The sequence below is a fragment of the Pelmatolapia mariae genome, linkage group LG20 (genome assembly GCF_036321145.2).
Source record: "Pelmatolapia mariae isolate MD_Pm_ZW linkage group LG20, Pm_UMD_F_2, whole genome shotgun sequence".
In the NCBI taxonomy this organism is placed as follows: domain Eukaryota; kingdom Metazoa; phylum Chordata; class Actinopteri; order Cichliformes; family Cichlidae; genus Pelmatolapia; species Pelmatolapia mariae.
The window spans coordinates 31,761,125-31,889,918 of record NC_086244.1 but is presented as its reverse complement, the minus strand read 5'-3'; the positions used below and the strand labels follow the sequence as shown (position 1 = coordinate 31,889,918).

At 38.8% G+C, this 128,794-nt stretch overlaps 1 protein-coding gene across 2 annotated transcripts; it reads right to left on the bottom strand.

Annotated features, from left to right (window-relative positions):
- Nucleotides 1-18,779: 18,779 nt before the first annotated feature.
- sema3bl (sema domain, immunoglobulin domain (Ig), short basic domain, secreted, (semaphorin) 3bl) lies at nucleotides 18,780-78,700 on the bottom strand. 2 transcript variants are annotated; one of them, XM_063463400.1, is made up of 16 exons: nucleotides 78,346-78,700; nucleotides 61,013-61,173; nucleotides 55,430-55,492; nucleotides 48,629-48,748; nucleotides 39,541-39,631; nucleotides 37,434-37,550; nucleotides 37,093-37,235; nucleotides 34,287-34,401; nucleotides 34,078-34,147; nucleotides 33,812-33,956; nucleotides 29,401-29,632; nucleotides 29,173-29,264; nucleotides 28,851-28,892; nucleotides 28,513-28,738; nucleotides 26,191-26,321; nucleotides 18,780-24,781 (listed from the first exon to the last, which is right to left on the bottom strand). In XM_063463400.1, exons 1-16 carry the CDS (start codon nucleotides 78,452-78,454, stop codon nucleotides 24,269-24,271), a joined length of 2,370 nt encoding a protein of 789 aa, XP_063319470.1. In that variant the 5' UTR covers nucleotides 78,455-78,700; the 3' UTR covers nucleotides 18,780-24,268. The 2 variants fall into 2 exon arrangements, with proteins under 2 accessions (XP_063319470.1, XP_063319472.1); XM_063463402.1 differs by having other exon boundaries at nucleotides 26,191-26,318.
- Between the last annotated feature and the right edge of the window lie 50,094 nt (nucleotides 78,701-128,794).

Here is a 128,794-nt window from a genome sequence, read left to right as displayed (position 1 = left end):
TTATTGCTGATGAAAATTGTTTTTGTTCAGATAATCAGTGGCATTCGTGCAAACAAACACAAATACACATTTAGCACAGGCATGCCGAATAGAGATAGCAGCAGACAGCTGCTTTGGATGGTTGACCTCTCTTTTTGTAGCTCTCCCTATTTAACTGTTTAACAGCAGCTACATCTTTGACATGAAGACCCACATTCTTCATCCTAAAATCGTCACGGCAGGCCGCATAGCAATGGGAACATGAACACACATGCACACTGGGACTTACAACACAGCGCACACAAAGAAACGAGCAAGACCACGACCATACCTTTACGCATGAAAAACATTCACATATGTTCAAGTTTTCAGATGCCTACACACACAAATGGAGTATGCGGTCACCAGTCATAAACACATAGGAAGCCAAATTGGGTCCATATTACTCAAACTGGCAACCCATTAGTTCCCCAGTGCTCTCAATGAGCTGCATTATTCTGCAAGTGTTAAAATGGGTCTGCTGTGCTCTGTGGAGTTATAATTGAGGTATACTGATTTTACTGGTTACTATTTACCACTGTGTTCCTATTTATGTGTTCCCTGACTCGTATGTTGAGTCAGGGTTGAGATTAAAGAGCAAGGATATTTTAAAAGAAAAGAAGTCAATTGTTGGTTCACTAATGAAGTAACAGGGGTTTAATGATAAGAACGTGGATTAAACATACACACAGTTACCTGTCTTCTTAAACAGAGGAACCATTGTAGGGTGCAGTGGTCAGTACTTACGTGCATGTGTATGTACACTGTATGTTTCTAACTGTGTATCTTTATCAAGATACCGATCTGTATGTGTCTGTATCAATCATTGGCTCTGGGTCGTTCTCTAGTTAACAAAAGGTATGAGCCAGTGATCTGTTAACACATAGTTGACAACTTTTTGCTAAAATTTGTTACCAGCAGGCTATTAAAAAGGTCATCATTTGTTCTCATTTAGTTAAATCCACGAACAATGTCAAAGATAGAACAGTTTAAGTGACATAAAACAGTATTTTTACAGCAACAACGTGATTCCCAAAGTGCTATTAAGTGAAAGCTTAGCATATCATAGCATGCTGTGGAGTGTGTCTTTAAACATTTTGAGGAAATTGGTCTTCTGATGAGGCTTCAGTGAACAGTAGTTGAAGCAACTAAAGGGCTGGATGGATCTCGCAGGTCTTTTGTCAGGTCTTTGCTAGATTATTTCTTAAGTACAAGTACTTCGTCACTCTACTTAAGTAATATGTTCAGGTATCTGTACTTTACTTGAGTATTTGTTTTTTGGACAGCTTTTTACTTTTACTCCTTACATACAGCTGTGCACAAAATACCACAGATCGCATTCGTGTAGCTTGTTTTTCTTCTTCTTGTATTATATATTAATTTATTATGATATTAAAATAGCAGAAGAAAATGGTTAGTAGAATTGTATGGAAGCCCGTTTCCGCCACTATTTTCTTGAAGTTTCGACTTATTAACTCGAAATTTGGAGAAACATAACTCGAAATTTTGAGTTAGCTCTGCCAATCAGTAATCTATGTGAATGAGGTCACTTTCTTGTTACCTGGAAGCATATGGCGCAGAGTAACGCGCACTCAAAACCGGATCGCAACAAATTGGCGCTTTCGCGAGTACGTTTGCTGATAGTAACGCCATGTGATTCAGCTAATAACACAAGGATTTCATCATTTTTGAAGCCACGCTGAAAATACTCAGCAATACTGTGCATTCATGACTGGATGTAATACCGGTAGATTAGCTGTAGCATTTATACCTGAGGGCTTCAGCTTCCAGGTAACAAGGAAATGACATCATTCACGTAGATTACTGATTGGCACCGCTAACTCGAAATTTCGAGTTACTTTTCTCATAATTTTGAGTTAATAAGTCGAAATTTTGAGTTAACAAGTTGAAATTTGTGAGAAAATAACTCGAAATTTCGAGTTACGGATCCTTTTTTTTTTTTTAGTGGCGGAAACGGGCTTCCATAGAATTGTCCTTTAATTTCTTACTTTGAGTACATTTCAGAGCCTTTACTTTTTCACTTGTACTTGAGTAAAGAAGTTTAATCAGTACTTCAGCTTTTACTGGAGTATTTTTAAATGCAAGTATCTGTACTACTTAAATACAGAATTTCTGTACTTTTGCCACCTCTGCTTAAGTACTCCAGATTATAGAAGTACTGGACTGAAAATCAGTGGCAACAGGTTTTATGAAGTGATTAATCCACATTTGAAATTTTTGGTTCAAATCATCATCAGTATGTACTGAGGAGGTCAGGAGAGGGTACAATGGTGACTGTCTACAGCCGTCCGTAAAACGCGGTGGAGGCACTGTGGCTCTGCGGTTCGGGGTTGCATATCAGCCAGTGGTGTTGGAGATCTTGTCAAAATTGAAGAAAAGTGCCGTCAGATTTTGATCCACCATACAACACGGTGCTTACCATCTGGAAACTGTTTGATTGGAAACAGCTTCATATTTTATCATGGCAATGATCCCAAATGCACTGCCAATGCAGTAAAAGCATACCTAGATGCAAAAAACACATAACTGAACACAATCAGTCATGGATTGGACCTCAGCATTATTGAAGCAGTGTGGGATCACCTCAACAGAGAACAGAACAAAAGGAGGAAAGATCCAAAGAAGAGCTTTGAATGTCCTTTGAGACGCCTGAAAAACTATTCCTGAAGACTACTTAAAGAAATTACAAGAAAGCTATATAGCAAATATTAACTTTCAAGCTTGTTAGAGCTATCCAAGCTCTGTTTTTTACTCATATACTATTATTCCATTTATATTTTCATGTTTCAATAAATCGCTGCACCTGTTTCCCATTTTCCCAGAAAAATCTAAAAGAAGGAGTGACACAGTACTTTTACACAGAAATGTATTTTCATATATAGCTATACAAAGAGCATCAGGATGGAATGAATGGAAGCTGGCACACAGTGACCTCTGCAGGAAACATGATATCACTGAGACTCCTACACACATGCAAACTAATGCCCCCTATATTCACTATGTTTACATTCAATTTGTCCCACCAATAAACAGATAAAAGGCGTTCCCATGTCATTCAATACTAAAAAGAGTTGAATCCTGTACATTAGTGATCTCATAACATATTTTAAATAATAATAAAAAAACAATATTTTGATCTAAAAGTAAGGCAGTGGATATAAGACACAACTCTGTAGTATTGATGGAGAAATATTTAAATATTTTGGAAAATTTTTGGACTTGCAACAGTGTAGCAAATGGATATATCCGTGGCAGCTTGTATTGAGAGAGCAGAGCGTACACAAAGACACTGCACTCCAGTACTGGGAAACAGCCAGAGACATAATCAATAGCTTGCATCAACAAAATTTCAGAAACTTCCCACCATGCAAAAAAATTTTCTTTGCTTCCTTAGATCCTCCACTCTGTTATCCATTTCAGAGTGAGTCGTTGGGGGGGGGGGGGGGGGGGGGGGGCTGGAGCTGTCTTAGGGCGAGAGGCAGGGTAAACTCTGGTAGGGTCACCAGTCTGTCTCAGCATTCATACTCTCACTCAAGGACAATTTAAAATCAGCAATTAACCTAACTGCATATCTTTAGACTATGGGTGGAAGCTAGAGTACCTGGAGGAAGACCCCAGCCTGGTAGCAGACTTGAACTAAGAACCTTCTTGCTGCGAGGAATCAGTGCTTATCACTGCACCACTGTGCTGCAAAACTTTACACTCTTCAGAAGTATAATGTTAGGATAATCTTTATTAATTGGTTGGATAAACTCATCAGGAAGGCCAGCTCTGTTCTGGGATGCACCCTGGACCCAGCGCAGGTGGTGGGAGACAGAAGGACTCTGGCCAAAATAACATCTCTGATGGACAGAGCCTCCCACCCCATGCATGTAAATGTTGCTGAACTGCAGAGCTCCTTCCGTGAGAGACTGCTGCATCCTAGATGCATGAAAGAGTGTTTCCGCAGGTCCTTCCTCCCTGCAGCTGTCAGACTGTACAATCAGAACTGCTCCCAACAAACATAGATGTTTACATCTGCTCTGTAACTGCAATAATTTAATCAACCGATTCGCACTACAACCTGGTTTGCCTCTTATCTGTAGTTATTTTTATTTAATTTAATAACTGTACAGTACTCTGTTTATAGTAACCATTGTCCTTAATGTAAATATGTAAGACAATTTGAGTATGTTTCTGTTCTGTGTCCTGTGTACTGTTTGTTGTATATGTGTCTTTCTGGCTGCTGTTACAACCAAATTTTCCCCTTGTGGGACAATTAAAGGATTATTCTATTCTATTCTATTCTATTCTATTCTATTCTATTCTATTCTATTCTATTCTATTAATACATTAACATTATTACGATCATGTGATCACTGTGTCCGGTTCTGTTGAAGGCTTTAATGTAGTATTTGAATAAAATATGAGTATCACTACTTGGTGATCACCTTCCTCTTTATTCCAACAGTACTGTGAATTAATTACAGTTAGTCTGAGCAGTTTAGAGACAAGGTTAGAGAGGCAATGCTCATAGGTTTTTAACATGTGCAGGGGAGGGATAGTGGACATTATTGGTTGAGGGATATTGAAGATGGAGTTGTCAGGTAGGAAAAAAGAGGAAGACAATAGAGAAGACTGATGGATATGGCGAAGGAGGACATTCAGAGGGTTAGGGTTAGTGGTGTGACAGAGGAGGATAGAGATAATACTTTTGGTCTGCCCTTTTGTTAGAGGCAACTGCAGTCAGAGATAAAGTATTTAAAAAGAGTCATTTTGCAAGTGCATATTGAGGAGTTGACTGGAGCAACGGTTTATGACGAGAGGAAACAAAATATTGTAGAGAGGAAGACAGAAACCTCCTGCTTCCTGAATAAGAAATAGGCGTAATAAATTTGTGAGCCTCTTTTTTCTTTAAATTTTACTTTACTGCTTGATGTTTAATATAGTTTAAATTAAATGCAGCAGTAAAATCATGTTGTATCACTAAATTTTTTATATTAAAAAACATCAAACTTAGTTTAGAATATTGAGTACATAATTAATTGTAAACCTGGATAACCTTTTACTTTAAGCCTTTCATACTTTCACAAACAAGAGAGAGACACAGAGTTGTGTGCTACTTAATAAGATCTCTTTTTGTCTTTACAGGATGATAACTATGCAAAACTGAAAAAAACCCACAAACTTAATTTTCAACTTTGAAATCTTAAATATTATGACAATACATTTTGATGAATCTGATGACAACTTATATTCTTCAAATATAATACTTAAGGATGTGTGCTGCCGAGATTCGTCCTTTAAAACTTTTATTTTTAAATGTAAAAAAATGAATTACTTTTAGAAAAAATATCTAATAAATTGAGTTAATATAAACATAACTCTTTGGAAATCTGAGGATAAACAGAACTTCAACTTCAAGGATTACAGGTAAGGTAAAAAAAAAACAAAAAACAAACAGTATGCTCACCGGCCACTTTGTTAGGTACACCAGTTCAGCTGGTTGTTATCAGTCAGTCACATGGCAGCAACTCAACGCATCTGGTTATGTAAACATGTCCAAGATAACCTGCTGAAGTTCAGAGCTGAATCTGGCAAGTAGTGCCAGACGGTCAGATCTGAGTATATCAGTTTTTAATGAAAATGGTCAGAGAAAGACTTGGTACAGCCAAGATATGCAGCAGAGCATCTCTGAACACACAACACATGGAAACTTGAAGCAGATGAGCTGCAGCAGCAGAAGACCACACCAGGTGCCACGCCTGTCAGTTAAGAACAGGAAACTGAGGCTACAGTTCACACAAGCTCACTAAAATTATACAACATAAGTCTGATGATCCTGAGTTCGGCTGTGACATTCAGACTGTAGGGTCAAAATTTGGAGTAATTAACATGAAAGCATGGATCCATCCTGTCTTCTATCAGTGACTCAGCCTAGTGGTAGTGAAGATGAGAGCTTTAGGTGGATTCGTTGGAGGATGTGACACAAAGTAAGGCTGCCTCTAATGCTTGATTTGCTTGTTCAGGTAGTTCATTATTCTTTGGGTGAAACCCTGAAGTCAAGCTATCCTTGTCATGAAGGCGGAACACATGCTGCACTGGCAGACTGGTAGTCTCCACAGCTGCAGGCATTTAGGAAGGGGTAAATAAATAGCAGGGCTTCCACTTGGTCTGGTTCCTCTGCTTGGCTCAATCAAGGCCTCCCACAAGACAGTGCTGGGAAATGATGGTTTCTGAGGAGGCTGGAACATCCCTAAAAGAAAGCTGCTGAAAGACGGTGTCAGACTTAACAGAAGAAGCCAGAGCAGTAAGTGACAAAACTCAGCTAGCCTGACAGGAGTGTGACCTTTTAGTGGTTTGGATGCAAGCTCCTATAACGAGTTCACACCACCAAAGGTTGTTTGGCCTCTTCCAACCAGTGCCTCTACTCTTTTAATGCTAACGTAATGGGTTGTTGTGTCTATGGCAGAGATTATCCCTTAACACGGGAAAATCTCTCTCTTAGTAACTCAACAAGACATAACCACAATTCCTGCGCAGAGAAGAGACAAAGGTAAGGCAACAACAAAAACCAGAGCATACAGCAGTGCTGACAATGAAGCCAACAGCACTGTTGCCAGTTCAACCATCAGGCATCAACTGAGGGGTTTTCCTACATCTTGAATAGCAGGCAGTCAGTCATAGGATTGCCACAGGTGAGTTCATTATCTCAAGCAAAGGTGAGAAAGGAAGGAAAGAAAGAAATAAACACACACTCACAGAGGGAAAGAAGAGATACCATGACGAGAAGAGTTACGTAGAAATGAATCAGTTGCACAGAAGACTGAAGGACCATGTTACCTAGCTACCTAGAAATATTACAGCATAGGGCAGCCCTGGTGGTGTCCAGCGTCACACAGGGAAACAGTCTGACATTTTACCAGCAATGCAAACCAAACTTTTGTTCCCGTTGTACAGTGATTGACTGGCCTGTAACAGTGGGCCTGATATTCCATGCTTCCTAAGCATTCCTCAAAAAACACCCACAGGGACAATTTCATTTGCATTTCCATGTCCACAACCAAGACCTCCTCCCACACACAGACACACACACGCACAAACACACACACAGTAAAACTCACTGACAAGTATAATGATTAATGAGCCTAATTAAAAGTAATTACCTTGGTGATTAGCCTTAACAAGTTAAAAAGCCTGTTGGCACAACCGAGACATGGTTCCCACTAAATAACCATAGTCACTCATTCAAACGCACACACACCGACTTCGAGCCAGTGCCAGATTTGTGGTGATGGAAACCTACCACCCTGACAACACAAACAAACAGCAAATTGTTTCTACAGAAAACAAGTGGCTCAGACACGAGACAGAACGACATGATACAAAAGCAAAGACAAGAAAAGACGCCCTTCTGAAAAGGATTGATTCTATTACAAGATTAAGATTGAGATCTATTAAGATTGATTTTATTAAGATTAAGATTACAGAAAATGCTTCCAAATGCTTGTTTGACCTGAAATGCTGACAGTTGGCCAAAAGTACGGGCTACTCTGCTTGGACATAATTATACATCATGTTTTGACCAAGAACCAGTCAGAGCATGTCTTTTCATTTTGAAGAATACTGTACTCCAAAAACACAAATGTAATCTAATACTGGGAGTGTGTTACTTAGTGTTTGCAGCATGTATTGTGTGTAAGTTGAGAGCAGACTATAAAAATCAGGCTATTTCTAAGCTCTGTTAAAAAAGTATATGGACTCATGCATATATCCTGCCAAAATCAAATATGCCATGAGCAAAATCAGTTTATTTAATCATCTATGCCAGTGAAGGGTTAGCTGTGTCCCTGAAACACACCTCATTTGACCAACTATTTACTTTATAAAGGGAAAATGGGGGTTAAGTGAAAGTTCATACCGCGTGCCTTACTGGTGAAATAGGTGGTTTGCCGGTACTTTCCAAAATGACACACAACTATATATTTTCCAAAGAAAAAACCTCTATAATTAAGAAGACTACTTGGTTATAGATGTTAAAGAGGTCCATATCTAGATAGAGGGAAACCAAATTAAAAATGATATCTCCATAGTCAGCCTCTCTTGGATGCGGGATTCTTTCATCCCAATGTTACTCTAAGATAGGAAAACCCTCATTTCCATTCCAAACTAGGTGTCAAATCTCTTTTCACTGATGCTTGCTATGTTCTGTGCTAGCGTCCTGCTGATGCTCCACTGCATATGGACAAAACAAAACTTATTCTGACTACATTGATTCTGACTGAAATGATGTTTGTGTAAATCTATTACATTCCAGGTGTTTGATCGGAGCCCGTTCTCACTCCCGAGGCGTAACATCCCGACGTTTTGTCACGTCCTGCGGCGTTCCTGAGGAACGCGAAAGGTGACCTTCCACGTTGTTATGGTACGCGGCGGTTTCCAGCCCTGTACTGCAGCCCTAAACTTAACCTTATCACTAAGCCTAACCATAACCTTATGCCTAACCTTAACCATAACCTTATGCCTAACCATAACCTTATTCCTAACCTTAACCATAACCGTATCCCTACGCCTAAACCTAACCTTATCCCTAAACCTAACCATAACCTTATGCCTAAACCTAACCATAACCGTATACCTAAGCCTAAACCTAACCTTATCGCTAAACCTAACCATAACCTTATTCCTAACCTTAACCAGCACTTTAATGAGGTGAAATAGTGTTTTCTAAAGCGATTTTAAGGGAAAAAGCGAAGATGTGTAGATTGAGTCCAAACGGTTCTCATGTGTCCGCAGTTTTCCGATGTCGTGACGTAGGAACGCCTTGGGTGCCCGAAAACGTAATATGTTGACGATTTGTCACATAGCGTAAAATGTTACGATTTGGGAGTGAGAACGGGTTGTTGATCGTAGACCAAAGTGTTGGATCAATTACAGTTTTGAACTGAAGGTGGTGCTAGAGGAAGTTCTGCTCATGATAATGAAAGAACTTGAAAACGTGTACCAGATTTTATAGCTGTTCACTCATCAGGCCTCACAATAAGAGAAGATGTTAAGGAATCAGTAAAACACACACACACACACACACACACACACACGCACAAGAAAAGAAAAGCAACTTTCAGTCATTTACAGGTTGTAGCTGAAATAAGCTACCAAGGTCACTAAAAGGTAGTACAAGAGTAAAAAGGAGGGAAAAAAAGAAGACAATCAAAATATTCTTTGAAACAAAGCTTGACAATAACACATCACAGAACAGAAACAGTAAGCGGACAGTGTATTAGTGTATGTATCAAAATATGGAATGATATGTTCCAGAAAACCATATAACATAAAAATAGCAATAAGTCAACAACTAGCATGCACTGACACATAACACAAAGCTGGACACGAATCTCTGGATGACAAATATCTCTACAAGTACTTATAGGAAGCAACATTTCCTGTTGATCAAGGTGTGACTGTCCATACAGGAAGGAAGCAGCTGAATGACCACTGCGTTCTATACAAGACACTTCCCTTGACAGACGCACATATATAAACATGGATAATGGATTACACTTACATACACAACGCACGTGGCAGTTGAACACACAGCTGAACTTGACTGAAATTTAAAAGAAAACACATCTTAAAATTGCAGCTGCATGGACTGTAAGGCTTTTGAAAGAGGAAAAACAAGGGACAAGAGGAAAACACGGGGATAAGCTTATTAAATCACTATATGAATCCTTATTTAGATAATTATCCAATATGTTTTGATGAAAACATTACAGCAGTGAATTGCGTACTGAATTATATGCGAGAGGGTGGGAAAATAATGGGTTTTTTTTTCTTCTTCTCTTCATCACCGTGTCTGCTCTGTTACCAGGTACAGCTGTTGTAGCAATCAAACACACACAACTGCCCAGTGCTCTGAGACTGTTCATTACCTTTGGCATAATAAGGACAATCTGGAAAGGACAAAATCCAAATGCAGCACTGATCCCAAACAGGAAAAGGACCAGGAAGTAGACTGAAAGTGTGTGTGACGGTAAACAACCAGTGGTATGTCTGTTATTCACTGGAGTTTCCAGATTTTTTCAAACATTTGGCATGAACATGTGTGTTGTTGTACTGTTTACTTCCACTTTAAATAACCAGGTGTTTTTTCTTCTCTGAGATGTGTTTTGTGTAACTACACTATTACTTTGTCTCCCATCCAATCAGTTTCCAATGCCTAACAGATGACTCTCCTTGCCAACCCACATGAAAACACATGTTCTTTTTATCCGTGCAGCAAACATCTGTTCAAGGGTCAAAAACAAAAAAAAAATCTTGCTAATATCAGGAAATTAAAAAGCCCAAACATCATCATGTATATCTCTTGATGACAGGCTGCGTTATACAGTGATGATACAAAAACCCTGTCATCTGCTTGGTAAACAGTGCAAATGAAGTGCTAACCTCAGTGATGACTCATAAACTCTGATGCGCTATAAATCATGTTCAGGATCAGGTATGCAAGGGGTGGGTGAATATTCTGGATTCTGGACTATTAATAATCTGTTTTGCTTTAAGTCTGCACGTCCAGACATGAAAGCAGCGCGGAGCAGGAACGGGCCACAGTGTCACTACACCCCAGATGCAGCCAAGTTAGCGCCTCACCACCACAGAGGTGAAGCAAATTGCTCTGTCTCTCATAATTTCTTTAAATACAAGCAGATAAACTGAAATGGTGCAGTAGTAAATCTGTGCTTCCTTACTCATCTTACCCAGGTCCATTACTTCAAGTCTATCACCACAATCAGGACAACGTTTACACCCACCAGACTCAGAAAAATGGAAAATAACGTTTACAGCCATCCTCCCTCTCCTCGCCTTTGACACTGACCCAGACAGCATATCTACAGCAGCAACTGTTAATATAAAGTCTTATGCTTTACTATTGAAGTATTAGACTTTCACCTGTTACCGAACCACTAATCCATTAATCTATTCCTCCTGCCTAGTGACCAGATTTGAATGGATGTTTTATTTTGTTTATTAATAAGTTGAAGTTGTTAGTTAAATTCACTTGCCTTATTTGTGCTCTTCAGAAGTCATTAAGCCTTTATAATCCATCTGTGCTTCCAGGAACTAAGATATTCTCACAATTTACAGACATGTAGACTGTTCATAAAGTGTGACTAAGAAAGTGGGTGGAAACAGCATCTAATATGATGTTTTTCATATTTCATTGATCTCTTTCAAAAGAGATGTTGGTCTCAGTGAGATTTACAGAAGAAGTCAAATTCAACATCAAATAAATGTGTCACAGCAAATTATGATCAACTTGATTCCAGCAGCAGAATGAATCCAGGCGTCTCCATATCGGGGATAGTCTTAAAGTCAAGAGGTTTGTCGTGGGTTTCCTGTCACTCATCGAAGACACCAACAAAATGATTCAAAAAAATCCTTGCTTCCCTGCGCTTCTCTCCAAGTTCACTAACATAAGACAAAAGAAACTGCTGGGATTGAATTTAACAGTACTAGTTTATCTTCAAGACAGTAAAATCTGATTTATTTATTTTTTACACCAAACACAACCTTTTTTTAAATTAGGAAAGATTTGAGTAATTAAACTGGAGCACATGCTCATGGGAAAGGTTTTCAGTTAGGGAGGTGCATTTAATGGAAGTTTAATTCCCATGAAATCCAATAAACACTGATTTTACTTACTTACTTGCAAGTGGAAGTTTAATATTTTTAAGCAAGTGATGACAGACTAATCCACATAATGGAAGTTAAACTTGATATTAGTTCTAAATATGGGGGGAAACATTAAAAAAAATGTTGCTTGGGATTGAGTTAACAACTTGAACTACATTAATCATTAAACAGAAAAAACTCTGTGTTTTTCAGCCAGATGTTCCTTTCCTCCTTGTTTTATTGGATACATTTTTGGTGACCCTGCAACAAACCTATTATTTGTCTTATTAACTTTGAAGCTGCAATCAAATCTTGTCATCTTAAATCTTAAAAAGGAAAGACAACTTGCAATATCTTTCTTCTCAGCGAACGGATTATGTGTCTGGAGAATTTTTTTCAGAGCTCTGTTCTTTTTCAAATGAAACTTAAGTCCGCGCGGATTAAAGAAAAAGATTTCTACACTATTTTAATTAAGCATCCTTTCAAGTTGCATCAGTGACTTCTTTTGTGGTTTTATGAAGTATGCAAGCCTAAGGACGTTCTTTGGTTATGTGAAACATCAAGGAGGGTCAGTGAGAGATAAATGAACCTGGACTGTGTACTGAAAGATAAGTAATATATAGTCCAGCTGAAAGTGGGCCACAGTGTTTAAGTGCGTCCAGGGACTGCGTTTCCTGTAACACCGTGGGATAATGACATTAATGAGTAATGGTTCTGTTGTATACAGAGTCCCATTCCCATTCTGCTAAAGGCTCTGACACAAAATAATGTTTTATTTTGAATGTCTTTTATTTCCTTCCTTCGGGATGACTGAGACCAAACATAAAAGACTGATGCTCAAGCTCTGCTTCATTTCTCATGAGTCTTCCTTCTTCCCTTGGCCAATTATTTCATTTCCCTTGTTTGCCCTTGATCATCACTTTCCTTTCAAAAATTTACTATCAAGTGTACCCCAACCCCATCCACACATACCCCCACACACATACTATTATGTTTTCCTCCTCCGTTTCCTTTGTGTACTATTTCTTTCCTGCTAGTCCAAAGTTGTTGCTTTGATATAATTAGGATGATATGTGCATATCCACAGTCCACTGGTTTTTGCAGTTAAGAAAAAATAGCAGTCATGTATGCATGCTGGGAGAGATCCTGACATTCCAAAAATTCATTTGGCTTTGTTCTGTTTTCATAGCTGCTTAAGTTGATCTGTAAAAACGTAGTCTGTTAAGAGCTTCCCTTACAAAAAGAAAAAAGAAAATGAAAAGTCGCGGTTCTAAAAATGGGATTTTATCAAAATGTTCAAAAAACGAGTCAGAAAAAATATTAGAAACATCCTTTTAAATTGACACATATGACTGAAAGCTCCCCATTTCACAATAACTGCCATGGTAGTAACAGGAAAAAATGATTTAGAATGAAGACAGATGTCATCCACTTCAGCGTACTACAAATACATGTGGATGTTTAGACTTGTTTTTTTAAAGTGTTGCTGATGTCAAGTCCCCAGGGCAGCCTGGTTTTGCTGCTGATGGGTGATATTTTACTTTAGAGGAAAGTTCTACAGAAACCAGAATGTTCCAAAATGAAATATCACCTCACCATCTATCCAGCACAGCCGGCCCCGTCTCTGTGGATTAATCTTCATCAGTCAAAATGGAGCCTCTACATCTATAGCCAGCTCCCTGTAGATTGCTTGAGCATGCCAGTACTTCATACACACACACACACACACACACACACACACACACACACACACACACACACACACACACACACACACACACACACACACACACACACACACACACACCTGTGTCTCTTTATGATTTCCTCTCAGAATGTAATCACTACCAGCCTAATCTAAAGCTCACAAAAGCTTCTCATCTGCTTTTAGCAAAGTGCAATCAGCATACATTTTCTAGTGAGAGCCAATACATCTAATGCAGATAGCTCTGTTTGAAGATATTGTATTATATCCTTACTGCAAAGGTATGTTTTGCACAAAATGCAGAACATAATAATGAAATAAGTAAGTCAGTAAAATATGGCTCTCCAAAGACAAATACTGGAAAGCTCAACGGTAGTGAATCTGCCCACATGTGAAACATGCTGCTGTTATGAAAGAAGGATAGGACAGCAGGGATGCAGATAATCTGAAATAATACAGGCACCATAGTAAATGTGTACTGATCTTTTCAAAATCATTTTTTTGTAAACAGCTTGCTAAACTTGGAAGCAAAGCGTGGATTCGAGGCAGAACAAAATCACAATAAAGCCAAAAATTAAAATGAAATTAAATTGTTTAATATATCATTAAATATGATGTTATAGAAATGATGGCAGTATTGGGCAGGTCATGCTCTGCAGTCAGTCCGGGTGACACTTTCCAGCACACAGAATTAAAAAGACAGCCTAAAACGTTATAATCAGTGAGTTTAGACTGCTCCTGAAACAGGGCAAAATAAGCTCAACAAGTGGACACTTGTTTGTAGTCCTCCAGACAAAAATGTGGACCTACAGAGGCCAACATGGTGATGTGGGAAAACTGAGCTATAAAGTTGTTGTTGAGGTGCTGTGGTAAAGTTAAATCAGAGGCTATAAAGCTGCTTAGCCCAACCTATTTGAATGCAAATGACACCTCAATATCGGACTGTGGCTAAATCCATCCTGGGAAAGTAGCAGAGACAGTATCGCAACATATTTTGGGTCTTAGCAAAAGGAAACAGCAGTGGCAGAAACATGAAGGTTCATCTATTACCGAGATAATATATACCTTTTCTAGACATGCAGCCAAAGCATAAAACAGCAGTCGTGTGCTGTATTTCCTTTCCAACGTTTACCACTTTTAAAACATGTTTATTGTCCCGGGAACCGCCAGCCTTCAGCAGCAACATTTTCACTGGAATAAATGATTGCTCTTGATTATATGAATTTAACCACAGTGGTGTCAAATATTGTTCTATTATATTTGTCTCTCTTTTCCTTTTTATGCTTTTTACTGGTAAAAAGTGATGCATTGCATTAACTGCTCAGCAGTGGGCATGTTATTATTAAGATAATTAAAGTCCTTCCAGTGTGATCCATTATAGCTATTAAATATATCCCTGATCAGCTAATTTAGTATCATTAAACCTATAAAATGAGAGATATTGTGATAAAGATAAGTATATAAACATACCCAAAATTTAACTTTAACAGGCCAAGTGTTTTTCCATATGGTCACAGTTTAGTCAGGCATAAGAGGGCTGTGCACTACAGTTTCAAATGAAACATTATACGTATGCATATGTGAATCAAATCTGTAATGGTGGCCAAGCTGATCCGTGTAGATTCGTGCTTCCAGAAAATTCAACTGCGAGCCAGAAAAAATGCTTTAATCCATCTAAGTGAAACAATGCAGTCTGAGATGATGAAGGCATGGAAACTCAGACAATCCTTGTGGCTTCAATCAGACAGCTTTAAATCATCTGATGGATTTTTATGGAGTGTAATTTATAACAAAGTGTTATCATTCAGATTCACATTATAAATTTTATGGTTACAGGAACTGTGAATAGAGGAAACGAATACAACATGATCAAAAACACCATTTTCAATAGTTAATTGTCTGTGAATATGGGAAACTGTCTGAGCCCTGGTCGTTAAAGTTCACTTCATTCCTCATAAACATGTTAATATGTTTGTCAAGACTGTTGATACCAGTGCATGTAATGGTTATTTTCTCTGAGAGAGAAAAAGCTTTAGTATTAGTATGCAGTGTATACACAAAGAAAATTTTAAAAAGTTCAAATAACTTATTGTAAGATCTGAAAGACCTGAAAGAATATAAGTACTGAGGGCTAGGAGAAGAGCTCAAGAAGATGTGGAGGGTAAAGGTAACAGTGGTCCCAGTAGTGATTGGAGCACTTGGTGCAGTGACTCCCAAGCTAGGCGAGTGGCTCCAGTAGATCCCGAGAACAACATCCGAGATCTCTGTCCAGAAGAGCACAGTCCTAGGAACAGCAGAGATACTGCGCAGGACCCTCAAGCTCCCAGGTCTGTGGTAGAGGACCTGAGCTTGAAGGATAAAGACCACCCGCAGGAGTGACAGGGGAATTAATTATGTATATAGTTGTTGATGCATCTATTTTCAAATTAAAATAAAGTTTTCTTTTACAAAATATTGTAGAAATGCAAAGTTGCATTGAAGCTAAAAAGACCCATATCTAGTTCTACACTGTCCATCCGTTTCTGCAAAATTGCTATGTACTAAAAATCTCAGAATATTTCAAATCTCAGTGGCCTCAACCTCAAGGTCAGGGGTCAGACTTCAAGATTTCAGAAAATCTTGTGAATGCTAAGATTTTGAAACTGATATGCACACATATGTATTCGTACATATGTACACATCTTTTAGGAGGCTGAAAGGTACCACTGGCTGCTGCAAGTAGTTTCTTTCTTTTACTTTTTTTTTTTTTACTGGACAATAGGACATGAGTGTGGTGTGATAGTAAAATGCAAATAATGCAAATGGTATCCGGGACATAAACAATCACGTTATGCTTCAGCTCTTTGCAAGGACAGACAGCATGCTACCAATAAGCTAGCAAAGAACCAAGAACGATGATAAAGCTAAGCGAAACTGAACCCAAGCAGGGAGCCAGAGCCTGATCAGCAGGTAACAAGAGCAGTGGTGAGCAGCCTCCAGTTCTCCCTGTTCATAGTGCTAAAGTAAAATCACTGTGGCGATTAGTTTGACGGCTCTTTGGGTTGGTTTTTAATGTTTGCTTTGTGTTGTCAGCTTTGTGTTCATGCATAAAAACTAAAAGAAAGATCTGCGTGTCTCCTCATTAGGATAATGATTTGTGGGACTGTAGTATAAGGTTTCTTTTGTTACATGGTAATCATCAAAAATTGTGCTTCAGATCATTTTACAGACAAGCTAATGTGACAAATTACTTTTTTCATTGGGTATTTCAATAAGATACTGGATTACTTTATGAATAGTAATGACTAATGTGTAAAACATAACTTATTTTGAATAACGACACCAACACCGCTGGTTTCAGGGATTGTAAAAAGCCTAGCACCTTGAGAGAGTTGTTCTCTGATATAAGGGGAAGTAAAATAAGGATGTAATAATAAAAGTCTGAAGTAAAAGTTTATCTTTTCTAGGTTAATTCTGCAGGATTTTCACTTTTTTTTGCCCAGTATAGCCATTATATTTAAACATCTGTTGGGAGGCACATTGAAATCTGCAGCATTATATAACAGGACAGATTTTGTTATGATTTAAATGTCTAGGATACACCTGAACATGTCACAGACAAAAGAATATAAATATTATTTTACCATTTTAGCACTTGAATTTAATTGTTATTACAGGAGACAGCAGCAGCTCCCTCTGAGCTATAGTCATAACAGGAAGCAAATGTAGGTCATAACTCAACGTAGAGAGATAGGGCTGGCGGTGGCAGTGCAGCAGCATCAATAATGCTGTTATGGATCATGGTTATTTTAGTTAACAAAAATTAAACTAAAGTGTAAAACAACAATTTAGTTAACTGATATAAAAAAGACAGACTAAAGCAGTAAAATAAAGTAAAATATAATAAACATATATTGGAAATATCCTTAGCTTTAGCCTTTGCTTAGACTTGTTTTATATGTTTAAGACTGGGAAGTCTATTGTGTTCATTACACTTGCACAATAATCAATATATAGTCAATAATAGAGGTTAAACAGCCAAGGTGAATTTGATCATTAGAAAATTTATATCTCCTTTTTCAGTAATAGCTGACCATGTTTATGTCTATCAGTGATATAAAGTATATATAAGTATATGATGGATGTGGCCAGTGTCATGGCATCCATTGGTTTTGTGGGCTCTCATTTTGAACCCTTGAGCTTGTTATTTCAGTTCAACTTTATTATTTTCAAAACAGGACATCACCATATTTGGATAAAATCGTTTTAATCTGCCAGTTAATATTCCCCCATGCTAGTTTTCCATAAGTCGCTGTGACATTAAACGTAATGCCAGACTCAAAACAAAATGTACCTTCCTGACAAAGTTAACTTAACTTTTCAACCTCAGAGATTTCTGCTTGATGTGCCCATAGCCTGGAGGTAAATCTCTGCACAACCAAATGAAATCTCTCATTAAATCACTGGAAACCAAAGCATAAAGCTAGGCTGTAAGACTTTTACATGTTAATGAGATGTGTCCAGAATTTGAACATTTTGGATTCCACAGACACGAACCTCCTGAGGCTCCTGTTGGTTTTCCTTTGTTGATTTCTGCACATCAGTAAATTTACTTCAACTACCGAGGCCGCTTTACTCTCTTTTACACGTTGACTGACGTCAGAACTGGTATTTTGAAGTTTTATAGCGAGCTGTGTGCACGCTAGAATTTCTCATCTGCACGTTCACTCAGGCTTGTTTGCTCTGTGGTTGTAGTAATTAACAGGGTGTGAAGTCGTTTAGTGGGTTCAGTTGCAGGTTTGATTTTTATGAGATGGTCTGTTTGCTGAAGCGACAAGCAGCCATTGTTACCCCACATTTCCAGAGATGTTACAGCCCAATTACCCTCCAATCACACGCATGGCCAGAACCAGTAACCGGGCAGTAAAATAGGCAGACACTTGGTCTCTAAGTCTCCAATGACCTACATATGTTTTCCTGCTATTATGAAGAGAGAGTGCACACACACACACAAACGCACACTCATAAGCATGTGAAGAGCAGATACTATTGCACTGACATATTTGTTATAGTATGAAAACCTCTTTTAGCTTTAGGTCTTTAAGTCTTAACAATTTTAAAATAGAGTCAGTGTCCTGTACTGTGACATTTAGTGCTTCATCGCCAGTGTGCCGCACGGTGCTTGTTGCTGAGTATGAAATAGAGTATGTCTTGGTTTCAGTACAGTAAATGTTGCAGTCTAGATGAGTGATTCGATTTAGGCCATTGCTATTTGTCTACATTTATGTCACTGGTGCCATTAGTCTAGTCCTCCCACAACACTACAAAGTCAACCAAAGTCAAAGTATGTTCACTGCAGTCTGTGAATAAAGTTAAAGTAAAGCAGCCAGTCATGGATCACCTGATGTTAAAAACGTTTAATTGTGTTAAATAGCATACAAGTTCATAGCATGCAGGATAGAAAGACATTTAAATAGTATTTAAATATACATTTAAATAAGACTCTTTCTGCCAGAGTCTAAAACCAGCACACTTTTTTAAACCACATAATAATGGGAAACTTCACAAAGCAAAGTATTTTTAGCTGAAGAATCCTCACGGTTAAAAGCAAGAACCTTTCAGGTTTAAAATGATTATGTGCTAGCTGGACTGCAACTACTGAACTACAGGCTTTTCTATTGTATAACTGATAAACCACATTTTGCATTTTGTTTCTTAATGCACCTTAACTGTGGAGTTTAGAGCATGTGCAGACTTCTGTCAAATTCAGGAGGAGCAGCTACAGCTCCCGGCAAAACTATGGTATCACGGCACAATAATAAATCACAGATATGACACAGAACTATTTTATTCATTAGCTGAACATTCTGGCTTCATGAATCATACCTCAAACAAATTAATTTCAACTATTTTAATACATGACATTTCTGTTCAAGATCACGTGGAGGGAAAAAAATGGAATCACTGTTGAGGAAATCATCTCAATTTAGTACCTCGTCAGGCTTTTATGACGCCCCAAAAGGTTTGAGGCATGGAGCTCACTAATGAAAAGCAATACTCTCCATCTGGTTAATTCCAACTTTTTCAAATAACAGCTGAGCTCAGTTTTTTACCATAAATTTTCAGTCAGATTGATATCTTAACCCTTTTTTTGTGTCCATAGCACTGAGGTAATGGGCCTTTTCTGATTCAAGGTTTTAAGGCTCTATAACTTCTTAAGGCTCTTGCAAGAGGTACTGTCAACCTGATAAATGACTTTATTATCATCACCAAACCTGCTTTCCGATGAGAAGGGTCCTAAAATCTGAGTCTACACTTCTGCATTTACTGCTGAAGTAATGATTGCCAACTTCCCCGGGCCTTTTATCTGGTAAAGTTTGCTTGTTTTCATCAAGCAGTCATCTTCATATATGTGTCATTGGAACAGCATCAGGGTACCTTTTTCTTGCCCAGTAGGCTGACTTTGTGATTTATCACTGGGGTCACTTTCATCCAATCATCCATAGTCCCAAGATTGCTTCTTTTCTTTCTCTTTTTAGCTCACTGTAACTTTGTTTCTGCTTAGATGTTAGTGCTGGTTTTCTTTTTGGTTTTCTGTATGTAGATCACATTTCATTTTTATAATTCTGTCACAAACATGGAATCCTGTTACGGCCCATTTGTTAACAGCTTTGAACATTTTCCACTTTCAGGGCATACTGCTTTGATTTTCTATCCCGACACTTTGACATCTCCTGTCTACCCGCATGTTTCCTCCTAGAACTTTCCCATTTTGGTTGTACTTACTCCAGGTTATAGACACGGTTGACTGGGAACAAACATCTTTAGCCACACTTAGTGTTGGATTCTTCTGGCAATGAGTTTGATTTAACTGACAGCTCTCTTGTTGGGGGCTTGCCTCCTTTCAATCAGCCGGGTGCAACAGCTTCTCTTCCTCTACTTGATTTTGAAAAAACCAAATATATTACTTACAATTATTTAATGTGCTTGAGGTATCTTTCATGTTCCACTATTAAAAACAGTTTTGTGACACAGTTTGTTTATTTGCTACAAGGTAAAGGAGTTGAATGAAGATCCTCCACATGCAATGATGCCATAATTTTTTGCCAGAGGGTGTAAACACTGAAACAAGCCTCCTGCCTCAGAAAGGTTCATTTTGACAGATTGTTTCTGCTGGTGTGATTAATAGCATTAGTTATAGCCCATTTCAATTTATATAAGTCATGGTGTTATACATCAAATAGAATGGGATGAAAAGTTTTGCACTTACATCTATTTGCATGTCAGAATGAAGACTGTCAAAAAGGTGTCTTAAAACACAAGTATCATGATATTAACGGGTGATTGAATCCCCATCAAATGACCAATCCATCAGTTGTTTTATATAATCATTAAAAAACAACTTTACATGAAAATGAAATGATCTCGAGAGCATGGGATAGCTATAGAAAGTGAACATCATAAGAACATCATCCTAAGAAGATAAAAATAGAAATATCACATGCAATAACAAAACACACTTTGTGCAAATCTGAAAAGCACTGAATGGATTTACATTGTTTATGAACCATGCACAAATAACTGCATTTAGTCAGTCACGGCACATTTGTCTGTAAATATGGAGTCCATACTTGTTAAATTTCAATATATAAGTTAAGTAACAGCAAGTTTTAGCATTTATTTTTGGCAATTTCCTCTCCTCTGACAGTTAGATGGAAATTTGCATGTTTATACAATTTTACTATGTTTACAATCACGATTACAAATCAACTACACCTTAAAGATTTTTAAAATGTCGCAGTGGTAGTAATTCATGCCTTACTTAGATAAGCAGAAGCTCAAACAAAAGACCACAAGAAAAGGAAAAACGTTCACACTAAAATAGGAAGCTTTGAGAAAAAAACCCTCTTCCATCCTGTTATCGTCATTTTCTTTAAGATTAACAGTGCAGTAGAAGAAGAGTTTATAGAGAAAACACAAGTAATAGGTGTCATTTAATCGGCTTTCTCATACTCTCAAACTAAGAAAATAAACTTCGATGGATTAAAAATGATCATTTGCTGCAAAACTGGGGTTGGAGTTCGGGGGGATCACATTTTAGAAATATTATAGAATGATATATTTAAAAAAATAATATTATGGGTTAGGATCTTTAGGAATTCCAAATACAGCCTTCATAAGATGCTTATAGTACCTCTTTACTTAACAACACCCTGACTCTTTTTTCTGCTTTTGTCACTGTCATTTCTTTTCTGTTTTGAAAAGCCATCGACACAGACCACAGAGCTTCCCATTTAACTGTAAATACTGGAAGGACTATAAGAATAAGTGCATTGTTGTCGTTATACGTATAGCACACACTCCCTGTGTTTATGAAGAATTGCCTTTTGCTAAGCATACTTAATTACCTGGTCTTCTTATACAGTTTTTTACCAGATCTCTGTGTCTTCAGATGCTCCTAAGATCTTATTTCTATCCACGTGCAGCTTCATAGCTATTCTGTTATTTAGTTTTTGTCTTTCCTGAACTTCACTTCTTTTAAAGCATTTTATCAGGAAAATGGAAATGAAAACCATCTCTTATTTTTAAGCAAATCTCCAAAAACAGTGTTTATGTGGAAGAGATCACTGGCCACTGGTGTCTCTGGATAATAGTCTGAATAAATATGAGGCTGGTGTTAACAGAGAAGTCATCCCAACACTCATGTCTCACCCAAGTTCAACAAACAGATTTTGTCTTGTTATGATGGATTTTTACATTTTGTTCATGAATATTTTATCAGAATCAGAATCGCAATACTTTGATAATCCTAACAGAAACTATGTGTTTTACCCAAATATAGAATGCTTATATTTCACCTTATTGAGTATTTGTAGTTTTTCAGACAACACTTAACAGTTAGAAACCAAAAGCAAAGTGAAGCCTTAGGAGGACCTGGGGCAGATGGAGGGAGATTGAGATCTCGTCATTACTGCTACACCAACACAGGGAGGATAAACGTGAGTGTGAAATTCACTTCTTTCCAGACTAGTATGTTTGTTCAGTGTCAATCCCTTCTGTCTTGAGATATGTGCTCTGTTCCATGATGTCAACCTTACATTCTCTTTTCCACCCTCCAATTTAGAAATTCTTTTCGAGTCTCAGCAATCATAAATCATATTTTAACAACAAAGCTTCTCTTAAAACTAGTGTTTACACTGCAGAAAACAAGAGGAGCCAGCCAATACACTTGACCCCTTTCTATCGTTCCCTCCATTATCATCGGAGAGCTTCAGCACACAGAGAAACTGTGGGAAAATTAGTTTAGTGGGTGGCTTAAGAGTGAGGCAGGATCCCCCACAGAGAGGTCAAGTTATGTAATTTTGACTTGAATAGCTCCTTTTAACCAGCACTTGAAAAGAAAAAAAGAAGCTATTTGAAGATGTTTATGAGATTGTCACACAGACAAATTGAAAGCATAATGCTGAGTCATTTTGTACAGACACAATAAATGCATAAATTAAGAGGTTATTAAAATAATTGTTATTTGTATGGCAAAATAAATCAGGGTCCTCATTCAGACACGATGCTGACATGTGCCAGTGACTTTAGCTTGATGGAAAGGACTAAAAAGGAGCTTTAGTGAGAGCACTTATTGCACTGAGACGCATAAAGTTCACAGAGGTAAATATCAGAGACAAGTATCATGCGGGTTCTTTCTAAGAGGTGTTATGGCATGTAACCAAAATCATGAAAAATAAACCACCATGTTGTTTAATGGAAAGTTCAACCCAGTGGAATAAAAATAAAGCCATGTGCCTTTTAATCTGCTGAACCATCAACAGTCGTCTTATGGTAGCTTCTGGTTTGAGCTTATGCATTTAGCCGTTTGAGTGAGACTTCCATTAATGTAAGACTCGGCACAAATGGAGCCAGACAGACTTAGATCAGATACAGCAATTGCCTAAACATGTTTACAAGTTGCACTTTCCTTCTGCAAATATACTGCAAAGTCATTTATGAGCTGAAGTCAAACATGAATATGTAATAACAAGCAAGGTAAGAGACACAGGTCATTAAATGTAAAACAAGAAGGAAATGAATCCAGTGAACTGCATCGTATGAAATTTTTGCAAAAAAAAAAAAAAAGTGTATGTGGTGTGTGTGTGTGTGTGCTCTTTGCAAAAGAAAATTAACGATTACATACAAGAAATCCCAAGCAGGAAACCAGCTGTAACTAAAATCAACCCGCAGGTACGTGTATGTCACTTAAATCTGAGAATGAGAAGTTTTGCAGGTTTTCTCAGTGAACACAGAAGTTAATTAAATCAAAACACTTCCTGCCATTTAAGTGACACTAGAAATACGAAAGAACAAAGGTGGGGAAGGCAGACAACTCCTCAGTGACTGGGATTTTAAAAAGCATCCTCAGAGTGTAGTTGAAAAATTGTCTCTGATCTCTTTTTTTTAAACTACTGTCAACATCAGGATTAGCTACAACCTGTTCAGTTCAGTTGGAGTCTCTTTTTGTGCCATCCTTCCAGACAGGTGAACACTTCGGTCTTTGTTCGGGTGACAGCCAGAAACACACGGGTTATGCACTAACCTCATAATACCCCAAACTTCCCATACACTTTCACATGCAGTTTTTCAGCTCAAGTTGTGCTTCCATCCAACATGACTGTCAAATATTCTGAGCATTTTTTTCAGATTCTTTATACACTAATTTTCTTTACACACTAAAATTCATTTTGTTAAAATGAGCAAAAGAGACACGCTGCTTTGATCTACCATGGTTTTACAAAAAACTATTAGGCTGGTCTTTATGCCTGTCTATTTATCTTGTCCTGAGCTAACATTTGTCTTTTTTCCCACTTTCATTTTTGCTCTCATATTCCACTCCTCGCCTTCTTTTTGTCACTCCTCCCACGCCCTTAGATCCCGCGGCGTCCTGTTGCGTTCACCGGAGCTCTTGCTACGAGTCTTCCTGGCGCTCTCCTGTGCTTGGCGGTACTTCTCTATCATGCTTTTGTGTTTCCTCCTTAGCTTGTCATTGCACCACATCCTCTCGCAGTACTCCTCCACGTGCGGCAGATTCGACGGCCCGATGAGCTGCATGATATCCTTGAACCATATGCGCGATTGGCCGATTTGGCTTGATGAACCTCCCCTGCTGTACGCGCTGCAAGGCATCCAGGCTCTGAAAGTCCCTGTAGACCGGTCTTTGATTGAGTCAGAGTTTCCTGTATGTCCACGCGACATGAGCTCATCCACGGTCTCCCCTTGGAGGACTTCGAGAGTGATGCGGGCCAACGTCTGCGTGAAGCCGTGCTCTCGAGAGCGGCAGATGTAGATGCCTTCATCTTGGTGGAAAAGGTTACGAAACAGGAGACCCTGATCCGTGGACATCACACGATCGTCTAGCTTCACCTAAGTGTGGCAGATAGAAAATATGTGTCTGATATTTGATACAACAACATATTAATGACCTCACTTCAACCATCACTGCTTTTCACTTGAAGTTTCCTTATGACTCAGCTTCAATTTGTCAAGTCATAATGCAACGTGATGGAAATAACTTTTCACAGATTTGGTTAAATCTCCACTGACTAATGCAAAGAGCTAGATGTGCTAATCAAAAAAGCATGAAAAAGTTAACTGGCACTTTATATATAACTGCAATCAGACCCTTAACCTAACATTTATCTTTTTAATTTATTGCGATAGATAGATAGATAGATAGATGGATAGATGGATAGATGGATAGATGGATAGATATGTTAGTTGGTTAATTCTTGATTTCTGTGTTAAAGTTTTAGGATTTCTGTCCCTAAAGGAGCAGAAATTTCTAGTTCTGACCAGGATTTGACCTTAAATAGCACATGTTTCTCAGGGCAAATACCACAGAGGCATTGTTCTTTAAAGAACTAAACACTGAAGACTGCCCAACAATGTGTAAACACAGTACAAAGAAATTGGGACAAGAAAGCTTTCAGTCTTCACTTCACATTATGAGAAAAGAGAAAGGGAGGATTGTTTGTATTGTTTTCTCAACTTGGTTTGCAACATCAAAAATATATCATGGGATCAGTCACTGTTTTTATTTTTTATTTTTCTTCCGTTTTCTTTCCTCACATTCTCTAATCTTTCCATACTGCCACCCAAAGTCTCTCTGCCAACCCTATTCATTTCTACATTTTCCTCCATCTACCTCCCAACTCCCTCGTCAGATCCTATCTTTCAACCATCCTTTGATGCCAACAAAAACATGGCAGCCTTGTCAGATAGAGTGGCAGCCAGATGTTTATTTGCAGGGAAATGGAGAAGGGTGGTAATGCTTTAATACTTGCATGGCTGACCACGACACTCAGTTTAGCTTGGAGGAGCATGACCTCAAACAGTTGAATGATTACTGTGGGTTTGGGCACACAGAGCAACATAATTTTCTGACTTAAAAAGAAAAAAAAAGACTGTATTTAAGTCTCAGTGACCAGCAGACAGTGAGTGACACTTTCAGTGGCATATGGTCAAGGTTTGCCGAGAATTCACTGTTTATGGAAGAGAGAGGGAGAATGATTGTGCATTTTGCTTTGAAATGCAGCTGCTTAATTTCAACCACATGCCAAATGGTTGTCAACTGTATCAACCACGTGCCAAACTCACACTCAAGTCTAACTTTTAAAGACAATTACTCAGAACATTCTTTGCAAGAAGTTTTATTCCATCCTTTGACTGTTTGCCAAAACTTTCCCACCTTCATCCTATTTTGGATGCAGTGACGTCAACAGGCCTTTTATTTTGTTGATTCTAACCTGAATGTTGTTCACTGGGAATCTTACCTCTTCCTTGTGGTCATCACGTTGGACCAGCCAGGTGACAGTTGCTTGTGGGGAGCGAGGAACACACTCTAGGAAGGTGCTGTTGTTCTCAGTACCAAAGACCACTCTGTCTTCTGTTACATCAAGGTCTTCTTTTTTTAAACAGAGAGTGACAAATAGTTTATTAAAGAATGAAATCCATCCATCTATCTGTTTATCCATCCATCCATCCATCCATCCAACACCTTCAGTCTGTCCTGGGTCTACTCATCTCAGCTGGTTTCTTTTGTGGCAGTGGACAGTGACTCTACATTCATTCCCTCCTGAATGACTGAGCTCTTCACCATTATCTGACAATGTGAGCCCAGACCTTTGAAGAGAAGTACCACTAGCTATATCCAGGTTACATTCTCCTAAAGGACACTTTCTACTGTACAGCATTAACAGAATGAATATAAAGATAAATATGAAGACAAGAATATTAGGTGTGTAGTAACAGACAATATAGTGAATAAAATAAAACTCTGTCTGACTTAGTCAAGAGTTTGTCATGTGACTACACATAAACAATGAAGAGATGGAATCTGAAGACGTCTGCCCCTTGAGTACTTATGTAAACAACCTCACACTTGGGCACAAAGAAACCTTGGTTCACCAGGAGGGTGTTAGGGAGGCATCATTCATCTGTGCACTCCCTTACACTGTGTGCCCTTAGGTAAGAAAACATACACACTCTTTCTATCCTAATTCTCGATGATGTAATTCCTTTTTCTTGTCTGTCTTCACATTTTTCTCACCCTGATCTCCAGTGTCAACTCAGCCATTTTCTGCCAAGAACTCAGTATGTTAGCTGATATTTCTACTTCACAAATCCCAAAGCTTACACTATGCGAACTAGTTTTAAATGATTCCTAGGTTGTTTTCTGCATGCACTAACATATTGTAAAACCTTTGTCTCATATACTTGGCAAATATGTCTCAGTCACATGAGTAAAAATAGGACAGCTTACCCTGAGATAGTATAGTATTTTCATGTAGTCTGAGACTACAAATGCAAATAGTTGAGATGACCACTTTAATTTACAAACTGGTTGTACAGGTTACCTGGTGGGACCTGTCTTGACTGGCTGGGCTCTTAAATAACTGTAGTCCAATTTATAAACACAGACAGATTGCCAGCAAGTTGCAATCAGTGTGGTGCAGACTGACTCACCTGACTCCACTCATCTGTTTTGCAGTAGGCGACTTGATTCAGCTAGTTGTTATCTGGTTATATTCTTATAAAGTTAAAAGCAAAGTTTCCGAGTTTCTATTTGAAAACAGATAAAATGTTTGTTTCAAATCTGTCAGGTCCTGATTGAACTCTGAATGTGACTAGTTAATGTTGATTTCTGTGCAGGGTAACAAGATTTAATCAGAGTACATGTAACTGACAATTTGACCATTTCAACTAATGCAAACAGCTTGATGACTGACTCTGATAGCTTTTCATTTTATTGCTACACCAAAGTTGCTTTGAAGATGGCAACTGACTGGTCACTGACATGGTGAAGCAACCATTTCAAAGGCAATGAGATCAAATTCATTGGACCGAGAATCATTTTGGTTGAGCTGCGGTCTTCAATCACTGTTTTAATGACCTCCTACTGTAATTGCTATGGTTGTCATCCTGTGGAAGAAGTCTCACAAACATAATCTGACCCAGACAGACACAACCACGTTCATTCATTCTTTCAAACTAAAAGAAGCTGGCCTTTGATTTCTAAAGAGATGTGCAGTATACAGGAGACTGACATCTCACTGGTGTCCTTCCTGTCTACTCCTAAATCTCTTAAAATCAGTGAAAAGAGGTCATGCATTTTTCAGCTGATTGGCACTTTGATGTGGAATGATCAGCAACTTCAATGTTTTTCTGGGTTGTCCTACAAAAGTCTGAAATATTGCCATACCTTACACTTCGTTAAGATGCGGTTGTAGCTAACATAGTTTAAAAACCACTCTGTCTCAGGTTTCAGCTCTCCCATGATGGATTGGTTAACCACTAGTCCATGATGTCATGTGGGTTTCTTTTTTAATCATGACAGCTAGCCCTACTAGAATATGAAAATATCAATTTAGTAAGCTTTTGTTTATCCAGTGATTGTAATGCACACTAGATGACAAAAACAAAGACTACTTGATTCAGTGAAGCCCAGTCAATGAAGGGGTATGTGACAGATGATTCAATTGTTTGACTTTCAGAGAAAAGCCTTACAGTGGTTACTTCAAGAAGTCACTGTGGCCAGTCCCACATAATCAACAAAGAAGAAACAAAACAAGGGGCAGAGTTACAGCCAAGCTTACCACTGAGATTCTGATCCACACACTGCAGTGCAGGGTTTCCATGTCTGATGTCCTGTCTGCGGTAGCGTCGTTTGCTGTTGGGAATGAATCGCGTACAGGACGATCCATCCCATGCACAGTAAGGGTCTCTGGCAAGACAGCATTCAGCACAGGCTTTCCCGTAAGTCTCACAGCGATGGAGCTTCACCTGCGCCACACCTAGTGGAGAGCTTGCATACAAGGCTTGCTGTTTGAAATTATGAGGAGAAAAAAGGAAGTAAGGCATCATGTAGACAACACCGCATGTCAACTGACAGAAGCAGGCACTGAAAGTAGCAATTACAGTTGGATTAACTCACCCTTTTCACAGATATATCCAGTGATGTAATTGGCGTTGGCACCTGCAATATTGAAAATAATTAACTTCTGTTGTTGCACTTAGAGGCTTAAAGAAGAGTCAAAACTGATGCAATTGAAATAGAAGAGCAGAATCATAAATTTTACAATTTATGAACCAGCTTTTTGCACAATTCTTGCATGCTATCATCTGCAAATAAATCTTAAAAGATAAAGTAAATGAGATGCTACCTATAATGATAACACGTTTCTGGAATAAGGATGAATCCTACAGTACATTATCACAGAGTGTATATTTAACCTACTCAATGGAATAAGCCTTACTTTAAAGACTTGTAGCTCCTCTAGCGTGACTTCCTCTGTCTCTAGACTGTTTCCATTGTTTAGTGCAATGACCTTCAACACTGTACCAATATCTGAAAGAGAAGCAGAAAAATTAAAGGGCTACAGAACAGGCATAGTGTTGTCTGCTCCAATAATTCAGTGTCTGTGCTTGGATGGCTGATGGCTGGACCTGAATGCCTAAAAGTTATGGAATAAAAATGCACCTACCTGTGCCAATAAACATGACATCATACTGCCCGTCCTCTGCCTCAACACGATCCACCACTATTTGTTTCAGCTTATAAGGAATGTTGGCCTTTACAAGCACAGGGCGACGAAGGGCTGGATACACCGGCCGCCACATCAACGGGTGGCTGCGAGCAAACTGCAGGACTGAATCGGGGAAGTCCTTTGTGCTGCCAAACTCCCTGCCAGGTTGGTTGATGATTTTACTGGGGCACTGGAGAGGTATGAGGGAGATAAGAAAGACATAGAGAAACAAAGGAAAAGAGAGAAAAATGAATGACGATAGCTGAAATTCAGTCCATAGAGAAAATTGTTGTTTGGCTAACTGATGGTCCATTTGAAGTGAAGAAAGTGGAAGGAGACATGGACAGGCAAACAGAATAACGGCAGAAGGAAGAAATCTAAATTCTCGCCTTTTCCACGTTGACTCTAAATTCCCAGCATTTTCTTGTATACAGGGGGTGTGCTTTCGGTAAGAACTGTGGGCTAATTATCGTGTAGAAAACTTCTCAGAAAGACCTCATTAAGAGTTTTATTGTGCCTGAAAACTTTGGATGAAAGTTCAGAACCACTGTTGTAGCTTTATGTGCGTGGTAGCAGTTTGTTTGCCAAAAAACAAAGAAAAAAAATCCAGTCATTTGTGTCAGTGTAACAGAGAGAAAATGAATGTGCTAGGAGATTCTGTAAAAAATTAATAGTGCTGAAAACAGTCCAAATGAAAGCACTTATATGACCTATATGGTCTCTGGGTTTGTTTATTTGATTTAGATCTGCAGTTCTCCATGAAGCAGCTTAAGGTTTTGTGACACACACTGACAGTTTCATTAATCTTCATTGCAACTCTTTTACATTAGATTTATGGGTGAGAAAATGTCACTCATCAAATACTTGACCCCGCTATCTCTGCTGGTGGCCAAAACCACGGAACAGCAACGGCTTTTTCTGCGCTTCCAAAGCTGATTTACCTTCTTCAGTCTGTCAGTTCGTTTAGTTTTCTCTTAAGCTTTGATGGCGTTCCTGTCACAGTTAAAGGATGATGCAACCTGCTGTGGCTCTTATTAAGTTCAAGTACAACTTGACCTCTTTTTTACAGAGGTCTTTACTTTCAAGATAAAGAAAAGAGGTTCACAAGACTGCAGTCTGGATTTAATATACAAATGGTCACCAAAGACAACAAAAGAGTACTTAGTGGCTTGTTTCAATAGTGTTACTTTATTGAAGTGCAAGTGCTGCAACCATTTTTTTCATCAGTTCAGATTGCTCAATTCAGTTGAGTTTTTATTTCTGGTTGAGTTGAGTTTCATTTGTTTCAGGGTAATTGGAGGTATTATGACACAAACGAGTAGAGATACCAGTATCCCCAATGCTTTTTACGTTACAGAATAAAGACTATAGACTATCAGATTCTCTGATTATTTGAAGTTTGGCTTCTCTATGCTGAAGACAAGTTTGAAATTTAAAGAACAAAAAAGGTTGCAGTAGTAACGGTTTTGCCAAAAAATCTTAAATTGAGGTTGAGAAATGGAGAGAAATTAAATAGAGATTAATGAACTTAAACATAACGGATTCATGAGAGTCCAGTTTCGTATTTGATCACATTATAATGGAAGGTATGGTATTGTTATATTGTATTGCGTGTAATTGTCTTTCCAGACTGCACTTCCATATGGAGGGAATATAATTACTACTGCTTATCACAACAGTAACTGATCCACACAATAGCTCTGGAATGGCATAGATCCAGTTTCAGAGGGGGGATTTGAGCTGTGCAGGGAGGTTACCCTCAAATATGCACAAACTATCGATGCATAATTTTTCTGAGTATGCTTTCCAAATCACACTGGTTATAATTTATTCCAGAAGATGTGGAATGTATAAGCTAAATCCTTCAAAGAGAATAATGATAACTCACAAACTTCAAATGTTTATCATACAGTTTTAAATATGAATGCATGACATTGTTGTAAATTGTCCTAGCTTACCTTCCAAGCACAATTTCAGATAAAACATGGAGCAAAATCAACTGGTGACATTTGTATACAGTAAAATTGACCTCACACTTAACCCTGAACATGGTTTCTGAACAGAAATAAGTGTACTTAAAATGCATCTGTTTTTGACCTGCTCAGCTTACACGTTGAACATTAAATGCTTGTGCAGCAGAGGAAACTTCACTAATGTGTCTCCACTCATCTGTTTGCACTTCAAGTAAAACCTAAACTGAAAAAGTTCCCAAGTTAATACTCGACCTATCTAAACTTTGCTGCAGCAGCTGAACTGCCTTATGTCTCCATTTAAAGCTCAACAATAAATAATGAGAAGGAAATGATGTATGTTTGACAGGCACCTATTAATTTATACTATTAGTGGGCAGATATGGGCTGATTTAAAGCATTACAAATATAACTTTAATGCCAAAAAGTATGGTTCATCCCATCTGACTTCACTGTTCTATAAAGATCAAGAATTAAGATAAAGTTCAAGATCAAATCTGAGGCTTTCGTGATGAAAATTTCAGTAAAGATGGCAAAAAAAAAAAAAAACAATTTCGTAAAACATAAGGTTAACAAATCTATCAAATTCCATATCTGTGCCTTGGTAGGATTACCTCTACAGCTTTAGTAAAACTGTAATAAAAAAGATCCCCCCGTCATTTGGTCTGCTGGAAACAATTCTGGTAAAGTTTAAACACAGGAACATCTCAATCCAAGATAAATATCTTGAGCAGATAAATCAACTAAATCTGAAATTAACTTCCATTTTCCATTCTTTTATGTTTTGACAGGTGACTTAAGAGACCATGATGGGTAGGATGAGGCTTAAATCTGTTTCAATGAAAAATCCATGGAAATAAAAAGGACTTTAGTGTTCTGTCGGTGCAAGTGAAAAAGAACAATGTAGGTTATTGTAACTGAGTTTAAGAGGAGAGGGTAAAATCTTTAACTGCAGCCAAATATCAAGCCAGGGAAAAAAGCAACCTCACTCTTCCCACCATCTGTGCCTCCTCCGGTCTGCCCTGAGCCATCACCATTTTCTTTCTCCTTCTCTATTTCCTTTTTCCTTCTCTTACTTGCAGATTAAGGCCAAGACATTCCTGTTAATCAAAGAGCCAGTGCGGAGAAACCACAGAGGTGTCTGCTCTGTTCTCACATAATTCATTTTCCTCCTGCCCCCATACCCTCCCATTCACTATGGTAATGATGCTGCCTACACATGTGTTTGTGTGTATAACAACACTGAGTTACAGTGATGTGGCTGGGAGAACTTGACAGAGCTCTGCTGAGTGTCAGGATGTTAACCAGAAGAAGGGTCTGCACTGCGTACAGTCACCACAGCTGCACCGCCGTATACAGTAGTTTAGTTTACTGACATGGAAACTTTCTACACCCCATCCTTAATGTTGTGATAGCTCCTCTTTCCCCTCGGTTTCAGTACACACAGGAGCTGAGCAACTGTTCTTATATATGTACACCATTGCAGTCTGTTTTTTTTAGTGTCAAACCACATTCTGATATGTTTCAGCTACTGTAGGGGAATTAATTTGCAAATGTTATGAGGAAATAGCATCAGTTAAGTCAGTTAACCAACAGTCAAGTTTTACTATTACTAGTTTTTGTAAGGCCTTTACACTCCAAGCGTGTCCCAAAAAACACGACACTAAATTCTACATTTTTTGGTTCCGGTTGGTTGATGTTTCTAACAAAAGAGAGAAGAAATGGAAATGCTGGATTCATCCAATTCTCACGAGAAGTCAGCAACGGGAAAAATTTTAAGGTTTGATCTCAGAGTTGAAGATGTATCACAACTGAACTTTTTAGTGGGGCAGTTTGAACTCTATTGGCAAAGATGGGACGTCATCTGAGGAGGCAGAGAAATATTTGACCCAACTGACCCGGATGAGGTAAAATACTATGATTTTAATATTTGTATATTCAGTACAGGTGCAGATTTTAAGCTTGTTGCCAAATGCAGTGGTCTGAGTGGTCTAATCTGTTTATTTGGATCTGAAAAATCAGAAAAATCTTGCCACAAATTCGTCCAGTGAAATAATGCAGTCGGTGTGAATAAAAATATTAAGAATAGGTAATTCTGAAAGAAAATAACCTCAAAATGAAGACCTAAGCACACCTGACAATAACGATTAAGTGAGGTGTCTGTATTCAGAAAGTCTTTGCAGTTGGTTCGCCAACGCTAGTTATGCACATTATAGAGACAGATTCTGAATTTTATTAGAAGTTGCATTATGAGTATTTCCTCATAATGTTGGCATCAACAACATGTATTACGTTTTTGGGAAGCACAGCAGGGTCATTGGTATGGTTAATGCTGGGCAGCAACAATGCTCAAGTAACTTTAAAGTTAAAAATGATACATTTGGATTGCAATCACTCACCACGCCTGGTCTTGGATAAGGAACCCTGCCTTCATAAGCACCCCATTGGTAGTCAGGACCTTCTTTATGTGCAAAAGGTCCGTTGAAAACTTCTCTGATATCAGTCATGCGGTAAACACACACAGCAAAGCCCTGGAATACATTACTGTAAAGAAGAGAATGGAAATGTACAGTGTTGGAATATAACATATCCAAAAATCATGTTACTGAGTCGTACGGATGTTGAGTGCACATTATTTTGAAAGTTGAGCTCTATGCGTGTTTACCTGATGGTACTAAAGATTGCATAGACATCTGGGTTCCTTTCATCCTTGGTCCTCATCAGGAAAACATCCTCTGTTTTATCAAAAGACAGTGTCAATGTGTGCGTGGGAGTATAAATATGTGCAGATATGATACACTGTAACCAAGTGCAGGATCATATGAAAATTCTTATGTGTGCGTGTGTGTGTGCGTGTGCTTTAATGTGTCTCACCAAGTTGGTTGAAGTGAGTATCGATTCCATGAGGTCCTGGTACAGAACAGACAAGTCTGGCTTTGATAAAGGTGCTCCACTTATTGACCAGCACTCTCTGACCGCCGACATCATTCTGGCTCAAGATACAGAAAATCAATCTATAAAGCACAGCTGCGTATTTATTTCCAAACACAAATCATTCATTGTTTTGGCTCTTTACACCACCTCACTGGATGTGAAGTGAAAGATGATGAAAGTGCTGAGTTTCAGCTTTAGCGTCGAATTAGAATTTTCTGATCTCCAACAAGCAAGAGATCTACTCATAGCTCCTCAGTTTATGTGTATGTGTGAATGCGTATAATGGTGATCAGCTTTGGTAAAAAGCTTTTTGCCAAAAATACTATAGGAGTGTGGATGACATTTGTCTTGGAAAGAATTGGAGGCCTGAGAAGGAAATACTACTTGTATGAGGAAGAAAAAAATAAAGATGGAAAAAGGTGAACACACGAGAAGGAGAAAGAAAGTTAGATGGTGAAAGTTAAAGTGGGTTTTTGCCTGAGTGGTTTATCCAAACTTTACTGACACAGTCTATCAAAATCAATGGAAACCCCAGCAGCTGTGCGCGTGTTTTTGTGCTTGTGTGTATTTGTGTGTAATATTTTATGCATGCCTGTATTTGCGTGTGCTGTTACAGTGCAGACATGGGTTTATAAGGCAAATCATTGCGTGAAAGAATGTTACGGAGCGTGTAGGGCAGATGGAGATCATTGTTGGGAAATCTGACAGCTGTGTGCATTTTGGAAGGAGAAACATTTCATATACTTCTAAATTTCACGATCAACCTTGGGGAAAGTAAATATTTGATCGCCCCAAAAGAAATTTGTCTTTTCCACAAGGTAGTTTATGACTGACATAATAGGAGGATAAACCCATAAAACCATTACCTTCTCTCCTGGAAAATTAATTCTGCAGACATCTGTATGTGGCCATACACTCAGAAAGTCCCCTGAGTCAAGGTATTTGCCTTTACAGTATCTAGCTCAGTGTTTCTGTAGCTTATCAATGACTCAGAATATGAGACCTTTTGTGACTCCTCTGGTGCGCCTTTGCGATCTCATCTTCAAGTGAAATATCCCTACAGATGTCTCATTCCGGGGACAGGATATTTGATGGGCCTCGAGGAAGTGCATGTCTAGCTCACCTGAACATCTGGCTTCTCTCATCCACACCTATCAACAAACCATCTTTCAGTGTTTCAGCATATGTAAGTATCAGTTTTTGTGGATCTCCCGAGTTAATGAAACTTTGTTTCTCTGTCTTTCTGTGGCATTATGATGCGACATGCATGATGCTATATGTATTTTATCAATGCTTAATCCTCTAATAATCCAGTTTCTTGTGTAGTTGTAGATATCTTAAAATGTCAGCAACAAAGCACTTTATATTTTAAGGTAAAGACCGTACAATAATAACTAGGGGTGCAACGATACTCGTATCGATATTGAACCGTTTGATACAGTGCTTTCGGTTCGGTACGCATGTGTATCGAACAATACAAAATTTTTTATTTATTTTATCAACTTTTCTTCTGACGATGCTGTCTGTGTTGAGAGCTCAGTGGATCTGCGTTCGACTTATCCGTCTAGGCTGCACTGTCGAGCGCAGATCCACTGAGCGCAGCGCAAGCTAGCAAGACAGAAGCTAAGGCCGTTGTAACATGGCAAATTGAACCTCCCCCACCTTCATTCAGATATGGCCTTTGGAACTATTTTGGTCTTCATGTGAAGTATGACACTGAAGGTAAGCGCGTCATGGACAAAAGTAAAACAGTATGTCAGATGTGCCACGCAATGCTCAATTACATGGGTGGGAACTACTGCGTTAGCGCAGTTTGCTCGTTAACGTGTTGACGCCGTCCAGCCCCACACACGGGGCGATCCTCGGTAGCTCGTTAACGGAGATTTGCCGTGTTGTGGCGTTAATGTCATTTCAGATTAACGCTGACAGCACTAGTGGGAACACAATGAATATGACTGCACATTTACTCCGACATCATCCTAGTGCAAAGACAAGTGGAAGCAGACAAAAACAACAAGCACTCATGCTACAAACTTTACCAGAGTCATTTAGACAGCCGTTAGCACATGATTCTCCTTATGGGGACCTGATATGTTTAATATGCTGCTGAGAATATACCCCAGAAGAAGCGTATAGTATAGCTTTTATTTTGGAAAGAGCCATTTCTCTGTAATAAACTCTCTTTTCCAAAGATGAGTGATTTCTCCATCAGATATTTATTTTTTTATTACTTTGTCGTTTCAGCAACATTAAATTTAAAAACTGTACTTTTGAGTTAAAATATATATTTATAATTTTAATAAATGACAAATTAAAAAAGCATCAACATTTTTTTGTATCGAAAAAATATCGAACCGTGACACCAAAGTATTGAACCGAACTGAACCGTGAATTTTGTGTATCGTTGCACCCCTAATAATAACCAATAGAAAACCCCAACATTCAAATGTCCCCTCTATGAGCAAGCACTTGATGACAGTGGGAAGGAAAAACTCCCTTTTAGCAGGAAGAAACCTCCAGCAAAGCCAGGCTGAAGGTGTGGCGGCCATCTGCCACAACCGGTTAAGGGTGAGGGGAGGAAGATAGGGCAAAAACACACCGTGGAAGAGAGACAGAGATTAATAATAAACACACACATAGTGAAAAGCCAGAGTCTGTCTCTATTGAGGTGGCTTTTACAACTTAATTTCTAAACCTTAACAGAAAAATTTACATCATATATAAAAAGTATTATGAAGTATCTTACCGCACACACTCGTCCAACTCGTGTGTGTATGGCCCCCTCTGTTTCTCCAGCCTCTGTGGCCTTCTCAGTGAAGAAGAAATACACCTTATCATTGTCTCTGTCATCATTATCCGGGATTAGGTGGGCTGCAATGAACTTGGGATCTGCAAGGTTGAAGATGGAAAAGAGTTGCATGTGGGAGTATGAGTAAATCACTTTGATCTTTATTTCAGCATCTTTATAGTAAAATTTTGCATATTTCTAACAGACTTGCTGTTGTTGTTTGTACTTCTTGTTGACTTAAAATTGTCTTGTATTGTCATTGTATTGTAGAAACGCTCGGCCAAAGAGTGAAACATTACCATGAAGGAGTTTCTGGTCAGTCTCTGTCCTCATTGTGGAGCGACCACCCATACTTCTGAATATCACAGAGTCTCTTCCCAGGAAATCTGCTGTCAGTCCTGTATACAGCTCCCCACCTACAGAGAGACAGGAAATGTTTAAAAGAAGGGGAGGAAAAGATGATGAGAAGAGCAGAGTTTACAGAAAATGGTTGCAAGAATATAAAAAGAGGGTAATTAGTAAATAAAAAAGGAAAGGCAGCCAAAAATAATGGGTGAGTTTGAGGTTTAGTTGAATGAAGAACATAGATGCAGGATAGAAAAGAAGAAAATGAACAAACCCAACACAGAACACACAGGGAGTGTAATTTGAAACTTAAGCATCCTCCACTGAGACCATCAGCAGTGGACCAACTTTAAGTTTCAGCCACTCCGAAAATTCTTGCAAATGGAGATAAATAACAAAATCCCTCCTCCAGCACATTTTTCACAATATATTTTGGGAAATCCTCAGCTGTTGGGGGTTATCGGTCACAAGACAAGACAGCAACCCAAACGGCTATAAAGCAACCCACTGCAACTATCACATAATGAAGAATTATAAGAGTGAGTTTTTCATAGTGAAGCTGGGTTGTTTGCAAAAACACAACTGTTTTTAATTTTTCCCAGCTGGTGTAGAAACTCAATCTGGTGACAGACTGCTCTCATGTGACCTTGTGGAAAGTGAAAATTAATTCTTCTTATTTTATTTGGCCATGATAATGGTATTAGAAATGCACAGATACTTCTTTACCGTACAGCGAGACACGCATGCAGTCAAACCTATGTGGTATGACATAATCAAACGTGCAAATATAAACGCACGGACATCATAATGATTGCTGACAGGTCGTGGGGAATTGAGGTTTGCGCGTGTTGGGAAAAGATCCTAAAACTGAGGAGGAGATATCATTGAGTTGATAACTGATGAAGAGGATTTTCATCAGGTTTTTATTGTTTCATTCTCAGCGTCTCTGTTTCTCTTTATCTTTCTCATCCAGGGCTGCAGAGTGTCGGTCGAAGCTCTCTGTGTGTATTTGTTGTTTCTTTCTTTCAGTATTTGGTTTTGGCTTTAGGGATACAAAAGAAGAAGCTTTAAGGCGAAGAAGAAAACATGCATAACAAAACCTTGTGGTTTTGACCACTAATGATCACTGAGGCCAGCAGACAGACTGAAAGTCAAATTCAGTCCCGTAACAAGAGTCTGAATTCAGTCTGTCATCAAACACATCCTTGCTGACCCAGAGTGGAGCTGGAGATTTGCTGACTGCATTTTTTAGATTATACCATTCAAATTGATGATGAATCCTAAACCTTTAACAAATTATGAGCCTCTACCAGCATGTACAGTATGCTTTCGTCTCTATCTGTTACTATTTCTGTGACAAATGCTTTTGTGTCTCTTTTTCTGTATGCATGTGACCGCTGCAGTATCACTGCAGATGTCCAAACTACTATTTGGCTCCAATTTGCGGTCTTCCTGCCAATTACAGTGCACTGAGGGATGAATTCTGATGCTGAAAGCGCCCAGCTGTGGAGCCAGAAAGGGATGTATACGTGCACACACACACACTATATATATTTCCACCCTTAGTGGATCCTGGGATTGTGTGTCACTGGCATAAATCAGTGTTATTTCACAAGCCCCAGTAAATACCTCGTGACATTTAGAGAGAAACACCCAGAACTTTTCAACCTTGTCCGGGGGGTGGGGGGTTAAATAGTCAGATGCGGCAAATGAATTAACAGCTGTGCCACAGAGGCTTATGAAATTGATATTTTGTTGTGCAACCCCTTTGATGGAAAATGATGACGGCTAGAACACCCCCTACTGGGTCTTTAACCTACTCTCTCTTTTTTGGCATGTTTACCTTTACTCTGACAGCAGAGAGGCAGACAGTAAACACGAAAGGAAAAGGGGAATTGACACGTGCCAGAGCAGTCTGTGTTTTAAATGTTTGGAATATGTCAGCGTTATTGCTGTACGACAAAACATCTAATGAATCTTAAACGGGTGCCCTCGCCATATGGCTTCATAAACCACTCAGGAAGTTGTTTAGAAATGTAGGCCAAACAATACGGGACATACCACTGAAGGTGCTGGCGAAGGGGAAGCTGGGGTCATGTGGAACTCTTCCTCTTCCATTTTCCACATTTAGAGGGTCCATTGTGAACACGTGCTGGGGAAGGAAGACACTCAGTTAGTGTTTAATTCATTAAGTACAGCTGATATAATGTATCAGTGCATTGATGTTTATTTTCTCTTCAAAAAAAATGAGAACCGTCTTGCTTCAAAACTCAACCTAACACCTGAGATTAATTATGATTCTGAGGAAAAGCTCAGCAAGTGTGTCTCCATAGCAGAGCAAATTGGATCTTGTATAAAGGGTTAATTTTTTAATAACTGAAAGGCCATTGTTCTTCCCCTCTGTTCCATTGTCGACACAAATAAAAGAGACCATGGGCTGGTTTTAGTTTCACCGGGTGTTACATTTATTTGTCCTTTCAGCGAACCCGGCGACTGTCTGAGACTGACGGCGCTGTCTGAGATAAGAGGAAATGCAGGATCAGAGCAGTTGCCAGGGTTCAGAGAAATTTCCCACCCTGTTCCCAGTGTAGATTATTCCTTAGAGCTGCGGGGTAGTCCGTAAAACACTTATTAAATAGACTTAAAATGCAAACTTTGTCAACAATAAAAAAAAAAAGTGCTTCAATCCTGAGATCATAAAACTCAGTCAACACATACTCTGCAGGGAAAAAACAAGCAAAAATATACAGCCAATTTCATGACATGAAAATATAAACAGTTTTTTGAGTCTGTGGCCAGATGATAGACTGAACCGTACACCATGTTCATTCAAACCTTTCCTATTTCATTTATTTTCATAACAGCGGCATATCTTGCTGCACAGCAACTGCTGTCGCAAGGCGACAAGAGTCTGCAGCCACATCAGCTCCTTCACTCACTCCAAAAACAGTCTGTGCTGGAAAAATGTAGGAAGTATGAATGTGACATCACTCTATATTGCATGTTGGGACAATGGCTGAATCTTGTGAGGAAATCAATTTGTTATCTGACCCACTACAGATTTACTGCTTACCTTTGTTTTGTTGGCTAAAAAGTCTGTGAATTCAGTCAAAATCAAAGCCTGTCTCCAAAAAGGCAGAAGCAAGGCATCGTGTGTGCACCGTGACAACATCCCAAGGTATCTGATGGAGCACATTTGATGCAAATGTTCTGGGGTTTGATGGGGTTTTCACAACATGCTGAAAACGAGCCACACTTACATAGCTGTCACTTACCTTTTTGTGCTTTTATCAAAATTAAAGCTAAACACAGGTAAAGTGCTTTTTTCCTCAACCTGGCAGTATAATTTGAGTATGCTGAATAGAAAAGGATGGAGACATGATTTTACAGGTTAGTCCTTCAGTGCGTCCAGGTGAAGAATATATTTTAGGTTTTATAATCCGGTTCTTGCCTGCCAAGTTAACATAAATTCACATTCCCTGCTGACGTCCACTTTACGTGAAACTGCATTCAAATTCTATTTTTCTTACTCTGGCAGAGCGGAGTAAGGAAGCAATTAAAAAAGCCTCACACAGAAGGGTTCTTTGTCATTTACCCTTTTGTATAGTTCACCTGACAAATACTGGCCATACTGTATCTTTGGATTGTGTGATGTGTCAGCTTAAAAAAGGGTCATTGTGGACAAAAGGCCTTGTGTTTTTCTGTCTTTGAATTTCCACTTCAGTGACACTAGTGTACCAGTCTGTGTTTGCCAGAGACGCCTGCGTGTGATCAATTCCAAATGCAGTCAACTTCCAGGGAAAAAAAGGGGAATAGAAGGTGACAAGAGCAGCAGTAGGACCTCTGGTTTAATGCAAGTGCATGTTACTGATTTAAGTGTCCTTACAGTGAACTCTGTCCGTCTCAGTCTTTGTTCCTGTAATAAACAATGGAGCATTGTTACAAGGTGGGCGAGTCTTTGACTGAGCAGAGATCACAGGGGAGATGATGACATTGAAGTAGGCTTGATAAAAATACTGTAAGAAACACAGTGGACAGCAAATACGCCCACACACAGTGTGTCACCCGGGCAGTAATACGTGCCAAATATCACGGACACATCAAATTTCTTCACACTTCAAATTTAATGCACAAACTTTTTCATTTAATCTACATGTAGATTTTTGGTTTGAATGACTTTTAAAGGTGTTGAAGTGCAGGCATACAGTCCAGGCGTATGCACAGAATTCACACTTCATCAATTTTTTAGATTACAAGGATAAGTTAAAAGTAATCTGATTCATGTCTTCCCCTGTATGAGAATAGAACTCTTTATTTCTTCCAGTACTACACAAGTGGGATTTATGAGGGCTTCATTTGTCATTTTGAGCAGATTTTATCCACACGGTGACGATTTTTATTCAAAAACTTTCATATGTCAATAACTTAATAGCAAAAGAGCAGAACCTTTTGTGTAAATGTATTGTTTAATTAGTTCATTATGTCATACAGTAAACCCTTCCCTCCACCACTTTGACTCTTTCTGTGTTGCATTTCTTCTCATTTCCAGCTGCTTTCTGCTCTTCGTCTCCTCTCATGCATGCACAGGTCGTTTACCTCATTCATTAGTCATCCTTATCCTTTCAGCACCTCTTCACTCACATGTGTGCACATATGTTTGTGTGTGTGTGTGTTTGAGTGTGCATGTGTGGTTTGCATTTCTATATGCAGTCTTTCCACTGTGCACTTGTGCAGCGAATACGAGTTGGTGCGGCTTTGGGGGTGTTTGCATGTGAGCGTGTGCGTCTGCGTTATCTCATTGTGATCTGGAGGAATGGCGCAGCTGCCTGTTCAGCTGATTAGACTGTCAGAGTCACTTTGCCCATACTTTGCCAAAACAAATACACGGAAGTGCCGTGATACAGGGAGAGAGAAACATCCAGGCCACTTTACACACAGCTCTGCCAAGCAAAACACATCGGACCCCCACTACAAGACCAGCGAGACAAGTGACTACTGACACAGGCACACAATTCTATTTGTGTAATTTAACATGCGGAAACCTTCATTTATTTAGTTTATTCATTAACCTCCATCCAGCAGATTATTTAACCTTGCGCACTGCCTAAATTAAAACTAATACTGAAAACAATGTTCACCCTTAATCAGCGGACTAAAAGAGAGACTACAGATTCAATGTTAAAGACTGACCCACCTTCTTATAAATGAGGTACTGGGATTCACAAGACGGTGAACACAACTTTGCAGGATATCCAGGTGTTTTCTGTTCCAGCTGTTTTGGTGGTTTGACCACTTAGGGGGCTAATATTTTCTGAGTAGCGTTAGCAGTAATATGGATATAACTAACAAATATCACTAAGGCTGTCTTTTAAAGCAAGTCCTTATTGATGTCTATACCTAAAACTGCACATTTTTTGTCTTCTTTGCATACCTCTTGTAATTTTTATTATTACAGAGACAAGAATCTGTTGCTGGAAAGTCAAATATTTGCGTTTTCAGTGCTGACAGCAACTACAGTAAACCAGAATTCAATGAATAACAAAGTTGCATTCATAGATATAGGGCCCGACTTGTCTGGTAAAAACAACTCTATTGCTCTTATTGTTGGGAATGTGAAACCAACTACTGGTTACAACCAAGGGGCAACGTCTGAAGCTGAAAAATGAAGTGTTGAAATGAGTGCAGTTCCTCTAGTTGCCATTTGAGGCTGGCTCCAAAATCCCCATAAACTCACATGTTAAAATGTCCAACTTTCAGCATTAAAAGGAATCGTTACAGCCTGGCTTAAACAAAAGGTCTGTACTACTGGATTTGGTCATTTCTTCATATAGTTTACTGTATAGATCTCTGTATCTTCCAGTGCATACACAGGTTGTTCAGCTCCTTCTGTTCTGTGGCTTCAGTGGTTATGAGAGTTTCTGCCTTTGTAATGACTCTGAAATGGGTGACATTTTTCTGTGATGCATTCATTGACAAGTGTCTCAATTAGCATCTCACAGGCTTCAACACTACTTAACGTGATTAAACTGGAGCTGTTCACTGTGTCTGTGTGCTGTTGAAACCTTTTGGAGGATTTTAATTTGGATTCAGCTTCTAGGTTGGTGACTGCATCTACACTGTTACTTCATCATTTACCTTTTACAAGACATTTCAGACTGAACGCCTTCAGCCTCCCATATTTTTACAATCCTTTCTTTGTCAGGTTGACGACACAAATGGGTGTGTTTTCTCCACCAGTTAAATAAATGGATAGTGTCTCTTTGGGGTTGTTCATTCTGATCCTAATCCTAGGAATAAAATAATAGGCTGCATGCAAAAATAACAGACAGGAACAAAAATTTGACTTTCAGTTTGAATTAAATCATCTGTCCCATTAAGATAAACAAAGGAAAAAAAATCCCATCTTGTCCTTGATTGTTATAAATGTTTTGAAGAAGTGACGCCACATTAAAACATAAAATCATCTGTTCTGGACATCGAATCATCAAGTTTATTTGACTTGTCCGAGGTTTATTATTTAACATCAGATAAAATTTTGCGACACGGAGCTGTATAAAACACTTAACGTCTAAAAGTGTTTGGTCTCGCTTCAAACATCTTGGACAACTAGCAGACCTCATGTGACACCATGTTGTACTTGGCTATGTCCTCTCTGTCCAGTCAAATAATGACTGGGCTTCCTCTCTCACCATTCAACTCTCACTCTGGGGGAAGCAAGCATGGGAATCACGCTCTCCCATTTCATCTTTTGTTGCCTTTCATTCCTCTTCTGTTTTCGAATTTATTTTTCCTGGTTTTATTTGTTTTTGAAAATTTCTGAATATTTGTCAGCCAAAGAGAAACAGTCTGAGAATGGAGGGAGATTAGAAGACAAGCGGGGAAGATAAAGCAGAAAAAAAATAAAGACACAAGGATAGACGGAACGAGAGCTATTGCCTACAATTATAGCAATTATTACAGGTAAAGTTGATGTAAACTACCACTTAAAATGAGACAAATGGGGCAAAATGAGCAGAAAAAGCACAGGCAGTAAATTTAGCTTTCGCTTAAAGAGCTCTAGTGAAGAGTCTGATCCAAAGGCAACACACATGAGAAGAGTAGAACAGGTGATTTACAAGGAATCAATTTTTCATCATGCTTTCAACCTTTTTAGTTCACTTGCAATACTGTTACGCTGACAGGCATTTACTATTTTTCCCAATGGACATGAAAAAGAACTCTTTTTAGGCCATCATGGCGAGCGGAAATGATTTAGCAAATTCCTTACTAAGCAAGTTTATTTTTTTAAGCTCCACAAAGCACAAATCTTAAGTAAAAGTCAGCTTTAACTGAAAAATGGAGCTTCTGGATCAATGAAGCTTTCGTTAACTCCCTGTATCTGCACATATACATTGAACTTTTTTATGTTTGAATGTTTGCTTGTGTTTCTGTCTCCCTGTCCACATATTTATGTTTTAGCTGGTGTTATTTGTTTTGATGGCTTCTATGTGTGTGTATAAGTGTGTGCCCGTGTGTGTGTGGTCTTGTATTTTTATGTCGTCACTGTAACATGTTGGTTTATTTTCACATCTATGACGCTGCCCAGGCAAGCTGTGTCACTCACCAGGGGGGACTTCAGTTTATGTTAGTCTTTAAGTGTGGGGGAGTAAGGGAGAGAGAGAAGGGGGAGACAAAGACACACAGACCTGAGACAAAAATTAGAGGTTCATTTAATGGAGATTATGATGCTCTTAACTGGTGATAATTCACTAAATCATGGGTCATTTTTCTAAAGCAAGGAACGGGACACACGAGTTCTTCTTGAATGGCCCGATGAAACTTAATCTCATTGCACATGAGCATAAAAAATGCTTTTAGTGGTTTTTAAATTTTGTCTAAGACACGCCTGACCTCCACGACCTCCAAGAAATATGAACATTACTGACACGGCCAATCATGAGGTTACGCTGGTGGGTTCGTTGACCAGAATGTTTCCAAATCCAATTCTTTGTTTTCATCTTTGAATAAAAGTATGAAATACAGTTGGGCTTGGCTAACACCAAAAGGCAATAACAGCATGTCCAATACTAATAGATTTTGTCAAAACACTGTCTGACAGTGCATTTTTTTCCACTGAGAGCCAGCTGTTGTAAAATGAATCAAATATTTTCTCACAACATGTTGAAATTTTTGCGTAAAACATTGTTGACAGTCAGGCAACAAAGTGACACCAAGAAAAAGAGAAGGGGGAGAGAAAGGGGTGCCAATGAAGGGATAGAAAGAGTATGTATATGCCCCCTAACTGAGATGAAACACCTATGAGGTCAAAGGTCATCCCACCCAGAGTCCAGGAACTGAGAGCCCGCAGCCTCAGTTCCTGGGAGAGGTCAAGCACTCAAATGTGTGTGTTTTCTCCACCAGTTTACAATTGGTTATATAAATGGACAGGCTCTCTTTGGTGCTGTCCATTCAGCTGGACTCGCTGACTACCTGAAAGGAAACACTTGCAGTCTGAGTGGTGGTTTTAGACAGACACGCAAGCTGGAGAGCAGCTGGTGTCATGATATATTTTAGGAGAGAAGAAGTGATTTGTTTTTTGACACCCATACAACTGTTGCAGGCTGTTCCGCTCATTAAATACACACCTGGGCAGACACGCATACGTGTGCAAACACAACTATCCTATCACAAAGTGCATCCCGTGGGGCAAATAAAACAGAAGAAGCAATGATTGCAAAGACAGGTGCAGCACCTTCATCATCTTAAACTGGATAGCAACAGATGATTCAATGCACTTTAACAAAAAAAAAAATGACACCTACAGTCCCTGCACACTTGGATAAAATCCTTTCTTAGATCAAAAAGAAAAATTGTTTAAACCTACCTTACGAGTTTCGTAACTGGCTATCTGAATCATTCCTGCAGGAAAAAAAAACCCATAACCGCTTACTAAGAAGTGCTGAGTTCAAGTGTGTTGCTTAGTTGCACTGGGGGCAGAAACTCCTGCACTTCCCAGCAGGCTGCAGTTTAAAACATGTGGCCTACATTTCTGCTCTGCTCCCAAATGCATCGCAACCCTTAACAAGGATTCTGCTGAACTGTCTCTATCTCCAGTGTTTGTTTCCCCAGTTTTGAGCCACGCAGACCACAGTATATTGTCTCTGAGCTAAATTATTTAACATGAACAGAGAAATATGTATTCCATTTTCCATGATGTGCCATAAAACCCAGAGTTCAAAAACCACACTTGGGATGACAGATTAGGGGGGAGGAAGAAAATGACACCGCTAAGGAGAACACACGCTGTGTCGAGCACCTAAATCCATAACAGAAAAGGAAAAATGCACTTCCTGCACTTTATATGCACACACAAGCCACACACACAAATCAACACACATTCTACAAGGTTGGCACTCTCCCATCCCACTGTCTCATTTCCCTAACAGAGCGCTTTGCCAACATCTACCTCCCCCCTCCCCTAAAGACTGACCCTCTCCTGCTGGGCCCTACAGGGCAGCACACTGGGCAAGGATCTGTTCAAGTGCCGTTAAACAGAGAGCTACGAGTCTGCCTTAATAGCTCCATTCATACATTCTTGTCCTTTAAGTGGCTCCAAGTCTGAGAGTCTGCAGAGGTTTCCACTCAGCTGAGCATCTGAGAGCCAGCCTGTGCATTTGAAAAGATGTATAGAGGGTTTAATGCTGCGGCTGAGTAGCCTGCAGAAAAACTCATGGCAGAGCTGCCTGTAGAGAATTAACATTGAACCTCAGGGATCTGTGCACAGACCCCAGTCAGTCTGAACTGTGTTTTTCTGAAAAGCCACATTGGCACCAACCCCATTTGCTCCATTAGACTGATTTCCTCCACAGCTTTGAGGCCACCCAGTCGTTCCTTGTATCATCTCATACATATACACTATTTCCTTTGTGTGGTGCCATGCTTTTCTACTGAGAAGTAGTAAGACCACCAACCTTTCATTATCATGTCAACTGTAAATTTTTGATTTACTGGCCTTTAGTCGGTGTTCATTTAATTAGTATTGACAAATTATTCAAATGAACATTTTAAGATTGACTGGACAATATGTTTAATTACCAATGGAAAAGTGTGCAGAAAGTAACAACCATCTTTTTGAACTCTCTTACTATACTTGATTATACTTTCTGCGCTTGTGAGTCTGCTGGGGTCTTCTTGGGTCCAAATGATATAAATTTCATCATCACACGGTGTGCAAAATGGCTGGTGGACCTCCACATGCCTGCCAATTTTTGGGGAGATGTGTGGCCACAGACTCGTCCACTGAGGCTTTACATTTCATTGCAACAGCTACGTATGCACCCCAGGCAGAGGACTTTTAGTGGACGTCAAAGAAAAAGTAAAAAGAATTGCTACAGCGGTGTCATTGATTGGTGTCTAATCTGTGTGGCTGAAGCCAGTGAAACAGACAAAAATTGCAGCTAGCTGCCGAGCACAGAGAATCATTTACCCATTTAAGGTTCATATTTTTATCTGGACTTTGTGGAGTGCAAAGTAGAGCTGAAATGTAATGTAATTCAGTGTAATGAAATATATTGATCCATGCCCGCTGCATATGCATGTAAACAAATTAGCGATCAGTAAAGTGTTTTTGTACGTGTATTTTAAAAAGAGAGAGAAGCAATAAAAGTTCTCAGCGTAACCTGCCAGATGTTCTTACAGAGTGCGTTACAGCATTCAATGCTGTGATTGGTCAGTTATGTGGAGGTGAGAAGTCAGGCTCTTATTAAATTGTCATGTGAAATATATATTCAGAGTTTCTAAAGTTGCAGCTCAAACTGCTAATAACTACACAGTGCATAAAAAGCATGTATAATTTACAGTTCCCAAAAATGCAGAGTGAGTGCAGTTCAGCACTAAAATACGAGTTTCCCACAACTGTGACAGCTGCACACCACAGAGCTTTCATCAGCAACCCCAACTGATATATGTGTTTGCATGTCTGTGTTTTGGGGGGTTTGTGGCTGTATTTAGGTAACTGATAGTCAGTGCATGTTTTTGTATTTTCTGCTGAATGATGGATGCAGTGAGATAATCAGCTGCCCAAGACGATCTGCAGATGTCCAGAGTTCTATAAGAAGCAGTAGCAGTCCACAGCCACCACCACCCGCAGCCCATCTTAAACCCTTCTTACCTCTCCTCTGTGCCCCACATAGATGAAGGCACACATGGGCTGGAAGGCACCAGTGCCACAAGCCAGGAGGTGCGTACGATTGTAGGGCTGCAGCAGGCGAACAAAGTTGGCACACTCTGTCTGCAAAGCACACAAACACAAAGTCAGGTTAAAAATCTATATTTCAAAGATGTTAACAAACTGCAGACAAGCTGAGGGTACCGAAGAGAAACCAACAAGCTTATTGATGCCAAATGTAGTCCTGAGCCCTGAGAAAGATGAAACGTGATAGCCTCCATCCAGGAGTGGTATCTGTGATTTTTGGATGTCCGCCAAAGCGATGATAAAGAAGGAGATTCATCATACTCAGGTCAAAGGAACTCATGAAACCCAAGAAAAACCTGGGAGCCAGTGTTAAAATGTGGTAGATAATTCTGGTGGTTTGGTATAAAACGTTTGTGGTTATGTAGAGTATAAGATGAAGAGTTCAGGAATAAATCTAAATTCAACTTTTGACAACAGCAACAAGAAAGAGAAGAGAAAAAATATAGAAGCAGGGAGAGATCAAATCGGAAAGGAAGGCTTGAAGCTGCTTTATCAGGCACTCTGTAACAGAAGGAAATTCAGAAGAAATTCAAGTTAAAGGTCCTAAAAACAGAGATTGGTGACACATGACAGGAACAATAGATGTAGTGACTAAGGAAGTATTAGTATTAAGACCTTTTTATGATACACAGAGCTGCAGAGGAAGCAGAGGGCATGACTACTTCCTCTTTCCTTTGTGTAACAAAAGCAGCAGACAAAACGGGTGTCAGCCTGAGGAAAGAAAGGATCGGGCAGCGATCACTCGCAGGTCAAAGTCATCTGCACAATCAGTGCCTAGAGTGTGTGTGTGTCTGCATGAGCGTGCTTGACTGAGAATTAGATACTAGAGTGTTGGTGAAGGTTTTTGTGTGTCTATCTGCATGTGCCATCTTGATCTCCACATGTGTGCATTTGCTAGTCTTTGTGTTTATACAAGTGCATGTGTCGAGTAAATCTGCCATGCTGTGCGTTTGGCCCCTGTCCCTCTCGATGCTGCAGTCGGACCTGAAACCGCCTCTGATCGTTTCCTCGAGTGCTTCGTTGCAGACCTGATGTAAACCATGTCGCTGCACTAAGAGAAACAGTTTACATCATTATATTACTCTTCTCCACAGGATAATTTCTATGTTTCAAACAAAACCAGGCAAGTGAAAAGCAGAAAACGCATTTATATTAAAAATGTTTTCAGCAAATCTAAATGTACTACTGGTTTTTCGATGTACAAGCGTCTAGATTTCAAACATTCTGTTTCCAGTGACGATGATGGGATATCATTGAGCCAGTTTGGCATGGCTTTTAAAGGTTTTCGGACACCGCGTCCCCTCAGTTATTTATCCTAAATTAGTGTTGTTTTACTTGCTTATAATTTATCTCCAGCCTGTTGGAATCATCTTCTAAAGGGATAAAATTAAGATGTAAATTTAATTTTGTGGTTGTAAGAAGACAAACAGCACAGCCCACGAAGCCTATTGGAAATGAGTAGAAACCTTCCCCTCCCGCGTTTCTGTGCTTGTACTCGGGGAGTCATCTGAAGATCTATGTGACCCTGAGAAAAGAGCGAATTGAAATGTTGAAAAGAGGAAATATGTCTCTCCCACTCTGGGACGTTTGGTTTCACAGTTCTGTGTGGGCTTACTGGGATTAAGTGGCAATAAAGGGAGTGGTGTTTAACAGAAAATGAAGATGTTTGATTACTAAATCTGGTTTTGTCTCACTGGGAGATCTCGGGGAGTAGTCGTAACAACGGCCAGGGCTGAAATTTACCACATAAAAAGTCATGGTTAGGGCAAGATGGTGAAAACAAAAGCATGTAATGTGCTCGTATTAACCTTAAATTATCAAGAGAAGGTTGCCGCCCTCCAAAATGTGTTCCCAGCAACAGTGCTTCCACACTTAAAGATCTGAAATTACCCACAGAAACCACATTTGCGTAACCTGGTATTTGAAAAGAAGAATGTACAGCATTTTAAACAGTGACCTTTTAATCTTTTGCTCTGAGACAAAAGTATCATTAACATAAGCAAATAAGATCCCTGCCAAATCTCTGGCAGATCTTTGCAATTTGCAGCACTAAACCTCTTTTCCCACTGAATATGGTTATTAATTTGGATCATACAGGAGTAAAGCAGTTTACTTTCATTAATAGTACGAGATTTCAAAGTGACAGTGAAACATTTGCAGGGTGCTACTGGACAGAGAAACCTTTGTGTTTTTTTCTTAGTTTTATTTGACATCTACCTTCCTACTTGTAGTGTGCACAATATACTATATTTAACATATTTTTCAGTCAATTTGAAGTAAAAAAAAACCCACAAAAAAAACACAAGTTGAAGAAACAAAGAAAGGTGAATGGAGACCAACTATGTTTAAACTAACTAAAAGATAGAATTGCAATCAGAAGTGTATATCTCCTGGGCTTATTGTGGCATGTACTTTGCTATTATGTTTAATCCTGGAAGGTCAGTTCTGCACTGTGTGGTCGTCCAGGGTTATTTTTTTGCCAATAATACCTCATTTTGGAAGAGGGGATCACATTTGAGGAGGACTGCTTGGAAGTTTGAGGCACTAGTGAGATGCTGATTGGAGAAATTTAATTTTGCGGTCACTGGTCCATTAATTACCCGTGTCCTTGGAACACAAAGCTACAGCTAACATGGAGCAAACCACAGTGAAAGCTCGAGCAGCAGCCAAATATGTTTGAGGATAACTGACCCGGGTAGGGAGAGGCAGGTTTGGACATGGAGAGCAGTTTCCAGTATAAACAGCCGATGTTCAACAGAAAGAAATCTGTTATTCTGTAATACTAACAGGAAGTGAGGACCAACACATTTGTACACACGCACACGCGCGCACACACATGCACACAAATATGAGCATGTATAACGCTACAGTGAACAGGACCTCCTACATAAATACAGACACACACAAACACTGTGCAGGCAGTTCAAAGCTGGACAGCTGAATGGTCTGTTCAAGTCTTTGGTCTCAGTTGCTGTTTGATCCTCAAAGAAACAACTTTTCTCGATTGACCACTGAAAGCACTCAATCAAGACACGAAACTCCTGTGTGGAGACGTTTGTGGCTTCTTGGAGATCTTAAAAGTCATTCTGAACAGTTACAGACATTTGCTGCATCTTATTGACATTTATATTAACACAAACAGTGAAACGCAATCGAGAGGAGCTTTTGCAGAAGCCCCGATCTGGAGGCCAAATGCTTTGATGTTATCATAGCTTGGGAGTCTGAGTGCATTATTTATCATATATTTATTTATTTTTTAAAACCCAGAATTTTTTATGCTTGGGATCTTGACATAATCAGGTCTTTCTACAAGAAAGGTTGGAATACAGACACTATCAGGGCTGTCATTAAAGAAAAAAAGCAGAGCAGTGAGTGCACAATTGATTTTTGGAGCCTACATAAAGAATTCATGCTTCAAATATGCACGCTCAGATGTCAACTTTGCAATCCTAACACCTGTGTTCTTGATCTCAGTGATTTAATCCCTGGAAAGCTTTGTTTGTGCACCATAGGAACAACACTGTGACAATTCCTGGCAGCGATGAATTGATTTGATCATCAACCCAGCGGCAAGTGGAGGAAAATTGAAAACAAGACACTACATGTTTAGCAGAAGCTGCTGTCCGCCTCCCATCCCTTCTGCCTGGTATTTATTTGTGTGAGCTGTGATTAATGGTGGTGAAGGCCATGAGGTTGTGATTCTGGGAGGAAACACTATCAGTAAAAACATGTTTTAGGTGGTAGGCACGTGTCAGTAGAACAGTGTGGAGACAGACTTTCATTAAGGAGATAAGAAAAACACATTTATTTATTTCCACCGAGTTTCAGTGTCATGATGTCAGGATGTGGATGCTGAAGATATTCATTCTACTGCAGTGTGCTGAGAAGGAAAACTGCATTTCATTGCTTTTTTACTTTGTGTAACAAGGATTATTCCAAAGATTAAAATACATTCTCTATAAACTATGAACTGTATTTTTAACCTAAATTTCCTCAGTGTGATTGGACCTTTCTCCCTAAATCACCAAACACCCACACACTAAAGTCCAAAGACCTTTCACCTTTCAACCTTTATCGCTTTCTGACAATAACCATATAAGTTGTAACACATGCGCCTATGTGAGTGTGTGTGTGTGTGTTCAGTGTGTACGTCTTTTGCTTTGTAGATTATATAGGACACAGCAGTAATCCATCTCATTTGACACCAAAAAAAGCCCAGAAACACACAGTAAAGGAGATATGTGAAGGAATGCATAAAGGTGGCGGTGCAGTTTAACAAAAACTGTCAAATATCTCAATTTATTTCCCGTGTAGGGAAACACACAATCAATACGACTCCTTTGGTACCAGTAAGGTAAAGTTTCACACAGCTGGTTTTCAGACCTGTGTAATAATGGATCGTGACATCACTTCTCCACTATAGAGAGTACAGTAGCGCACACACATCCAGCACCGTATGAGCGGCCTGTAGAGGAAACACCTAATAAAGGTGATATAAGACACCCATGACACACCTGCCACTTCAAACACAGAGACTACACATACTTACAGACACACACATAATATCTAACCATTTCCAGATGGAGGGGCTGTCAAACTCCTTGCCATAAGCACAAAAGGGTACAAAAATTGCTGTGCTTTTATAACTCTTACGCTATGTGTTCATTTTGGCATGTGTGTGTGTGTGTGTGTGTGTGTGTGTGTTAACCAACAGTACCATTTGCTTCTCCAACTGGAACCAAATGCAACGAAGTCTCATTAAATCAACCACACTCTAATAAACTTGCCTCCTTCCTTCCTCCAGTCCTTTCTTTCCTACTTCCTTACGTCCTTCCTTCCAAAAAAGCACTGAGTTGATCTAAAGTTGCTTAGAACTTATGACATGATGACATTTGCATAATAAGCTTTCTTGCTTGAAATAATCTTTTGTTTATTTCAATCAAATTCACTTTGATATATTACTGTTAATTTCCTCTGTCATCATTTTTCTTTTGTATTTAAATATGATTGTTAGCAGCTCATGTGTCCTGCTGCCAGTCAGATTTTTAAATCCAATAAAATTTGCCAGGATCAGCTCCGACACCAGTTTATGACTTCTATCATCGTAACTTATGACTTTCTTCCTTTCAATTTGAAAAAGGAGTTAATCGTTCTCTAAAAAATCAAATGTTTAGTTGAGCAGAAACACGGAGAGACAGACAACCGTTTACACTCACAGTCACAATGTGGACAATCTAAAATCACCAGCTAATCTAACCCTTTGAACTGCATGTCTGTGGACTGTGGAGATCCCATTTTTCTATGTTAAAATGTATTGACTCTTCTTATTAAAGATGTGTTATATTCAGTCACATATTTCATGTTTATATTTAAGCAATAATGCTTTAGTTTAGGATCATTTTCAAAATAAATAGATTTCATCATGGACGTTTTCCTAATATCAATAACATACTGATATGTTTTCATTTTTAATCCCAATGTTAAACCCGAGTGCTACATTTCCTTGACTGTAGGTAGTTGACTATAGGTTTAAACACATATATTTGGATGAGAAATGTCCTTCCAGCTTTGGGCTTCTGTGTCACAGATAGTAAATCACTATGTTTTTCCCTCCTCCCTCTCCTCCTACCTCTCTATATTCCTACTTCCCTGGCATCCTTCACTGAAGTCTTTATTAAGAGCTCTAATGAACAACAAAAATCTTTTCCCTCAACTTCCCTCTGATGTAGACTTCAATACAGAGAAACTTGTTTGGTTCCTAACTCATTAAAATGTTTACTTTTAATAGTTTACTGTACTTTCTTTTAAGGCAAAATATGACTTGCCTTAAGGCAGGAAACTGCAGTGTCAGCACAGAACAACATGGCACCAAACTGTCAAGCTATCCCATTTACTGCACACTTAGTAGCCCTAGAGGAACACTCTGCTCCTCCCATCATAACACACCATTTGCGGACTGTTGTTAATGAAAAGCATTGTAAATATTTTGCATCCTAGTTTTCAAACCTAATAAAATCTTGTTTTAAACTAAACAAAATGTAAACCCAACTGAACTCTGAATGCAGGATTTGGATCGTGAGCCTTCAGAATCATTTGGAGCCTAAAGGCAAACTTGGGAAGATGTTGCCTTGGAGAGAGCCATCTCTCTGTCATAGTGGAGGCAGTTTATTGAATAAAGAGTTTCTGAGCACCATGAGCCAACTCAGGCACATTTATGGAGAGGTTCTGATGAGATTTTTGGCAGCAATGCACAGTCAGAGTCCAAGTTTCTGGAAACAAGGATAAGACTCTAAAGGTGGACATCAAAACTTTATAGGGAATAACCAGCAGCTTGGAAGACGTGCACAGGTCAGGTAATCCCTGAAGAATGGAAACGTGAGAGGAATTAAAGGGAAGGTGAGGCAGGACTGGGCATGAAAGTGTCAAGGACATGAATGAGCTAAACTCTAGCTCTTTGGGTATGTTTGAACCACGCTGATGGACATAGCCAAACTGACAACACCCATTTAAAGCCAGCAAGCCAACAGAGACGCCCCCAAGTGTCCATTTGAAGAAAGAAAGTGGAAACAAAGGAAACAGAAAAAACACTGGATGTAGTCGTGCCTTTTGAAGCGCTCAGTTTGACAAAAATGAGTTTTCCATTAAATCACCATATTGCAATGAAAATTAAAATAGCCATGTTAAAACAAGCAGATATTAACAATGTTAAAATGCTACCTGTGGGTCCTTTCCTGTCTGAATGCAGTCTTCTCTGTTGCCAGGTAATGGAGGCCAGAAGATCTATGAGAAAACGGGGACACAGAAAAATTAGTTTGATGATTAATGACCTCATAACTATCAAATACTGTAATGCAAAGAACCGCCTTACTCAGCCATACTGCCAAATGTAATTTTTTCTCGGAGCAACTTTGGTGGGATAGAACAGAAATATCAGTCTTTGAGTCGTTAAATGCAAATTATCTTCCTCAAAAATTCAACTTTTGTAGCAGTTAGAAGCAAATTGAGGAGAACAGCTCATCCACAAATGATGAAACAAGGCTTTCCAGTGGGCAGCCAAAGATGTTAGGCGTTAACTTTTGGCTTGTAAAGCTGAAACCCTGTGTGGGACAAGGCAAAAATGTACTTTCCACTCCAACACCAGAAGCCAGAGCCACACACTGAATCATAACTATCACAAGAAATAAATTAAAAACATCAAAAACTGAGCTATATAAAGTTTTTCTTTCAAGCCACGCGGATGATTTGGTTTGGATTTTCCCCGATTTTTTGATATGACAGTGAAAGAAGGTCCTTTTGAGGCCCTCACAGTAAAACAAATGCATTTATAATGATCAACAGCAATGTCTTCTCAGTGATGATGCAAGGCCAAAGGCTTGTGGAAAGAAATGCTTCTGATGAATGATGTAATGCTCTGTGTGTCGTTGTCCCTCTCCTCTACTTCCACAGCGCTGAACAATCTTTAGACCACAATGTAAGTCTTTTGGTTGAAATTTTCCATTCGCTTGGTCCGAAGAGCAAATCTTGCATGTACTGTACATAGGCTACACTAACATACTACACAGATGTCTGAAAGATTTCAAGACTTTCTTTTTCTGTGCCAAGACAGGAAATTAGTGTTCAGCCACCTTAAGAGTGTCATTTCAACACCATCTGGAGCTATAATAAAACACAAGTTCTCACAGCATAGATCCAAGATTGCCTGATTAGGAAACTCCTGGAGTCTTCCTCTCAGTCTGCAAATTGGATAATCAGATGAGGTGAATCTCAGATAAGCATGAGGTAAAATTTGGACTTTAAACAATGGGGCTAGTTTTCACACTGCCACTGAAGAGAAAAGCTCAAGTCGGTTTGAGCTGAGCTTCAGTGACGTGTGTAAAGTCATAGTGTTTGTGTACTACCACGAGTTTCTCTGAGACAATAAGTCTTTGTCTGATCTAACAGGAAACTGCCTTAGAGGGACGATAGCAACCAGAGGGGAAAACAAATGGTCCCGACTTGCTTCACCATGTCTGATTGCACTCAGCGCGTGGATGAACAGCGTGTGCACATGCACTGAGTGCCACTGTGAAAGTCACTGTTATCAAAGAGCATTATGTTGATGGATGTTTATCATAATGAAAAACTAAATTGATGCACATTGTTTAGCACTGGGATCCATAAAGAAAGCCTTTTGGTCTCCTAGATGAAGGTTTAGCGCTTTGTAAACTAGCCGTCCATCCCAACTACCTCCTGGAGCTGTTCCGAAATAGTGTGCTTCATTTAGTTTAAACAAATCCAGCCAGTGTGTACACTGCAGCTGAACGTAGATGGAAACTGTTTAGCTGAGCAGAAACATGACTTCTCACCACAGCCGTGTGAGTGGTGACACGCTTCATCCAATTCTTTTCCAGCTTCCTAATCAAAAATGTGTTGGAGACAAATCTTAGCATAAAATGGACATTATTGCAAATTATTGATTAATGTGTCATTTACAACTCCACAAGCTGGCTTGCAATGGTAGAAATCCACTGGAAACAATGTATTCTGTGGATCAGGCTAAAGCTTGGCTCGATTATGGGCTGTTTCAACATTTTTTAATATATACACAGTCAAGAGGGTCTTAAAGTGCTCCTTAATTTTGAGACCATAAATGCCAGATGTATTTTATTGTTTTATTCATCAAACACAACACTTTTTATGTGCTGTATGTAGCTTTTTTTGCATTTATGCACAAAATAATCTGACATCTCTGCATAGTAACACAGAGCCAAGGCAAGATGTAAATGGAAACTTGATTTAAATACTAAACGAAAACATTACGAGTCCTTTAAAACCTGCTCAGTATTTAAATCTTCTCTCTAAGAAGATTTAAATACTGATTTAAATGTCAACATAACCACCACTTTTATCAACACATCACGTTTTACGCTGTGCTTTTTTCGGGCCAAAGAGATCACTCTTACGCTAAATAAGCTGGGTTAGATGCGATCTCCAGAATCTCCAAGGAAGCACACAATATACACTGTAGTGTGTAACCAAAAACTCTGCAAAGTAAACCAGTTGTCTAAACTTGCTGAAAAACAATGTTTTTGACAGCCAGCCACATTTTCAAGCCAGAAAAGCAAGAGTGAAGATTTCATATACATTTTTCAAAGACGGGATATCAAATACCAATCAAACGTGTTTATCTTTTCGCATGGAGCAAGTGGAATATTTATTCGATCACATGAAACATTTAGATGTACTAAATCATTATTTGTTTTAGTTTTCCCTTGGTAATTATCATTAAGGAAATTTTTCCACTTTCCTGATGTGATTCAGACCGTAGTGGAGCCAGTTCTGGGCTGACACATGCAACATGGACCGAGTTAATGCCATCTGATTTTTATTCGACTAAAGCCTTGAGTTTAGAATTAAATCACCCTGCATTACTGCACTGCTGGTTAGATTTATAGAGGGCACCAAAATGGGATTATATAACAAATATATACTGTAGACTTTTATGGGCAAAGATTAAGTTGAAAAGCTACAATATGCAGTACTATGAAAAAGTCTTCCTTGTAATTTCTTTAGGTAGTCTTCATGAATAGTTTCAAAGCTCTTCTTTAGATGTTTCTGCTTTTTGTTCTGTTCTTTGTCAAGAGGATCCCACACTGCTTCAACCCTGTTGAGGTCCGGGGAGGCCAATAACTGGTAGTGTTCCACTGTGTGTTTTTCTATCCAGGTATGCTTTTACTGCATTGGCAATGTGTTTCCCAATGGTTTTGCATGGTGGATCAAACTCTGATGCCACTTTTCTGTTTTCATATTTCCATCACTTTTGATAAGATCTCCAAAATCACTGGCTGAAATAGAGCTCCAAACCATGCCAGAGCCTTCACAGTGTTTTACAGATGGTTATAGACACTTACTGTTGTACCTCTTTCCTGACCTCTGACTGAGGATGACTTGAACGAAAACGTTCAAATTTGGATTCATCGCTCTATAAGACCTGTTGGCACTGATTTTCACTCTGCCTGTTGTGTAGTTTGGCATACCTCAGCCTTTTCTCCCAGTTTCCCTTCCTTAAGAAAGGCTTCTTGACAGCCACCCTTCCACTGAGACCATGTCTGATGAGGCTTAAGTAAACAGTAGATGGACCACCAGATGGGCCAGACATAGCTCCCATATTCTGTTTCAGGTCCTTGGAGGTATTTTTTTCCTTTTTGTTAAGGACGTGACTTACATACCGTTCATCTGCTGTAGATCTTTTTTGGGCCTGCAACTTCTTCTTTGGTCCTCCATTTGTCCAGGATTCTTTAGATTTAAGAAAATACTGTACACTGTGCTGAAAGACGGCAAGTTTCAGCTAATAGCTCTCTTTGAATCTCGTTGTTGGAGCAGTTGACTGAGTTCTTCTCACATTTTAGTAAAATTTGTAAGATCATTATTCAGACCAAACTTTTAATTGTAACTTTTGGATTTTTTCACCATATTTGGGAAGATCTTTGCACACTCATGCATGCTGAGGGAAACATTTGGCAGGTTAAATGAGAAAGGGGTGCATATTAAACTGACTAGCTAAACTAAGAAGGATGTGATTTTACAGCATGATGTAAAATCATGTTGTAAAAAGGGATAAGCTGCGGGACATGCTGTGCTTCTCAAGTTAGGCATACTTTCTCTTAGCGATGCTCCCTCATGTGAGGAGAAACTAAAGTTGAAGTTAAACAAAATTTCTTTCTTCGAGTGCTGGTTTATGGATGATTTGGCAGATGTCTTTAATCTTGTAAAAATTTCTTTTACTGAACTCACAACTGGCTCCTTTAGAAACATGGTTGTTAAACCTCACACCGCTCACAGCGCACTTTGTCGGCAAACACCGTGTGTGATCACGAGCCAAGACAGAGAGCTGTGAGAGAATGCGAGAGAGGGATGGAAAATTAAGAGGTAGATACGGTGAGCGACATCTGGCTTCCTGCGTACTTAAATTCCCCATTCACCCATTAACTTCATGTCATCAGTCTCTCTGACCCATGTACACGCACCGCTGTTCTTAGCTAAGTGCTGTAGCACACCGGGGACTTTGGTTTAAAAGGGTTATTTTTGTTCACTATGTACTAGAAACCAGTTTAATGGAACACAGAGTAAACTGGGCATCCTACTGGAAAATTAAATATTAATGCATATTTGCAGTACATTTTTGCTCTAAAGTAACACAGTTAGATGAAATTATATCCTGTTTGAACTCACTCATTTCCCCGATGACAAATTCTACTAATAAAAACTCTCTGAAACCTTATAGGATGCAGCTGAAAGGTATAATAACTCTGTAAGTTCACAAATCACAGCAAAACCCCATATGGATTTACTGTTCCAGAGCATAAATACTAATAAAACCTAGATTACACTCTAGTATGAAATGCAGGTTTTTTTTCAATAATTTTTAACATAATCAGTCTTTTTGACTTAAACTAATCAGTGATTGTTCTCAACTTAATCTAGACTGTGAATGAGATACTTTCTTTTAATATAAAAGAGAGAAATTTTCTATTTTAATTATGATAAAGGCAATAGAACAAAATTATTCTTTCTGTCTTTGTCAGACTCTCAGTCTGTGATAAACCTGCAGTGAGGTGCAGCACTCTGCTCCTCATCTGGTTCCTGGTTTATAATTTACATTTCAAGTCTCTCTGCTGTTACAGTGTTTAAAAAACCTTAATGACAAACCGGTGCTGAAATTAAAAGCAAAGCAGACAGAAATACAATGTTTGATTTATGGGTAGCTGCATTATTACAGGTGTTCCTTTACTGGGAAGGGTAGAAATGAAGTGTAGTTTAGAGGGAACCTGTTTGTAACACAAGAAGTGCAAAAGGTAATGTAAAAGTAAAGAAAACAGAGAAAACCCCAATAATCATATGACTTCCTATAAGCAAGCACTTTGGTAACAGTGGGAATAAAGAACTCCCTTTTAACAGGAAGAAACCTCCAGTGGAACCAGGCTCACTGAGTTGAGGGTGATGGGAGGAAGACTTTTCAGTTTGATGCAATACCAGTAATATTAAATGAAATGGCTGTTGCCATATGATTTGTAACAGAACACTTAAACAGATGTTCTACAAAGAAGGAATTCTGATAAAATGTTAAAACCTCCATCTGTCTCTTCAAGTCATAAATCATCTTTCTACAGGGTGAAACCACTTGAAGCACAGTGTCCACAACCTAAATCAAAATAAAACAACAAATGTAGAATGTGCAGTAAAAACACTTTTACTGTACATCAATCATCGAAGCAGAGATCTGCATACTCAGAAAAAATATATAAAGCACATCATTTTTACCTCTTTCGATTCACTGCTAACAGGTCCCAGCATGAGAGAGTACAGGATGTCTTTCCCACCCAGGAATAAACGGTCACGGTATTCATCCAGGAAGACAGCGGTAACAGAGAGGTGGCCATGGTGACCGCTGAAGATGGATGACCTGTTGGTGGACAGCAGGTCTGCAAAGAGAGCAAAGCATTAGTGACAGTAGAAAACATGGAGGAGTGCAGACTAAAAAACAGAATAAAGGCCGTAATATTTTTGGGTGTGCTATTGTCACAGCCCTGCTATTGTGCATTCTGAAAGAATGCACTTTTTGCATTACATTTGCTGTATTTTGTATGGGATTCAAAACTTTAGTGTCAATTCATTTCACTGAAATCAAATTACTTCACTGAAATAAAATCTTGATGTAACCTCGCCATTTTTTGTAATTGCATGTGTCTCCAACATTCTCGTAGTTAAAACACGGCACTAAAACAATAAGAGGAAATGTTAAATATTAACATGATGCAGTACTGCAGAAATTCATGAAAAGTAAAAGTACCACGGTAACGAATATGGAGCGATTTGGCAGCAGCTTCAAAGAGGTTCTTGCAATAACTCTGCAGGCTAGGTGCAGACTGAGGTGAACTCAAGTTCAGCTAGACACAGGGTGTCTTCTCTTTACACACACATACACTGCATATTGATGCACGTATACACCACAGAAACCAAACATAAAACCCAACTGCCTGGAAGTCTCTGACAACTTTGACATCTTCTACTCTCTCACCCAAACACGTCTTATTTTTTCCCACTTTTTCTTTGTTTCTGTTCATCTTTATCGACTGCCACCTTACTTTCTTTCTGTCTAGGTATCAAAATGAGGAGAGAAATGTGTGTGTGTGTGTGTGTGTGTGTGTGTGTGTGTGTGTGTGTGTGTGTGTGTGTGTGTGTGTGTGTGTGTACACGTCGCTGGTATGTCAGACTCTCAGCGGAGGAGTCAGCTCGGGCTGAATCGACTTTTCATTTGTCTCTCATCACTCATCTGTCACGTCGGTTATTTCTCTCCTCATTTTCACTCAGCACAATACACACTGACTAGCACGCACAAACACAAAGAGTGAGAGGGGAGCCCGAGTCACTCGCCACTCAGCGTGAGTACTGACTGAGTGAGGCAGGAGGGTCCTATGTACCGGTGATACCTTGTCCATCACTGGGGCCATGTACACACAATGGAGCTGTTTTTATAAGAAATCAGCATTTTTCACATACATAAGCATGAACAGTTTTCAGCAGTGCTGCAAGTATGCTTTACTTTCTCAGGTATTATTTCATCACTTATCCACCATTTATTTGTTTTAGCTCACACTTTCATAAAGGCCTTCCAAAGAGGTTTCCACTGATATTGACATTCATTTCATCCTGTGTCTTTGCTGCAGCCAAACTTTGGTGAAACACTGTCCTCCTCTGTGGCCTCCTTACATTTAAACACATATGCATGTTTAAATGGGAAAGAGGGAAGAAACAGTTTTGCAGGAAAAGGTTGGATATAAAACTTTAGAACTTCTTTCTCATTAGAAAAGATTAACGAGAAAATTCCCAAGCAATAGCGATATAAGGTAGGGAGAGAGAAAGTTAGACAAAGTTAGAGAAAGAAAGAAATAACTGGAAAGAGAAGGAATGCAGACATTGAAGAGTTCAGCAACTGGTAAGAGTCTGAAAGTAATTAGAAGGCAGACAGACAAAGAGAGCAGTACGACTGATTGATTTCTTGAAACTGGCAGGGCTGAAAAAAATATGTTGGAGAGACAGAAGGAAAGATAACCGACAGTAGCTGAAGCTCAGCAGTCTCTTCCACCCTCTGCAACTTTTACATCTGCCACACAGAGATCCTCCGCACTGTTGCTTGCTTATTTTCACAAACCAAGCATTTCCAGGGACAGCTTCAACTTAGAGATGAAGCTGTTAGGCTTCTTAACTTTATAATTAAAGAATTTATGTAAGGCTTTATGTTATAAGATTGTGTATTTTCTAATCAGGGGCAGAATTAATTTATAGCCTAGCTGCTGACAACATTAATGTCTCTTATAGACAGAGAATTGCATTTATCAGTCTTGTGTTGTCTCAAAAGTCCGACATGTTTTGCGTCATTAACTCCAAACTCTTCTTTTTTCTTCTTTCTCAATATGAAGTGTGTGCAGTTCTGAGCCGTTTGTTTTCCACAGCACAATCGGATTCATTCTGTTTCCACCTACATGCACACAAACCCACTCAGACTGGAAGCAGCCTTTCTCTCTCCCGTTGTTTCTCATAAATTACTCGATTGTATACACAAATCTTCCTCAAACCAAAGCAAAAATGCAGCGACATAAATACCGGAGCGCACATACACAGAGACACCAGCAAGCACACCCAAACAGAGAGGAAAGGTGAGCTGACAGCTTCCATCTGTAGCTTGTTATCACTCTAGCAGCTCATCACCTCAGTGTGGAAATCACGCCAGTGTCTCACCTCTCACCAACCTCTCCCCCTCTCTCTTCCCTGCTCTCTATCCAGCTTCACCTCTCTTCTATCTGTTTAACCTCTTCTGAGTCTCCACCACGCTCCGTCTCCTCTGTCTATCCATCTTTAACGTCCTTACTTGAAGTCATTTTTGAATAATAGAGTCTTAAGTTTCATCTCGTTTCTTTCTGTCTTCCTGTGCCTTTTGCTACTTGATCTTTATTCCTTGTCTCTCTTCTTTTTATCCATCTTTTTGCGCAGTCTATATATACATCCACAAATTCATGACAGCATCCATAGTGAAACATCTGTCTTCAATGTGCATTATTTCCCTAAAAGCAGTCAGCCAGTGCTGCACTGACAAACAGCAGATGTGCCAAAGCAAAGCGACACGCGAATGAGCATCTGGTTTCACTGTGTCAACCCTCACGCAGTCTCACCCACTGCAAAGATGTGTTTGCAATAATTTATTATTGATTTGTTTACATTTCACTCTTCTGCACGATTGGGCTAAGGCATGCCCTGGTGTTTGTCAAATCTACACGTCAGACGTGTGGACTTTGCAATCTCATTCACTGCTCCTGTTTTGCATACTATTCTTTGATCCGGGAGCCTGTGCAGTGATGGAAAGAGCATGAAAAAGAGGAGAAGTGAGGTAAAATTGAGGGCACCACCACTGCCTGAATAGATTTTAATTTGGTTCTTAACTAGGAGGTATCACATGTTCTGCTGAGAAAACTTATCTGCAACTGTTTTTTCCATCATGTTAAGCAGTATGGCCTCTCCGTGTGGAGTTTGCATTACCTGCGTGGGTGTCTCTCTGGTGTTCAGTTACTTCTGACTGTCCAAAGGCATGCAGGTTTGGCTATCTGGGGGCTCTAAATTACATGTAGAAGTGAAAGTTGTGTGTCCACATTGGATCCTACTTCATGTCCAATACATGCTGGAGAATGGATGGATGGACTATGACTAGACCACTAATAATGCTGCCAACTTGCAGACTCCCTCAGAGCAGTGGTCGGATTTTGCGGTCAGACTGAGGTTGAAAGGCTGAAACATAAAAAGTAATTGGACCTGGACAATCAAATGAAATGAATGAAACCAAGTTAAAAAAAAAGTTGGGGAGATTAATGACACACTATTAAGCATTTTTTTCTATTGAGGTTAAAAAAAGACACTAAAATTCAGTTATTCTGGATTAGGAGTACATGCAGTATTGTGCAAAAGTCTTGAGATGTCACTTTCACATACTGCTCCTCTGCTATATTTGAATTTTTAGGTCTGGAACTTCTTCTTTTGTCCCCTTTGTTTAAGGAAACCACATTGAGATATGCCAAAAGAGCCATGAAATCTTTGGGAATCAGCTTGTTGGTGCAAAAATACTGTTTTACGCCTGTCCAACTCTGTTATCTTTGTCATGTTTCATCAATTTTAATGATGAAAAGGGAACAGAATTTGTGATAGTGATGTGGCAGGCTAGTAAAAGCAAAGGGTCTAAAGATACAATTTAAAATTTGTTCTTTGCTAACTTGTCTCTTATGTGCAGACACAACACACAACACGGAGGGTACATCCCATGGGTTGTATGCTTTAATGATTCAAAAGTAAGTGCTAAGTGGCATTACAAACCAAAAATGTTTCTCTGAAAACAGGCAAGTTAATGATGAGATTGAAAATGAGTGAACTGTGATCTTGAGTGGTGTCTTGAGTCTTCTGTGCAGTACTGTATGTTGCTGTGTGGGTCACTGATGTCTGGTGCCTCAAAGTTTGCTGGAATTTTTAAAATATTGCCAAACAAGTGAATAACAATGAAAAGAAGCTTTCATGTGCAGCAAATATGCCTTTTTTCAATGAGTACCTGTACAACTTATTATCACACACCATATTTAAAGAGTGTCTATGCAACATCGCAATATTTAGGAGGGATCATTAACACAAAATCTCAATGGTAAACCTAAGAGTCAGTGTTTTATTGCCAGCAACACACACATCTGTCTGCATTGTCCGCCATTCTGCTGCTGTCATTTTCATGGCTCCATTTAGTGATGAAGAATAAATGTAAGAAGCTGGTTTGAACTGAGAATTTTATTAATGGACTCTCGGAAACAAAAGAAAAAGTGGGTTAAATAACAAAGTGAAGAAAAGCCTCTCTAATATACAAATTGGGCACAAGCAAAGTATAGGTACAAGCTATGTTACTGTATACTGAACACACACAGACATATAGAATAGAATAGAATAGAATAGAATTCAACTTTATTGTCATTGCACATGCACAGGGCAACAAAATGCGAAATATATGTGTGTGTGTATATATATATATATATATATATATATATACACACACACACACACATATACATATATATATAAGCACATGCATACATGTCTGATAGTATCAGTGTTATTGTTGGCTCAGCAGGAGAAAAGAACACATCTGATGCCTATTAGACCCCCTGAGCTACAAAATACGTGCTAGTAAGACACACATGCACGCCATAATGAACCAATAAGGTCAAACTATCCTTGTTCAAACCACATCTGTGCACATCTGAGCTGACAAAACTTACTGTCAGGCGCTTTCTCTAAATATTGCTCTTTGATGTTTTATTTTCACGAGCTCTGATACCAAAAACGCACACACCCACACCCACAAACAGAGACGTATTAGACTCATTACACTGCTGACAGACTTCCCAGGGTATCATTAGATCTCGGCTGTATATTATTGCAGAGTGCCAAATATCTCTGGAATCCGCTGCGTGCACAAAAAGTCATCTCACAATGCTTCTCCTTCTCTCACCTCACCCACTCCTCCTGGGCTTCATCCTCCTCTCAAGGATATCGGATTCCCTCTCATCCTTTACATTTTTCCTCCTCATTTTTATGAGAGCTGGAAAATTCCTCAGAATTATGGACCTCTTCCTGACCTATATCCTCGCTTTTTTTATTTCCTTCTTGACAGCATGTGCAAAGAAAAAAAATGCACAAAGTAATTCTGCTACATTTACTGTTAACTACTTACGTATTGCATTTGACGCTTCATCACAAAGTTTACTTTTCTCTGGGTTGATTTGTTTACATTATGGCATGCTTGAATTAGGTATACTGTTCCACAGAGTTTCACCTTTCCTTTTTCTCTCACTTTTTCTTTCACTTTTCTATCACTTTCAGCTCAGATTGCCTCGCATTTATTGATAATCTGAACATTTCTTTCAAAACTTTGTCTGAAAAAACTTATGAAGCAACTTAAGGCAACTTTTGTTGTGATTCGGTACTATATAAATAAAACTGAACCGAGTTAAACTGCAAAATTACTCAAAGCATTCAGAAAAAAGAAGACTAAAACCAAAAGTCACCCTCTGCTGGTCATTAGAAGGAATATATCTCTTCGTTTGCTGCACTTTTTGTAGGTCAGTGATGTCCATCTTTTATATACAGTCTATAACACTTCCTAAAACATAACCCATTTGTCTACAGCTTATTAGCAAACTGACACAATAAACAGATTAAAATGGTAAACACAAGCTTCAAATCTCCATCTTCACATTGTTTGAAAGGATGCATGTTAGTCTGTTTGTGCTAACATCCAAACTAAATGTGAGTTTTACTCAGTTCACAGACCTACTACCTTTGCTGAAAGTTATTCCTTTTTTAGTAAGGTAATCAACCTCTTTTAGAATCCATTCTACAGATTATCTGTTTCTATAAATGATTCATAAAAAAACTGTATCCTCAAGAACAAAACTGAGCATAGCACTGAATTAGGACAGTTCAGTTCACAAATACGGCAATCTGATATGAAGATTTTTTTTAATAACAGCTGTGATTGTAGCCTCTGTCACATGCTCACACAAAAAACACTTTCTATACTCATGTATGTTAATTGTGTCCTGTAAGATAATTATTTGGGGGGGGGGGTTCTACTCATTTTGCTGAAACTGGAGAAGTCTAACAAAATATGTAATTTTTTCATGCAGCTTGCACATATCACCCATGTGCTATCTATCAATTTTGTTACGCAATTATTTTGAAAGTATTAATTTGCAGCTATTAATTCCCACATTACATATCCCTAGGATTTATCCTGCCAGATAACTCATGACAGGATAAATCCTGGGATTTCCTGCCAACCTGTTACTGCTCCTCACTGCAGATGTCATTTTACCCTCACAGCTCACATTTTAATGCAGCCGGTCCCTTATGACATGTGATAAAAACTGAGATGAATTTCAGAAAGGGAGCACAATCTTATGTGGGATTTTCAGTTTATTTATTTTCTTACTTCCTGAATCTTCCTTCTGTCACAAAATTCTGACACACACACACACACACACACGCACACACACACACACACACACACACACACACACACAAGTAGTCAAAGCATCTTCTCCCTAGGTCGTCTCAGGATGCTTGTCAGTATTCCTGTTATTCGATCTTCCCTCTTGGGCCAATCAAAACACAGTGTAGGGTGTTACCTCATCACCCTCAATCCCCATCAGGTCTCCCCCCCTCTTCCCTTATTTCATCATCTCTACCTCCTCTCTTTCTCTCCTTATCTTTCATCCTCTCTGACAGCCAGATGCTTTCTTTTTATCCATCTTTCTATTTTGTCCTCTTTCATCTTTTCTTCCTACCCCCATTTTTAATCCACTCTAACTCCATTAATCAATTTTACCACACACTTTACTCTTTATGTCTTTCATCCAAACTGATCCCTCATAAACTCCATATCTCCTGGCCTCAGCTTTCCTCCATTGTTTTCATCATCCTTGCTTCTAACCTCTCTTAATCTCGCTCTTTCTCCCATTGTTTCAGAAATCTTTCTGTCTTTTCCTGTCAGGCTCTTATTTAATTTCACTTCATCAGTCCTACAACACACTTAACTGTGTGAGAGAGAAAAAAAACAATGCTTCATCTTTCTAGATTTTCTCCTCAGACTCAGCTTTTTAATTTACAGTTTTGCTCCCAGCCATTGCTCCCTCAATGCCTCCAAATCTGTATGAAATTCTGTCATGTCACTTGTTTTTTGCAAAAACACTTCAACCAGATTACAGCTGGCCTCACCCACACTTTATCTAAATGCAACAAAATGAAGACAAATATGCATTTAATTCCTCATTCCTAAATCAAATCCACTGATTAAATGATTTTAGGACTACTGAAGTAGTTCTGCTGTAATCTGCTGCTGCGCTAATGAAGATGAACGATGTCGCTGCGCTGCAGATCATTTCTAAAACATACAAAATATTTCAAATTCAGTTTTGAAATGTAATAAAAAAAAAACAAAAACAACAACCTGATTGATTTGTTCTGTTGTAGCAAAATGAATCAGGATTCAATTAAAGACAGAACGCTTAAAATCGGACAGCTGGTTGCAATACACGTTTGGCTGTCACAGTAGCAAACACAAAGATGCATTCACGCATAGAGCCTTCCTCTGGTATAAGTTAACGGCCATGTTTGTATGTTTGCAGTCGCTGTTTAATAGATCCATCAGTCCACAGTGAAGTCCTTTGTGCTGTGTTCTTCTTGTCAGCAGCTCTTGTGGAACTAATTGACTGCTACAAGCTTGAGTTTGTTTGTTTCGGTGGCAGGGGTGAAGCATCTCCCTACGTGTGGCTTGTAATGCCCCTCGCCCAGCATTAGAGAGGGCTCTGACCTGCTTATCTGTCATTTCACTTTGGCTCAGAGCCAAAACACTAAATAGTAGCACACTACAATGACGTGAGTGGGCAAGAGGAACCCTCTTTGTCTCTGAAAGGGTTTTTGTGTCCTTTTTTGTTTGCTTCATTTCTGTTGGAAGACTCAGCTGTACCACATTTCTATCTGAAATGCTTACTACTCCCTTTATGTCTCCAGAGAAAGAATACATAAGCAATGATAAATTCATTTATCTGTCTCAGATCAAGAAAAAGAGTGGCTGAATGATGTTTGTTCCTCAAGCTGGAACAGCAGGACTTTGTATGAAAAACACTGGCAAGGCCTCTGTCATTTCAGCACCACAGCCCTGCATGCTCTTGGCGGACGATGACATCCTGGAGGAGGCCAAGTTCAACATTAGCCCAAGTGAGTACAAAGTGTGATTTGTGTAAAGCTTTTAAAAACTTTGGGTGGACTAACAGTACAGATGATCGTGTAAAATATGTGGACTTTCATTTTAAACCTATATTTCTTTGTTGGCCATAACACAATTATTATTATTTTTTACATAGGCTGACCATGGACTTCTTGTGATTACAGCATCTTGTTCACTGATTTCAGTTCAATTTAAAGGTCCCAAAAGACTCTCGCTTGCTCATGCACGCAGCTTGGTGAAATCACCATTTTATTAAAGTGATAGTAGCAAACCAACTGGAATGACTTTTACCAGCATAGTTTTATGTTCAAATCACATCACATCTCTGTGTGTGCCAATAGTCTCCACATCAATCTCATCCTCATATAATAGCAACTTGACAATAACAAGGTCCTAAATTGCATCATAATTTCATCATGTTGCATTAAAAAAGACAAAAACTAACACCTTAGATGATAAACTAGTTAAGTAAATGTTTAACGAGGTCATAGATCACATAAGATGTAGGGTCATTTTCTCATAGGTTTCTACACAGTCTGACTACTTCTTGCAACCAGACGTGCTGCCCCCTGGTGGTCATTAGAAAGGTTGTAGAGTTAAGGGTGTGCCTGTCTGTGGCCTATAGTCAGTCCACCACTTTGGCAATGGAGATGAGGATTTGGCAAAATGATAATGGGTGCAACCCACATATACAACTCTGCTGCTAGACCCAAAATTTGAATATCCCTTTAAAATGTGGCACCATTTAAGGGAGACAATAAACAGGCTTTCCAACCGCATTAGATTTATTGCCAGAAAGCATAATTTTTAGCATTTTTTTCAAGTTTAAGTCTCAACACCCTGAAGAAGGGTGTAGTGTATTTTTAATGTCTTCTAATTTTCCTTTGACTACTTTTCCAAGCCTACCTAGAGAGCCTGGACTTGGATGTTTTATGACACTTTTTTGGCCATAATTTTACATTTTTTCTTTTTACTTTAGTGTAGTTAACATGATCTGCAGCTCCACTGACGCTGTCTTCAAGAAGCTCTCAATGATGCTAAGTGCTAATTTGGCAAACAAGCGTGAAAATGTAAAAGACTTCCTAAAAAGCTTTCAGAAAACTTCCTCCTTACTTCTAAGTCTGATTGTTATCAGGAAACACGACCCAAACTAGATTCAGAGTAGAGAAGACCTATTGTGAAAACCACGGAGGGGGGCGGCTGTGTGTCTTTTGGGTGTGGCTGAGTGTGGAAAGACTAGATAAATAGTTTGTCAGGACTATTTATCCCCCCCTCGCTCAAGACAACATAACCACCGACGCTGAGGACACTGATATTGGTTTTGGCTAGCCTCTTAGCACACATGCACACTCACACATACAGCCATTTACACACACACATCAACTCTTCTTAACATGTTAGTCAAACAATTGTGGGCAGCCAGAAAGGGCTCACAAAAGACAGGAATACAGGATACTCCCACTATATGCACAAGACTCACCAGCGCACACACACACACCCTGTAACTCCTCTGTGTAAGTGGCATACTTAGTAATCTACATGACAGATAGTCAAAGCCACATTGTTGGGACTTGAACCCTCAACCTTTGCTTCTCAAAGGGACCAGTGTCTTTCAGTCGTCAGGTTAGCTCCTGTCTTCTCTTTATCCTTCTATCTGTCATGCTTACACCGCTCTCATTTTTCTCTCTCAACCCTTTCAACCTCCCGTCGTTTCCTTTCCGTTTCATTCTCCTAGCTCCTCTCCGTCTTTTATCATCCATTTATCTCTCTCTACTACCATGACCTCTTTTTATCTGCCCTCCTCTGGCATTTCCATCTTGTAAAATGCCCCCCCAACCCACCCCAATTCACCATCCTTTTTTCGCTTTCTTTTACAGTCTCTCTATCAAAAATCCCTCATTGGTTTTCTCTCTACATTCACAGATCTTTCATTCATTACCTCTTTCCTTTTCCGTCTCTGATCTTAAAATTTCATTGATGTTTCTTTGCTTTCATGAGCATTCCCCCTCTTCATCTTTCACCTCACTGATTACTGGGGGCGCATGTGTTAATTCAGAGTTCAGCTTTAGTCGAGCCTTGTAAGGCCTGAACGCATTGACCTTTTAGGGCATCAATGCAGTGTTTATCTGAACATGTTTTGCACCAGCATTAAGCCATTTAAATTCAACACTGGTTTATCAGTACAGCCTTGAACTTTAAGGGCTATGCTGAGGTGTTATATTTATCTCCTAAGGATAATGAGTAGGTGCTTATCCGCAGGCAGAACCGCCACGAGTATATCTTAAAAAATGCTATAGCTATGTAAACCTAAAATAACTTTATTTTTGCTGTCATCTTTCAGAGACTCCCAGAAAAGTGATGGTTGAACATTTGACAGAATAAGGATGTCTTATTTCACATCAGCTATTCTTCATATTTTCCTAATTGTAAGCAAATTCAGTGAAATGACAAATTGACAAAATTAACGCTTACACTGTCTGGCACCAAATCACTGGAATAAAAATGTTCCCTTGATAGAGGTATAGCACGTATTGCAAATAGGAGAAACATGCTACTAAAGTCTGGTCAATGATATAAAGGGATATATTTTAACCCAAAGCATTTTTCCCCTAAACTTTTACCAAGATGTTTTGGTGCCTACAGTAAACCTGCCAAAATATCAGTCCGCAACAACGTCGCTTAATTGCGTGATTATGTCACTCGTCACTCTGTATATCTGTTAATGTGGATGTTTGTTGGTTGTTTATTCTTCTTTGTCAGCAAAATTGTGGTGGACTTGAACACTGTTAACTGAAATGATGATGCATTTATAAGGTTCTAAGTTCAGTGGAAATGTGATGAGGAGGGGTTTCTGACTAAGTGTCAGGAATGTGTTGGACCAACACAGATGCACATCACAGACACAGCCTCCTCCTCCTGGTGTCTTTATCTTTCTTGTCTTATACTGTGACATTTTTTTCTCGATCCTTTCTATTTCTCTCACGCATACACTATTTTTCCATCCTCACATCTGCGCTCTCAAACCTGGCTCTGCGTTGATATCAACACATGTCTCACACATTTACTGTCAATTCTTATTTCCCTCGTCACTAATTTCTCCATCTGTGTCTTGTCAGTGATTTTGGCTTGTCACACGAGGCCACACAAGTGACACCTTGAGAGACACAAATGTGGACATCAGATGCATTAGCTCTCTGATTGAGACACTCTCATACAGTTAACTCTGCACACGCACACATATTCTAGTAGTTCAGTGCATGCAGATGTTTACTTTTAAAAGCAGTACGTCTATGTATTTAGCAAGGACAAGGCTACGCATGCGTGCACATTACACACTTCATACAAACATAAAACACGCACACTCACACATTAGTGCTTTGTATTTATCTCTCAGACACTCTTCACCCGTCACATCATGCCTGTGGTGTTAGAAACATGCAATGTGTTTCTTCTGTCAGCAGGTCTACATACCAGACAGGAAAGCTCTCATTATGTCTCTGTAGCCTCAAAAACAATTATGGCTGATATTCCTGAATGGGACAAAGTACTATTGTGCCTCTTTTATATTTTATATAAATTACCTGTGAGTTTAAAACACACACACACACACACACACACACACACATTTCCACCATGACTGTATGCAATAATTATATATTATCAAAACACTGCACACAGTTTTGAACTACAGTGACATGTGCATGCAATGTGTTCACTATATTCTGAAAGCTCAGCTTTGCATACATGCTGTGCTTAAAAGTTAATCCACACCCTTCAACCAATCACATTTGCAAATAATTTCACAGTGTCAGAAGTGTAAATCTTTGAGGCAACTTCTACATCACTCTTATGATTTAAGCTGTAAGTACCTTGTTTTAGTTGATAAGCTTACATCACGACTAACAAATGTGAAAGCTTAGCTTTCGGTTACATATACCAAAACAATGTTTTAAAACAATATTTGCTTTTTGATTGCTGGAGGCTGTCTGTGGGATAACATGAACAGCCCACTCTGACCCATTTGAACAAACATGGACAACAGTTACATGCTGTTTTGATAGGATGTTTAATGTGCTGTGTGCTTTTTTTGGTAATTGTAGGGTTAGGAACAGTTTACTGCTTACAGCTACTGGGCAGTTCATTAGGTACACCTTGCCAATACCCAGTTGTACCTGCTGTTGACTTCAGAACTGCGTTAATTCTTCATTCGCACAGATTTCACAAAGTGCTGGAAACATTTCTGAGAGATTTTACCGAATAATTATAGGATAGCATCACACAGTTGCTACAGATTTATCGGCCACTACATCCCAAAGATGTAGCTGGATTGAGCTCTGGTTACTTTGAAAGTCAATTGAGTACAGTGAACTCACTCAATGTTGAAGAAACCAGTTTGAATTGATCTAAGCAACAAAAGAAACAGAGGCTGACTTTGACTTTCAGCACTCGTGATCAGTAACACATGAGCTTGTCCATTTCAACTTTTCATTAAGACACTAAACACCACTGTTTCAGAGTAACAAGGTAAAAAGAGAAACTCAAAGAAAAGTCCTTGAAATTTTCCTGCTGTGTACCGAACTCTTGCCTGAATCCTGATTTCAGAATTCTATACAAAGGTGACTTTTACAGCTTCTTCTATCAAGTTGTTAAATTAAAACTCTGCTGTCTCCCACATCCTGCAGTTATGAAGGCTGTGTGTCTGAGGAAATTACGCACATGGTTTGTTGGCCTAGCAAGTGATGGTGCAGCTGCTTTGATGGGCTGATAGAGAGAAGCAGACACACATCTGAGTGAAAAGAACAGTCCTGCACTGCATCATTCACAAGTTAGAGACTGCAATCTATGAGGCTGTAATACATTCAACAGAACTGAGTCATTTTCACATGTTCTTCTTCTTTCCTTACTATAATGACTGTACGGTAGCGTATTTATGTGTCTGTTTGTGCCCTATCTCCTCATTAATCTGTGTGCCAATCCAAATAAAACTTTGCATGAACATCATCCCATATGCAGCAGCTGATCTCAGTAAATGTAGGATTTGCCTCCTTCTGTGTTCAAAGGTTTGCAGATGTGGGTAAACAAGGGGCGATGCGCTCCAGTTGGTGCACTGCAGGACAGCTGTGAACTGTGAAACAGCAGCAGTTCAAAGTTCATCTTTAAATTTAAACCTCTAAATGACCTCGTCTATGCATTTTTAAAATACCTGATACTCACTTAGATGTTTCTTAGCATTTTGTTACCACAAGAACAATAATCATACCTTCCATACTTAAATGTTCCATGATAGGAATGGAAAGTAGAAGCTGTTCGCCCTCATATGATCCATTTAAATATCACTGGTATAATACTGCCACTATAAAAAAGTAATTGCAACACATAAACACATGCATAATAAGATCCAGTGGATCATTCTTGGACAAAAACTCAAATACAAGGCTTAAAAAAACAACGCAGCACTTTGATTTTGACCCAAAAGCTTAGAGAGCTTTTGAAATGCTTCTTTAGATACATCTTTTTCTAACTAAGGTGTATTGTACAGCTGAAATCAATAAAGGATCACTACTTTCACTTGGATCAGAACCTTATTTAAAGTCTGTTTCTTGCCATTCCTGCGTTTTTTCCAGTTTTATTAAGCTATCTGGACTATTGTTCATGTACGGTAAACTTTAAATATTTGCTATTGAGCCTGCAGGCTAAAGGCTCTCTTGACTGTACGTTAGCATTTTACACAGGCATTTTAGATTTAAACACATGTCAGCTATTACTAAAGCACAAAAAAAACCTCTAAAATATTCTTGACTGCCTAGTGCAAACATATATACATTGTAGTTAACAAAAAAAAAAAAAAAAAAAAAAAGAAAGAAAGAAAGAAAGGTAAAAAAGCTCATTGGCTTGGGTACTAAACCCTCCAGTCTCATTCCTTTGTTTAGTTTTTTTTCTTTGCTGGACTTTCAATCAGGTCAGAGGACTGGGAGCACTTCAGCTGAATGTGACAAAGGCATTAGGGAAGACTACAATAAATGAGGAGGGTGGGAGAAACTGATGCAGACCAGAGGAAAAAAGATCCAAAAGATGAAAGGATGGGAGACGGTTTACATTCCATCTGTCCGGACCATCTCCATCTGACTCGATGACAGATTACACTCCTCCACCTAAGAACAACTAACACCAGTCTGCATGTAAGTATCCAGGCAAAGCCAACTAGGAAAACAAACTCATTAATTCACAGGCTGTAAGCAAAAACAAACAGGACCCTTCACACGGAGAGCTAATGCAATCTGATCAGAATGGGACGCTGATGTGAACGTTTGTGTTTTCAAGTGCACCCCCTGCCTTACGCCAGACAAAGTGAATATTGTGTTAGACACGGTGTGTGTGTGTGTGTCTAAAGTCAGTGTGGGATAGTGTGTGAGCACACAAGACCCAGAGAATTCGAACGAATAAAAGAAGCGGGCCAGCTGAAGGGAGAGGAGAACAAATGAAAGACATACACAGACAGAAAGAGAAAGAAGCTTGATGGGAGATTTGTATAGATGCTTTGCTGGGAGGGCAGGGAGCCCAGCCAACACATCACACATTACAGACCTCAACGCTGCAGCATCAGCTCACAGACACATGAACACACACATTTTTACTTTTGCACAAACACGTTTTCAGAAAATATAAACTACAATAAATTCTTACAATATATTTTTTCTAATGAAATGAGTCACAAGGCCATTCAAATGAAAAAGGAAAATTAATGAAAGATTTGCATGTGCAAATGAAAACATTTGAAACTGGGCGCACTTTGGAACAGCCATTAAAATGCTATTGACGCTATAGCCATGTGTTATGTAGAAAAGATGTTTTATCATTAATTTAACTGAATTGTTAAATTCAACAAACCATTGAATACATTTTTCAAACTATGGTGTTTGAAAAAAAAAAACTAAGAAGAGAAGAGGGATACAAGTACTTTAATGGTTCCTATGAGGTAAAAATGGCCTTCCTCCTGCTTGAACTTCTACCAACTAAGTGATTGAAATGAGATAATGACAGCTTTTCCTGTTGCTAAATTACCTCTACATCCTCCTGGGAATACAAACACCCTCTGGGCTTTTGGGGGTTGCAATGGCATATGCAGCTGATAGAGCACAAGAGAGCAATATAGAGGGGAAGGATAGATGTGAGGCAGGGGAGAGATTAGACTAAAGAGTGAAATGATGAGACACATGTAGAGGTTATGAGAGATTTGCTTGTAAAAAACAGATGAGGAGGGGAGAGACTTGAATCAATGGGGAAATTATGTAAAATAGGGTAAAGTGATGGGTCAAATCTGAGGTCATCAAGAAAGGAAGCAAGGGAGCTCCATAATGATAATCTCATAAGCAGAGACCTCTCCACAGTCCATGTGATGCTCATAAAATAAGAAGTGAGTGTCTTTCAATGGCAAGCTATGAAGAAAAATGGCTCAATATGGATCTGCTTATTGCTCCACCAAAGTGAAAATATGGGATTTGCAAACTAGGCTTTGCATGAGCAAATACAGTGAGTCACAATCGTGAGCTTTTTCCACTTCTAGTGTTTGCCTGGGGCCTGACTTTATTTGTTCCGTAACAGAAGTATCTCCTCCCTGCCTCTTCTCCTAAAATGCTAAACAAATTCAGATTTTCATGCCATTTATTAACTTCTGCTCCCATTATTGCCCTTTAACCTCAATATTAAAAACCACTTCCATTTTCACTCCCTATTTTCTATGAGCCTCTCTCGCTCTCTTTCTTCCCCTTGAGCTGTATTTATTTTCAGTCCAGGGAACAGGAAGACCAGCAAGCTCAGTTGGTGACTTTTCTCCTGAAAAAATGAACAGAAGGAAATCCTGTGTGATATCTATCGCTGATGATGATTACAGAATCATTCAGGCCTGAGTGAAACGAAACAATGACAATAGTTTGGCAAAAACCCAATCAAGCATCACCTAACCACTCACACACTTTACTGCCTCATTATCATTAAACTTGAGTGAGTCATGGACAACAACCGGGCTTAGATTAGAGCCAGGAAAGGAGGAGATCATGTGCGGGAACAAGCCAAAAGATATGGCAATGCTTAGGAAAAATATTTGGTAAACAAGAAAAAAAATATATCATCAAGCAAGCAATTAGTACAGTCATATGTTGGAGAACTGTGATTACGGCAGCGAAACAGCTTGGACACAATGACGCACAAAATCCACCTGTGAGGACGACAGCAGTAAAAACGAAACAAACAACAGCAACAAAAAGACCAAGTCTAGCTAAATTCTCCAGTGCTGATAACAATTTAGCAGCAAAAATCCTAATTATCAAACATCCTCGTTTTAGGTACCTATTCCGTCGCAGTTGCCCTCCCTAATAAACTTTTACAGTGAGACGATCGCCGCGGTGTGTCTGACCGCAGAAAGACGAGCCTCAGCCAAATTCTCTCCTCTTGCTGCGCACCCGGCTTGTACTGCGAGCTGTTTCAACCTGCGAACCAGCAAATGCATACATGTGCGTCTCCTAAAGCGCATTAACTCCCCGAAACAGTAGCCAAAAAAAAAGCAATTTAGCGCTTCCAGCTCAGACCACCACGGAGACAATAAGTGGTTTGAGGAGAAAATGCGCAAAATACAAGAAGCAGTTATTGGAGCGTCTCCAAGTATCAGATAAATATTTCACAACCAAGACTTTTCTCCCGAAAAAAACGAACAGCAGGAAACAACCAAGCGCATAAAATAGTGATGGAGAGCTTTTGCCCATAGATAGATATATAGATAGATTACCTTTGTGGGACAGTCTCAGCCGTGGCACGTTTAATTTGGTGGCAGAGACCGTGGCGACAAGTAGCGCAACAATAATCATGATAGAGCAAGGTGAAAATATCTTCATCATCCCGAGGAGATGTCCTCCAGCCTTAAGCTGAAGCTGTACACAGGAGCTGTCAAACACAATATTCCCACAGAATTTAAGAGGGGAAAATCCGACGGATCCTTCTTCTCACGATGCCAGCAATTCCCCCCCAGCGCGTAAATGGCTCTCTGACCCACCAGCTTAGTGACTGAGCCTGGGCTGGTGAGAAGATTTACTGACTCTGCTCTAAAGGCTTCAGCAGTTCACTTCCAACAGCTGCCCCACAGAAGTCTGTTACAGCCACGGAGAGAGAAATACCACGCCTCAACAGAAGGGAGAGAGGGAGAGCTGTAGCAGCGAGAAGTGACCTGCCCCTTCTTTACGCAGCACTCTCCAAACAGACGCACCTGGAAGATGACTTATAGTACAAATTTATCATCATCTGCTAGTGAAGGCACTCGAACAGCATGAACACACAGCTGAGTAAAACTTTTGGAGACAACAATAAAATCTTAACCCCCACTTTAATTCCACCCACATTCTGTAAATATTTCTCAATTGCAGCACATAACAAACACAGAAAGGTTACTGCAGCGTGTAGCAAAAACTGAGGACTCACATGCTGGACTGTATGCTGCTGATGGGCTCAAGGCAAACTCCTAAATAAACTGCAGAACATTCCTTTCACAAAAATAAAAAGCTCCCAATTTCTAAAAGTAGCAAAAGCTATTTTTGTGTATGTTGTGTGAGCTGTGGGTTTCACAGGACAGAGGGAGGAAGACGTCCCTCTTTCAAGGGACTGAAGACGTCAAAAGACCCACAAATTTATGAACTATGAATGAATCAAAAAGATCTCCCCTTTTACATTTCTTTCCTCCACAACACTTTTAATCAAGTTCTCTGTTTTAACCCCTTACGCACCATTGTGATGATTTTAATTAAGTTGTGGAGTTCAAATACCCCCTCCTCCTATGTGCATCTATTCACAAGCAAACTTTCAAGTGAACACAGAGGTCACGGCAGAGCGAGAAAGAGCCATTCAAGGTGTCTGTGTTACTGCAACCCCGGGTCTTTTGGAAACGCTTGTTTGTAGCATGGAAAGAGTCCCACACACTGTGTGCTCATAACACTGAGCCACCTCATAGTTCTTGTCAACATCACTATGGAGCCCACAAATATTCTTGCATGTCTTTAAAATGAATCGTTTGTTCCTTTTTAGTATTTGGGAGATTTTTAAACTTTGCAAACAACACCTACTGTCTTATTTTTGAATACATGCTGAAAGTGCACTTAAAACCACAATGCAATATCTCTCAAGAACTGGAGAGATACCTAACTGTGTACTGCACACTGTCCGGAACTATTATTCAATCAGTCTGTACTGCAAAGAACAGAAACCTGCACGGTAATTACCATAGCTTTAAAAGTCTCTTGTGAAGTAACACAAACATTAGTCTATCACTGGGCAAATTATCAAAATAACTTGCAATATGACGGCAGATAAATGAGACCATAAGGCTGACAAGGTGTAGCCTCCATCTCATTCTAGCCGTATCGTGCTTCGTGAAATTGAGGTCATATTTCGAGTAAATACTGATGTTCACTGATGGGGAAAAGATGTTTCTACTTCTCCTTCTCTTTGGGCACTTTTCGGTATCTTTTAGTACACAAACATGTTTGGAGTGATTTTTTCCATTTGACATTCTTTGGTTTTCTGTTGCCAGAAACGCTGCAACAGTATCTGTGCATTCTTATGTTTGTACCTTTAAACAATATAACAGATGTATTTAAATTAAAGAGAAAAAAAAACATCAGGTATAATGGTATACATGCAGAAATGCAACTTGCACACAATGATCTATGTTGGAGTAAGTCAGTAGAAGCTGCCAAGGATGATGCTGTGTTTGTTTTCTGCTTTCAGCCACCATTAATATGACGTCAGTTTGAGGCTGTGTTCTCTGTTTTAATGATTAAAAGGTGGCTGAAATCAGATTGCATTAAAAACATGGTTCAGAAATCCTAACATATAAAGTTTATTCACATTAATCCAAAGATGATCAGTTCAACCTTGAAGTTCAAAAGTTTATTGCATTTATGATGTTTTCATGCATTAATCATTAACCGGAGCAGATATTGCTTTTTTTAGGCACTCTTTAATAAAATGCATCGGTCAAAACAATAACAGTGTAAATTTAACTGACTTATTCTAACTTAAAACAAAGGATTGCTTGAATTGTATGCAGAGAAGATCTTTGGTGTAAAAACGACGCACTGCTAACTAACTGTGCAGACAAACGATTCACATGACAATGAAAGCAAGCTGACAAAGATTACATGAATGCATTTCTTAGGTTTACAAAATTGCTAAAGAGAAGGACAATTAAAATTTACAAGTACAAACAGATTTTACAAATTGGTGACCGATTGTGATTGAAGTCATTGTGACTGGCAGTTTTGTTGAAGTGCTCAACAAAAGTCCTCAGGGGCTCGTGATTGGACAAAGGTCCTCAAATGTAGCTTCTTTCAGAAGGACAAACAGACGTGGGAAAGTAACACAAGAGGCCACAAGCGGGGCGAGTGTTTAAGAGCTGAATTAATTAATTTGTAAAAGCAGCAGCAGCAGCAGCCCTCTTTCCATCCTAGTGAATGAGTGTTCCCCGTTTTTGTCAGGAGTGGGAACGACCTGAGAGCAGAAATGGCAGAGAGGACTACAAGGAGCTGAAATGATTAAACTAAATCAGTTTCCTTTGCTCTGCATTACTTGTCTTTTCTCTAACGCTGCCCGTGAATTCCTCAGTGTCATTACCAATCACAGACGACACTGGTGTGGTTTTCAAACATGTTGCTTTCTCTTTACAAAAATCTCACAATTGATCTCCTTGGTTCTCAGTCTCACCAAAACTCTTTAACAACATAATTCATTCTGAAAGGTGCGCCATTCGTACTGTATGAGTGAAAGACTTTCTTTGCACCTCACAAAATCCTCCGGGGGGCTACATTATGCTCTTCGAGCTGTCAGTACAGATGAAACCCAAGACCATTTACTATCATCCTGACATTGCGTCACACTGACAAATCACACTGCTGCTCCTTGAGTGGTGATTAGGAATGGCAGAGCAGAAGTTCATGAATTCACAATGTGGGAGGTTGGGCAGAGAGAGTGGATGGAGAAGTTGGAGGCACAAGGCAAAGAGACAGCTGGTGTTTTTGTTTTTATGCCACAGGGTTCGTAAATGTTTCATCTTTTGCGGTGAAAGAGAAATACAAAGAACGGAGCTCACGTGTGTCGAGGCAGAGCGATGAACAAAATGGTTTAGGAAAGGCACAGTGAGTGGAGATGTTAGGAAAGCAGTGATCAGTGGTGACGGGGGCAGAGGGAGAGAGTGTTGATATTCATGACCAGTCAATTGTAGTCTGTGTCAAATGTGTAGAATGGGAAGCTCAGGGAAACTCTGCAGTCCAAGGACAGTGAACACAGCACTTCAATCACCTCATTAGTGTGTCAGTCACACCTACAGCTATTTTTCATTTAACCTATTCACCAATATGTTTCTGCACTGTGGGAGGAAAACAGAGGAAAATACATGCAGGTAAAAAGGCCTGTTTTGTTGTGAGGTGATGTTACAGCATTGTGCTGCTGCATTTTGTTTAAAAAAAAACATACCATGTAGCGCACAACGTATGTGGAGGTTAAAACACATTTAAGACTTTATTGCTACTGCTGTGATGAAGTAACTGTTAGAAGCTATGATTACGTACTGCCCAAAAGACTTGATCCATCCCTCATTACCCTCATTACTTTATATTTTACTTCCAACGAGACAAACTTCCTCGTTATGTTTAAAGTGGTCTTGAGAAACAGTTCTCCAGGATTTCTGAAGGAAGTTTTTCTTTGGATATTGACTAATTTTTCACTCATTTTCAGTCCAGTCCTTGTACCTGACCATTTTCAGAGGAATGTTTTCTTGTTTGTTAAGCCACTTAACACTGACCTAAGAATCATTCAAGCATAAAAAAATGGCACCTAAGTCAAAGAATGAACTGGCGTTGTGTCTGTTGTCTGTAAAAATAAGCACTTGTAGCTAACAGGCTACCACAAAAGCACAACATTTGTTCCAATTTCTTTAACTGAATCTACAAACACACACACGCATAAAGCTACAGTAAGAAGTCGTTTTTTGTGTGTGGTATGGGGTTGCCTGTTTGTAACAAAAAGGTGGTTCTAAAAGAACAATCACTATAGTGGAGTATCTTAGTATAGTGTGTGTTGTGTCTTCAAGCATCTGAGGAAACTCAAAAAAGGGAGGGCAGTGGTAGTTTTTTGAAGAAGAAGTAGCAACTTCTTATTCTAAAAACTACCTACAGCTGATGAACAATATCTGAAAATCATTCTCTAAGAAATAGAATAAATCCAGCAAAGACCTGACACAGGATGGGAAAGATGGATCTGGACCTTTTGGCTACGTCCACACTAGATGGATTTGAAAACGGTGTTTTCGTCTGAAAACGCTCCGTGTCCACACTAGCGTTTTCAGTCGTTTTCACAGAGTTGCGCGTCCACATTGAAACGGCCCAAAACGCTTACTTTCCAGTCCTGTGCATGCGCAAAAGCAAATGAGAATTAAAGAATTTGAAGAAAAGCTATCTCGAGCATGTACAAACTGATATTAATCTTTTTTAGGGCTGTCAAAATTGAGAGCAATCAAAACAACTGCTTAATTGGTCACATGACTGCATCACATGACTAAAATGCGTCATTGTTTTAGAAAGTCTGCGTTTTAGAGTGTCCACACTGCGATGGGGCAGCTCCGTTTTGAAATGTATGCGTTTTCGAGAGCATTTTCAAAACGCGGCGTTTTTCCTTGAGGAAAACGCCGTCTCAGTGTGGACGCGAGAGAAAACGATGTGCTTTCAAACGAAAACGCATCCTTTTCTCTCCGTTTTGGCCTTGCGCCGGACGTAGCCTTAGATGATCTACTTTTTGTCAAAGCCTCAATGGTGTCGGTGCGTGTGAAGAAGCCATTCTTATGGAAAGATAACCAGGGAGAAAAGACTGAGGTCTTATAATCTTATAAATCTTAATTTTTAATTTCAGTATTATTGAAGGGATCATCCTGACAGAGAATGGAACAAAAGACAGCCAACATCCAAAGATTAACTTTGAATGTGCTTCGAGAAGCCTGGAGGACGATTCCTGAAGACTACTTAAAGAAATGATAACAAAGCTTGCCGAACAGAGTTCAGGCTGTGATAAAGATTCAAGGTGTTCATACCAAAATGTTAAAATTCATACAAACCTAGGATTTTGCTGTATCTATTTACTTGGAGCAGCATGTACCACTCAGTGGCAGAAGCTCAAGAAAACTTTAAATATAAAAGAGTGAGCGGTTTATTTTGGCACATAACGACATTATACAAAATGGAAATGACCTAAAATTGGCAAACCTTAACATGAAGAGCTGCTGATATGAGTGTAAATAGTAATTGTGGGAAAACTGAAATGAGAGACGAATGCGAGTGAGTCAGTTTGACCAAATTTGGAAGTCTGTTTTGTAGCAGGCTACAGCATGTTACTTCTTTTTTTCCCCACTTTTCCACAGGAGAAGCAGGAAGGAAAGATCAGCACAAGCCAACATTATTAAGCACATGTTACTCTTACTCACCTTTCACTTTAGACAAAGAAAGACCAACCTGCATAATTGTAAGCCTGGACCACACTTTCCAGTCAGGTGTTTCTCAAAACAGCCAGCTGATCTGGAACAAGATATGTATGAGCTGTGAGCAAGCACAAGAATTAACAGCAATCAAACACTGAGGGCTTTCCACGAGACTGAGAGAAAGAAATCCATTGAGAAAAATACTCACAACAGCTGCAGCATCTGTGAGAAGGGGGAGCACAGCGTTTCCACACAGCCCTGAAATGTTTCGCCACATTCTTCAAAATGCAGCTCTCTGTCATTATTTTGTGGCTTTCTTTGGCTATGGCTGTATTTATTTATGTTTCTTAAGCTTGTTGGAGTGTTTATTAATTTACTTTTTAAAAAGCAATATTTTCATCTAATGCTATATTATGTGGCTTTCCCAGCCAGTGTACAGAATACCAAGTGTATGTAACATCATCTCACTAAAATGCAAGGTTGGGTCCTGGCATTCATGTGCATGTTGTTGAACATCCTACACTGAAAAAAAGGAATTGGCCATCTCTTGGATTTATGTAAGCATGTTGCATGTGTTTATGTATTCAACACAATTGCCTCATGCTTTAAAGTTAAGTGTAACTATATAGTGTAGAAACTACGTGATATACAGAGAGGGTAAATGAAATTATTCATATCATGTTCGAGTGAAGTAAGTCAATAATATAACAAATTTCCCACGTGTGGGACTAATAAAGGTTATCTTAATATAGCAATGTTAAATCTCGCGATAAAACACGTGATTTCATCTCACGCGCTTTGGATCGATTGATTGATTGATTGATTGATTGATTGATATACCTTTATTAGTCCCACAAGGGGAAATTTCATGTTAAGGCTGCCGACCTATTGCACGCAATGGCGGCGCCATCTTACCCTCCGACCATACATACATTACACAAAAACATCACATGGGGAAGACAGGTCAGAGAGGTATAACAATGGAAAATGCACCACATGAGGAAAGATAAGGAGAAAAAAATAACTCCCCCCAGACTGAGCTCCAACAGGGAGATCAGTTTGAGAACAGAAAAAAAACACCTCTGCACATAGCACATGAAAAAAAACTCTTAATACACCAAAGAAACACATGACAAGCAACAGGGGTGGGTAAAGGGTGAGAGACAGCCGATGTAGACAGCGCATCCGGGCCTGCAGCCTATGCGCTGGTCTCCTTGATCCACCGTCAGCATCGGAAGGGAATAAGCGTCGAAGGCGTTTGGAGGGGGGAGGGGGGATGAGTGTACATCTGCATGTGTATATATGTCTGTGTGCGTGTGTGTGTGTATGTGTCCAGAGTTCAGCTGAGACAGTGTCCTTCGCCCTGCCAGGCTAAGTAAACAGTCTTCCAGCCAACCCAGGTGGCCTTGCATAGAATGGGAAGAACAGTCTAAACACAGTCGTTATCAGGGTGTTGTTGTTCAGCTCCAGCCTTGAGACCGCAGCTGACGCCAAAGGGCTATCCGAATGAAGTGATGGTGGTTTTTACTTTATTGCGAACAACTCGTATGAATTTCAAAGCTGTTCTAACAGTCCGACACTGGTCTCTCAATCTCCCGTTGGAGAGCCGTGAGCTTCTCCATGATGTTATCAAACTTACGCTCCGTGATGTTGTCATTCTTGTGCTCAAAGAGCTGATTCTGAGAACTCACGACCGCAGTGAGCTTCTCCAAGATGTAATCCAATTTGCGCTCAAAGGTGTTATTCCGAGCGAGCCCCTCCAGATGTAATCCAGTTTGCACTCAGAGGTCTTGTTCTGAGTATTCACGGCATCCGTAAGCTTCTCCAAGATCTTATCCGTGCTGCACTCAATGAGCCCATTTTGAGAAACTCACGCCTCGTCCCATCGTTTCAATCCCAGCGGGCAGCCTTGTGGCGGTTTGAACAGCCGGTTCCGCTTCCTTAATGCTTCGATAAGCCAGGGCCAAGCCAGCTCCGATCAGCAAGAACCCTGTTATCATGGTTCCGAATAGGTAGATATCTTCAGCACTCAGGCTCACCCAAGCCCAGACTTCTCGTTGAGAAAGGGGTGTCAATTGCATTCAGCGACCAGTTGATCAAATCCATAATTCTCTTTTAGGTTTTAGAGAACAGACTGTGAGAGAGTGTTCCAGGGAAAAGTAATACAAAAAACACGAGACTAGACAAAGGACACAAGAGGCTAAGCAGGGAAGCTAAGGGAGAGGAGGAGGAGGAGAGGAGAAAAAGTGTGACCACCTTCGTCAAGAGCAAGATCATGGTTTGAGGAATGCGTCCATCTCGGTCAAGTCGAGCAATCACCTCTACTTTTTTCGGTATACCGAAAAAAGGAAATTGGATGGTTGTTACATTTACAAAAGTCTTGTTGAGATGATATGATACAATCTGGTAAGTGTGATTAGTTGCTGGACTCATGAAATTCAAAAGATTACATGAGATTTCAAACTGCAGGAAAATCACTGGAGTTATAAGAGGCAGACAACTACACACACACCACGTGTATGCTATCGCTATTTATTGTGTGTCTAATCTTTACCTGCCAACGACAAAAACGTACAGAAAATTCTGCATCAAGTCATAGCTTTCCTACTTTTGTTAGAGTCATGCAGTTATTTGAGTTAGGTTACTTGGTGATTCCAAATTGCCCATGAATGTGAGTGCAAATGGTTGTTTGTCTCTGTGTGATAGACTGGTGAGCTGTCCAGGGTGTACCCTGCCTCTTAAACTATCACTTCTGGGTTATGCCCCAGCCACCCCTGCAACCCGGATAAAGATAGCAGGATGGTAGTTGTTGTAAATCCATTCAATTTTTATGTTGACCAGACTCTAGACTAGTTGAACATTATGTAATATGAAGACAACATGTAGTATTTTAGTGATCAAGTAGTATCAGGGTAAACGTTATTGAATAGTGTTGGAATAAAATGATAAAATGGTGAATGATTAAAATATTCCAAGAGCTCAACTTACTTCATCTAAACATGTTTCAATCATGTTTTATCAACACTAAATGAACAGGTTTACTGAATATAATTAAGTTGTGTTGATTTAACTTAGTTTTTTAAGTTTCTGCCAAAGCAAAACAATTGTGTGCAACCAATGTCCACTACTGAATTAAGTAAATCCAACATGGTCTTTTTTTTCAGTGTAACATTGTTTGACACAAAGCCATCCCGAGTGGATGAAGGAAGCAGATGAAATGACAGGAGTTGCTGAGGAACATCAGTTATCTAGGCTATATTTGTGACTGATCAAGATATGAAAAGAGTAATGCTGCTCATAGTTTTTCCCTGGATACCTTGGACTCGGCATCAGAGACGACAATTTGCAGCATTGTTTGCTTGTGTTCTGCTTTGCTAATTTCATTTGGCTCAAATCACAGGGCAGAAGATATAATCATGAACATCTGCGCTCCTTAAGCAAGCCAGCAGACTGGACGGCTATTTAGGTGTAGTTTCAATTAGAAGGCTAACGAGCCAACAATGATTCTGTTTTAGTTTTCTCACAAATCTTTTCTCTCGTTGTACTTTTTCATCCACCTTTAAATACACACAGCTACACAGCAACAGAAGCGCGGGCCTTCTGCACATATGGGCTGTTAATAAAAGGGTGACATTTGGGAACTGTCTGCACACACACAGAGACCATGCAGGGCACCTTTAGGACCTATATGTGCCCCCAGTCTCAATTTAGACTGATTAGAGCCTGACCTCAGCAGTGAACTGACACACACATGCAGAGGGATAGCTCCTGCCTGTCCTGATTAAGCTGTGACCCTGCCACTGACCACTGGACACTAAACACTCCCAGACCAGGATAAAACACAGCTGACATACTGGGGAGACCACATGGGGACTTCCATTATGCAGAAAAAAACGTTTTTTAAAAAAAGCTTAAGCTGTGGAACTGCATGAGGAACTCATTTAAAGCTCCTTGTCCTGCTCAAAATGTGGATAATTTCACTTTACTGCAGCGTGGAAAAGTCAAAAGTTTCCTGCTATAACGACATTTAGATTTTTCATATGCCCAGGGAGTGTTTTCGCACATATAATTAAACGTATTGGAAAATGCCGCCGCGTCTGTTATCAGTTATTTTGCCTTCAAGTCCTTTCAGAAGATACTTTTTGTTTGAAAAGTACGTCAGTTAACGACAGTTTTAGTGATTATAATGATCTTATCCACATTTTTCTCCCTTCAGTGTGGTTGCGCTCAGTGTTTTGCTGCTTTGGATGTCGTGCTTAAAAAATAAATCAATAAAGAAAAATCACGCAAAATATGAAACACTCTAATTGCATCGTTTCCATGTCATATCTATTTTTTCTAGAAGAGCCCGGGTGTGAGTGAGATCATTTTCATACAGATGTCACAGATGTGCGTGATGATTGCTGCAGCTGGAATGTTATTAAGTCTGAGAATAAATGTCTGACAAATCCCAGGTTGTAAAAAAAACAAAAAAACAAATAATAAAATGCGGATCAGTTCGGATTTGAATTACTGATTTAGCAGAGCATGTGTGCATGTTTTTGGCTTTTCAGGCTGAATTTTTTTTTTAAAGTTGACTAGCGCTTCTTTGTTCTCAGAGAAAATTATCTCTGTTTAATTTATAATTTACTCCAGGTTGCTCCCAGAAGCTGCATCCTGTAGTGGGAGGAATGAAGTCAGGTCATGCACGAGGAATAACATCTGCACTCTGCTACCAAACACTTCTACACACACACTCTCATGTGTCTGTGTAGTGTCCTTGACATATGCTTCATTCTTATCCCTCACTCTGTCGTACTTTCATGTACTCTGTTACAAGGTCGTCTTCCAAAATTTCTCACCCAAAACTAAAGCCGAGTGGGCTTTTGTTGTTATTGCCCCCAGGCTCGGGAGTAGTCTGCCATACTTTATGGTAATAAGAAAATCTGTGAAACAACAGACAATTTTAAATCAATCAAGTCTGAGGTGCCTCGCGGTTTTGTCAAGTCCACTGTGAGTGTTTTCCTTCTGCACTTTCATTTGAATTCTTTCTACTGTTAAAGTTTATTTCTGTATATCTTTAAGTATTTTTATTTAAGTGCTTTTATAATTTTATCACATATGTTTATCTTTTAATTACTGGAACTTTTTTTAAGTTCTTAAGCTGTAATTACTGGTGACTGGTAAGTTACTTGTGTTGGATGTAGCACATGACACAAGTGCAACCAGAAAATGTAACAGCATTCACAGGGAGATGAGGAAATGAACGTAACTTACAGGAAAATCAAAGGATTTCTAATCAGTCTTTTGTAAAACATGTAGATGTTAATAATAGTTACATGTGTGTTGATGTTCATGCAAAATGTCATTCATTGGCCCACACGTTAAGTAGGAGATCATCACCCTACTTCAAAGCACTCGACCATCAGTACATCATTATAGTAGGATTTTTTTCCTTTTACTTGCTTTGCAATTACTGCAGGTGATTGCTCATCATGATCTGTTATTGCATGTGATTTACATGTCTGTATTCACGTGTCTGTATTCAATATCAGTTGCTTGTTTACTTTTTATACTGTTACATGTTGTTTTTGTTCTCATTTCTGCTGCCCTCTTGGACAGATTAATCTCGATGAGACTTTTACCCGGATAAAAAAAAGAAAAACTTTTTTATCATGTTATTTGTTGTGTGGGGGTTTTATGTTTTCTAAGTAGGTTTTTGGACCTGGAATGCAAATATGCCTGCCTGCAAAGCACTTAGGGTTAGCTCCTCTTGTTTTAAATGGGCTAAATAAGTAAAAGTGACTTGACTTGGCTTAAAGAAGTGATAGCATACTAAAAAAAATCCTCACTTAGCGTCTCTGTGAGGAAAAATTGGCCCTTGTAAGCACAGAGTAAAGAGACCCAGAGATAGTTTTATCCTGGGTGAAATCCCAATTGAGCAACTTTCCTGTCGTCACCCTCATCCCCCTCATCTGAATCATCCACCCCTCTGCTCTTTTTTGCCTCCCTCGGGGAACCCTCAGCTGGTTTCCAGGTGAGTGCATAAAACAGCCTGCAAGGAGACAAACTACCACTGACTTTCTTATCAACAGAAATACCAGCATAAATTATATTTAATAGTGTGTTGGAACAAGTTTTCCTGTAGCTCACATTCCTTAATACACATGTATTCAAAAGTATCTCCTGCAGATACCAGGCATGCATTATGCATGACAGTATCTGATAAGCACTGTAGGAAAATAATGACTGTAGCCCGCCCTTTATCTTGTTCTGCGATATAGATAGAGAGACCATATATTAACTATGAGTGAGGAAAATAATATGGTTTTAATTAATTCCTCTTTTTTTAATTTAATTCATAGAGCTTTAGTAGTGTTATTGTTTTCTTATCAGTGCTTCTCCAGCGTCACAACTCACAGAGTGGAGACAGTTTTTTAAGGAAAATGTTTTACATTGTTTATTTATAAGATTATTTCTTGACAGCCAACACTTCAGTGCACATTTTTTTTCCTGTCCGTCATCAAAAAATCACCATTAAACTAAATCAAACAGTGTGGTGATGTGCAACCACTCTGTGGGGACAGAGTGATGACTATTGTGTGGTTACCACAGCATGCCAAGGTCAAGACCCTGCACTGAAGCTCACGATAACCAAGATTAGCATGGTGGTGTCATGAACACACAAACACACACAGACAGACATTGGCCGTGGCTTGTAACCTTTTGACCCACTGATCTGCATTCACAGATGTTTATTTATTGATTCCGCCCATCCTTAACAACATCCATCATCACTGTCAGGGTGGAGGAGGAGTGTGTGTTTGGGTGTGAGTGTGTCATATTGAGTGCTGAGAGATGTGCTGGGGGATGATATTTAGATGTAGTAAAATAAAAAAGAAAGATTCAGGGTTACGCTGTGTTGTTTGTTTGTTATTGAATGTTAAGATTTCTAGAATGAGGACATTTCTGAAAAGTCGAGAAGGTTTCACTGACTGGAATTCTTGAATTTGAAACTGACTTGGAATGTTTTATGTTTTATGACAAAGCATGTAATTGTGATAGTTCCAGAGGTTAGATAATAGTTTATATTAAAGAAGCTCATCACATGATCTAAAGTGTATGTGTTCACTATGTTATGTGCTTTAAAATCTTGTTTCAGGAAAACCAGACTGGCTCCTGTAAACAGTTCTTTTTTCCATGACATCAGTTGGTTAAATTATTGCCAGTTAAGATTTTTTTCATTACTTTTTCTTTATCAGTGTTAATTTGGATAAGTGATTTGGGGGAAATGCACAGGATTTGTTCAATAACACGCATACTTGACCACTGTCAGCATGCTTGTCAACATCCAACCACAGCTGTCAGTGTCAAAAACAGTATGACATTTCAATTTAAAGCAGTTAGATGTTGTGTTGTGTGATTTCCTTGCACAGTTGTTAATGGATGCTGATGCCACTTTCCAACCTTTGATGTGTTTCTGCCTGGCTGGAAATCATATTTCCAAAGCTAACAGCTTTTCCAGTCAACTGCTGCCTGACTGGAATAATATTTTTTCTAGCTTACTTATCATATTTTCCAAATTTTAACCTTCAGTCAGTAAGCACACGCTCTGGAAGCAGCACAGAGCCAGAGGTTGCCGGCCAAGTTAATCAAACTTGTGGAGGGTACTGGCAAAGGAAAACATTTAATTTAGAACAAACTATCACTTTCGATTAAATGAAAATCATAAGCCAAATTTCAAGCATTTCTTTTCAAATATATCATTTTTCTTGGAGATGATAAACAGCAGCCCTGCTCCTGCTGCCGTCCCACTCCAGGCCATAAAGATGGGCTGTTTTATGTTCTGTAACCCTCGCTGCGTAATGGTTTTCAAACCTCTGAAGCAAGGAAAAACAAGGTGCCACCTTAAAATTTATGAGACATTAAATCCCTTTACATTAAATCTCAGTCAATCCATCATCATTAAGGCTTATCAAAATAATCACCAAGCCTGTAAAACAGCTTAACTAGTGCTTCAGCTGAGGTGTGAGGAAGAGGTGTGTGTGTGAGAGAGAGTGAGTTTATGTGAGTTCATGTGTATGGCTCTCTGTCTCTTTGTTCCAGTTTGGATCTCATGGACAGAACAGGTATTTCTCTTTGTATAAATACAAGTGAAAATGTGCTTCAGCAAATTTTCATTATAACAAACTGTGTCCAGTGTAAAACCAGGATAGGAAAACATCCATTACATGTGTGAATAACTACACAGCTGGGTACTAAATACTATAATTTGGTGTCATTTAAGTCTTGAGCAGAACTTCCCAGTTTAGAGACAAATAGAAAGATTTGTTCTTTTCATTTATACTTTAAGATTTTGCTGTTAAACCCGTAAATACCAGAGCTAATTGTAATAAATAGCTAACTTAATTTAAAGATATATTTTCATGCACTTTTCTTAAAACTATGTATTAGTTTTTCTCTTTTATACCAAAGTAGAGTTTTTGAAAAGGGTAATTTAGTCACCTTGTGCCCTCAGAATTTTCTCATTTTCATTCAATGAATGAAACAGTAGCATAAATGCTTGTCCTCTACCTTGTATGTTTTTATTTTGGATCCAGAAAATTTTTTGACAGTGTTTAGAATTAAAAAAAAAAATACATTTTCATGTTTCACTTTCTCACCCTCCTCTGACTTTTTTCTTTTTCAGTTTTAAACATATACCTAAGAGTCTTTCTGCTTCGCTGATGCTCAGTCGTGCAGCTCAGTCTTTATATTCCTCTTAAAAGCCAACTCCGCCTTTCCCTGTTGACAGACCGGACCGAGCCAGCCGCTGATTCAGAGCGTGCCCAGTGGAGCCCGATTAAAGCCCCCAGTGGTTTCTGGCTGGCAGATCACAGTTTAACTAAAAACTAAAATGGACAGCTCACAGCTCACGAAGCTCAGCTCACTGGAACTCAAATCAAAGCCTTCCTTTTCAGACAAATTTGGACAAATTTTGTTGTGTGTTTTGGCACTTTTCGGCACAGAGATTCACAATAATGGCAGAAGATGTGTTTATAGTCATAATGAATAAAAACTGGCAGTATAATGTATTTCCTCTGGAGCACAAGTATTGGATAAACCTAGTGTGACCTTTCCCAGAGGCTGGCTTTGATCGCCACAGTGTGTTCATGCATCTGTTTGACAGTGATGGATTAGGGAAGGTCAAGTTAAACACAGGCCAAAGAGAACATAAAAAAACTCTGTTTTTCAGACTTTCATGTTCTTGTAAAAGTCCTTTGAGAAATCTGCAGCTCGTCTGCTATCAGCTCCATCTTTTAACATTTACTAACACACCCAGATAAACAAGCCAACAGTGTGCCTTTGCCCTAAGAGGTATATATAAAGCACTCAATTGGATAAGTAGTACCTTGCTATTAGGCACCAAGTAAAACTGTAACTGGGTAAACAAAAGACCTTTCATTTACTGCATAGTCGCCATTTTAGGGTAACTTGGGCTTACATCACCTTGGTTTAATTGGTTTAATTGTCATCATATCTAAGCAGTCCAAGCATTTTTAAAATATGCCACTTTCACTCTATAACTGCCGATACACTCATGTTATAGTGATCTTGTTTGTTTACATTAAAACAATTAAGGCTAACAATTAATGTCAAAACAATATCTGCTTGACCTGTATTAAGACATGCTACAATATAAGGATTTTTGTTGCTTGTGACACCTAAACCGAAGGTGTAAACTGTGTAAAAACACATCCAGTCAATGAAATGACGATCAGGAACTGAATGACCATAGAAGCAAACAAAGTCAAAAACATTTTGTTATTTATTTGTTTTGCTACCTCTATTATGAGGTTGTAATGAAAAACCTGGACAATTTATTATTCACCAAACTTTTCAACAAAATTTTGATCAAATATCACAGAAATGAAAAAATAATTGTGTGTCCTGTGAAGTCATTTTTACTTTTCACTCTCTCCCCGTCTCTGTAGACACTGGTTTAATTATATTTTAGTATTTCAGCATTACATTTCATTTGCTCTGCTTTCTTTGTACCTGGATGGCTGAAATCCATATCGACCAATGAGGTGTTTCCCAAATTTCCAAGCGTTTTCACTGCCCCTGGTGGGTCATTTCAGTACTGCAGGTGGATCCAAAAGAGTCACCTTAAAATTGTTAAAAAAAAGATTGATTTTGTAATATTTTTAATATTCCAACTTTCTTTAATGTAATGTCTCTTTAAAACCCTTGAAATGGAGCTGTTGCTGTCAAGTGGAGGGAGAAAAGCTGCCAGTGGAGAAGAAATAGCAGCAATGAGAATATCTACGAGAGTCAGAGAAAAGATAAAGGACAACAACTTCATCTTAGGCTCATGTGATGATTAGAGCTTAAAGATTAAGATTTGGTTTGGGGGATATAAAAAATCAGTCATCAATGGCAAGGGTTTTTTAAATATGTGCAGAAAACATTTTGGCACTAAAATGCAACAGTCAAAAGATGCCAAGTGATGTTGACGTGTATCTTTGGAGGTAGCCATGATGCACACGTGCATCCAAAACAATTTTATCTGAACTCAAGCAGCTGGTCAATTATTAAGAAAAGCCAAAAATGAAAGTCTTGACGAAAATTTGGACCAGTAAAATTAAAGCACCAGCTTTAACATGTGATGTTAAAGGCATGTTTCACATTCCTGTGGTCCTGGGCCAAGTTACCTAAAACTACACCATCCCAGAATGTGAAATCACATTCTGGACTACAAATCACTCCACATTCTGTACTGTTCACCAATTTCACCGTATGTGCATTACTGTGCAGATGTTTGGGGCAATACTTATAAATGTTCGCTGTCATCAGTCTTCATATTGCAAAGAGGATAATCAATAAAACTGGTTACAGAGATCATGCAAATCCACTATTCTTAAAATCAAAAACACTAAAATTCACTGATCTGGTCCATTTTCTCACTGCGCAAATTATGTATAAAGCAATAAACAACCTACTTCCTTACAATATTGTAAAATTGTTTGCTAAAAGGGAACGGCGATAAAATTATGGGGGGGAATTAAATTTAAAACATCCCTGAATCCGTACAACACTAAAAGGTTTTTGCATCTCTGTGTGTGGAGTGAAGCTGTGGAATAGACTAAGTGAAGAACTGAAGCAATGTCTCAGCATGACTCAGTTTAAATAGCGGTTCAAAAATATGGTTTTTGCAAAGTACAGGGAGGAGGCAGGGCTTTGATCGGGTGTTCTCTCACCCACTATTTTCACACTAGGGATGCGTATATATGTGTGGGTGCTCGTGTTACTGGGGTTATCATGTTAGTTACTAAATAGTGGAAAGGGGGTGTGAATAAATAAGCTTATCCTTCTTCCTACTCCTTTTTGAACATGCAAGTCATTTATAATTATTATTGCTTTGTTTTTTTTGTTTTTGTTTTGTTTTTTGCTTTGTTTGTTTCTCTTTTTTTCTCTGTTGTTCAAAATAAAGCTACAATACAATACAATCCCTCCAAATTTTTCTATTTAGCAAACGTTTGCACTCAAATTACAAGTGAACTCAGCACATATAATTATTTTTTTAATCATTGTAATAGCTTTACCATAGAATTAAAGGGACTGCACAGTACAACTAGTCTTGGTCTTTCCCTCCTGTCAGTGTTCGGGGGTGAAACACCACCCACAGAAGAGCGATGTGTATCAAAGTCATAAACTTTTTAGTTGCAGTTAAACAGCTCCATAAATACATCAAAATTTTTCGAGGTCTGGCATCAACAGGTCTCACTCTGTGCATCAAAAGAGTTCCTCCTCAGTCAGCACAGCGGTGCAGTAAACACAGGAACATCAGTTTCAGCTACGCTGCCTTTCTGTTGCCTAGCTGCCTCCATCCTCACATCTCCACTTTAATTAACCGTGCTGTGCACTGTGGTTTGAATAAATACACCGAGCGATCGGAATAAAGTGAGGTTTCACATGGTTGACTTTAACAGAAAATCTGTGTTATACATCAAACTGCAGCAAACTGACAAGCATAGATGAAGATGAAGGTGATTAGCAGGGACCTTTTTGCCAGATGGATTTTGATCCTGAATGTAATTAACCAAGTGGCCATTCCAGGTGATTCATTCCCATGTTTACCTTTGGCTGGACTTGAAAAAAAATACAAATATAAACTGTTCACACACTTTTTTGTGTTATTCTGTGTATGTCTGAAGTCTGCACGAGGATAGAGTCCAAAGTTAGCATGACTGTTCGAGGCACGACTGCCAAAATAACAGGAAATAATATGTGGTTGAAATAAAGCAGAATTTATCCATGACTTTTGAAATGTTAACTGATGCTATGGCGTGGTACAGAGGCTGACAAACTTTATTATTCTCAAATATTATATTTTACACTTAAACCTTTACCATTTTCTTCTTCTATCAGCACTTTTATGTCAAGGTTTCTGTATTGTAATTTGTTGGTACAGAGGTCTAAAGTTTATCTTTTATCTCTTGCTGTCTCTTTTTAATTTGCTAAAGTTATTTCTCTTTTGGTCTTTGTCACTGGCAGCCTCCTTATGACCCTATTAATCTCGAACTTCCCTGCTCTGCTTTCATCACACGCTCATTCGGTGTCTGATGTCTTCAGTGCTTCCTTCCTTCCTTCCTTCCTTCTTCTGTCTGTCCCACTTTTCATCTCCTTTCTCTTTTATCTCTCCACTTTCCTTTTTTCTTTTCTTATTAGTCTTTCTCAGTAAATCCCCCTCCCTCCTCAAGCTCTGATGGCAACACAAAAACACACATACATGCACACATTTCTGGAGTCCCTTTTGTCCATTGCTTTATAACACTATACACATAAGGAACGTTTACAGAACACATAAATCTGCACTTGTCCACAGGAGTGTCTATAAAAAAGCTGCTTCAATTCCTTTTTTTCGCTGCTGCTAAACAGCTTCACTTTATGGTGCTGGAATCAGTTAAAGAAAGAGTGTAAGGAGAAAGCATGTAAATGTATACGAGGCGATATATTGTTCTCTTTGTTTTGTGACTAGCTTGTCTTTATTGTTTCATTTAAAACTAAACATGTTTTTTATATAAATGTATGTTTTTGTCATCCACATGACAGCTCACATTGATTTTTTTCACTTCCTTCATTGTTCATTTATTTCTCTGGGTTCAACCAACCGTACAACTAATGTGTAAAGGATACAGTTAGGTTAGGCATAGGTTAACCTAACTGGTTTTGTGTGTGTGTGTGTGTGTGTGTGTGTGTGTGTGTGTGTGTGTGTGTGTGTGTGTGTGTGTGTGTGTGTGTGTACGGGTTCGTACTATCCTGGTGGGGACCAAAATCTGACTTTTACTATCCTGGTGGGGACTTTCTGCACCGTGGGGACCAAAATCCAGGTCCCCTCGGGGTTGAAAGCAATTTTCACACTCAAAATGCGGTTTTACTGTCAGGGTTACAATTAGGTTATGGTTAGGTTTAGGGTAAGGGTTAGGGTTAGGCATTCATTTTTAATGGTTAGGGTTAGGGTAAGGGGCTAGGGAAAGCATTATGTCAATGGGATGTCCCCACGAGGATAGCAAACCAGACATGTGTGTGTGTGTGTGTGTGTGTGTGTGTGTGTGTTCTTTCACTCATAGGAACTCTGCTCTATATGTGAGCTGGTAAAACAGAAATACACTCCCTTTAAGAGAACATAAACCCTCTGTGATTTACAGTCAGTGTCCAGTCCAATTACCTTTACATATCCCCACATCACTCTCTTTGTGTTGCTCACACTCCCACATACGCACTCTACAAATTTTACTGCGCCTCACACTACACCTGAGAAATGAGGGTCACAAGGTTTATGGCTTCACGTAAAGGGGAGCAGCGAGATGAATGGTGCAGAAAAAAGACTGAAAGTGAAAGAAAGGATTTGAGAGAACAGGAATTATGTGAAATATGAAATGCAAACATGCAAAACAGGATAGAAGAGCAGAAGTATTTATGAGGAGAACTGACTGGAGGAAAAGGGGAAAGTTAATAAAATGGAAATACATCAAATGGACAGTAAAGGATGGGGTTGAAATGCATACATGCAGCTGCATGAAGTGTGATATTTCCCCTTCGTTCCAAGACTCACAGAGTACTGGTGGCATTGCTGCTGTGGAAGTGGAACTGACTGCTCGCTCTCTTTGGCTTGCGGATTCTTTTAATGCCAAAAATTTGGTTTGCATTGCCAAAAAGGAAAAAAGAAAAGAAAATTAACATTTCAAAAAGTGTGAGTGTGACTGTGTAGGAAGAACACATATAATTCAAAACTTCTGACTTTGGTCCTGGATGGTTATTGATCTTTTTATTTTGTCCACTTTTATCCAATAATTTCATTCACCTTTCAGAAATTGATTCTTCTTCTCCAGCTGCTCCTATATAGGTCATCATCAGCTGCCTCCATCTCTCTCTATCTCTGCCACCCTCTTCTGTCACACCACCTCTGCATGTCCTCCTTCACTACATCCATCAGCTGCCTCTGTGGTCTTCCTCTTTTCTGCCTGCTGGGCAGCTCCATCTTTAAGATCCTTTGTCCAGTATATCCACTATCCCTCCTCTGCATATGTCCAATCCATCTCATTCTTTGGTCTCTGATTTCATCTCAAACCGCTCATCATGAGCTGCACCTCTGATGCTCATGCCTAATCCAACCCCCAACTAAACATGCCATAGCTGACATAGAAACCAGTGAGAAAAAAGACAAGCTGAGCCATGAATGTGAAGCACTTGTCCTTTTGATGGCAGGATCTGATACAGAGTGTCTTTAAAACCTCAGTTGATGGTTTTAAACCACCATAAACACAGGAAAATGTGTTTTAGTAACTGGTTTAAACAAAATAAGCTCCTCTCTTATATTTAATGTTGATGGCTTACCCTTCTAAACACAAATGTGCGATTTAATGAGCGGCTTTAACCACATAAACATAAATGTGCTTTTAATGGCAGGCTTTAACTTTATAAATATGGGTTTGTTTTTCTGCGGCCTCGACTCTTCTTCTGATTCTGCCACCACTGATGAAGTACAGACTACCCCTTTAATCCCTCACAGCCCCCCTCCCACCTACCTCACCTTTAAGTCTGGCTTTTAAAGTGTGGCAAACATAACTCAGAGCCCAGACTCTTAATGTTTTCCTCTTGTGAATGAAACCTCTTTAATCCCCCCTAGAAGGTCATGGGATGAAGGGGTTGCGGAGCTGAACTCATCTGGCATATATTTTATTTCCACATGTACTTAAGCAAATACAAACATAAAATGCACATCAAATACAAACGTCTCTCCCTGTGCACATGACACCCACCATGGAAACCAGGTTTGCTACAAATTGTGTTTACGTGCAGCCAGACTGCATTAATGATTACATCTAGTGGTTCGTGTGGATTGTTGAGCATCACTTCAGCCAATGTTATTGTCAATATTTTCATAAACGCTGCATTGTTTGCAGAATATTTTGCAGCCAGGTATCTGGTTTGTATAATTATTGGAAGATTACTTCTGAAATATAATAGGTTATTACTAGTTACAGTTCTAAAATTAGGTAACATTAAGTGCTTTAATAACAGCATCAGAGTAATGTAAGTAATCACATTGGATCATTTTTTGATTACCTTTTCTAACAAATGTTTATAACTGGGAAGCAGAGACCTTCCAAAAAACATTAATTTAAATCACACAGTGTAAACCTCACAGCAATACTCAACATTAAATCCTAATAAACTTTCATCAAAGCAGAAATGAATGTTTTGAACACACATAAATACCATGGTGGGACAGAGGATACATTATTTGATGAGACTTCTTTTGTCAAATTAACAAACCTATTAATCTGACATAGATTGAGTCACTTCATCTATCACTATATGCCTTTTCTAATTAAAGAGGGAAAATGTTTTGAAACTTCAGCATTGAAATGTGTTTAAAGGTTTGATGCAAATATACAATATAATTTCCCCTGAGGCAAAATTTAGATTTCTGCAGGGTACCAATGTAAATGGGTGACGTCACTGCTCCCATTTATGCTTGTGCTGGTACATTAAGTGTTAATTACCATGTGGACGTGTCCTGGTGTTTCATATGCAGTGCCAAAAAAATGTAAAAAATAAAATAAAATGCTGGGACTTTTTTCCCCCCTTGGTCCGCTCTTTGTTATGGTCAGTTTGTCCCTCTAATTTTTTCCACTCCTTTGTTCATTCCCTCATGTCCATTTCCATACTTTCAGCAGTCTCACTCCAGGAATTTTGCTGACATTTGTGAGTCCTTGTATAGATGCTTTGATTATTATTCTTTATACTGAGGTGATGATTGTTATTTCCTCAGTGATAAATTCAAAAAATGAACAGGCCAAGCACAACAGTTGTGGGCTGCGTTGACCTGTTGCTACATTTCTTAGGAGGTGCGTGCCAGGTTACGCTTCAGTGTATACCTTAGTACATACTTATTAGGCACCTATCAACTAACCAATAAGATACTGTTAACTTTTTAAATATAAGTTTATCATTTTATTTCTATTATTTATATTTCTGTTCCTGTTTTTGATGTGCAACAACTCCTCTGTCATAGGGGAGTTTCTGACTCTTCAGCTGCTAAATGTTACACTACGTAAACAGGCAAATCAACTAACTGTTTGTCTGTTCCTTGAAAATGAGCCAAAGAATAAAAATTCCATCCCTATTTGCATAAACATGAGAGGTTTTGGACAGGACAGCTAAACAATGACATAAGACTCATTAAAAACCAATAGAGTCAGATATGATTAATCATGCAAAATACTTTATGACTAATATAATCGCATAGTCTCATAACACTGTAAGAAATGTAGATTTAGTAAGTAACTAGGTAAAATGTATTTCAAGTACATTTAAACACAGCTTTCACTACCAAAGTGCTGTACATGTACATGCAATCATATTAAAAAAGTCAAAGGTCCACACAGAATACAACAATAACAGGCCATTCGTAACGACAACAGCAAGATGCAAACAGCTGCAAAACAAAATTCAGACACAAACAGAAAAAGATGAATTAGGTGGTGCACACAGCTGTGAAACTGACAGCAGTTCTGTTTTGATGCAGAACGAATAATAACCTCAGACTGTAAATAGTCACCAGTGAGGTCAAGTGTCTGGAACTCAGTTCTCTGTTTCATCGACATGTGATGGGTTACATATACACAATGTTCTCTGCAACAAAGACAAATAGCAACAAAAAATTTACATGAAATATTTTTAATTTTCAAGATGCAACAAAATTTTGGTTTCTGTTGATGCTCTCAGATGTGCATTTAACATATGCATATGCAATCGTGCATAAAGACCAGTGTGTCTTTGTACTTCTTTATCTATATATGTATGAGGACATGACATTACATTTCACTGAGCCTTACTCTACACTTAACAAAAACTGCTTGCCTAACTACGACCCTAACCATAACCAATGACATAACCTTACTCTAACCTTAAACAAAGTCTTCACCTTAATATTTAGTCATTTATGCTGTGGGAACTTGCTTTAAGCCCCCGACACATACTCACAATGTGTGAGCATATTAAGGTCCCCACAAAATGAGCAATGCAGGACTTGAGCCACACAAAAACATGCACACACACTCACACACACACACACACACACACACACACACACACACACACACACACACACACACACACACACACACACACACACACACACACATTCAAACCCCTCTTTAGCCCTCAGGCTAATTTCCTATTTCCATGCGGCGCCTTGTCGTAATCCTTGATTTGACTGCTGAAATGACTCCCTAAAGTTAAACCATACACACACAAACACAATCCTGCACACACAAATACACAGACAAAGTGTTTAACCTTCCCACCAGCAGCCCTGAGGAACCCCCAAAGGTCTGTACAATCTCTGCACACAGAAGCAGATGTGTTTGGGTAACATGGGCAGGGTGATTTCAGAGTTTACCTTTCTTTGTTATCTTTGTTATCAATCAGTCTTTGATTGTAAGTCACTAATTGTTTTATATATATTTTAAACGCAGTATAATTTTGAAGATATGCCGTATTATTAGAAAATACCAATCTTTAAGAAATGAATAGAGCTTTATTCATTCATCAGCCAGATTGATGGTTCAGCTTCTCACTGCTACTGTAAGGGAAAAAGATAGAAATACACAAAAACAACAACAAAAAGCAAAAGATTCTGTATTTGCATGAAACTTATCCATCACTGACACTTGCAGTGCACAGTCATTTGATGCCGGGCTCCCCAGTGTTCATAGATTATACTCCACTCCTCTTGTTTGGCCATGAATAAGACTGTCCTTGGTCTTGTGTTGGCAGTTTCCTTTTGAAAATGCCAAAGAATAAAGTGTTTTTTTGGCAGGAACCATCTTGGATCAGTAGATGATGCGAGCCCAACAAACTAAATGTGGGGCAAAGGATTTGTTTGTGTGGAAACATGTGTTTGACTCTTCATTCTGAGTAGTCTGAAAGTAGTCTGAAATTTTGATAAACCTAACAAGCGTACAAGTCACACATTTAGCATGAAAGGACATATTTTATTTGAGCGAAATCTAAACTCCTTTGATAAGTAAACACAATAATCAGAAAAAAATGCTAAATTTTACTCCTATGGTCTTATTTGACAGTCTGCTTATACTCATCTGCTCCTATTGTCTTTTATATAAACTGTTTGAGCTGTTGCTACAACTGTTGTGTGATTTCAACTGCTTTGCTCTCGGGGAATCACCTTTGAGTTTTAGTACCAGTGCATCCATCACTTAACAGGTCTTTGTCAGCAGCATGTTTCTTGAGAGATTCACATGATCTGTGTCACTTTATGACACCGCCCTTTGTGATGACTTGTATTTTTCACTGGGAGCTGGAAAAATGGGAAAAAGCGTTCATGCACAGCATTTGCTCTCACTTGAGCCTTTTCTGCTTTCTTTGCCAATACTGAATGAAAACCCTCTCAGTGTTCACTCCTGAGAAACAGATCCAATTAAAATGTCTGATATTATCTAGTTATGATGGATTAGAAAAAAGGAAATATATATTGTGAAGCTCCATGTAAAGTGGGACACCAAATCGCTCATGTGAGATGCACAAGAGTGTCAGACTGAATTTATTTCAGTATATTATTTCCCAGCTGTGAATACAAGTCTTTAAAAACTGTGCTTGTGTGTATGTTAATTGGCATGAAGAATATTGTGGCTCCTGCTAAATAAAGATGCTTTGAATAAGCTATAACAGCAGAACCTGCCTTTTCACCATTTGCTTTAAATTAAAGGTTTTTCTCTTTCATTCTGTTTTGGCAGAGGCATGAGCAGCTCTGCAGAGGGACATTTCCACGCACCGCACATGAAACAGCAAGCAAAAGAAACTGCACCATTCATCAGACAGATTCAAATAAATTTGATTTGGCCAGAAACTTCAAAGAGCAAAGGGCTGCCTGTTGCTAAGCACAGACACAGATACAGAGCCACACAAATACGTAGACATCAAGACACACATGCAGAGTGTTACTTCCTGATGTGATAAGTCTTAATCACAAGTCAATGGAGCAGACAGGGAGGCAGCTTGGTGTGCACAGTGGCATGTCTGACACACACACACACACACACACACACTCACTCACACACACACAATTCATTCCACAAACTCAGTCCAGTGGTGGGGACTCCCTGGGGACTTGCAGATTAGCCATGGCCACAGCCACTAATCCCTTCACATACCTACACTCACCCCACACACAGAATTTCTGTCTCTTTCTCTCTCTTTTTTCTTTTTTACTTCCATATTTGGGTGGAACACCTGAGGACTGAGTATGCTGGAAAAAACTGCAGTGCAGTCTGAAGTGACCATTTTTCAAGATGTGGTTTGGCTCAGAGACAGAAAAGTAAAGAAAATGTCAAGAAAAACTTTTAAATTTTAAACATGTTAAATCTGATTAGATTTATATATTAAATGTTTTAATCCAACCATATTATTATGGTTATTAACTCTGCTTACTGCGCCACATATATCACCATTTAAACTAACCACAGGCAGGCGTGATGGCTTTGAGTTGGCAGTCCAAATGATCATGGTTGTTTGCCCCTGTATGCTCTGATATGACCCTATCAACTATTTTTGTCCTTTAAGCACAAAATTAACTTTGTGTGATTATCCACACTCAGTTAAAATGAAGCTCAATTGTGCAGTCTCATATGGTAAAATCCTGCATTTGGATAATCCATTTGTACAAACAGATCGCCTGCTTATTCAGACTTATTCAGACCTCAGTTCTTTCCTTGCTTCCTTCATATATTTCAAACTGTGTAATTAAAGGGAACTGTTGTAAATAAAGCTTAACTCTCAATTGGTTTCCTCTGCCTAAATAAAGCTATACTGACCACAGTCCTTAATGAGCACTGTCAGACTGAACCCAACAATGGTTTATAACAAGCTGCTTGAACAAATGACCTAAAGGGTCCACCTCAATCGCCTCCTGGGGACTCTGGTTTCAGCTCATTAATGTAGAGCTTCATTCATTCAGAAATGCATTTCCTGTGGTCACAATGCAGCTAGGGATTTTTTTTTTTTTTTGCCACTCCAGAATAACTGGAAGAATTTGGAGCCACAAAGTAACATTAGCATTAATTGAAAGTCATGTGTGTAATCCTTTCATTACTGATGATTCACCTTTCCCTCGCTTGTAGCTCTGCTTCAGTCCTTTTCTATTCCAGAGGGAAGATATTGTGCCATTTATCTGGTAAATGTTCTACAAGCTAGTTGCTAACTCTCTATCAGTGTTTAAGCGCTGAGCAGGTGCTCTTTCACGTGTTTGCTAAAGCTTCTTTTTTCCTTAAAAACAACTGCCTGCTAAATGCAGAATTTTTAAAGGTTCCATGTCTGAAAGGAGCTAAAGAACAGGAGATGGGACACATTCAGAGATGGTTTAGTGACATAGCAGTGGATCTGTGGAACATTTAGCTGTTATGCATGCATGCACACACAAAGCAAACCAAGCTTCAGTCGATACTTCTGCCCTGCCCTGGTGCTGCCCAGTGCAGTGTCATTGAACAGGTCACTGAAAGGTGAGAGGCTTAAATTCAAAAAGGACACATGGAGAAAAAAAGAAATGAGGAATCGAGAAAGTTAGCATTAGAGCTGAGGGGGGTTGTTCTCCAGAGATTTACTGAAACCACTCTGCTCTACCTTTAACCCCTGTGTTTGCTCTGCCATCAGAAGGAATCCACATGAAGAAAAGAAGAAAATCTTTAGATGAGCTTTGAAATTTTGTTCAATTACTCATCCACGTGTCTGTCTAATCTCAAAAGCTCTGCAGCAATGCGTGCAAAGGGAAAATGGAGATGTGACCAGGAAAGAATAAAAGGTCTAGTTGAATCAAGGGATGGGAACTGAACTGAAAACAGTAAGTTATCAAAAAAAAAGAGTTAGCAACTGAAACAAACTTATGAAATTAAGACAGACTGTGTTTTATATCCCTTGCAAACTGAGGAGCAGTGGCTGCTACATCTGCTTAAAAATGTAACTTGTGGGGCAAGTTTTCTATTCTTGCCCTACAATACAGACGCTTTATTTAAAAATATGAAACAATGACCAACATGATTAAGTACCTGCACATTTTGTGGCTGTGTAACTATACATAGGTCTGCACGCTGAAATGGCAGATTGCCTCCAGAAGTCTTAATTATTTACAAGAAGCACCAAATCAACCTCTGCAATTCACTGCATAAACGCCTTTTAACTGCACTTCATTCAGGTGAGATGACAACATAACAACATATAATTACTCCCCAGCTACAACTTTACCACAAGTATCTGATGGTTTCACAGCGGCTAAGCTGTCTGCGTTGTAACTAAGACGAGGTCACAGGGGCAGAGGTTAAAACCACACCGGCTCCTACTGGGAGATTTGGTTTCCTAATATATGTGTCCGTGCATGTGTATGTGCACGCCATGTTCAGCTTCTTCACCACTCCATAAAAATCGTTCTTCTCAGGCTGACCACCAACTCAATATCCTGTGTGGTTTGTTATGTCAGTTCACAAATGTTTGCTTGTTTTATTTTGCCTCTTTCCATCCCACAGCTTTTCCTCTTATTTACGTTCTCATTCTTTTACACCTCTTATTGTTTCCAGTCGATCCCACATTATTCCTTTCTATTGTTTTCATGCAATATTTCATTAAAATCATTCACAGTATCTCCCTCTCTCTTTTGGCATGTTTGTATTTTTCACTTTATCTTTCTCCTTATAACTTTGTTCTCTTTTAAGCGGACATTTAATTCTTCCACTTGTGCCGTCACTCCATCATCGAGATCCTCTCGCAGATCCTCTGATTTCTGTTGGAAGAAAATCCGGGGCCAAACTAAAAGCAGATTACAATTTCTTCTTAAAATGGGAAAAGAGAACAAGAGCTGGTCCACTTTTAAAGGATTATCAGTTTTAACCCCCGAAGAAAGAAAAAGGATACCTTTCAAATTTAAAAGGATTGCCTTTCTGCCTTGAAAACTGAACAATGGTCAGGAGGAGGAAAACAATCTGCCCGATGGGTTAGGGTTTGCTAACAAAAACTGTCCATTTAGCTCCTGGATTATAAACGCATTGCACCCTTGTGGTGGCCTGTGGGTGGTCTAATCTCACAAACAATTTGGTAGTGAGTTATAAAGCTATAAAAAATACATGTTGACATTTTCTGTTTGCCTTTCCCTTAATGCAAAGTCTTGTAACCTATCACATGCTCTATGAAGTCACTGTTGGCTCTTGATCTCTTCCATGACCTGAAATATCTCTCAGACAAAACAGCAGATTGAAGTTTGGCTGCTTGAGCTGTGCACAATGAGAACCATACTCTGTTTCTCTGTATGAAAATAAAGATCACAAATATAAATCAGAATGCTGAGAAAACCAACATAAATATTTAATCACTTAAAAAAACACACACACACACACACACACACACACATACCAGAAGAGCTAAAAATCTTTAATAAAAGAATCTTGCTTTTAAATCAAAAGTTAAAGAAAAGTTCAGGTTAACCGCATCCAACCACACTAAATCTGCTGACACTGGTTAATACGTATGCCTAAGATTGTTGCTTTTTTTGCAGGTCGTATGACGGGGGATATTTCTTGGCTGTAAACAGAAACTTCCTGGATTGTCCACTTGCTTCCTGGCAACTTGATTTAAAAAAAAACTCAGGAAGGACGTGTTAGCCTAGCTAGTTCCGTAGACTGTATATAAAAGATGGGCATTGACATTTTGAAGCATGAACTAGTCCTTTGACCTTTGCAGTAGTGACTTGCCAGTCACAAGTAGACATTTCCAGAAGCACAACTGCTTCAACATCCTTTTACACATAATTTACAAAATCAACATCAAGTTGTATTTAGTGAGATCTTAAACTGGCAACTGACACCATAAACTTATCAGGAAAGTCTCTGCTGAGGTCATACAGCAAGTGACCAGCGTAGGGTCGTTTAATGAGAGATTGATTTACAGTCTAACTTCTTTCTTCTTACAGAGAGTCATCACCTGCTAACCATTAAAAAGAATGCAGACTTTTCCACCAAACTTCTCCTTATTCTAAATAAGGACAGGATCGGTCTCAAACTCTGAGACAAGAAGTATTTTCCTAATTGTTCTAGCTGTTCATTTAAGATAAATTATTTATAAATAAATAAATATGTCTCTTGGCTTGATGTTCGCTTTAGTGTACAACGAGGTGCAATGGGCTTTGAAGTACTTAAGATTTACCCAATCAGTAGTGATTTTAACTCTGCAAGTGCTGCAATTCAGTAATGCAGCAGGGTGTATACCAAAAAACACGTATTTATATACTTCCGCTGCAAATACTTCTTGGTGTGTTATCGAAGCTAAACACATCCCAGCCATTGCCATTCAGTGTGATATGGGTAAATCATGAAAGGAAACAGAGTTCAAAGGAGAGTGAGAGTGTCGAGGGAAGCTTAAAGATGTAAGAATAAGAAAAGATAGAATGACATAAATGGTAAAAAGAATTTAGGGGGTGGGGGGTGGTTGCTGGTATCCATGGAGGTCAATAATGAGAATCTCATGATATGGGGCCTCCAGGAAAGCGTCCCACTTTTCTCGATCCTCTGCCTCCCTTTCTCTTTCTCCCTTTCTTTCATTGCACCCCTCCTCATCTTATCCTCTCCCCGTTGTTTTCATCTGTGGCCCTCTTAGCTGACTCCCTTTTGTCTTCAAAAATCCTTCCTGCTTTTCGCTCAACCAGCTGCACACACACACACGTATGAATTAATAGACACAATTTGCATGAGAAAAGAAAAGTCTGTTTTTTTATTTCTCAGTGGAGCAGTTGTGAGACATCATTGAAGTTTTGAACACTGATTATTGACATGAGAGGCTTTTGACTCTCGCCTAATTTTATTCACGTCAGAAAGTCATGAATAAAAACTTATCTGTATTTCTCTGGAGTAATAATAATAATGATCAATTATTAAACACAGTAAAACCTTTTAAACAAAGCTCTGCTCATGTGGATCAGCTGAATATTTTAAATGCAAACCGTGACTCCATGTTGTGTTTCCATATGTTGTAAACATTCACTGCTCTTTCCAGAACATTCAGAATTATGTCCCTATTGAAAACTATAAAAAAAAACAGAAAAATGAATGAAAAAATGAATGAAATGAAACAAAGAAAGTGCAAGAGGAGAGCCATAAAGGGATTTAAAACAGTATTAGAGGGTGGGGAGGTGAAAGTGAAGTTACAAATTAAAATCATAACAATGAGCGCGCGCGCGCACACACACACACACACACTGGATACCACGAAGCAGCAAAAACTGAATATCTTTTCTGTGTACTGTGGTGCTTAGTGTTCTACGGAAGAGGATTGGGGCACTGGGAAAAAAAATTGGGGACGTCTTTTTTTTCTCACTTTTTTCTCAGAATTCTATTTTTCTCAGAATTCAGACTTTAACCTCAGGATTCTGACTTCTTTTCTCGGAATTCTGGATTTAAGATCAGAATTCTGACTTTTTTTCTCAGAATTCAAACTTTTTTTAATCAGAATTTTGACCTCAGAATTCTACTTTTCTTCTCAGAACTCTGACTTTAATCTCAGGATTCTGATCTTGTTCTCAGAATGCTGATTCTTTTTTTTTTTTTTTACCTGAAATCTGACTTTATTCTCAAAATTCTCACTTTTTTTCCTCAGAATTCTGACTTTTATCACAGAATTCTAACCTTATTTTTAATCAGAATTCTACCTCTAATCTCAGGATTCTCACTTTTTCTCAGAATTCTTTGTTCTCAGAATTTTTTTCCTCATAATTCTGAGTGTAAAATCAGAATTCCAACTTTTTTCTCAGAATTTGATTTTTTAAAAATCAGAACACTTTATTCTCAGGATTCTGCAGAATTCTGAGATTAGAGTCAGAATTCTGACTTTAATCTCAGAATTCTGACTTTGTTCTCAGAATTTGAAATTTTTTTAATCAGAATTCTGATTTTAACCTCAAAATTCTACTTTTCTTCTCAGAACTCTGACTTTAATTTTAGGATTCTACAGAATTCTGAGATTATAGTCAGAATTTGGACTTTTTTTCATCGAATTCTGATTTTAAGCCCAGAATTCTGACCTTAAAGTTGGAATTCTGACTTTTTCTCAGAATTTTGACTTTATTTTCAGAATTCTAACTTTTTTCCTCAGAATTCTGACTTTAATGTCAGGATTCTGACTTTGTTCTCAGAATTCTGAGATTAAAGAATTATGACTTTTTTTTCTCTGAATTCTTTGTTCTCAGAATTCTGGCTTCAATATCATGATTCTGACTTTTTTCTCATAATTCTGAGATTAAAGTCAGAATTCTAACTTTTTTCTCAGAATTCTATTTTTCTCAGAATTCCGACTTTAATCTCAGGATTTTGACTTCTTTTCTCGGAATTCTGGATTTAACATCAGAATTCTGACTTTTTTTTCAGAATTCGAACTTTTTTTAATCAGAATTCTGATTTTAACGTCAGAATTCTATTTTTCTTCTCAGAACTCTGACTTTAATTTTAGGATTCTACAGAATTCTGAGATTATAGTCAGAATTTGGACTTTTGTTTTCTCAGAATTCTGACTTTAATCTCAGAATTCTGATCTTGTTCTCAGAATTCTGTTTTTTTTTCTTTAATCTTTTTTTTTTTTCTTCTTTAATCTCAGGATTCTCACTTTTTTCATCGAATTCTGATTTTAAGCCCAGAATTCTGGCCTTAAAGTTGGAATTCTGACTTTGTTCTCAGAATTCTGAGATTAAAGTCAGAATTCTGAGATTTTCTCTGAATTCTTTGTTCTCAGAATTCTGGCTTTAATCTCATGATTCTGACTTTTTTCTTGTAATTCTGAGATTAAAGTCAGAATTCTGAGATTAAAGTCAGAATTCTGACTTTTTTCTCAGAATTTGAACTTTTTTCTCAGAATTTGAACTTTTTTAATCAGAATTCTGACTTTAATCTCAGAATTCTGACTTCGTTCTCAGAGTTCTGTTTTTTTTTTTTTCTTTAATGTTCTTTCTTTTTTTATTTAATCTCAAGATTCTCACTTTTTCACAGAATTCTGACTTTAAGCTTAGGATTCTGACATTGTTCTCAGAATTCTGAGATTAAAGAATTCTGACTTTTATCTCAGAATTCAAATTTTAAAAAAAAAAATCAGAATTCTACCTTTAAACTCAGGATTTTCACTTTTTTCTGTGAATTCTTTTCCTTCAGAATTCTGACTTTAATCTCTGGATATTCAATTTTTTTCTCGGAATTCTGAGATTGAAATCAGAATTCAGACTTTTTTCTCAGAATTCTTTGTTATCGGAATTCTGACTTTAATCTCAGAATTCAAATTTTTTAAAAATCAGAATTCTACCTTTAATCTCAGGATTTGTACTTTTTTCTCTGAATTCTTTGTTCTCAGAGTTCTGACTTTAATCTCAGAATTCTAACTTTTTTCTCAGAATTCTTAGATTAAAGTAAGAATCTCAGAGTTCTGACTTTTTTCTCAGAATTCCGAGAAAAAAGTTTCTCGGAATTCTGAGAAAAAAGTCAGAACTCTGAAATTCTGACTTCAATCTCTTAAAAAAAGACATCCCCACTTTTTTTTTTGTACACTGGCCGTAATCCTCTTCCATAGTATTCACACAGTGTAACGGTATTTCGCTGAACTTTTGTCACCAACCACTTGTTTACTTTAGCTTACAGCCATGTTCTGCCGGGCCAGTGTATTACTGTTGTCTGGCTCCTGTTGTTTTCATTTATAGGCTCTAAGCAGTATTCCTTTGATTTACAAGTATCAAATATTTATATTTGATATATATTTGGTTTATAACTACCATTTAACAAAATAAGAGATCCCACAGAGTGACTCAAATCAGTACCTGGTGTGTGTCATCATTAGGATCTTTCTTTTAGTGTTTAGGGATAAAACAAAGCTAAAAAGTAGCCCAATGAGAAACTACAGCAGTTGTCATTGCAATTCTGATATAGAAACGCATACGGTTAGAAGTGTAGCTACAAACATAGCCGCTTATCTCTCATTTTGTTCCCTGCTGGAGGAGCCAACTTTTCTGGGTTCAGCATAGACTCAACTTTAATATCATTCTTCATTACTAGCTTTGTTTTAGCATGTTGTCTTTGTCCATGATTGGTTAGAGTTCAGTTTATGTAGAGCTGGACAGCTGTGCCTGAGTTGAGTGTACTGTATTTTCCATGTGTGTGTTCTGATGAGATCATGTGATGATTTAAAGGTGTTTATACCACTGGAGTGACCTCACAGTCAAACCACAGGTTGACTTAAACCTCCTGGAACCATCCCCACAGCAATGTGTGTTTGTTGTCCCTAATGGTTGTGTCTTTACTGTGAGGTCATTGAGGGTAATCCCCACCTTTAGAGGAAGGATAATCAGACACGCCACTACAAATGCAATCCTACAAAACTAACAGAAAAACAGAGAATTTCAGGGATTTTTAGCATGTTGCTTAGGATGGGTCTTACGTTTCACACTGCCCTGTGTTTATTTTCAAAAGGTTTAGGATTACCTATGTGCCTTACATCTTTCCTCTTAAATAGTGTCATTACATTTTGTACCAGCCTTTTGCAGCTGAGGACAAAACAGGGCTTTTCTATTTGTGTCTGATCTACACTCTGGCTTCTCCTACAACCAGAGGCAGCCTACATTAAGGCCCTGGCTTACATCTGAAGGCGGTCCAGGGTCCATTCATCCCTTTTCTGAAGTGATTAAATCTATATTAATTACAGTAGCCACTAGGTTGTAACTCATCTGAGGAGACTGATTCTATAGAAACCTCTTTAAAAATTAGCCTTGGCTCTTTTGATATATGAGTCTTGTGAACACTTTTCTAATCAGTGTATGGACTCAGTATGGAATTAATACATTTCAGTTTGTAAAGGTCATACCCTTCAGAGTCAAAAATGATGAATAAAGGCTTTAGTGTGGTCCTTATTTGTACAGTTTTACCAGCTTGTGTTATCTGTGACAAATCAGTGTTTGCATGATGTATGTGGATCTCAAATCACAAGTCTAATTTTGCTTGGATTCAACACACACATACACACAAAACATAAATTCTCACAAGTCAAAATACTTTTGTGTGTGTATGTGTGTATTATGCACTCATCACTCAGCCATACACCTCAGTTACTTAACTTTATAAGCGACACAGAAACTCATTCACATATTATTTGAACATTATTCTCACAGTCAGGCACTAATTTCATTTAATCTGTTATGCCATGCTACACATAGATGCCCTCACCCACAGAGAGGGTGCCATCCGTAACCTGCAGCACACACACTTTCCGTTCCTCTCGGTCTCTCATCCCCTTAAGAACCGTCTTTGTTTAATGTGTGTTTTAACCATGCTCGCCCCTGCTGAGTGACAAATCTCTCTCCCAAAGAGAGATCCGTCACATCCAAGCACACACACACACACACACACACACGCACACACACACACACACACACACACACACACACACACACATGCACACACACACACACACACACACACATGCACAGACTGACAGATCCACTGTGTATTATGAAGATTAAATGTCACAGTAGCCTCACTTGATCCAGTCCAAACTGATTCTCATCCTGAATTCTTGTAGGAACCTTCAGCTGATACACAGATCACAGCAGGAATGCATGTTAAAAATGATCCAGACCAGAGTCTCATACATATAAGTTTGTGTGTGTGTGTGTGCGCATGTGTGCATGCGTGCATGCTTGTGTGCTTGCATGTGCATGGACTCTATACACATTCACACAGAGAGGCACACACAGGCTGCTCCACATACTAAGACACACAGTATAGTTGGAACAGAGCTCTGTGATTTGGTCCGCTCAGCAGGAAGTCTGTTGTCACAGTACGGTTTCCCATGGTTGAACTTTAAAGGGAAAATCCACCGAAAAACTGCTTTCACATTGTTGATGGACTGGGCATATGTATAGGCAGGAAAAGCAAGTTACACCAAAATCCTACAACTTTTTGGATAGTATTTTGTTTTGGGAATTTCACAATGAAAATGTTTCTGTTTTTATTTTGTTCCATTAGATTTTGTATGAAAATAAATAAATACTCAAAATAAAATAAAATAAAATAAAATCCTGATATACATGGAAGTCTTCAGTAGGGAATGTACAAAATATACAGGGACTATGCAACAGCAAACACTAAAAACAGTAATTATATAGATACGATTCTTAGAGAGAGGAAATGGCACATTCATTGTGAAACAAGGATTATGTGCATGCAGAATGGGCCATCACAGAAAAGAACATATTCTCACTTTGTCTTCACAGCTGCAGCTGCATCGACCTAAATGGGTTATTTCAATCTAAAATATAAATCTGTCTTTCTTGTTGATTCTCAAAAGACCAGAGGATGAATGACTAAATTAGTTCAAATTATCTCATTTATCTTTGGTACTTTGAAACTTTAGGTCCCACTCACAGAATCAGACCTAAAGTTTCACAGGTATTAAAGCTTCACAGGGAACTGGCAAACTGCTGCTAGCTCCCTCTAACCCTCTTTATGACTGACTTCATTCAGCAGCAACTAGCAACCTCTGACAATCACTCACCAACTGGTCGTGGGAGTATGAATTTTTGCTTAGCAACTGGTGGTTGTCACAGGGTCACCAACCAGTCTTCAGGCCTGTGTGGTTGAGGCCATAAGCCTTGAAGAAATTACAAAAATGAATAGTTCAAATACACAGAAATACAAAGCAACAGTGGGCACTAGAAGAGCTGTTGGCGTTAGAAAAGTGCCTCCAGGTGTGGTGCTATGAGTTAATTGTGAGAGAGTAAAATTTATATTTCAATTTTAAATTAATAAATGAAACTAAAACATTTTTTAAGTTATAGTGGATTTGACGAATGCTGTAAATTTCTTTCCACATATTTGACAAAATAACTACAGCCTGTTAATAGCTCTTTTCTTAATATGCACCAGTGAATTGTGTAGTCTTAGTGAATGAACTGATGTCTCTGAGGAACACCCTCTCACTTTAGACAGCTGTAGTCGGAAGCCAGTGGAATCTGAAGAAGCATTTCCCACACATACAGTCTCCAATTTAGGATCAACAGAGCAGCTCCAGGTTACACATTTCACCCCCCTGTCCTCTTGCTCTTGTGGCTTTGGAAGAGTCCTACCCTTTCCAGGCTGAAAGGGTTTGTTACAAAGACCTAGGAATAACAAATTTCAAAGCTGGTATGTGGCTCTCAAAGTTCAGCTGGTATTTGCCTTTAAGGTCTTACCAACATTTATATACACAGAACACTGCAATAGGGCAGAAATCACCCCAAGTGTTTATGTATGAGAGTAGCAGGATAGTCCCACAGTTCTTTTTATAAGCCCAGTAGACTCGGTTGGGGTTCGGAATTTACACAAAAACAGAAACGCTATTCTTTGTGATCTTTCCATCAATGTCCAGCACAGAAGAATCAGCCTCTATGTTTTCTCTCCCTTTAGACATGCATGAAAATACCTCGCTTTCTCCTGTACCTCCTGTACCCCGAGGCACTTACAATACACTCCAGACACATACTCGAACTTACAAATGAACCATCAACAGCACCCACTGCTGCATTAGGCCTGCAGGTATGTTGGACAGTGAATGGAGTTATTTAGAGTGTATGTTTGAACATTAATCACATATTCAGAAACATGATAATGTTTCCCTCAGTATGCTGGTCAGTCCTTGGGGGAATTTGTAAAAGGTTTAAAATCCTTTTGTGGGATTTTGGTCCTGAAAACTGAATCAGTGATTAGTTTAGCTGATTTACTCCCCGAGAGGCAAAGAACCGTATAAAACCTGCTGCTGCCTCTTTTTTTCTTTTGCTTAAAGACATTTTGTGTTTTTCATTTTCAATTTAAAGCTGTTTCAATTATCAAATTATTTGGCATTATACTTGGTACTTTGGTTTATTAAATTAATTTGCCCTCATTTTTACTCCTACATGTTGGATTTTAAGGGGCTGGACATACAAATGTTCTGTCATGCAAACTTTAATCAAGCTGTGTCATAAATCCAGTCCAAAATTCCTCATGTTTTCGTTTCCTTATAGTATCTTTAAAGGAAGGTCCTGTTACAGATGTGGAGTTTACACTATTTAAAAACAAACTAAATGAGTATTTACAGTATTTATGAATGATGCTGAAATGTCACACCAGTGAGGGTAAAATATTCACCTACACCTCCCAAAGACAATTTTTTCTTTGCCTTTGCAGTATGTTTCGCTCTTAAAATGTGGCTCTTACCATGAGTTGGTGTTGATTTTGGCCTTGCCCAGCAGACTTTACTTTCACAAAGTGAGCCTGAGCAAACTCTTTATCTTACAGATCTATGTAATTTAATCAAACTATGCACTTCCAAGAAAATAGTCTTCAGCTGACGCTGCAGATGTCATGTCTCTAACTTTGCACCAAACATTTAGAACTAACTGCAAGATAGAAAAATTGCACAAAGGGTGAAAAGAAAGAAATTAGAAGAGCGTAAAGTAAGGAAGAAAGAGAGATAAAGATACTGAGACAGAGTGCCAGCAATATTATACTGAATCTGGATTTCCCAGTGGGAATCATACATAGCAGGGTACCCAAAGCGCTGACCCTCATCATTGTTCTTTGACAACGCTTCACTTCTCCTGATTTATCGCCCCATCATTCATCTTTTCCCTGCAGATGAGACGCAGAAGGGAGGGAGTGTAATAAGAAACTCAAGCGGAAGCAGTATATGAGAAATAAAAGTAATGAAAAGAGATGATATATATATATATATATATATATATATATATACAGAGAGAGAGAGAGAGAGAGAGAGATGTGTATATATATGTTTTCTTTTTCTTTATGTATAAAAAGAAAAAGCAGAAAGTTGGATTTTTAACTCAATCACATGATGTGAATCCAGTAATTGCTGCAATAATCCATCATTGTTGGGTATGCTGCTAATGCATTAAGACACATTATTCCAGACAACCTAAAGATTATGTGGAGAAACCCCTGGAAATCAGTCAAGAGTCTATATGTACAGCAAACAAGATATTAAAAAATATGTATTTTTCTTAAATAAATACATACAAAAATACATTTAGAAAAAAATGAAAATGTTTGCTGTTGTAATCAGGGGGAAAAAATGAAGTAGATCATGGGGGGAAAAGACAAAAGAGGGAGTGTAGGGATAATAGAAACTACAAGGAAAGAGAAAACAGATGAAGGGAGCAGGGAGGGATGAAAAGAAATGAGGAGAGTGCTCGGGGAATAGCAGCCATTCCAGAGGTGATAAATGTTGTTTTGACATGTGTGTATCCACAGGCATGAAGGTCACAGTTTAACAGAAGGAACGTAGGTCAGTTTTAAGTCTGGGTCAAGTCAAATATGATTCCTTAAGAGACACATTTTGAATTCAGATCTATGGCTCGCTGTAGCTCATGGCATGATATTAACACAGGGTTTTCCCATTTCATTATGTGAGGGGTTATACTGAGTAAAGTTAGCTTACTGGCTGCAAATTAAGATAATGTAGCTGTGGTCAGCAGGGGGTGGGAGCAAAACAAGACTTTTGTACAAGGAAAGGAAAAGAAAAAGGGAAACTCCAAGTTATGAGCAGGAAAAAGTAAAGCTATCAGACATTGTTAAAGTTAATGTAAACCTAACTTTTAACTAACTTCAGTTACAAATTTGACAATTTGTATGCCAGTAAAGCAGACACACACATACACACACACACGCACACATGTACACACACACACACGCACACACATACACACACACACACACATGCACACACACAATCTGGAACCAGTTAGTTACTCTTTACCTGCAGGCCGGAGGCGACCCTCATCGAACATGCTGTGTTTAGACATGAGTAATCAACACCACCCTTGTGTGCATGTATGTGTGTGTATGTTCCAATGATTATATTACTTGTGTTGTGGGGACTTTCATCTGTTTACATAGTCACATTGTGAGCATCCACCTCCCTTATGGGACAAAGAGTAAGTCCCCATAACGTAAATCATACAACTTTAAGGTTAGGATAAGGTAAAGGTTAGAGAAAGGGCCAGGTTTAGGCTTAGTGTGTGGGTGTGTGCGAGAGAGAGACAGACAGACAGACAATAATTGTCCTTAATATTTAAATGTACACTACCTGAGGGAAACACATACACACATGTTCTGCTCTTGACTCTTCAATATGTGGCCATGTTATGTAAATAAGTTCATATCAAGTCCCACGACGGGAGATGAGACAGATTACTGAGACTGAATCCACGCAGTGAGACTCCAACATGAGAGCAACACGTCAATACCACATACATGTGGTGGATATATTTTCGTCTCCATCCAAATTTATTTTGGTCTGGTATGATATTTTCTGTGGTCCCAACTCATGTTTCAACCAAATGCTAACACAAATAAGCTCAACGGATTGAAAAGCGTTAGCAGGTTTATTAAAACTCCTTCGAACTATCCTCCACCTGCTTTGGGTTTGCTGTTTAGGTTTGCCCTGTCGGTGTATTCAGTTTGCTTTGGAACTTGGCTTTGGCTCGAGTCACACTCAACCATAGTAGATCACAGTTTAAAGAGACATATAGAGTCTCGGGCAGATAAGCGATAATTTTCAAGCTTAAGCCTAAGGATTTGTTGCTTCTTACCTGGTGGGCAAACAAAACTTATACGAACAATAATTCAGCAGTTGAAGCAGACATATATATGTCATACATGCAGAAAAACTGGTCAACAGATCTACTTAAAAACACTATGACAGGACTGTTATCCACTGCAGCCATTCAACTTTGTTCGTGCTTCTTCTGCTGATACAAAAGGACAGTACAAAGCTTTTTTAGAAGTTCAAGGGTACCACATTATTATTAACCTTGACAGCTTTTCAAGGCCTTTCCACTCTAAAAACACTAAATGAAAATATGAGTCAGTATTCACATATGGTTTTATCTATGACATCATAATGACGGCTAAATCATTTGTGTTTTGACTTTACAAGTGTGTTTAGAAAAAACATGCAGCATGTGATGATGGTAACATAACTTTACAATATGGACTTTGCAGAGTTTCCTGTCGTTGCCAAGACTGCACGCTACATGTCTCCCCAAGAGACGTTCATATGGGTCCGTATGTCAGTAATATATCTTGGCCATATGCAATAGATATCTGGATGAAGTAACAACAGGCAGAATCAGAGAAAAACTACATATGCCAATGTGACTTTTTTAAAATGCTTTGTACATTTAATGGTTCATACTGACTGAGGGCTCACAGATCACAGCAATCCAATGTTAATTTTAGGCTTGACCAAACAGAGATTTCTTCAGATTCTCTGAATCTTTTGTTGTTATTATGTATTGTAATCCATTTGAGTTTTGGAAGCATTTTTGTCAGTCCTTGCTGGAAAGACACTAGTTTTAGTAGAACAAATTTAAGACCTGGGTTAGCTGTGATGATTGCAACTTTAAGACATCCACGTTTGTCTTCTCTGCCTCTGGACAACTCTCTATCTCAGCCCTTCAGTTCTCATTCAATCAGTGATGTAGCAAAGGGGGTGACCCTATCACCCCAGCACCATGGAAACACCCTGCAGCCCTGCACCCTGGGTCCACAGGGCCCTGGGAAGGTGGAGGAATGTGGGAAGCACAGTGGATGCGCAACCTGACCTGATGGATGGATTAAATGGCAGCTGGAAGACACACACACATGTGCTTCCACACACACACCCACACAAACACTCACACACGCATACACAAATACATGTACAAACGTTCAACACATTGTGTTTAGCAAAGTATTAATTAACATAAAAACTTTGGAGTCTAATTTTGGAGTCTAATTTACTTTGTCCTTACAAGCTACAGGGCAGAGGCATGACGTGTCGGTAGGGAAGAGTGGTGAAAGTGCTTATTTCCATTCATTCACATGATGTCAGAGTTGAAATACTCGAATTCTGCTCACTTAAGTGCAGCATACTAACTCACCAGCCTTCACAGCTCCTTTTTAGTTCTAATGTGGCTCTGATTTTAAATCCAGCACGCCTCACATAGCTGACCCCATGAACAGGTTTTATAGCAATGAACCAACAAGCTTGTTAAAGAGAGACACTTACTGACACAGGCCACACCGACTAGACTCACAAATCATTGTTCTGAATGAATGACCAGGTTAATGTTGAGAGAGATTCAAGTTGAAATATTTGGCCCTGGCTGAAGAAGAGTGAAATCATGAATAGACTGTGAAGGACAGTAAATCACAGCTCCCCACACAGATTTATGTGCGTATATCAGAGAGCAGTGAATGAAATGTAGAAAATCTGGAAAAATTAGGATATTTTAAGCAACATTTACCTTGGTATGGAGATGGTTTTATGGTTAAGAACAAATAATGTTCATTTTAAAGGTATAATAGTAAACATTGAAACATTATATCTTAGTTGCCTTTCAGTTATTTTATATTCCTCTTCTTGTTGATATACTGTACCACGAAACTGGGAAAGTTTACACTCAATGGCATCCTCAGAAAGATATTTTATTCTTAATTTTAGTAGTAGTATTGTTGCTGTTTTTGCTTTGATGAAGCCATATAGGTCAATTCATCTAATCGTGGGTGAGCGATTACCATGTATGAGCTAGCATTACTTGTGGCTGTTTAATCAGAATCATTCAATCATTCAAATATAAATGTAGCATGAATGAAGCTTTGCTTTCTTTAAATCAACTAAATCAGCAAAATTCAACTTACACATAAATGCACTAGTTGTAAAAATATGAGTATTTTTTAGAAAGATTCTTTTAATAAAAGCAGCATAAAACTTTACATTTAGCTCTTTAAATGAGCAATGTACACCTTGGTAACATGGTCAATATCCACGGGAGGAGTAGAAGTATTAATGAAAAATGGAAGTGGTGGAGGAACACCCTGTTCAACTTGCCTGTTTTATTAAACTGAGGTTGTCAAGAGTTCTTCTTTCCAACATCAAGGCTTTCCTCGCTAACATTTAACATGCTAAAATTAGTTTGTTAGCAAGTTCTCACAAACTTCTTCAGACTACTTGACTCCTCCTCTGCATGTAAGCCTGTGGTTAGAAAACGAAAACTAAGGATTCCAGAGTTTCCCGACACATCAGGTCAGGAGTGGAACCAGGATGTGTTCCTTGTTTTAACATTCACATCATGAGTTGTTCTCCAGGGTCAGACTGTCAGTGGAGATGTAATCTGTGAGAACTTTCAGTCAGAAATGACCTAAAATGCTGTGAGTGCCAACACGCCTGCACACAGTGCATTAACAAAGCAGGAGCTTTTTGGCCACAACACCACTTTTTCACTCACAACCTGCTTCACTTTCCAAATCTGTCTTCTTCTCAGTTCTTTCTCTTCCACAAAATTGCCGTAGGATCCCAACAAAGTAAAACAAGGGTTGTGTTCTGCACTTTGGTTCTTTTCACTTCTAGTTTGCTTTTATTAACCTGCTTTTTACTTTCACTTCCTGGTATTTTTATACAGAGGACATTTCTTGATTCATTTTAGTTATCACAGTCTAATTGGTTACATTTAGGAAAATAGAGTGGTCTGGGATAAAAGGTTTCCCTTCACAATAGTAACCTGCTCATTGATAAATGAGGAACTGGAAGTGGCAGATGCCTCTCATAAACTCCATAGACCAGGGTGTGGTTGTGGCTCATCTGTGGAGGGCAGAGGTGGGCTGGAGGGTTCAGGGGGAGGCTGGTTGGCACACCTGTCGTGCATTTTGTATTTTTGTCTCTCCTATGTAGTAGTGTGCTGGGGCCAAGAGGGTTGAGCAGAGTGCAGGGCAGCTGCAGCAGTCTGCAGAAACACAGAGGGTATTGTGAAAAAGTCCTTTTCCTCTTCCTGAGTTCTTTTCTTACATTTTTGTCTGACTAATTGTGTTTATGCATGTGGCTAGGCAGAGAAGGCTTCTTGGGGGATATTTCAGTTTGTATCTGCACCATCAGCCTCATGATAAAAAGGATCATACCTATTATTTTTTATATGAACATGTTTTTTATATGCTTATTTACTCCAGGTATTGTCACAATTACTTCTGCTCATCAGGTTAGACCAGTGTTTCCCAACCTTTTGGAGCCACGCCACATATTTCACATTAGAAAAATCACACGGCACACCACCAAACAAAAATGTCACAAAAAGCATATTGATCATTTTTCCCCGCGCACCAGGCATAGTGGAATTGGCTCAGTTTGTCCCCAGTATTGTTGCTTTCTTCTGACCACTACTCTGACCTTTATTTGGGTCAGAATTTTCTCCGGGACCCAGGTCAGATTGAATACTTTTTCTTTTCAAATATTTATCTATTGTTATTACGTGCTGCGTTGTCTCACTCACAGCATGACTACTATGTAATTTCTTTTTTGTCTTCTTCAGTTTTACTGGCAGTTTGCAACCAATTTAATTAGAGCAGGTAGTACTGCCCTCTAGTGAAAGAGAATGTAATTGTTCTGCCTGTTACTCACGCTGATCGTTTAGAGTACTAAACAGGTGGAACCAGAAAATCTTCCACGGGACAACTGATCATTTCTCACGGCACACCTATGTGCCGCAGCACAGTGGTTGGAAAACACTGGATTAGACATGCGACCCTCCTGTCTCCAGACAGCTTACAGCTAAACAACAACAGCTTTTTTAAGCTAACATGCTAGCTAATGTTAGGCTGAGTAATGGTGAGTATCCTAAAAGTCTCTCTTTCTCTCTGTTATAGAGTTTAATTACATTCTCACGCCATATGAGAGTTTATTCACTAATCATCACAGTCCAAACACTTCAAAGAACGTTTCAATAACAGCAGCTACCAACAGCCAGCTAACAGCAGCTAACAAAGGTTAGAAGCAGCAAAAACAACAGTTTTACCAAAGCAAAAGTTCCACGTATCCTCAACAACACAACTCGTTATTGCTGCCATGACTAGATTACCCATTGCCTGATGAGTTTAAAAACTTTTTCTTCTGGAATCAACCAAAATTAATCACATGTTCTATTAGTCAGTAGATGCACATAAACTATTAAAAAGGTCAACATAATCATTTAACAGGCCCTGTGGGGTTTTAAAAGGTTTTTTGATCATTGCAAAAGGAATGTACATTTTCCAGTTCAAAAGCAGTGACGTTCACACATTTCTCACAAAGTCTGTTGCAAACCCACACAAACCATTCATTCATTCAACTCAAAGCGTGCTCAGGCAGTTCTCTAATCAAAACAAATCTTAAGAGACTGATGCAGAGTGAGACAGAAAGAGCGTGAGGGGCCCTAAATGTGTTGTCAATTAGCTGCAGCAGATCATTGGTATGGAGTGAAAGAAGCAGAAACAGGAGAGATCCTAAGCAAATCAAACAGGTCTGTTGCTTTTATAAGGCCCGTGACGTGAGAACTGGAACTACATTTTTTATTGTGATTTTCTTTAAGGCTCTTCACAGACTCGGTCAAAAATTAGGTTTATGGAAACAATGAATTGGATTGTGGTGCAAAAAGGCCTTCAGTTCACTCGTTGCCACATTGTCCCAGATGTTTCCTTTCTCTTCTACTTCCATCCCTTCCTTTGTAACTGCTTTCACACTAGCCACCATCCACTCCTATATTATGTGTGTAATTCATTGCCTCTTACATTAAAATGCAAATTTTAAAATGTGAATTTTGGTAAGAAAGAGGGATGCATACAATAATATAATGTTAAAATGCACATTGGCCTGTGCCGATTTTAATTAAACATCTGTGTGACTTGAGCAGTATGCAAACTGTCCCCACTGTAAGGATGTTTAGCTTTAACAGTAATTTTCAGAATATTTGAAATTTTGTTTCTTTCCTCTTTGATTAACCAGAAAGGCACAAACTGGTCACAAACTAAAAAGGAAATAAATCACTGGTTATGCTCTTTAACTTTAAGCAAAGATTAGGGAGTAAAGGATGAAATAGAGTAGTCAAATTTAACATTAAGAAGATTTAGGCAATTTTGGACATGGAAGCTGCTAAGCTTACCTTACTGTAAATGCAAAAGGTCTTTATTTCAGTTTTTCTCGTCTCTTCTTACAGTCTGGTGGACACCGATGGAAATAATCACTCCCAACAGACTCAATCGCCATGAATATAACTGTATGTGTCAGGGAAAATAGGCTGTTTTAACATCACATTATTGTACTGTAAATGTCTATGATTGTGCATGTGTTTGAGACCTGGATACCAAGACTGAAAACTGCAGCTGCCATTACTCCCCTAATTATTCCTATAAGTCAACCAGGCTTCCTCGCAGTGTAACACAGTAAAGTCTGATCAGGATCCAGATGGAAGGGAAGGGAAATAAATTGTGTCTGACAGCCACTCGACTTAGAAAAAGTGAATGAAAAAAGAAATTTGGACAGAGACAAAGACAGACGTGGATGTAGGAACATACCACCTGGACAAGCGATCAACTGACACATAATTAGGAAGATAAAGACTATGGCAGTAGATACAGTCCAACCACAACACTCATCGGGTGACATTCAGAAGTGTTTTTGTGTTCAGGTTTCCAGATGTATCAGTTAAGAAACTCACCTGATAAAATTCTAATCCTGTGATGTGAGCCAAAGTCAAATGTGAGTAATTTGTCCTTAACAAATCAAAGTCTGTGAGGTGTGACATTTTGATATTTTTTGGCATATATTTATTTGACTTTGGGTTCAACACTCGATAAATTTTTACTAGTGAAGCCTCTCGCTTTCCTTATCTTTTTCTCTCTCTCTCTCTTTTTCAAACTTGGTAAAACAATTTTTTTTTATCAATTTCTGAAGCACAGTCTGACCTTATTCAGTGGATTTATTTTTTTAATATCTATATATATCAAAAAGTCAGGTTTCTGTATGTACAGTTATTTATGATCATCAGTTTTCACTGCTGATGATACTGACAATAAAACGATCCATCCATAATGTCTGATTTTTACCCCACTGTTAATTTAAATGTTAGATATCTTTTTATTAGAAAGTGAAAACAAAACAAAATAAATGTCAATGTTCAAGAGGAAATGTAAGTATTATTCGACAGGGATACAGTTATGTATTCTTTCTTGTACAAGTTCTGCTTTATTGTCATTTATAAAATATAAAATTAAAGTAATAAAAACAAGAACAAGGCAGAACTGAAGTAAAAAAAAACATACTTGAAACTAATATTCATCATCGTTATCAGGATATCAGGATATCTTACACTTAGAAAAATATAAATGATTAAAAAAGGAAACACAAACAAGTTTTAGAAAGAAATGAGTGAAATCAACGACTGTCCCTTATTTTGACATACAGAGCTGCCTGTATCATAGCAGATCTACAACTGCCATGGGTTAGTGTGTTTTAAGGACCTCTGGATGTTGTGCAAATGTAACTTTATGATATTACAAAAGCTTAGTTTTCTTTTTACATTGTTCTTTTTTCTTTATTATCATTTATAAACAAGTCACATCTAAAAGAGAAAAACAGCAAAGTAATTTTTCATATTAAGGAACTGAAATGTTAATTGAACGAAATACGAAGAACATCTGTGGTGATCAGTTTATCAAACCTGTTTCAACCACAGTGATTTAATCAATATCACATAAGGTCACAGAGCCCGCTTTAAACCAGAAGGCTGGGAAGAGCGGCTCTGTGAATTTTGCATGGAAGGTGTGCATGAGGCTCAGCTTTTCTGATGAAACACTGTAATAACTCAGAATTCCACCTTCCCAATCCAAGAGCACTGCTATTTTTTTACTGGAAGGTAATTCCAGCTGTGTTGATGTCTTCCCATGCAAGGCAGTGCATTTAGTCCTAGAGCAGTACAGACCCCAGGACATCTCATTGCATCCTAGGCCACCACTACTATCCCATTTTCTACCCACTCTTTTGTATGCTGCAGCAATGCAGACTGTCCCCCTCCATTCCACTTCCCAGTAACAGAGACCTTTCAGTCCCTCGACGCAAAACACCTGAGACCTCTTGAACCTGTCCTCATTTTCAGGTCGTGCAGGTTTCTCCTCTACCTTCTTTACAGTTTTTACTTTCCTGTCTCCTTCTAGGATAAGCCTTTTGCTTGATGTAGTTTCATCAAACTTCAGTTCCACACCATCTGAGAAAGACAATGCATTTGATATCTTTGGCGCAACCACAAAATATAAATACATAAAAAAGATACAAGCAAAGCAACAAATCAAAACAACATTAGCAGGTATAGCAAATTATAATTAGTGATTTTGATTTCAAAAATGAGCAACTGGAGCTTTAATTTGGTGACTACATGACAAAACACTGAAAATCAGAGACCAACTTACACTTCTTCATCCCCGGCTTTAACCGATGCTCTCCACCATGGTCCAAACTGTACAAGATTTTATTTTATATCTAGTATTAGGTATAGTAAGGTAGGGTGAGGAAGTAGTGCAGCAATAATTTTCAAACAGAGTGGAAAAAATATGACTTCAAATTTAATTTATGTTATAAATGAAACATTGACTTTTTACTTCAGATTCTATTATAATTTTGCTTTAAAGCTGATGTAGGCTCAGAAAAAGATCCTTCTATATTATTAGAAATAAATGCCTTTTATTTATATATATATAGACAATTATATTTATAACTTACAGCAGTGTCTTCAGCTTCATATTTGGATCTTCTTTTATATCAGTGAGTTGTTTGGTCCCAAGGTCTCCTGGGTAATTATAACTCAGATCCAGATGTTTCAGGAGGGAGGCTGCATTGGATATGAGAGATGAGGCCAAGAAAGAGCAGCCTGTCTCTGTTACCTGACAACCAGACAATCTGCATAACACACAAACAGAGAGAAATTATTTTGATGGTCTTTCTGACTTTTTGATAACAGATTTGAAACACTCAAAAAACGATTCAATAAACACATGACACATTAATGTCTTTAATAAGATGATCACCTTCTCTTTAACATCACGTTTGCTGCAGTGAATATATTTACATAAGACATTTGAATGCTGTGAATGTTTTCCCTGCTTGGGTAAACTTGACAAAATTTTCAGAGAAATTTAATGTCCTATTTACATAAAGTATGAGGCCAGGTAGACCATTTAATTGGTTTCTATATTCAGAAACCCCGGACTTGCCCAAGATAATGCAAAACATTGGCTGTTAAAAGTCAGAGGCAGGTAGAGGCAGTTAGGATTAGATGACTGTTAGAAGAAACCTGTTATTTGCTTTCATCCCCCTTTAGTCTGGGGTTAGGATATAATGGTAATGGAAAACAATGATCTATTATGAACAATGGTTAAGGTACAGCTTTTCTGCACACTTTGACTAAAGTGTAAAAAATATCTGCCTCTAATAAAATTCATATGTGGCTAAAAACAGCCTCAGCAACCTAACAGTCTGTTATACTTCATACCATGTGAAAACTTTTTAATTTTCTAACAAGAAAAGACAACAAAAACCTCTTTGGCGGTGTGATTTATGCACACTTACTTCAGAATCTCCAGTTTGCAGTGTGAACTCTTCAGGCCTTCTGCAAGATGCTGCACACCCACATCAAGCAAATCATTATGGCTAAAGTCCAACTCCGAAAGGTTTGAGAATGCAGAGCTTAGGACTGAGGATGTCAGACCACTGCAGGCTTTTTCAGAGAGCTCACACCACGTCAGCCTGTGAAAATGAGACATACAGCAAAGTGCCATGCACTGTTACTTTGCACTAGTATGTTCAAGTAACTAAAAGACCAGTGTATACAGTTATATAAATTATTTGTTGGACACAACATAGCTCTACCTCTGTGCACCACCACATTTGAATTTAAATAGAACAATTAAAACGATGAGGGTTTCCACTTAGATTCAAGGAGATCTAAAAAAAATTTGCATTTACTTTAGAAATTACAGACCCTTTTAAACATAGTTCGCCATTTTCAGAGGCTTTGAATTAATATCACAAAAGAACATAATTTTAAATCCAAATAAATAATCCTTTAAATAAAGAATTATTTGTAATATTTGGATTGAAACCATTTGTTAGTCATAGCTTTAAGTCTAGACCCCATAGATGTCACCAGATGCTGCATTTCCTCCCTTAAGATCCTCTGTCAGGCCTTTAATGCAGCCACCTTCAGTTGCTGTTTGTCTGTGAGTCTTTCTGTATTCAGTTTCATATTTAATGAAAAACCAGGTTTAGATAAGTTGACACTCAAGAATATCCCATTTCTTTGCCTTAAAAAATATAGCGTGTCAGCACTCTGGAACACCGTCTGATCAGTTTTCCAGTATTTGGCTGCAAACTTCCAAATTCATCCTGTGACTTACATCAGCAATCACATAAGAATAAGAATGTATACTTTATTGATCCCCATGGGGAAATCACTCTCTCTGCATTTGACCCATTCACTCAGTGAAGCAGTGGGCACCCAGTAAGCAGGCGCACCAGGGAGCAGTGTTTAGGCATGGTACCTTGCTCAGGGGTACCTCAGGGTAGCCCTTCAGTGGATTCGAACACCCTACCTTCGGCAAACACTCTACCTACTGAGCTATCCCTGCCCACATCATCAATAAATGCCAGTGGCACATTTCCACTGTTATGAAGTAACAAGGGAACATGACTCACCTGACCATGAAACTGCTTGTCAGCCAATTATCCAATTACTTTTAAGTTTCTGAAAATAGGTGACTTTCCACAAAGTTATCTGTAACTACTGAATAGTGAATGTCAAGTTGTTCTTAAACCCTCTGAATTAAAGCAGAAAGATTGAAATTCAAACTTGATAAATGACACTGAATTGACTGAATCTCCCACTAAACTCACCGGAGTTCTCCTTCTCTGTAAAACCCGTTTAGATAGTTAAACTTTGTGTACACTGAATTACAAAAGTAATTATTCAAAAGTACTTACAAGGTCATTTTTGAGACTTTGACCACTGGCAACATTCCCAGAAGAACGTTCTCTGATTTCCGATACTTTTTCAGATCAAACACATCGAGCTTCTCATCTGACGTCAACAGCACAAACGTCAGAGCAGACCACTGACCAGCAGAGTAATCTTCAAAATTCTGTTTTCCTGATCGCAGTTGCTCTTTGATGTTTTTAACAAGATAGTGATCATTAAGCTCATTCAAACAGTAAAAAAGATTGAGGTTTTTATCTGCATCACTGATGTCTTCGTTGATCTTCTTTTTGATGTACTCAGCTGTCTTCTTGTTGGTCTGCTTGTTAT

Excerpts from the sequence above, each read along its gene's own strand:
- sema3bl (XM_063463400.1), bottom strand. The coding sequence starts at position 78,454 with ATGATGAAGATATTTTCACCTTGCTCTATCATGATTATTGTTGCGCTA. Across the intron at positions 61,174-78,345 it reads GCTGAGACTGTCCCACAAAG|ACCTGCTGTCCACCAACAGG; the intron begins GTAATCTATCTA and ends CTCTCTTTGCAG. Across the intron at positions 37,236-37,433 it reads TGACCAGAAACTCCTTCATG|ATCCCAAGTTCATTGCAGCC; the intron begins GTAATGTTTCAC and ends TCAACCTTGCAG.